The sequence below is a fragment of the Leptopilina heterotoma genome, unplaced genomic scaffold, assembly GCF_015476425.1.
Source record: "Leptopilina heterotoma isolate Lh14 unplaced genomic scaffold, ASM1547642v1 Lhet_13, whole genome shotgun sequence".
NCBI lineage: Eukaryota > Metazoa > Arthropoda > Insecta > Hymenoptera > Figitidae > Leptopilina > Leptopilina heterotoma.
Genome location: NW_025110848.1, coordinates 152,897 through 274,792, shown reverse-complemented (window position 1 = coordinate 274,792; position 121,896 = coordinate 152,897). Strand labels below are relative to the sequence as shown.

General features: G+C 23.0%; 1 protein-coding gene across 4 annotated transcripts; it reads right to left on the bottom strand.

Moving 5' to 3' along the window:
• Positions 1–7,115: 7,115 nt before the first annotated feature.
• LOC122512963 (poly(rC)-binding protein 3) lies at positions 7,116–85,560 on the bottom strand. Of its 4 annotated transcripts, none has more exons than XM_043629161.1 (8): positions 85,359–85,560; positions 76,850–77,121; positions 49,766–49,822; positions 45,476–45,874; positions 38,420–38,542; positions 22,953–23,049; positions 20,891–21,170; positions 7,116–8,806 (listed from the first exon to the last, which is right to left on the bottom strand). In XM_043629161.1, the coding sequence occupies exons 2-8, from the start codon at positions 76,931–76,933 to the stop codon at positions 8,722–8,724; spliced, it is 1,125 nt and encodes a 374-aa protein (XP_043485096.1). In that variant the 5' UTR covers positions 76,934–77,121; positions 85,359–85,560; the 3' UTR covers positions 7,116–8,721. The 4 variants fall into 4 exon arrangements, with proteins under 4 accessions (XP_043485096.1, XP_043485092.1, XP_043485095.1 ...); XM_043629157.1 differs by lacking the exon at positions 7,116–8,806 and adding an exon at positions 15,285–15,993 and having other exon boundaries at positions 38,147–38,542; XM_043629160.1 differs by lacking the exon at positions 7,116–8,806 and adding an exon at positions 15,285–15,993.
• Positions 85,561–121,896: the final 36,336 nt, after the last annotated feature.

Here is a 121,896-nt window from a genome sequence, read left to right as displayed (position 1 = left end):
TTCTTTTAATTATATGTGTAATCTCAAAATGCTTGCAAAAATTACTCGATAAAAAAGCGTCGACATTTTCCCTATTTATACATTTCGATTTAAATATTTTTCTGAATTTTAACAAATTAATTACTTCATTAATAATATTCTATTAATAAATCTAATTATTTAATTAAACTTTGCTTCCTCATGGAGGAAGAATTGTATTAACAAATAATCTTATTAATGAATCGATTAATTATTTTACTCACAATTTTATTAATAAATCAATTATTTTATTTTTAGTAATAAATCGATTAATAAATTAATTACAATCTGACTGTTCAATTTTTGAATTAATTTTTGAATTTTTATTTATTTGGAAGAAACATTTTTTTCGAATTTTGCGAAATTGAATAATTTTACCGTTCTCTGTCTCAGGGAATTTCGACGCCCTTTTAAATTTTTGAGATTGGGAAAATAATATAAACGCCTGATGCAATCCACGAAAAAGTGGACGATTTGGCACGCGTTTCACCATTATTATTTGGCACGTGTGTTTTATTTTTTTTGAGCCGCTCTTGAATTAAGAATCTCGATATCGATTTGGCACAGTCTGCGGTCCCTCTCGCGTACTTTTGTTTTTATTTTTTCTTTAATCTCTTTTTTTATACATAAAATCTTGCCATCGAGTACAAAAAATATGCCTCCAAAAATCTAGTGTTCGCCCAATTATTATTATTATTATTTTATTTTTATTATTATTATTTTTTATTATTATTATTATTATTATTATTATTATTATTATTATTATTATTATTATAATAGAAGAGAGTTTAGAAAAAACTTGGTTTCTCGTAACCATCTTCCCTCATTTTTTTTATTTTTTGTTTTGACGTTTCTTGAAACGTTTAAATTGAAAAATTCTCCGTGCCCAAAAAGAAGGGAGCGGGCGTCTCAATATTCTATAAAAACTAAGTTACTTATTAGCTGATTGCCTTGCGTTACGATAAGGTCGGGTGTCAGTCCGATCACGACGATCCTTGATCGAGATTTTTCACATCTAATCCGATCAATGAAAGGAATATTCGTGTTTAAATTATTGAAGAGATGAAAAGGAAAGAAGAGAAATTTTTTTTTTGATCGAGGTAGATCGGGACAGACCCCTCGCAGTAAGGATAAGGCCCCTGCACTAACAGATTGCTCTACATGTGAGAATTCTTTCGAGAATTTTTACCCTTTTAAAAACGAAAATAATAAATTTTTATTATGATAAAAAATTATTATTTTAAATCGAGAAAAATTCTTCACAAAAAATTCTTACAGATTGCTCTACGCCACAACATAATGCTCGTGTTTTTTTTTTTCACTTTTCACAATATTTCGATTTCAAAGCGAGAAACAAAGATTTTTTTTTGCCTTGAAATTTATCAACTTTTCGAAACAATTCACTCGGGGTATACAATTCTAATTATTTTTTTTATTGCACACATTATATTAGTTTAATATTAGAATAATTAGAAATCTAGAACTACTTCCCTCGCCTTCGAAATTTTTTTTTTTGCAAGATTTTACTGCGGGTATTTTTTTAAATCTCTATAGAAAACGTGACTATAATAATCTGAGCTGAGCAATATCGTTAATTACTATTCTTTTTTTTGTCAATGGTACTGTCTTAATATTTCTATACATTATTATTATTTTATACAAATATGCCCTTCCTAAAACATACAACTACTTTAACATTTTTCTAGATGTCGAAAAATTGATTTATTTTATCGTTCATTGCGCTTTTTTCAAAGAGGAATATTTTCTTTTAGAGAGGAATAATAGACAAGAAAGAGACGATAATTTTTTTTTGTTTTGAAATTCGAAGAAAGAGTCGTGAAAAATTGAATAAATTGGAAAATATTTTTCTATTTGATAAAAATGTGTTGTTTTGCCTTTTTCAGACGAAAAGAGTGATTTAGAGGAATTAGCTGAAAAAATATTGAATGACATCGAGAAAATTTCTTTAAAGAATTTTCAATAAAAGACAGGATTTTAAATTTATTTTTAATATCTTCGATATTTTCAATATTTTCGATATTTTCAATAATTTCAGTATTTTTAATATTATCAATATTTTTAATACTTTTAATATTTATAATAAAAAACCGACGAACAATTTTGAACCATTTTCTTCTTTTATTATCTTGAAAAATTAATTTGCTCACGCTTTGAAATCGATTTTTCTTTTTCTCGTCTTTTATTGAATGGGAGCTAATTGATAATTAATTTTAAGTCAATTTCTCACTAATCTTGTGGATTTATTTTCTCGCAAAATTGAACGCAAAGAATGGAGAAATTGACATTATTTAGCTTTTTACGAGCGATAGCAAAATAAAATAAAGCTCTGTACAATTTTCCCTTAAATTCTTTTTTCTTTTTTAAACTATTTCAAATTTCCGAATAATTCCAAATATATTAATTTGGTTTTCTTTTTTAAAATAAATCTTGTACCGAAGAGAAATTTGGCACCTTCGGGTATTTTTTTTTTTCTTTGAACGAACATTATAAGACGCTACGAAATACATGTATACCAATCTTAACACACGAGTTTCTTTTCTTTTTACGAAGACTCTTAGAAATTACAAATTACAAATGACGCAAAGAGTGTACTTAGCAGCTACGACTCCTACGAGAAACGATCTTTTCGAAAGTTTTTCTTTTTTCCTAGAATATAATGTATTTTAGCTTTAACGTTCCGAATATAATATGATCGATCTTTATTTTTCAGCGACGTTAATTTATTTTTTCATTAATACGATTTTATTAAGTGTTTACGACTTGTAAGTATTGGAGCAAAGAGATTTATCGTAATCATATGTGTTTACCGGATATGCTTCGAGAATATATACTTTGACGATAAATTGCTTTCGTTTCATTTCTTTTCAATATTTATCCATCATTAGTTTTCATTTAGACGATTAGAGTAGAATTTAATCACTTTAATCTTCATTATTACTTAGGTATACATGAATTAATTCCTTTGAGAATTTCCAAAGCTGATCGCCATTACTCGCTTTAATTATTGAATTACAATTTTCTCAATTTTCTCAATCTTTATAATTTTAACAATTTTTTTCATTTTATACAATTTTCAAGTGTGAATTTAATTCAATCACCAATTAAATTTAAATCGCCAATTACTTAAAAGAACTTGAAGTAACAATTACTTAAAAATTTACAATTACAATTTCCGTAGAATTCAGTCTTTTGACAGCGTTTCAAGCGTATCACAATGAATTTGTCGTTAATACTGATTAAAAATTAATTAAAAGAGGAATACTTTTTCCCTTTCGATTTAAATCCAAATTATCAAGCGACGCTGCAATTTTTTAGAATGTAATACAAATTATTAACTACAAGAAAAATTATTTATTTACAATCTTCATTTCTATCAGTCTGACAATATTTTTTTTCCCCTATTTTCAGATTATTGTAATCGATTAAGGACGATCAGAGTCATAAATTCCCAAAATATTTATTTCATTTTACATCTCAATTTTTCTTGTATTTTCACAAAAAATGATAATTTTCTTTTATCATTTTAATTTTTCTTTTATTCGCTTCTCTTCGGCACGTTTTCATTCCCTCTCTGATTTACAACTTTTCTAATAAGATTTCGTGCCCTTCCCTCCCTCCCACCCTTTTCCCAAATCTTTAAAACCCCGTTCTTTCCGTGTACCTAAAAAATTGGCCTTAATTACTACACTATAATCAATTCTAATCACAGCAATATTTATTGTTGATATACACAATCATACAGCGTCTCACTACAGCTCAATGTCTGTGTTTGCTTTTTATTTCTTCATTTTTTTATTCTCTCTCTCTTAAATTGTTCTTTGTCCCTTGAAAGAGGCTACTCCTTTTAAATTATTATTTGTTTTTCAAAACCTCCCATCGAAAATAACTAGCTTTGAACATTTTTTTTTCCTCTCGCTTTTTAATATTACTTTATTTTTAATATTCTTTAAACCGTATAATAAAGTGGAGTTGAATTTACATTGAGCTTTTTTTTGAAAGAAGAGAACTAATTTTTTTTCGTTGGCAAATTTTTAAATTAATGAAATTTAATTATTTGAATAAATTAATTAACTTTTTATTGAGTTTATTTATTGAATTTTATCAAGTACTGATTAATTGACTAATCAGTAAAAATTAATATTAGTAATTATTATTACTAATAATTATTTATAATTATTTATTATTTATAATTTATAATTGCGAATAATGTTCGAAATTCAGAAAATTCTGTTATCAAGCTCAAAATTGATTAAATCCTAGAGAGACCCATGGATTTTTTTCCCCTTTTTTTTCAATGTTCCGCTGGTTTTAATTCAATGGGATTTTATCTATCGAGAGGATTAAAGGGGGTCAAGTGTGGGTAGATCGCTCTAAAAGAGATAGAGATGGGCTTGTGATAGGTGAAAGACGAAGAAGTTTCAGAAAAGCGTCTGGGGTATTGAAAAAAGAAAACTCCAGACGAAGATATAGAATTGATCGGTAATCGCATCGATGAAAGTTGTTCTCAGTGCGGTAAAAATTAGTCAGGGAAAAGAAGTTGAAAAATAATTTTTGTCTTCTCTGCACTTTTTCTTCAAAAATTAACTTTCTTTGTTTGTTTTCCAAACAATTTTCTTGCATTTTCCTAAAATCTTCTTGGTAAAAGATTCTTTTCACCATTTTTCCAAATGTTTTTCCTAATTGAATTTTCAAAAATAATTCCTATTTTGAAAATATTTCCGTTTTTTGGAGAAACTTTTACAAAAGTTTTAAAAGTTTCTTTTACAAAAATTAATTTTGTAAAAATGAAACATTTTTAGAAAACAATTTTCAGCTCATAAAAAAGAGTATTTTCTCCTTGTAAATAAAATGATATATAAAACTATCACACATGATGTTTTTCGAGTATTATTAGAAGATCCTGATGGAAGATTATTGGTGACAAATGTTTAACTGCGCTAGTTAATTAATTTTCGTGTTTCTAAATAATAAATTAAATAATTAAACGATTGAAATTTGATATGAAATCAATGTACGATAAAATTAATTAATTAGTAACAGTATACATTTATGGGAAGTTATTATTAGTTTATTTAAACTTGGATATATTTATAAATATTATATGGAAGCCATTGAAAACGTATGTGAATTTTGGTAAAAATTTATTTACCCTTCGGATACTTAGATTTTCGTCTCTTTATGAGAGATGAAATGCACGACGAGAGGAACGTACGGATAATTTATTTTTTTTATTGAGTTTTGCAACAACTTGAGCGTTTTTACGTAAAATTGAACAAAAAAATACGAATTTTTACAAATTGAAAAATTGTCTTTTCTAGAAAGCGCAAAAATTCACGATATACGATTCGATTAACTTTTTTTTTTCTTGCTTCAAATTGGCACGTGCCGGAAGTACTCGAGTACGATTCGAAGATATGTCAGGTTTTTTTTCATTCTTTAGGAAAAAACGATGAATATTTGTATAAGGATTCGTCGCCACTTACACGTTCTCGAATTTATTGTATTATGGACCCTTTGACTATCGAGTAAATCAGTGTTCGATGTTTATTTTTCGTTTCTTCCTTCAGGGAAAAAAAATCTTTTTTTTATATAAAGTCAAAAACATCTAGAATTTTTCACTATGATATGTTGAAATATTTTTTTGTTAAATTTCTTATCTTTACTCGTTAAATTATTCAAATAGAATTTAAACAGGACATCCTGTGAGGTAAATTGTATTTTGCCGGTAATTTTATTATAAAAGACTTTATTTTATAAAAAATATTAAATTTTTCATATTTATAAAAAAGAGAATCCGTATTAATTTTATTTCTAATTTATTACTAAATCTTGATAGTAAAATAATTTTCGAAATTAATAGTTTACTTTTACATAATTTAAATTTTCGTAAATTTACATCTTAAAATTGAAAATTATTCGAAAAATTGTAAATTATTCATTAATAAAAATTAATTGTTTATAATTAATGCAAGAGAATTTAGTACAGATATTCGAGATCAAGTTTCTTCAGAAGATATGATTGAATTGGTGACAAAGATTTTTTAAAAAAAATAGTATTTGTCAATATACTAATTACAAACTTTAGTAAATTTTCAAATATTAAAATTCTACGTACTTAAATTTCTAATCGAACACTGAATTTGAAGATATTGAATCCTTTTTTTTTTTTTTGCTGAAAAATACGCAACAGGTACAAATTTGCGAATTTCGTGAATAGATATGATGAACAGTGATTTTTAGAAATTACAAAAGAAAAATCACCTAATCGCGATAATGAGATCGTGTAAGCAACTTTTTTTTGGTTGGGGAGGAGAAGATGGACCCTCAATGGTTTCGAGGATAGAAATGAGATCGAAGTTGTAACGGACCAGAAATCGAAATACGATTTTCAACAATAAATAGAAAAGAAATTAAATAATTAATATTCTTACTAGTATTTTTTAGAATTTTTTCTCACAAATAATTATTTTCTAACAAATATTTATAAAACTTATTGCTACATAATTTAAAAATATAATTTTTAATAACAAAAACTTTCAATTTCATCATAGCGTATATTTATGCTTAATAATTATCATCGTTAAGATTATTATTGTACTTTGAGAAACGCTTTTTTTTAAATCTATATACGCTTAGAAGTCTATTAAAATATATTAAGTTTTAAATTACAATTTTGAATTACAATAAATTACAAAATTTTCCTTCTTTTAAATCTCGCATTTCTTAAATAAAAATTTATAAACTTACACAAGAGAATAACAAAAACAATAAAGTCTTTTTTTCAACAGAAAAAAGTGAAAAAATATTTTTAAAAATCAAATTTCTAAAATATAATTAAAGCTGCTTGCCTAATAATAAATTAGGATAATCTCAAATTCGAAGAATTCTAAATTCTTCCTTCACTCAATTTTTCTTTCACCAAAATTTGATGAAAAAAATCGATAAAATCTTTCGTTTTCGAAAAAAATAATTCTTAATTCGAAAAAAAATATTCTTTAATAAAAAATTTATTTTAAATCGACTAATTAAAAAATTAATCGATTATCAGTCCGTTGACAATGGTGGGAATTTTTTTCTTTAATGGAGGGAGAAAAAAGGGGTCGAGGAAAGGAGGACGCCTCCTATTTTCATCAAAGCAAAGAAGCTTTGATCTCGCACCTTCATTGCTCTATCTCCTCTAATTAATTTATTTTAATCGTATAATAAATATATATTGTATATATACTATATATCGTTATTTATTTATAATTCACTTAATAATTTTCTTTTTTTCTTTGTTTTTTTTTCTCTCTCAACAGAAGCCACTTTTTATCGCGCGTCCGAATTCATTAAAATTCATCAACTTCAACGGAATGATCAATTCAAAATTTCCATCGATATAATTTTAAAAATTCACGAAAAGAAAATTTCTATTTACCTTGATCCGGACATAAAAAAAATTTTCATTCAAAAAACACGGCGATCTCAAAACAATTATGTTTATAATAATAGTTAGACGATCGTTAAACCCGAAATGATCTTTTGAATCGCGTTCTCGCATATAGAAGCTGCGCAATAATTAAAAGCGATCGACTCGCTTAATAAATTGTATTATCAATACACACCCTCTTCTTTTATTTCTTCTCCCATTTTTTTTTATAAGCGCTCTTTGTGCGTTGAGCTCACGAGAAAGAATGTCCCCTTTTACACATTATTTGGGAAATTTGTCCTATAACCCCATTCCCCCCCCCCAACGTTTTCATAATAAATTTTTTCTTTTGTTCGTTCCTCTACTCGCTAAAAAGTATAAAATAGAATAGAAAATAAATATATTCAATTATAAGCTCCGATGAGTATCACAAAATGATTTCTCGTGTGCCGCTAACGCGTTGGAAATTTTTTTTTTTCTTTAAATCTTTTCTTTCATTCATTTTTTTTTCTCTTTTTACTTTTCTTTGTTTTTAAAAAAAAGGAACTCTACAAAACGTTACGCGGTGCGAAATAAAAAAAGAAACCGGCGTTGAAAATTTTGAAAACACCTCGCGCGCACTTTTCTCCACGAATTTGATTCGTGAAATGCATTAATATTTTTTTTTGTTTTGTAAAAATGGGATTTCTTTTTTGTTAAAAAATGCTAACAACCGGTCTAAGAAAGTATCTGATTTTTTGTCGTACTAGTTTATATAGAAATAATAGTAGGCAATAATTAATTAGTTAATTAATAATAATAATTCTTTTGTTTCATTTTCATCCTCTCGTTTTAAATATAAAAATGAAAACTAACGTATCTTTGGCTTGTTCCCTTTACCAATCGGCTGCAGTGTGTGATACTGCAGCGTTGCATTATTTTTTTTTTTAGCTTTTTTTTGTACAGTTTTTTGTACACTCGAGTGTTCGTGAGATGCTTTAAAGCAATCTCCGTGTGTGTTTGAGTTTGTGTATTTTTTTTTAGGTCTTATCTGTGTGTTGATGTGTGGGTGGTTTTTTTTTCCTTTTGGTTTGTGAATATTTTCTCGTGTGTTCATATAGTTACCTAGTGACTGTCATTGTGTATGTGGTACTTTTTTTTTGTTTCTCATCATGTCATTTTATAGCAAGCTGGTTGAACACAGTATGCGGCCAAGTCCCAGATGCCATTGACAGGTTCGTCGCGACACTGCGTCCTTCGATGGTGTCCCGCGAAAAATATTCGATAATTCCACTCTAGTGAATGGGGGACTTGACGATATGATTTGGCGTGATGTACTGAAATGTTGGAATCGCCATGCCACCAGTCTCTAATGATATCCTGAAACAAAATCAATTTTACTTTAGAATTTTTCACAATTATTTTTTCCACTATCGTAATATTTAATATTGTTTAAAAATTCCATTACTTTTCCTCCCTTATTTTTTTTATTTTATAGAAAAGAAGTTAATACGTAGAATTAAAGACTAAAATAATTAACTATTTGAATCTTGTCTATAAAGAGTTTGTTTATTTATAAATTATAAACTTTGAAAAATTTACTAAAAAAAACTCAATATATAAAAAATATCAATAAGCTTTTATTATTCATGAAATTTTTTTTATGACTGTAACTGCTTGGAATACTAACAAGGATCTAAAAGCCATTAAAAAAAATAGCACAGTGGCTTAATAGAGAGAAATCATGTATGCAAACATTTTTCTCTTTTTTAAATATAATAATAAATTTAACAAACGAGAAGTTAATTTTGAAAAAGGAGACAATTTTTTTACTACTGGAGTACTTTCACTATAAACAATTAATTACATATAAATATCATCTCTGGGTATTTTCATTTTTATTTTCTACCGATAAAACAAGTTTTGAATATCAAAGTGTGTTCCTTCCTCTGGAATTTAAAGTTTACATTGGAAATACGATCGAATGAATTATTATTGACACTTTTACAAATTTCAGTTTCTGCACGAATTATTCTTATTCATTGAACAGAAAAAATACAATTTTAAACAATAAATTACTAAATAGTAAACTAAATATAAATACAAAATAATAAAATTATTCTTCTCTCTCCAAAATAAAAAAATAAAATTAATATTTATATTAATAAATAATAAAATAATGGAAATATAAAAAAAATATTTTAGGCAAATTAAAGTAAATAAGAATAATTAAATTAAATTTAGTTAAATAAGAATAAATCAATTAAAATAAATAATAAGAATAACAATGTCAAAATAAAAAAAAATGCAAAAAATTTAGTGTTTCGATTGGAGTATGATGCAAAAAATGTAAGAGTACCCGTGTTTTTTTACATAATGATTTAAAGAAATAATAGATATTTTTTTTAACAAAAGAAAAAAATTTGTTTGCAAGAGAAACGGTCAAACGGGATAAGTAGTTAAAGAGGACTACAAAGGAGCGGATGGTGCTTACCGAAGACGGGCAGGAGCCTGGGTCAAGTTGGTTGGATGGATACATCTTCTCTCTCTCCCTTTCTCTCTCTACATCTCTCTCTGAATGTGTCTCCATTCTTCGGAATATTTGTATTGTACGTATTCATGTACACTGTTTTTTTTTATTAAATATACAAATTTTCATATACTCAAAAAAATATCAATTTGTTAAAATAATAAAACTATTACAAATTAAACAAAATTTCCACTATACTTTATTTTTCTTTTCTTAAAAAAACTACCCATCTTCATTTTTTTTAAATAAAACAAATTTAACCTTAATAAAGAATTACTGTTTAAGACAATTCAATTGTAAAGAATTACAAATTGAGAAGTTATGTACAAAAAAATTTTTTAATTATTTTTTGAGAAAAAAAATTCAAGTAATGAATTTTTGGTTTGAAAAAATTTTTTTCTCTCGTTTTATAAATTAAGGAAACTTTTTTTAATATTAAACACGCCTAGCTTTATTCAACAGTGTAATACATGATAGCAAATATTTTTGCTAAAGCACACGATGTATACGCTTTTTTTTGACTTGCGGTATGAAAGATTGCAAAAAAATTGAAGAAAACATCGTCGACTAAAAATGTATAATCGAAAAACAATCTTAAGTGATATCAAAAACTTCTTTCTCAGCTATCTTACCTTTATGATTTTCCAATTTATTTCTTTTTCTTTTTAAATAAAGAAATATTGAGAGATACGCCACTTAAATACTAAACGCGTTCACGAGATGATCATCTCACCAACAATCATTCAATTACCGGAACCATTCTTCGCAATTGTTCAATTCTTTTTCGAAAAGTCTACAAAATCTTAATCAAATTAAAATAAATTTTAATTTTAATTTTAATCAAATTAAATTAAATTAAAATAACATTCAATTTTAATTGAATTTAATTGAATTTAATTAAACATTTAATTAATACGAACAAAATATTGATATTTAATAATTAAGCGTAAAAACTGCTGTATCATTCAGTTTTTTTTTGTAAAAAAGCAAAGAGAACCAAAACTAGTGATTATTGAACAATCGGGTCCGATGTTTCAATAGAAGCATTGTCAAAATATTTTAATGAAGTTTGCTTTGAAAACACGATCGACAATCGGCATTTTCAAGTAATTATAATTGTTTCTCGTTTCTATACGAATTCCTATTGAGCATACGATGCCGCACATAACTAATTTGACTTGCACGTCATTTTTTTTTAATTCTCCTCGTCATGAAAAATTAACTGTCTTTTACATTTAGATGCAAAATTATCAGTAAATTTTTGGAAAATTCTTTCGAATCTCTAAAATCTGGACCAAAATTTCAACTGAAATCTCGACCATTTATAATATAAACCAAAAAAAAGAAATTTCGTTGGAAAAATAATCTGGTCCTTACAATGTATAAAATGTATAATAATCATCATCCATTTTTATCGCGAAATTCTTTATTTTTTTCTTGTTTCTTTAAAAAAAAAGTCAATTCACCTCAACCCAAAATTATTTGTAAATCTACATTCAATTTTAAATCGAAATGATTACAATGTGTGTGTAGAGAAAAATAAAGTATTTTCACGTGTCGAGCTTTTTTTTGGACGATCGAAGTGGAGAGACAAAATTTCTTTTAATTTACTGTGAATATACGGATATCTTGCGCAATAATTACGATTACAATACAATATTATGAATATTATTAATTCTTATGGTTTAATTCCTACAAATACAAATTTTATGTATACTAGAGATTATTTTCTAAAATAATAATCTAAATCGCCAACTCACGACAATAAAAACCTTAAATCTTTTTTTTTTTTTACTTTATCATATATGATAATAAGCTCTCCTATTTTCCCTTTTTCGAAAAAAGGGACAACGCGCGCGCCACATCACTCAAACAAGAATGTATTACAAATCAACGATCATGATTCTCTCTATATTTTCATCTTGATCCCGATTAACCAGACGAAAAACTTATTTTTTTTAAACAAAAATATTTAATCCGCTTCTTAATATTTATAGGAAAAAAAGAGACTTCTTAAAAAAAATATATCTTTTCTAAAAAAAAAAGGAATTCATGATATAATTTTAGGTACTAAAATCGAGATGTTAAATTTATAAAAAAATGTTAAATTTATCATGAATTGTCACCAAAGTAATTTAATAAATCACAATTAAGAAATACAAAATTTCGACGAAAGTAGAAAAAAACAATTTTTTTTATGACAAATTACCGCTTAAGAATCTACATTATTTTTTTGTTACCCTCTTTTTAACATACTCTTCTCGTTCACTCTTCACCCACTTTTACGTTCGACTATCACAAAAAGGATTTTTTTTCCATGTATCAGAATATAACTTATCTAAAAAACTCGATTGAAAATTTATTTTTTTCACAATAATAATAATATAAAAAAGACTAGGAGCCAGCCATCAAAATTTTTTCCAAAAAAGAAAAGTTCTCATCAAAAAAAAAATTTCTAGAAAAAAAATAATAATTTACGCAAGACTTGAAAATTTTCTTCTCACTAAACGAGGCAACTTAATGTTTATCGATGAAAAACAAGTTTCTTATTTAAACAAATTAATAAAAAATAAATTAAAATTACTTTAGACAAATATTTCTTTCCAATGTGTCGTTCGTATTTGTCCAAATCTGCATAAATCATAAAAAAAGCTTTTCACAGTCCAAAATGGTAGTAAAAAATAAAGTAACAAAAATCGAAAATAATACAAAAATCTCATAATATTCGATGAATAGAACATAAAGTACCCTCATTTTTTTTTTACGAAAAACAACCAATTTTGATTGTGGAATTTTGAGCTTGATATATGAGAAAAAAAATATTCTATGGCTCCTATGGCAAAAAAAAAATAACAGTAATTTTATTTTACGTCGCTCGATTACAATGTGTAAACGTTTCGAGAATAACTTATAAGTATCGTACAAATTTACTGTGGCGGAAGCTCGACACGCTGTCTACGCAGACGACGTAGCTTCAAAAATTCCCTGTTATTCAATTTCAGAGACAGGTGTATGCGTATCCGAAAATTACGCACAAATTAAACGCAACAAAAAAAAGCTCTGCTTGGCAAATTACAATATAGCAAATGTAGTCATCATTATCATCGCAGGGAAAATAGTTTCGAGCCTTGTGTCTATTTTCGTCCCAAATATTTATTCCTGGTACAATAGTGAGTTTAGAAAAAGAATTTTTTTAACTTATATTTATAATTGAGGGTCCCAATCAAAAGAATCGTTTACTATTTTTTTTAACCCGATCAAAAGAATCGTTTGTAATTTTTTCAACCGGATCGAAAGAATCGTTTATCATTTTTTTAACGCCATCAAAAGTATCGTTTGTAATTTTTTTTAACCCGATCAAAGAATCGTTTGTACTTTATTTTAACCGGATCAAAAAAATCGTTACTAATTTTTATAATCCGATCTAAGAATTCTTTGTCATTTTTTAAAACTCAAATTGTCCTATGAATTAAAAATTAGAAACTTTTTCGAAATCATAAATTTTCGAAGGAATATTTTTGTAATTTTTATACAAATACAAGATTTTTTTTACGAAAAATTGAAATTCTATTTTTTTTAAATTCCGAGGTCGAGAATTTTGAGTCTTGGAAAATTATAATAGGTTTTTTTTTATCGGAACCCTCAATTATATAAGTAGTCTCTAAATTTGAAAATAAACGGAAATTTCACTTAGAATTAATCAAAAGTCGTTGCACGTAAGAAAATAAGTGTTTAATTTAACAATAAGTGATTTTTCCTTATTTTTACTAAATTTTTTCTCAAAAATAAGTGAAAAATCATTTATCTATAAGTGCACGGAGAGAAAATAAATTTTAAATTTTCTAAAAGTATTTTACAATTTAGAGAGAAAGTGCGACAAAGCTTTCCTTTTAAAAATTAAGTCACATTTCGATCGCTGATTGAAACAATTACCTTGTAGACATTATTTCTCAAATTTTTTATTTATAGACAAGATTTTCTTCTAATTCAAAAAAAATTTTCTTTTCTTTTCATTTTCAACTTTCAAAAGACTTTCGATTTATTATTAATAAATATTATTATTTACATTATTATTATTACTATTATTATTATTGTTATTAATAATTATTTTCTTAATATTATTATTGCAATTTATTTCTCTATTTGTTTTATTTTATTTAATTATCTAATATTTAACAAGAAAAATTTATTTTAGTGATTGGAAAGAGTTTTTATTTCGATTTTCTAAAGAAGATTAAAATCTTTGTAAGATTTTTTTTTACAAATTTAATATTTTTTTTATTTAATAATAATAATAATAATAAAAATATTGATAATAATATCTATGATAATGGATAATGAGATAATAACAATTGTGTAAAAAAAAGGCGACAAGCAAAATTTTTATATAAAAAATACTAAACTTTAAAAAAACTTATGGGAAATTTAGTAGTTATTTCAAATATCAAGAGCATTAATCGAATTTTAATATAGCTACTAAATTTCACATAATTTAACATAAAGTTTTGTATTTTGTATATTTAAACTCTTTGCAAAATTTTTATACAAAAAATACCAAACTAAAAAAACTTATAGAAAATTTAGTACAGTTATATCAAATATCAACGAAATTAATCAAATTTTAATATAAATTTACTAAATTTCATATAATTTCTTATAAAGTTTTGAATTTCCTGCATTGAAAGTTTTGCTTTGTAGCATTTTCTCCTCAAATTGTAAAATATTTTCATAAAATTTGATATTTATTTTTCCCTTCCATGCCCTTAATTTCGTACGTAGACGACTTTTGACGTATTCCAAGTGAATTTTCACTCAATCAGGTTTAGAGAATACAATTTTAAGTTAGGAAATACAAATTTCCACATTTAGATGGAAAAATTAAAATTATATTAACATTTTTCGAATGAAAAAAATGAATTTTTTTGTGGAAAGACACTTTTTTTTATTACAAAATTTAACGAGCAAATATAAAATCTTTGTTGACCAAAAATTTAATATCCGTTAAATTTTGAAATAAAAAGTCCCTCCGTGTAAATGAAAATTGACTGAAATTTTCCAATATCGACAAAAATGACTGTATGAAGAATTTTCTCCCGTCTTCAGAATTCTTTCCCGAAATTCATATTCTCGACAAAAAAATCATTTTCTCTTTTAACTAAATTTTCAAACGAAAAATCTTTTCTTAAATTTTGATTGAAATCGCATCGAAAATTTCGTTGGAAATTTCAATCGAAATCTTCATTCGAAATTGCATTAGGAAAATTCGAATAATTTTTTTGACAGAATGTGAAATTTGTATGTTTTGTAAAATTCTGGGAGACATTAATATTTTTGCCAAAATTTGAATTTCGTGTTCGTAAAATTCTCGGAGACATTAATTTTTTCGCCAAAATGTGAATTTCGTGTTCGTAAAATTCTCGGAGACATTAATTTTTTTTCGACAGAATGTAAAACTCTCGAAGACGTTAATTTTTTTTTTTTTTTTTGACAGAAACTTAATTTTGTACATTCTCGGCGAGAATCGAAAAAAATTGTTTTTCGTTCAACGAGCAGAGCTATTTTTTTGTTTCACGCGAACGCTGTTTAATTGTGATTTGCCTCGGAGATTTTTTTAACAGCAACGATGTCATCATTGTCCAATGTCTCGTGGATGTTTCAGTACGGATTGTACTTGGTTCGCTCGGATTTGAATTTACCACTTTCCGTTGGTCCCGGTGCACTTGGACTTCGTAATCTTGGCGTGAATGGTTTATGGGAGCGATGTACGCCAGTTGTTTGTACTGGTAGCGCGGTTGCTGCGGCGCTGGCGGCACCACCTAGCAATTCCGTGAGCCCGCCAAGAGCTGTGAGACTAGATAGGGCGTTGAGGGCACCAGGTTTGCTTAACAGCTGTGCCAATGGGATAGCGCTGGCCAAAGGAGAGGCAGTGGTAGTAGTGGTGGAGGGAGAAGCACTGGCCCCGGATGCCCCGGGAGTGGTACCGCTGCCAGGGGTTTGGGTATTTTGGGCCTCTAGATTAGCTTTCTGCAGTTCGACACTGGGGAACAGACATAAATTGTAAGAGGTCAGAGGGCAGGATGTCATCAGTTATGTGATATTTCAACACAGAGCAACAAAAAAAAAATTAAATAAACAAATGGATTCAGATGATAATTAATCGAGAAGTACAAAAATACAAATATTTTTTTTTTCAAACAATAAAAATAAATAAATACAAGACGAAAATAAAGACAGTAAATATAGAGGACCAGAGAGAAATAGACAAAAAAAGAGTAAAAAAAATATATAAAAAGAAAGAATAGAAAAAAAGGAAAAATTAATAAAAATATATGTATTATTATATATATGCAGAAAGAAATAATTATTGTAATGTGCAAATGTGATCTGGTCACGTGCGCTGGGGAGCGTGACGACGATTGTTGGGATTTGACGGTAAATAGGAAACGGCGTCACTTTATCACAAGCTGAGAATAATAATTTAAAAATATTCCAAAAATTTAATTCTCTTCAATCCTTTCTTTTTTCTAAATTATTATCTTCAGCTTGCGTGAATCGCTGAGAAAGTGACCAGGAGGCAAGGATGCGGCTCTTGAGACAATCGGAATAGGATTCTCTTTTTTCCAGTGACTGTTAAAAACTACCAAAGCATTTTTTTTTATTAACTTCATATCAGCAATTTCGCGAAATTTCAATTTATCCATTTTCTTTATATTGTTAAAAAGCCAGATCCCTGCCGTGCAAAAAAGTGGGAATTAAAGTAAATAAAGCATGATGTGCACTCTGCCGGAAAATTATAATCTGTCAAAAAACTAAAATAAACTAAAATAAAATTTTTTGAAGAAATGTTTTTTTTGCTTGTAAAAAAATGTTATGTTCAGTGTAAATAAAAGAAAGTAGAAAAAATGTTCTAAATGAATATTTAAAATTAAAATCATTGTGGATTGGACAGATTTTGTGATCGGACAGAGTGCAAGTCATGCAATTGGGAGTGCTGGGACAATAATGTAATTATAAGATGATAATAAAAGTTATGGTAAATAGAAATATCGGGATGATGGCGTTCATTCGCAGTTATGCAGTAGTAAATGTGAGTGACAATCTGGAATAAAATATATAATGGATTATAATTATAACGTGGATAGTGTGCTGTAGTATGGGAGTTGGTCCTTTTGCATTGTGAAATGATTGTAGGCGATTTTTTTTTCAAAGTGAATTTACATCTCTCTACAATATTCCCTCTCCTTCACTAGTATATTATATCTCTCTCTATATATGTACATTTGAATTTTACTCTTTGCAAAAATGAAAAATTAACCAGGAAGAAAGCGTATAAAAGATTATAGTAGAAAAATGTGTTATATATTCGAAATGGCGTGAATTCAATTATTGAAGAAAATATTTTCCAGTACTTTTTAATATTTCAACAAATATTTTTTAGTCATTTTGAATAGTTTAACAAATACTTTTTAATAATTTTGAATATTTTGACAAATATTTCTAAATATTTTTAAATATGTAAACAAATGTTTTCAATATTCTGACTAATATTTTTTAATATTTTATAATATTTCAACAAATGTTTTTTAATATTGTGACAAATATATTTTATAACAAATAGTAAAAATGTTTAATATTTGCTAACATTTGGAAGAGTACAATTTAATTTTTCAATGACAATGAAAACAAATATTTAATATCATCAATCTTCTTTATGGATTTTTGCTGATATTAAAAGTGTATTACCACAAAGCTGCGATTTTAGTTTTTACAAAGCTTTTTGTTTAATGTGCATTTTAAAGCAGTTGCTACAATTTTCTATTTACTTTAAATATTTTACTCTATGCCAATGAAAATTTATTTTTTAATTTTAAAATTATCTTAAAATATTAAAATAAAAAATTAAAAGCAAAATAAAAAAAAAACAAAACATAAAAATTAAAAAAAGAAAATCAAAAATTATAAACAAAATTGCCAATTTAAAAGCAAAATACAAAACTTAGGACAAAATTAAAAAATTAACGACAAAATCGAAAAGTTAAAATCAACATAAAATGTTAAAAACAAAATTGCGAATTAAAAGCAAAATAAAAAATTTAGGACCAAAATTAAAAAATTAACGACAAAATCAAAAAGTTAAAATCAACATAAAATATTAAAAACAAAATTACCGAATTAAAAACAAAATACAAAATTCAGGATAAAATTAATAAATTAAAGTCAAATTTAAAAATTAACGACAAAATCGAAAAATTAAAATTAAATTAAAAAAAGAAAGATAAATTTAACAATTCTTCTATATAAAAATGAGAAAAGAAAAAATTTGTGCAATTCGAGTTATAGCTATTTTTGTTCGTATCAAAATTCTACATACGATGTGTAATAAAGAAGCGATAAAGAAACAATAGAAAAAGCAACAAGAGGCCTCCAACGAAGGGAAACGATCCGGGAGGTTAATCTACAAGCTTTTTCCTTGCGATCAAGTTACGACCATTTTGTGTCAGGCCAAGATAAAACGAGCATTCAAAGAAAAAGTAGCCAGACACCTGTTCATCTCCCCAAGTTGATCGTCTCTTTTATTGCGATTTTCAGCCAACAATTACACTACTTTTCAATTATATAATTCCTGACAGTTTTTTTTATCACTGATTTTACTTGAAATACCTTATTTTCCACAAAAATTTAAAATTTAAAATCTTTAATGTACTTTTAAACTAAAAAAAAACAGTAAATTAAGATTAATTAAGAATTAAATTAACATTAAATTAAGATTTATTTTGACAAAATAAAAATTTTTATCGTACTTTAAATTAAAATTAAAATTTAATTTTTATTAAAAAGAAACAAGAATAAAAAAGAAAAATAGAGTTAAATTTTCTTTCTTCAAAAAATCAAACAATATTTGTTTATTTTTACTACTAAATATTTTTACACTCTTACAGACGAATATTTAAACGATTATTTTCTTTAAATCGTGAATTTGTATTCTTAAGAAGATTGATTCATTGGAAGCCTCTTGAGGGGAGAAACCAAACCAATAACAAAGAAAGAAAATTTGTCAAGTGTCGCTTGGGACAAATGTTTGGGTATTTTGTCTTAAAAGAGAGAAAAAAAGGGGAGAGAGAGAATATGTGTGAAAGAGAGACATGGAGAGAGAAACATCAAAGTCAGAAGTATATTTTAAAGACAATTAAACCCAAATAAAACAAAATTCACAATTTAATTAAATTGCAATTTTGCAAAATTGAAATATTGAAATATTGCAAAAGTTGCAAATTAAATATAAAAAAATCTGAAAATGTAAATTAATTTGAATCAATTTAATTTGATTCAATTTGATATAAATTAATTCGATATAAATTAATTTGACACAAATTAATTCGATAGAAATTAATTCGACATAAATTAATTTGATGTAAATTAATTCGATATAAATTAATTCGATACAAATTAATTTGATATAAATTATTCCGATATAAATTAATTTGACAAAAACTAATTAGATATGAATTTAATATAAATAGAAAATAATTTTAATTATTTGTTCTGCTTTTAAAAAAAAATGCAATAATTACAGTTCGTAATTTTATTGCAACAGAAAAAAATATTGACTAAGTGGATTAAAAACAACACTGAAAAAAATGAATACTTCTGACTTTGATATTGAACGTTTTATCACTTGAAAGGACAGCCAGCGGCATTTTTTTGGGAACAGATGTTGAAAACGGAGTTGAATCTGCAGGATACTCAAGGTTTACTGGACCTGGAAAGCAGGACCTGGAAACAAAGGATTAAGAATTTCATCCTCTTGAGTCACATTTAATGGACAATTTTTCTCGTTGCTTCGAAATTTTTCCATGCTGATGACACTTGCTTTTGGTTAGCTGCATTTTTTCATAACTTCTCTTCGGCTGTATTAGAATTCCATCTTGGCTTTCTAAAGAATCCTCACCTGCTTTATTTAATTTTAATTTAATTGGCATTCAAAATTGCCATTAACATTCGTCCTTTTTTCACACAACTGTTTACGTAAATTCATCTTCAATCAATGACAAAATTGACACTCGAGAGAAATGTCAAAAAAAAAAAAAATATTTTTCTGCAATCTAAAAAAAATTCTTAATCCGAACAAGTAAATAATTTTGTTATCAGTTATTTCACTAAAACAAAAAAAACAAGTAAATTATTTTGGGAATAAAATGATAAATAAAGAACTAAAGTTTCAATGAAAAAATAAATATTTGCCGATAGAAAAAAGCAAATATTTGATAATAGATTTAAAAAAAAAACAGAATTTCTCTCGACGTGTGTAAATCGTCAATAAATCACACGCAAAAATGAGACTAACTTTATATGATCGATTCGACGTGTTCTCTTCTACATTTTAACTATAGAAATATTAATTCATTCATATAGGAGATTAAAAGAGAAAAAATAAATTCAACAATTTGAAGAGATCACGTCGAGAATCACAAACGAGGGCGCACGCAATCTATTTTTCAAACACACTTTTATTATTCTTGGGAGAAGTAAAACAAAAAGAAAAGTCGTCGGTACATTTTGACATTTAAAATGAGATTTTGAATAAAAAAAAGAAATTTCAGAATATTGACATTATTGGGGGGGTAGTGTAGAGACGGAGCAGAAGTAGAAGGAGACATATACCTGTGCTTCGTTCTCTCAAAGGGGAGAACGAAAAACTTTGTTTGCATTTGAAAGCTGACCAACAGGAAAAATAGTGCAATTTCTGATTGTCAATTTTCAAAGTCAAAGTGATTTCGCAGAATGGAGAAAATATATTTATTTAAAAAAAAAAAAAAAAATACAAAACAGAAGAACAAAAAAAAGAAAGTATTTCTCTTATGTGGAAAAATAAGAAATTGAGTTTTGTTTTTTCTTTCTTTTTTTTCTAGATTTATATTTTTTAAAAGACTTACCTCATATTGATGAGATATTGTGCCAGCGCTACAGAATCTGGATTTCCAGTTATTGTGATCGTACGATCTGTAGCACCACCCTCTCTCTCCTCACAATTGCTGATTCTGATCATTGCTCCGGAGATTTGACGAATTTCAGCGATCTTGGTTCCAGCTTTTCCAATGATACAGCCAATCAATTCATTAGGCACAGTCATCTCGTGCGTTTGGTTGTTGGCTGCCGGCTGCTGTCTGTTTGTATTACTGGTCCGCAACTGACTTCCGGCCAAAGCCGCCAGCGCTGTGTTTGAAAAGAAAATTCAAATTTTAGTCAAAACGATTCAATATTGTCTTTAAAAATTAACAAAATAAAGAAATAAAATAAATAACTAAACAAATAACTAAATAACTAAATAACTAAATAAATAACTTAACAAATAACTAAATAAATAACTAAACAAATAACTAAATAAATAAAATAAAAAAATAAAATAAATAAATAAATATAATCCTTCCTCTATGAAGGAGCAAAAAAATTTATAAAACGAAAAAAAAACTCTTTTTTCTAATTAAAATTTCAGCGTATCAAAAATTGGAATTTTTCCAGTTGCTTATTAGTACTATGGAAGTTAAAAAGGATTTTTGTTTTCATTTCTGAAATAAAAAGTTTTTCCATTAATAATTATTACATTTTAAACTCAAACGAAGTGACACCGTGGTATATGAGAAAATGAAGAATTAAAAAAAGAATCGCTGAGTAATTTCATTCCTCATATAGGTCACACATTAATGAACAATAGAATATCAACAGAAAGAGGTCAATTCTATAAATGCTTTGGGGAAAAAAAATAATTGAATAAATCACTATATTCATAATTGAATAAATAATTATTTATTCAAATGAATAAATTATTTGTTCAATCCTAAAAATGATTTTCTAACAATTATGAAAATAACTATAATTTAAAAATAATAATTTATTCATCTAGGTAAAAGCGAATAATTTGAAAATAATAATGAAAAACAATAATTTAGTCAATTATGAAATGAACTATGAAAATTATGACAATAAAAAATTATTTTATCAAAATTAGGAGAATAAATATAATTATTTATTAAATTATTTTCATTAATTTGGTAAAATAATTTTACATAGTTGAATAAATAATTATTTCATTATAAAAATTTTTATTACAAAAATAAAAAATTATTTATTTAATTATGAAAAATTATTTTATCAAAGTTATGAAAATAAATAATATGAAAAAATTAATTTTCATTAAAAAATTTAATTATTGCATTCTATTAAAATTGTAAAAAATCATTTAATTCCTAGGAAGAATTTTATTTTTCATAAAAATAATTTAATTCTAGCGAAGAATTTATTAAAATTTTAGAAAATACAATTTTATTAAAAATTAAAAAAAAATAATTGAATCCTTTCGTAGAATTTTATTTTATTAAAATATTTTTATTAAAATTGTATTAAAAATAATTGAATTTCTGCAAAGAATTTTACTATTTATAAAAATAATTGAATTCTAGCGAAGAATTTTTTAAAATTGTAGAAAATAATTGAATTCTTTCGGAAAATTTTATTATTTATAAAAATAATTTAATTCTTGCAAATAATTTTAATATTTGTAAAAATAATTGAATTGTTTTGAAGAATTTATTAAAATTTTAGAAAATACAATTTTATTCAAAATTAAAAAAATTCTATTAATTTATATTAGAAAATAAAAAATTTTGTCAGATTTAGTAATTTGCACAATAATAAGTTGAATAAATAATTGTTCAATTATAAAAAAAAATTTCTATGAAAATTGTGAAAATAAATAATTTTTCATTCAATTATAAAAAATTGTTTTATGAAAATTCTGAAAATAAATAATAATTTATTCATTTATGAAAAATTATTTTACGAAAATTCTGAAAATAAACAATGATTTACTCAATAATGATTGTAAAATAAAAAAAAAGTAAAATTACGATTTTAGCTATTTAATTTATTGCTTAATTTTGATTCTATTTAGACGAAAAAATGAACTAAACGTGTAAAAAGTGAAGAAAATAATCTTACCAGCTGGATTAAGTCCACCAGTGTTAGCGGGTGTTGCTAAACCTCCAAGACCCAAGGCTGCTAATCCGGCTAAAGGACTACTTCCAAGTTTGCCCATCTGTAACAAATACGAACATGTCCACGGCTCAGCACACACCATTTAAGGTGGCTTTTAACAAAAATTTTTTAATTTTGAGGAAATTGACCTACATTATCCTGTCTGCTTTCTCGCTCGTCACTTATATTTAATTACTATTATCGACAACTAATTATGTGACACAATGAAAAAATTCTTAACTTTCATAAAAAAAAACCGTGACTGCATCGTTTTTCTCTCGCTCGTGTCGTCTCCCGATCGATAAAGGTTTAGCATTCTGTTTTAATAAGGCTATTTTTATTTTCAAACATAAAATAGAACTCTTGTAAAGATAGAATTTAATTTTTCAATACAAAAAAAAGAGAGTGAGAGAGAGAGAGAGAGTGGAAGAAATATCAGAGGTTAATTTCTTTTTGGATTGTAAAAAAATAAATTCTTTTTTTGTATGTAATAATATTAAACTTCAACTTCGAGACTTTTCTCGTTTCATCGAACCTTCAGAAAAAAGTTTCGATTGCCAGAGTCTCAGAAAGACAGGTACAAGGGAGAAACATTTACGATCCAAAGCAATCGGAAAACTTCTTTTAACAAGTGTGTTTCCTTTTCCTTTTAAGAACATTCGTTTAACGCTTAGCAATAATATTTCTTCCGGCCAATAACCATTTAATTCTATCTAGGAAAATTTATTTTTTCACTTTTCTTTCTTTTTTCTTCGTCACAAAAATTAATTTTATTTCGTACACTAAATTCTATTTCTCAATTTTTTTTTCAATTTTTCTTCTTTTTTCACAAAAATTTTTACGTTGGAAAAATTAAATACTTTGAAAAAGAATTCTTATTCTTAATTTTTTTTTATTATTTTAAAGAAAAAAAAACGAAAGTTTTTCTTTTTCACAAAAATTTTTACATTGGAAAAATTAATTTTATCTCCTAAAATAAATTCTTTCTCTCATTTTTTTTATTTTTTTTTTGTTTTTTGCATAAAAATTAGACCAAAAATTTTACGTTGGAAAAATTAATTTTATCTCGTAAAATAAATTCTTTCTCTCAATTTTTTTTATTTTTTTGTTTTCTTTTTTTTCATAAAAATTAGACCAAACATTTTACGTTGGAAAAATTAATTTTATTTCGTAAAATAAATTCTTTCTCTCAATTTTTTTATTTTTTGTTTTCTTTTTTTTTCATAAAAATTAGACCAAAAATTTTACGTTGGAAAAATTAATTTTATTTCGTGAAATAAATTCTTTTTCTCAATATTTTTATTTTGAAGAATTTTCTATTTTTTGTTTTCCTTTTTTTTGCATTAAAATTTTTACCTATGGAAAAATAAATTTTATTTCGTAAAATAAATTCTTTTTCTCAATTTCTTCCTATTATTTTAAACAATTTTCTTCTATTTTCATTTTTTCTTTTTCACAAAAATGTTTACGTTCGAAAAATTAATTTTATTTACCTAAAATAAATTCTTTCTTTTACTTTTTTATTTTAACCATTTATTTTTTAAAAAACAATTTTTTGATAATAATCTTTCACTTTCAAGTTTACTTCCAACGCTTTTAGTTCATTTTTTACTTTCAGCTTTGAATTCGAATTCTCTTTTCCAAGTTCTGTTCTTCCTTTTACGATGATTTCATTCGCAGGAAGATTATTTATAAATTTCATAAAAAAAGGAGGAAAAAAATATGACTCTGTCAATAATTTAAAAAAACATCAAGACTTGAAAATGCTACACAGTTTCGAGACCGCCATTAATAAAACAGATGCCCAGGTCGTCTCCTATACCCACGATTTTCGTTCTCGAGGATGCGAGCGAATTTTTCATTTATTTTCTCGGTTTTTGAATATACACATTATTAAATATAGCTATCACTCCGTTTTTGTCACTGAAGGAAAAAAAAGAATGAAATTCGCGCAGGAAAATTGAGTAAAAAATTTTATTTCTCTACTCGAGTTCTTGCTTACATTAACGACAGAGTTTTCTTTTTTTGGAAAAAAAAACGAAAAAAAATATTTCCCTAGAGAAAAAACGTGTTACTCATTCGGAACTGTCGTTTTAATGAAGTTTATAAAGACGACATTTAGTACCAACAGTAACTTTTATTTATAGGAGAAAAACATAGTATATTTTTTGAGTAAAAAAAAAAAATGATGGATAAAATACTTCGTTAAGTGTGTTTTACAGGAAAATTCCAGCTCATCTTCTGGCGATTATTTGGATCACTGGAGGAAACTGGCGAATGGATTTCAAGGGCCTTTAATATCTAGAGAAAAAATTTAATTTAATTTCAAGAATTTATAATCATAAATTAGCTCACATGATATTTTTTTGGAAAACTTGGCATTTTTTTTGTTACTCAATCGCAAATTTATCGTGTTTTTAAATTCTTTTTACTAATTTCTATTCATTTTACGTTTTTTCAGGTGAAAATGTATTTTTAATCTTTCAAAAAGGTCGAAGGTGACAAAAAAATTTTTTTAATTTAAACATCACAGAAAAAAAATTCGAAAAAAAACTGGAATGAATCTAAATTATTTGCTAAAACTAAAGACAGTTATAGACATTCAGATAATAAATTTTTCAAAACTGTACGAAACTTGATCTCCAACTTTCGGAGGAAAAAAATCCACACTTTTTTCTCATCTGGAAACTGAAACTGGTTTAAAATTACTTCAAATAATGCGAAAAAAAGAGTTATTAGATTTGACTTTCGGAAAAAAAGTTTAAATTAGATTTTTTTTTTTTTGGGAAAAAAGTCTTGAATTTTTCTTTTCTTTTTTTTTTGCAACGAAAGTTGAATCTATTTTGAAACGCGCGCAACTACATCGTGCGCGTTGCACTAAAAGTGGGCTATCGATCATTTGACTAAGCTTGGTCCTATGGACTCGTCAGCAGTTTTCAGTGATGCACGACCTCCGAATATACATACTTTTACTTGCGAACACGACTAAATATCGGTTAACCTGGAAATTCAATTTTCCATAAATTATTAAATAATTTCGATTCCATGTTATTGGAAAATATTAAAAATTTGAAATATTTATAGAAGAAAAAAAAAGAAAACACACTGGCAAGGAAAAAAGAAATTTTAATTTGTAAAGAATCATTCTATTGTATACGTTAATTATGAAACACGATCCTACTTTCTGAGTGAATGGTTAATTTTAATTAAAATTCAATGTTTCAAATTTTTTTTTCCCTTTTTGAAGTCGATCAAGTTCGAGATAATGGCAGAATAAATTTTATTTACAATTTTCTTTCAAATTTTTTTAAATTTTATAGAAAAAATAAAAATTTTCTTTCATTTTTTCATTTTAGATGTGAAAATAGAAATTTCCTTTAATTTTCTGAAAGTAGAAATAAAAATAAAATTTTTCTGCAATTTTCTAAAATTTTGTGAATAAAAATTAAATTTCATCTTTAAGTTTTGGAAATTTTATTAATAAACAAAATTTCCTTTAACTTTATCGAGTTTCTGAAATTAAAAAAATTACTTTCAAGTTTCGGAAATTTTAAAAATACAGAAAACGGAATTTTCCTTTAAGTTTCTGAAATTTAAAAAGTAAAAGTTAAATTATCTGAAATTTTAGAAATGAAAATAAAAATTTCTTTCACTTTTTTTTAATTTTAGAAATAAAAAAAAATTTCTTTCAAGTTTCTGAAATTTTAGAAGTAAAAGTTAAATTTTCTAAAATCTTAGAAAAGAAAAGAAAATTTTCATTAAATTTTTTTTAAATTTTAGAAATAAATAAAATTTCTTTCAACTTTCTGAAATTTTAGAAGTTAAAGTTAAATTTTCTGAAATTTTAGAAATGAAAATAAAATTTTCTTTCACTTTTTTGAAATTTTAGAAATAACAAAATTTTTTTTTCTAGTTTCTTAAATTTTAGAAATAAACAAAATTTCTTTCAACTTTCTGAAATTTTAGAAGTTAAAGTTAAATTTTCTGAAATTTTAGAAATGAAAATAAAATTTTCTTTCACTTTTTTGAAATTTTAGAAATGAAAAAAATTTTTTTTCAAGTTTCTGAAATTTTAAAAATGATGATAAAATTTTCCTTCAAGTTTCTAAAATTTAATAAATAAAAAAATTTTCCCTTCAATATTCTGAAATTGTTGAATAATTTAATTTTCCTCAAAGTTTATGAATGTTCAGAAATGAAAATAAAACACTCCTCCAATTTTTTTAAATTTCAGAAATGAAAATAGAATTTTCTCTTAACTTTGCTCGAAATTTCGTGGAAATGAAAAAAAAATGAAGCAACTGATTTTCAATAATTAACATATTCATAATAAATTCAAATATCTGAATAATATTCCATATACTCTCAATTGATTAAAAGCTTGAAACAATATACGAATGTTAGTTTAACTAATTAATTATTATTATATATTTGTAATAATATCAGATAAAATTGATGTGTAACAATAACTAAACTGATGTTTATACGTCAAGCTATTAAATGTTCATTTGTTAAATACAATACCTAACACAAATAATGATGTATGTATATATAAAAAAATATATATACATATATATATATAAAATTGTTTATTATGTACAGATATATAATTATTTATACATACATATTCAAATTGTATACATGTGTATATATCATGTGAGCCAATTATATAAAACCGACGATGAGAAATTTCCAATTATGAGAATATTTATTCTAAATAAATTATTAATTAATTAGAATTTCTTTCTGTGTTAAATATTTTTAATTATCGCGTTCAACAAAGCGAATTAAATTATTTTGTCAACAGAGACTTGAAATAGAAATTAATAATTTACTTTGCTTCTATATTTTAATTATGTATAGACTATATATATAGGAGCTTATTATGGGACGTGTCCCTAAAAAGAGTATAATTTACAAGATGTAAAATATAATAAAAGACTGATTGCTCGTTTACTTGTTTTTTTTTTTTTTTTTTTTGAATTTCACGGAAATGAGGTGAATGATAAAAGTGAAGGGAAAATATGAATCTAAAAAATCAAGAGATTTACAATTATTATCCTAATATGAAATTATCATTTTCTCTCATCAATTTTAATATTAATAAATTTTCTTTCATCAAATTTCTCTTATTTTCCTCTCATTAATTTTTCTTGTAATTTACATAAAAAATTTTCGTATGTATTTAAAATGAATGAATGAATAAATAAATAAAATTTTAGTATTTATTTATTCAATCAATACATTAGTGAGATTTTATATTATTTACAAAAGAAAATTATTTATTCAATTATTTTCATTATTTTGATAAAATAAATTTTCATAGTTTCTATGAATATTATGAAAATAAAAAATGTATTTATTCAATTATAAAAAATTATTTTATTAAAATATGAAAATAAATAATTAGAAAAATATTATGAAAAATAATGATTTCTACAAAAATAAAATTTCAGTTTTTACTTATTTATTTAATAGTGAGATTTTTATATTTCAAAAAATAAAAAACCAAAGTTCAAAAAAAGGAATATTCGAATAATAACGGAAAATAAAAAAATCTCTTCAGTCTTTAGATTCACTTTAAGGAACGATGAAGGATCCTTTTTTTCACAAACGACGGAAAAATTCAATAATATTTCTGTTCTAATCTAAATTATCTAAAAATGCCTAAAAGATTTCCTTAAATGATTTTCTTTTTTTTTCTGGTAATAAAGCTTAAGGGGAATGATTGTTTCTAAAGGACGTCTCTCTAAATAAAATGACGAGACGTGATTTCGTTATAATTACTAATAAAAAAAAGAGAAATTTTTTTTTATTCTTAAGGGCAGCCCACCCTCGCGCAAACTCCTCGCTAATCGATGCTAAGTGACAAAAGCCATGCCAGTAAAGGTTTCTAAGGTGTCAACTCATAATAAATTGTAAGAAACAGGATTATAGATAATTATCTAGAGAGAAAGAGAGAAAGAAAGAATGAAAGAAAGAAAGAAAGAGAGAATGAAAGATAGTGAGAGTAAGAAAAAAGCGATTAAATATAGAAACTATTTTTTCTTTCAAAATTCTTCCAAAAGTTGAAAAAATTGAGTTTTTCCAAAAAAAGTTAATTTTTGCAAATTATTAAATTACAATATTTTCGTATTTTTCGATCAGGTTTTTTTTTTAAATTCAATTTTTTTTAATTACTCTGTAAATTACAAGCAAAATTATAAATCCGCCCATAATTTAGATGATTATCACAGCACCCTTGAATTTCTAGCTTTAATTACAAATTAATTAAACAGGAGCACAGGTGCTAGCAGAAATGTTGAAATATGAATTTCCATTTGTGTATGTAAATAATACAATATTACGTGTAAATATTGAATATTGGCATGTAACTCATTTGCCACATGAGATTAATGATATTTTCGCAATTTGTTCAACTTGAGAAAAAAAATTGAGGGATAAATATCCAAAAATTTAATGTTAAGCTGAGAGTTGTTTTTTTTCTTGTTTATCAAATTATTATTTCTATACGTGCGTTTGCTAAGTGGTTGATTTCAGGGAATGGATGATTGAACGTTGATGAATTCTGACGGGGACAACGTTGAATAGCGATATGCATGATTTTCGAATTAATTCCAAATAATTTGATGATTATATTGCATTACATTAAAAATGAATGGAAAATTGCTATGAAATCTGTAACAGTAAAAAATAAGCAAATAAGTAAATAAATAAAAAAACAAATAGGTAAATAAACAAATAAGTAAATAAATAAAAAATAAATAAGTTAATGATAAGCAATTGAATAAAATAAATAAATTAATAAAGCATTAATGAACGGAAAAAATAAATTATCAATAAATGAATAAATAAAAAATAAAATTTTTAAAAATTTGATTAAAAAATGTATTTTTAAAAAGGAAACAAACACCTTTTCCAAATGATAAAAATGTTGAAAACATATTCTATTAATTTATTGCTTAAGCAGATTTTTAACGAAACAAACTATTTACTTATTTATTTATTTGAACATAAAATAACAAAAAAATTTTTTTAACTAACAATTTTTTCTGAATATTATTTCAGGAAAAAAATTGTCGTAACTTTTTCAAGACAAGAACAAAATTAAAAAATTATTATTCATCAAATTACTGGAAAAGAAAAATTCTAATTTTCTTGAATTGTAATCAAGAAGTGATGAAATTTTATTTCTTTTCTTAAGCATATAAAAATACCGAAACAGGAGTAAAAAAAAGGGGAGGGCAGGGAGTGTAAAAACGAGAGAAAAAAAATAGAAACACCTTCAGTAGTTTCGATAAAAAGAAACCTTTTACCGAATTTGTTGATTAGGTTCTCAATAGAAAAGAAATCCTCAAACAAGAAAAGATTTCCAAAAGAAAAATTAAAATAAGGAACATTTTTTTTTGTTAGGACCACTGAACTATTGCAACGAAAAGTTTTATCATTTAATATCACTTAGTACAAAGTTAATAAACTGTTGCTGGATGAGGAAAACGAGGATTTAATTTTTAGGAGTGCCAGAAGAATACGAAGAAAGTAAAGCTGAGAAAAAAAATGTTTTGAGTATATAAATCCAGTTTCAAAGAAATTATTTTTTTTCCACTTTTTTAACATCTTTGAAACTTTTGGATTGCAACCAGATTAATGGAAATTTTAATTAACATTAAATATCCCAAGTTAGGTGCAAGTTTGTAGACCAAAAAAAAAAAAAAAATTGGTGCAATCACATTGTTTTTAAACACGTGAAAGATTTTTTTTTGAAATAAAAAAGCGTGTGAAAAACAGTGAAGTAAAATTGAGAATCTCTCGTGATTATCAATTGAAAAAAATTAAGTAAGTAATTAATTAATTAGGTAATTTCTCTATGGAGTAAGTAGAATTCATGTTTAAAGCCTTAATATTCCTCACGATTAGCGTTTTAATTTTTAATTGTGCACGAAATTAATTATTCACTTTTCTTAGAAAATTCATTTTATCCTTTGTTAGAATTTGTGATTTTTTTAATTAATGGACAAATTTTCTTTTTTACTAATGGAAAACTGTTATTTTGTCACTGACAAAAAAATTGTTTCCTTTATTAATAAAAAAGTTATTTTCATTAAAAAAAAATATTTAATAAAAAAGATATTTTTTTAATTAAAAAATCTATTTTTTAATAAAAAAAAACCCAATTTTTATTTAAAAAACTTCTTTTTCATTCAAAAAGCTATTTTTTAAATCAAAAATAGCTTTTTTTTATTCAAAAAACTACTTTTTAATAAACAAAAAGCTCTTTTTTATTTAAAAACTCCTTTTTATTCAAAAAGCTACTTTTTAATAAAGAAAAATGTTTTTTTAAATAAAAAAATCTATTTTTATATTAAAAGATGTTTTTTTATTAAAAAAAGCTATTTTTTTATTTAGAAAAATACTTTTTCATTCAAAAAGTTTTTTTTATCGAAAAACCAATTTTCAACTGATAAAAATCTTTTTCAAAAAAAGTAAAACAATTATTAGGTAATGCACAATTATTCAGTTCGCAAAAAAAAATTCTAAGTAAAAATTCGTAGAGTGTTCTTCGGGCAAGTTATTTGCAGTTTTGGTTAGAAAAAAAATGAATAAAATAAAAATAAAAGAGAAAAAAAGCTCATAACTAAAGCTACCTTTCCTCGTGCCATGCATCATATGTTATTCGATTACATATCGAGTCAACCTTTACCCTCTTTTTTTTCATTTGACCGACTTTGAAAAATGCTCCGCGTTTTATTTATTATTTATTGTTATATATCCGGGTGAAGAAATACGAGTGGATTTCGAAATTCTATTTCAGTGTCTTCCTGTGAAAAGTACATTGCAGTTGAAAGATTATCTATTGAAATTGTATTTTTCTACTTTACTCGCAAAAACTATAACGTTGCATTTGAAACAAAAATGACAATAAAAGTTAAAAATGTAAACACTTTATTTAAAAATTGAATTGCCCTGAGAATATTTATTTAACGAAATAAATTTAAATAAATAAATTTTTTATATTTTTAAATAATTTTTTTCTACTTTATTAAACAACAATTTCTATTTTCAAACTTTTTATTTAATTACTACTGATTAATTTAGATTGAAACCAGTACTGCAATGAATTTAACTAAATAATTGCGAATAATTCATAAAAATGTTTTTAATAAAAATTTTCACACTGTTTCACTAATTTAAAGTGCAAATTATATCGACACGCGAATTTATTTCTCGTAGAAATTCTTCATGAATGTCGATATTTTTTTTCATGTTAACATGTTAACTTTATAAATAATTACTGATTAGTGTGTAATTTACTATTAAATATTCTGAGGGAGAACTTAATTAAAAATCCACTCGTAAATTCCTATTTTTTTTGCTTAATTGAAAATAATCACTAATGCAAAAAAAAATAACAATTAGTGAAATTTTATTCAAAAAAGAAAAAATTGATTCCCAATTAAGAGATTTAACAGAAGAGTTGAAAATTTATTTTAATTAAAAATAATAAATAAAAAAAGAAAGATCATTTTGAAAAATAATTGACGTCGCAGAAAAATGAAATAAAAAAACCGAAATAAAAAAACTGAAATTAAAAAATGAAATAAAATAAAAAAATAAAAATAAAATGAAAAAAAAATAAAGACAATTGTTAAGGAAAAAATAATTATTATCGAGAAAAGTTTATTTTCCGTGGAAAATATTTTACTTTAAAAAACGAAATGGTTGAAAAATTAATTAAAATTCAATTATTAAATTGAAGTTTAATTAATAATAAAAAAAAATGGCGGATTATTTTCCTCGAGGGATTCGATTGAGTCGATTGTAAAATTGAAAAACTTGTAATATAAGAAGAAATATTCTTAGGACTCTATAAAAGCTTGTTAGAAGACTTTCTTTTTTTTTGTAGCAGTAGTTGTTGTTGTTGTTGTTGTTGCGATTTTTCAATTCCCTTTTTCTGATCAGACGACATTTTGCGATGGGAAATCCGTTATTGTGCGACTCGTGAGTAAGCATTCATGCTAAGCAGGTCTGTATCACTTCCTCAATAAAAATAGAACATTTAAAGGATAGTTAACAAGTAGGATATTGTTTTTTTTAATCCGCAAAGTTTGAAGTCTCGACAATAAAAAAAAAAAATTATTCGTGTAATTAACAAAAAGAAAAAAAAAATACTTAACTTTCATTGTCATGAGAGTTAATTACATTTTTCTTTTCAAAAAGACAATTTCCATTTTTTTAGGAGCAGAAAAAAATATAATGAAACGAGTATCACCGAGACGACAACCGCGGATTAAACGCACAGACTGATCAAACGCACGACAGGAAAAATGCAATTCAGAATTAATTTAACTTTATCCAATAAGCAGTAGCAGTTCAGAAATTGAAATTTGACGGAAAGAGTCCATTTATCGCCAAGGTGGTGAAATTGCTCTCTTTTTCTTTGCTTAATGTTAAAAATTAATTTCAATTTTAATTTTTGACTTAATTCAATTTTTATTCTCTTCAGAATTTAATTCGATTTGGATTTTATTTATCATTTAACTCAATTCTAATTTTATTTAGAACTTAATTCAAAATTTATTTTAATTTTAATTCAATTTTTATTTAATTCAAAAATTTAATTCAATTTTTATTTAATTCAAAAATTTAATTCAATTTTTATTTTATTCAGAATTTTCTTTGTAAAACGAATCCCATGAAGTATCAAATTAACCTCTCATTTTTTCATTGATCTTCCTTCTGTAACAAATTTCTTTTTATCAAATTAATCTTTACCAGGAAGTCATAAATTTTTCTCCAGTATTAATAAATTATTTACTAAATTAATTAAAAAGCAGAGCATAAAAGAAGAGGAAAATTGTTGTCTCTTTTTTTTCGAAAAAATCTTTTATGCTCGAGAATCAACGATGAGACATTTTCCTAGCGATAAATGGTGCTCTCTTTCGTCAGAGGCAAACGAACGAAAGGAAGGCAAAAAAAGAGTGTGAGAGAGAGAGACAGAAAGAGAGAGAAAAGAAGTTTCGAATGGGTCGTGCTGCATTCTCCTTTCGTGCAAGGTTCTTTGATATCTGAGAAAGGACAAGTAAAGAGAAAAAAAAATAAAAAAAAAAAAATAAAGAAGACTAAAGGAAAATGGCAAAAGGAAAAAATGGAAAACAGACTGGAGAGAGAGAGAGAGAAAGAGGAAAAAAATAGAAAGAAGTCGATCGGTTGATCGGGATAATAAAAATAGACAGGTACTCGTTCTGGCTGCTCGCATTTCTTCTTGGCGTGCTTATCGCGGTCGCGTTTTCCTTGCATTCTTTTCCTGACATGCATCGGATTCCTGTGTCCATTCGATAGGACGCGCAGGTTTTTACTACAAAAGAACAACTCTAGCCTTTGGAACGTTAGTAATTTTTTTTAACATTCTTTTTTTTTTCTTTTACAAGGGGGTTAAAAGACGTGTTTAAGACAATAGGTATTAGCATTGGAAAAACAATTGTGAAAAACAGAGAAGGGTCAGAAAACATTAACATTACGTGCAAACATGTAACAAAAAAAATAGAAAGGTTAATAGAATGTGACACAACTATCGTCAACAAATTGCGATATGACACTATTTCTCCGTAAAATATTCTCAACATTTTATCATTATTTATATATTAATAATATAATATAATTATTAATTAATATTTAATTATATTTCTTATTATTGTTACTCGGAAAAAAATGAATATTAAATTCTGTAACAGTATTTTACAATTTGAGAAAAAAAGACGACAAAGCGAAATTTTGATGTACAAAATTCAAAAGTTTAAAAAAAATTATATGAAATTTAGTAAAATTATATTAAAAATTGATTCATTTTTTTAAAATTTGATAAAATTACTAAATTTCGAAGTTTTTTTTAAAGTTTAGTATTTATTATATAAAAATTTTGCTTTGTCGCATTTTCTGTCCAAATTTGCAAAATATTTTTATAAAATTTAATATTTATATTCTTCCCGGGTCTCGTTATTATTATTATTACTTTTATTTTCATTTTTATATATCATTTTTATATTATTATTATATTATTTTATTATTTTATTATTATTTATAAAATGAAGAAAATGTTGTCTAAAAATAAAATCTCCAAATCTCGTCTACAAGTGAAAAATCCAAGAAATAGTGTCGAAACGGCAATTGTTCCAATCATCGATCGAAATGTCACGTAATTATTAGAAGGAAAGCAATTAACGGACAGGTGAAAAAGAGTGGCTCAGGCATCTTCCGGGAAGGCGACGATTACCAGCGATTAAAATTTCGTGAAAAGAAAAAGACGTTTGAGTTTGCGATAAATCGTCGCGTTTCGGGACGATTCCCTCAAAATCGGAAAGATTATTATCGAGCACAAAGCAAGGAGCTTTTGAGGGTTGTGTTGCATACGTGATAGTGGTCTTGAGGAAAAGTTTTAAGGAGAAGAGACAGAGATAGACAGAAATAGAGAAAGAGAAACAGAGACAGAGAGAGAAAGAGAGAATAGACAGAGATAAAAGGCTTTTTTTTCTTTTTAAAAGAGAGAGAAAGAGAAAATATGGCCATTTCAATTTCTGATCTATCTCAATTCTCTCGGAAGATTCCACGTGATACCGCCAATCTCAAATCTCAATAAAGACCTCTAATTGTAAGAGGCACTTGAAACTTCATCTCGAGTCTGGCTCATTGCTCAAATACGCCACCGACACCAGTTAGTAAGATAAGTGCAAAATTTTATTAAAATCCATTAGACAAATTTATTTGCATTTCTAGTTTGTAAGTTCAAGTGTTTCAAGTGGTTATTAACATTGCTTTATCGTTTTCGATAAAATTCAATTACTTTGACTTTATGTAATTTCGATAATAATTAAATTGAAAAGGGAAAAACAAAATTCTTTTCGGTTTCTTTGTCATTAGAAATAGAGAAGAAATAATAGTTGACTGGTAAAAATAAAAAATTTCTCCATGAGGAAGCGAAAAATAAAAATTCTCTTAGTTTCTTTTATATTGGTAATAAAAAAATAATTTAGTACATACTAGAAATAAAAAATACTTTCTCTACAAGAGAGGAAATGAAAATTCTGTTGAAAAAAATTTGTTTAGTTTCTTTCTCTTTAGTAATAAGAAACTAGAAGAATTTTTATTTATTTCTTTATTTTTAGTATCGAATTGTTATTTTTTATTGCCAATGAGAAAGAATTTTTATTTTTTGCTTCCTACCATAAGAAATATTTTCATTCTTAGTATTGAAGTATTATTCTTTTTATTACTAATGAGAAAGTAACTGAAAGAATTTTTTTTTTTGCTTTAATTTTATTTCTTTTAAGAAGAAAAAAATAAACAATCTTTAAAAAAATTCTTCTAGATTCTTTTTCATTGTTCCTCACTGTTTATTTTTATCATTTTATCGTAGAAAAAAAATTCAAAAAGCAAAAAATAAAAATTCTTTTAGTTTTTTCCTCATTTTTTATAAAAGAGTTTTTACTTTTGTTTCTATTAGCAAGCAAAAAACAAATATTCTATTAAAAAAAAATCTTTTCCTTTTCTTTTTATTGTTTTGCACTGAAAATATTTTGTTGAATACAATTTTTATTTTTTGGGAATTCTTATCAATTTTCTACTACAACTTAAGTAACGAAAAAAAGGAAAGAAAAATTACAAATTTTGAATTAAATAGTAAAACATTACTAAAAATTAGCTAAAATGCTTACTAATCTATTAGAGGACGAGACTATTTAGTAAATCAGAATTAGAGACAAAAAAACTATTTTTTACCTTCTCAAATCTGAACCAGCGAAAATCCCACTGATTTTAGAATTTAAATTTAATAGAATATTTATTTTTCGCTTCCTAAGATTTTTATTTTTCCTAAAATTTTTATTTCTATTGTTTAACTTTTATTTGCTTTATTACTAATGAGAATGAAACTGAAAGAATTTTTTTCAATCAAATTTTCTTTTTGCTTTAATTTGTTTTTTAAGAAAGCAAAAAGAAAAACAATGAGAATGAAACTAGAAAATTTTTTTTTAAATATATTTAAAAAAAAATTTTCTAGTTTCATTCTCATTGTTTTTCACAGAAAATATTTTTTTTAATACAATTTTTTTTAGGCAACAAAAACTATAAATTCTATTAAAAAGAATTCTTTTAGTTTCTCTCGCATTGTTTTTTCACTAAAAGAATTTTCTCTAATAGAATTTTTATTTTTTGTCATTAAGGAAGCAAAAAAAAAATTCTATTTAAAAAAAAGTTCTTTTAGTTTCTTTCTTATTTTTTTTTTTTTTACTGAAAATATTATTTATAATACAATTTTTGGTATTTTGTTTTCTTTTAGGAAGCAGAAACTATAAATTCTATTTTAACAAAATTCTTTTAGTTTCTTTTTCATTGTTTCCCACTGAAAATTATTTTTAACACAATTTTTATTTTTTTGCTTTAATTTATTTTTCTTTTAGGAAGCAAAAAATCAAAATTTTATTAAAAAACACTTTTAGTTTCTTTCTCTTTTTTTTCCAAAAAGAATTTTTTCTAATTATTTTTTTCTGTTAGAAAGCAAAAAATAAATATTCTATTTAACAAAACTTCTGTTAGTGTTTTTCTTCTTAGAAAATAATTCGATACTAAAAGAAAACGAATTAAAAACTAATTAAAAATTCTTTTAATTTCTTATCTTAGTATTAAAAAAATAATTCATGCTAAAAAATAAAAATTCTATTTAAGTTTCCAAGAATATAAAACTAATTGCTTGTCTAAGTAATTAAAAACTATTGGTATTAATTAAAATCTATTTAATTAATATTAAAAATCTATTATTACTGATGGTTGAGATGAGAGAGTAAAATTGATTAATTACGACTAAAATTCCAAACTGCGACTATACAGTTACAAAGAGAGAAAAATAATTTCGCCAAAAAGCAAACGTTCGGCAAAGCAAATAAATAAAAACAGAGATTGACAAGTGTCACGTGGATCGTAAAAGAAATAAAAAAAAGAAAGAAAGAGAGAGAGAGAGAGAAAAAGAGGATTTACAATATTGGACACGGTGCTCACGTGTTTGCATTGGACAAATGTGTTTCTGATAAGTGATATTTAGGGGTGGGTGGGGGGGTTTGTTGGTTCAATGGGACTTGGGGGTGGATCACGAAAAACAAAAGACTTACGGCGTCTGCCACGAGGTGTGCGGGCGGGAGGGCTGCCTGCAAGTGTCCACTCTTCAGCAGGGGGTCGGCGAGGCCTGCCACGCTGGCGTGTAAGGGTTGAAGGGGATGATGGGGATTGAGATGGGCCGGGAGGAGAGGATGCCCGTGAGAAGCAGCGAAGGGCGAGGAGGGGTGAGCCGCGAAGGGCGAAACTGTCAAATTATGGCTGTTCAGCGAGGGTGGGGGAGCGTGCCCGATAGCGGGGGCAACGGGCATTTGCATTACTGTACTTACGTCCGAGTGGGCGGGCACCGCGTAATTACCCTGGATGGTGAATGCTTGCCCACCAGCCAGGATCACTGGCCCACCAACTTGGGGTTTAGGGCGATAAGGGATCGTGGCACCTTTGGGAGGGGACTGAAACAAAAAATCAAAAATTAGCCATTAGACAATTGTCATCAATCACATTTCATGCAAAATATATTTTACAATAATAATAGTCATATTTATTTATCTGTTATTTTGATGAAAAAAATTTTTGATATCTGTACAATTATTGTTTACACAAAAGAAAATAGTGGCAAATAATTGAATTAATTAATCAATGTCAAGAATATTGTATTCCGGATTTTGTTTCATTCTTCTATTCAATTTTTGAAGAAATTCTTGAAAATAATTTTATTTTTATAAAAAACAATATCAAAATTTTCGAAAATAACTGAAAGTCTTTTTAAAAATTTTAATTAAGTATAAGAAAAAATTGAATTCTTCCGAAAATTTTCATTCAAATTGTATTGAAAATAATTAAATTCCTGCGAGGAATTTTATTATTTAAAAAAATTATAAATTAATTCAAAAATTCAATTATTTCAATAAATAATAATATTCTTCGCAGGAACTCAATTATTTTCAATACAATTTTAATAAAACTGACCAAAAAAATTAAATTATTTTCAATACAATTTAATAAAATTTTTGGAAAGAAATCAATTCTTTCATAAATTTTAATAAAATTCTTTACAGGAATTCAATTACCTTCAATACAATTTCATTACAATTTCTCGAAAGAATTTTTTTTAAAGAAAATTCTACGAAAGAATTCAATTATTTTAACAAAACAACAATAATTGAATTCATTGAAGACATTTAATTCAAAAATTGTATTAAAAATAATAAAATGCCTACAAGAAAATTTAATTATTTATTGAAATAATTGAATTCTTTCAAAGAATTTTATTACAGTTTAAAAATTTAATTGAATTCTATCAAGATATTTATTAAAATCATTAAAAAATATTTGAATTCCTACAAAATATGTCATTCGTTTGGAAAATTTGATTCAAATTGCACAGAAAATAATTGAATTTCTGTGAAGAATTTTATTATTTTACGAGAATAATTGAATTTTTGCGAAGAATTTTATTTCCATTAATTGTAACATTCTTTCCAAAAATTCAATTATTTTGATAAATAAAAAAATCTTTGGAGGCATTCAATTACTTTTAAAACAATTGTTAAAGAAAAATTTTCAAATGAATTCAATTATTTTAATTTTATGAAAAATTTAAATAATTTTTAATTTTAAAAATAATTTCATTCTTTTAGAAAATATTATTAAAATTGCATTGAAAATAATTGAATTACTTTGAATTCTTTCGAGAAATTTTATTAAAATTGTATTGAAAATATGTGAATTCCTGCAAACAATATTATCTTTAAAAATAATTGAATTCTCACAAGAAATTTTATAATTTTTAAAAATAATTGAAATCCTCAATTAATTATATTACGTCTTATGAATATAATTGAATTATTTTGAGAAATTTGATTAAAATTTTTAAAAATAATTAAATGCTTTTGCGACATTTAATTCAAATTGTATTAAAAATAATTAAATTTGTATAAAAAACAATATTCAACATTTTTGAAAATATTTAAAAGCATTTTATAGAATTAAAAATAATTCCATTTTTTCGAGAAATTCCTGCAAAGAATTTTATTATTTATAAAAATAATTCAATTTTCAATTATATTCAGAAATTTTATTAAAATTGTAATTAAAAATAATTGAATTACTGCAAAGAATTTTTTTAAAATTTATGAAAATATTTGTATTCTAGAAATAAATTTAAATAAAACTGAAAATAATAAATAATAATAATAATTACTTAATATAATTGAATCTTTAAAATTTTTGAATAATTTCAGTTTCAAAAAAATTACAAATATCCTTATTTTATCATCTAAACAACAGATTAGGACTAGATTTTGTATCGGAGAATTTCTTCAATCAAATTTTTTTTCCAAATCTAATAATATTGTTAAACTTTGAAAATTCGATAATAATAAATAATAATTTGCTAATTTTCAATTTTCATAACTTTCGAAATTTTCGATTTCGATTCAATTTAATTGTAAGTCGACTAATTATTCCCGTTTTTATTATTAATATCATTAAACTAGAATAAACATTAGAAGAAATTCTCAGAGAAATAAATAAATTTAATTATGTAAATTAGAGGGAAAAATCTAAGATTTGAATAATTTTTCTTTCAAGTTTTTTTTGTGGAAATATGTATGTGTGTGTAATGCATTGAGTTTGAAAAAAATGTTCAATGATTCATGCAAATTGACAAGAATCTTGCACCGATTATTTTTTTCACTTTATTGATCAAAAGGTTTGTTCACTTTGAATCTTGCTTTTGTTTTCATTTGAAACTATATATCAGTGCAAGATCTGTGTAACTTCGAAAACAACCTATCAGCGTCTTTGAGATAATAGATTGAAGCAGCAAGTTTTAAGGTAAACAAGAGAGCGTTGTGAATATTAATAAGCGATTTGCTATAGAAATTGATTCTAAATTTGTTTTTCCAAGAGATTCATCAAAGATTTTCTAAATGAAATGTTAAAATTCTAATATTTTAAGTTTTAACAGTAATGAGTATACATTTATTTTTAATACTTATTAATTAGTCTGTACTTTGGAATTTATTATTATTTTAATTAATTTATAATAATAATAATATTACTATTATCATCGTTATTAAAACTAATTAATAAAGTTTAAGACGCTAATGGTGTTTCAACTTAACGTAAGAAAGTATTGTCTAAAATTATGTAAGGTAATATTACAATCAAACACTGCTCTATAGTTCTGTTAATCATTTCGAGTCTTTTACGTTTTAATATAATTCTTTTCTTCAATATAATTCTTTCTAAAATTTTTTTTATAATTATTTTTATAATTTTTTTCTCTAATTCTTTCTATTTTAATAAAAAATAATTACAATTTTGATTGTAATAAAATACTACATAATTTTAGAGAGAAATTGTTTTGTAAAAGTGAGGTTGGTAGTAAAATGCAGTGACAATATTATTTTCTATAAAACTATAGAAAATAATAAAATTAAGTTTTTGATCTCGCAATTAATGCGACGCAACGAGCGTGATTGGCTGCTAGACTCTACACAATTCTGTTACCATCTCTGCAGAATATTAATGAACCAATAATCAATTTTCTCTTAAATTCTTTTCCTCTTAAAACTTTGTTTTTTATGATAAAAAATATTTTGTTCACCTAGATACTATTTGCGCTATAAAAAATATTTTTTTTTCTCTTTTAAAATAATATTTTAAGTTTTTTTCCTACTATTAAAAATTTAATCCCCTTTTAAATATTTTTCTGTATATAAAAGAAGTTATAAATCTTATAAAGACTTTTTTTAAAAAAATATGAAACCCTCGTAAACAAAAATTTACTCTCACAAACATAATTTATTTTTATAAAAATAATTTTTTAGAGAAAATTTTTTCACTAAATTTTATTTTTTTTTTTGTGAAAGTGATTATTAATTTAAAAGAAAAATTCTTCTTTCCAAATACACATGTAAATTTAACAATGAAATGGTGAAGAAAAAACAATTCATTCGAAAATTATTCCTCGGAGGAAGATTAAAAGATCTCAGTGGATGATGTACCTTCTTAAAACTTTTAGAATTCTCTGCAAGAGGTTCATGTGTAGAGTCGAGCTTCACGCTTGTAAGGATAAAGGGTTTTGCAAGGCTGCAGTAATGGTTGTACGAGGGATATAAAGCCGTTCTGTTCTCTACCGAGTCATTCAAAGGGGGACTTTGGATGTTAAATAAAGACAAAATGAGAAAAAGAAAAAAAATTGTATAGGCAACACACGGTTTACAAAGGAGAACAAGTTCGTTCAAGCGTCTGTTCTAAGACTACGGGGGATCACTCCAGTGTTTTTCGTTTCTTTTTCTTTTTTCCTGTTTTTTTGTTTTGTTTTTGTTTTTACTCAAAAAAAAAAAAAAAAAAAACAGTGTTTCGTAAAATGTTGAATAATCAAAATTTCCCCGCAGGTCTTGTTTGTAAACTTTCATAATTATTGTAATTAATATTTCCATTGTTTAATTATAATTACTTTCATTATTTCACTGCAATTATTATTTTCATTAATTAAATTGTAATTCATGTAATGATTCTTCAATGATGGATTTTTAAATAAAAAATTAAATAATTTGAAAAATTTTTCAATGAATTTTAAAACAGGAAAAAAGTGATATTATTTAATCAGGGTTGCCAACAATTTAATTCTCTTCAAAACAATTTAATAAAATTTTTCGATAGAAGTCAATTTTTGCCATAAAATTTAAAAAAATACTTTGCATGGATTCAATTATTTTTACTCCAATTTTATTAAAATTTTTCAAAAAAAAATTCAATTATTTTTAAACTGTAATAAAATTCTTCGTAAGAATTTCAATTATTTTCAAACCAATTTTATTTTTTAATAAGTATTTACTTATGATAATTACAATTTAAAATTAATACCTCGAAAGAATTCAATTATTTTCAATAATTTTAATAAAATTCTTCGACAGAATTAAATTATTTTCATCGCAGGAATTCGATTATTTTCAATACAAATTTAATAAAATTTCTCCAAAAGAATGAAATTTTATAAATAATAGAATTTTCGAAGGAATTCAATTATTTTAATAGAAATAAAATAATTGAATTCATACGAGAAATTTTATTCAATAATTGTATTAGAAATAATAGAATGCCTGCAAGAAATTTTATTATTTCTTGAAATAATTGAATTCTTAGGAAAAATTTTATATTTCATGGAAATAATTGATTTTTTGAGAGAAACTTTATTAAAAATTTGAAAATAAATAAATTCTTACCAGGTATTTAATGAAAGTTGTATTAAAAATAATTGAATTCTTTTAAAGAATTTTGTTAGTTTTAAAAAAATTTGAATTTTTTACAGATAAAATTATTAAAATTAATTAAAAAGATTTGAATTCCTACCAAAAATTTTATTATATTTGAATAATTGAATTCCTGCGGAGAATTTTATTATTTACGAGATTAATTGAATTCTTACGAAGAATTTTATTGAAATTTTTTCAAATAATTCAATTCATTTGAGGTTTTAATTAAAAATTTGTTTACATAATAAAATTTTTTGCAGGAATTAAATTTTTTTCATAAATAATAAAATTTCTTGTAGGAATTTAATTATTTTTAATACAATTTTAATAAAATTTCTGGAATGAATTCAATTATTTTCAAAAATTCTTATAAAATTTTTTATTATAAGAATATTGAATTCTTATAATATTAAATATTTTGTATTATTTTTTTTTAGGAAATTTCAATTATTTGAAGAATTTGTAATTATCATTGGAAAAAAAGAAAGGAAATATTTTCATAAATTTATAACTCGAACGTCACTTAATTATTTTCAAAAATTCCAATAAAAACCTTTTAAAAATTCGAGTTTTTAAAATAAAAGTTTAACAAATTTTAATTAATACAAAATATTTCAATTACTTGTTAATAAAAATTTAATTATCTTTTAAAAAATAGAACTGAAATATTTAAAAAAAACATAATTTTTCCTAATTTTTGAATAAAGTTTATCGAAATTCAAATTTTTAAGTTTTGAATCAATTAATTAACTTGGACACTTCAGTTCTGCTTTTCACGCAATTATTTCTGAAAATTCAAATTAGTTTTAACTAAAATCTTTTCCAAGTTAATTATTATAACCTAGATAAATTTTTTCCGGAATTTAATTATTTAAAACTAATTTAATTTGCAGAAAGAAGAAAAATGAAGGTATTGTTTATAAAATCATTGATTTTTTTCAAGGTTTTTCAGTTGAAAAAAATCAAAGTATTCTTGGCTTTTGAATATTTCAAAAATGTTTCTAAACACCAAATACCAGAATTTTGTTATTAATTCTAGAAATGTGTCATTTTTCCAGTAATTTCCATATAAAATTCACTAACAATTTCCCTGATTTTTCCCTGACTTGTGGCAACCCTGTTAATTTAAAGATGAAATTTTAAATGGGAAAAAAAGTTAATTTCTACTTTTCAACTTAAAGAAAAATTTCTTAATTTCAACTTAATGATAAATCTATAAATCAAAGGAAATTGCTCGAAAGTTTAGTTTATTTTGATTATTCGACTTCAATCAAAAATGTAAAATTAATTATTCAACACTTTTTTTTTAAAGAAACACTGTAAATATTAGGCTTGTCTTTAAATTTCAGAATTTTCATTTATAATTTAGTAGCTATTTTAAAATTTTTTCGAATTTTGACTATTAAAAATATAAATTAATAAATAATCTCATAAATAATAAATATGTAATTAGATGAATTTTTTGTGGTTTTTTAATATATTAATTTAAAATAAACGAAATTTTTGAGAAATGGAAATAATAGTAAATAAAATGTATAAACTGTCAACTGCAACAAATTAAAAATGTAAATTAACCCTTATTTACCAAAACTTGACAATTTTATAAAAAAATTCATAATTTTTTTACTTTTTGTTATTAAGGTTTGAAATTTTAACTGAGTCTTCTATTGATGAATTAATATAAGAAAAATTTCATTAATTAATTTTTAGAAATATATTCTAAAATACAATCCTTCCTTAATGAGGAAGCAAAAAGAAAAAATATTCCCGAGTGGTAAGCAAAGGGTTAAAAAATTATCAATAATTTCCCGAAATAGAAAAAATGAAACAACATTCTGAAATTTTCAGACGATCGGAATATTAGTAGGTTTAATATTCAGTCCATCACTGAAGATTCCTTCTTTCAGTTTCAAAAGAAAATGAATCTTCAATGTTGGGGGGGAGATCGATATTGTGGCAATGAAACAAGAAAAAAAAATTCTTTTGTATTTCTACGGGGTCGAGAACAATCGTTGTTACGGACTCGTACGTAGAATTCGTCGTTAAACGGATCACCATTACTGTGCCGTCCTGGGCTTCGATGCGTCTGTTGATTCGCGTCGCAACGTTACGACGTACCTCTAGCATGACGCAGCATATGTGATATATGCACTGCGTGATCGCCTCGCTGGTGCCAGATATGGTGACAGCGCGTTCCGTCGAATTGGGCAGCATCTCCGATGCAACTTGAATTGACGCACCGGTCACTTCCCGGATTTCCTTTATTTTTGAACCGCCCTTTCCAATGAGCGAGCCGCATTGTGAAGCGGGCACGATAAGTCTCAGGGTGATCGGTGGTCTCGGTACACCGCCACCGCCACCGGCTCCTCCGCCTTGCATATCGTGAAATTGCGAGCACCATTCCTCAAACTTCTTGCATATCAATGTGAACGCCTTGAAAATTGAGTTTGTGGGCCCCGTTACCGTCACTATTCGCTCGGGACACGTACCATCCGAGATCAGAATCTTTGCACCAGACTGAAAAAAATCAAAATCACATTAGTGTCAAAAATTTTTTTAAGTTCATTCCACGTGACTGTTTATGAAGAGCAAACATCATCATTTTTTTTATTACAAAAAAATTGACTCCAAAAACTTTTTTTATTTAAAAAAAAAATTGAAGTATCATTCTCTCAAATCTCACAGTTTTTTTTTCAAAAATAAGATTAATTTCAATTACTTAAAGTTCTGTATGTACTTTTTTACTACTTTTTTGAAATTAATTTTCGAGTGCGAAGTCTTTATGACTTCGCACTTTTTCCTAATTTTCATCAATTATTTCCTTTTCTCTTAAATTGATAATAACTTCAGTTCTAAATTTTTGCAAACTTCAATCATTTTCTAAATTTTAATTTTAAATTCTTAAAAAATACGATTATAATAAAATATAATTTTTCAAAAGTAAAAAATAAAATTCTTTAAAATATAAAATTGATTTCAATTAAATTTGACAAAATTTCCAAATAATTGGAAAATTTAATTTAATCTTTCTAAAATATTTACGGAAATTGAACTATCTTCAAAAAAATTTTGATTACAATTTTTTAAAACACTAATTTTTTCGTAATTTCTAAATTAAATTACATTCAAAACATGAATAGTTCTTGTTACAAAAATATATTTAAATAATTACAATATTTGATATAATTTCAATGGCAAATTTTGAAATTTAACAATTACAACTGAAATTCTTTCAAAATTAAATCCCTTTTTGTTGAAATTTTTAAATGAGATTATTCCAAACTTTAAATAATTTTTAATGAAAATAATAAAATAGTCATTTTTCAAAATAAAAATTAAAATATTATTTCAGTTTTACAAGAATAAAATTTTTTAAAGATTTCAATTTAAAACATTGAAATTGAACTATTTTTAAAAATAAAAACCGAGAATTCAATTTAAAATCTTAAAATTGAACTATTTTTAAAAATAAAAAAAACGAGAATTAAATTATTTAAGTACAAAAATAAATTATTTATTGAAGAATTTAATATTTCTAAAAATTGAATTTTTGGAACAAGTTTTAACAACATTTTTTGAAAATAATTAAATTTATGAGAAGAATTTTAATATTCATATAAATAATTGATTTTTTGCAAAGCATCTTACTATTTAAGAAAAAATTAAAATTTTGAAAAGAATTTCAGTAAAAATTTTAATAAATAATTAAATTCCCGTAAAGAATTTAATTATTTTTTAAATAAAAATCGGGAATTCAATTAATTTAATACAAAAATAAATAATTTATTGAATTATTGAATATTTCCAAAAATTTAATTCCTTTTAAGAACTTTATGAAATTTTTTGAAAATAATTGATTTCTTTATAACAATTTTAATAACATTTTTAAGAATAATTGAATTTTTCGAGGACTTCAATTAAGATTGCATTTAAAAACAATTAAAATCCTGCGATGATTTTTATTATTTATAAAAGTAATTGACTTCTTGCTACAAATTTTATTAAAATTTTATAAAAATAATTGATTTCCTGAGAAGAATTTCATTATTTATAAAAATAATTGAATTCTTACAAAAAATTTTACTATTTAAAAAAAATTTTTATTTTGAGAAGAATTTTAGTAAAAATTTTGTTAAATAATTAAATTCTTGTTAAAAATTGTAATATTTTTAAAAAATAATTAAATTCTTGAAGAGAATTTTATAAAAAATGTTTTAAATAATTGAATTCCTATAAAAATTGTATTATTTATGAAAATAATTGAATGTTTTAATGAATTTTATTAAATTTTTTTTAAATAAAATTGAATTCTTCTGAGAAATGTTATTAAAATTTCTTTTAAATAATTGAATTCTTCTGAGAAATGTTATTAAAATTTTTTTTATATAATTGAATTCTTCTGAAAAACTTTATTAAAATAGTAGATATTGAAAATAATTGAATTTTGGAAAATTTTTGAAAATAATTTAATCGTTTCAAAGAAATTTATTAAAATTTTTTGAATTGTTAAATTTTCTCATATTGAGGGCAAAATTTTTAAAAATTTGAATTTTAATATTTTTGTGAGCAAAAACTGGGAAATAGTGGTTTTTGAAAGAATGACCCTTAAATAATTCAAAATTTCTTTTAAATCAAAAACAATTTCAGACAGTTTATCAAAAAAAAAAAAAAAAAAAAATCAAAAATGTCTGTCAAATTTTAGTCTTTATGAGAATTTAGTCTGTCTGGAATTTTTAATTTGCATCCAAATACAAGCTTGACAAAATTGTCTATAATTTACACTAATTGTGATGGTGCTGCTTATCTTAAACATGGCCTTAAATTAACATTAAAATTAGCCTTTCAATTAAAATTACACTACCATCGCAGTAGAAGTAATTATCACGGTAAAATTATCTCCAAAATGATGCACAAGTTTTAAACAATCAGATGATCAAAATATTCATTACAAATATTTTCTAAAAAAATATTTTTTATTACAAATATTTTCTTGAAAAAAATTTTTTATTACAAATATTTAGAAGTAATTATCACGATACAATCATCTTCAAAATGATCCACAAGTTTTGAACGTTCAAATAGGGTAAGTGCGGGTATAGTCGGACAGTACTAGTAGTCGGACACTTTCATGTTTTTTGGCAAATAAATAATAATGCATTGTGATATTTACTTAAAAAAATATACTGGACGAATGTGTAAAGTTTATATTTTATGAAATTAGTGTTATTTTACAAAATAATTAAACAATAAATATTTTATTTAATATTTTAAAAATCGTGGTGTCCGACTATAGATACAACCATTTTCGAGTAGCGCGATGAGTGGCACAAAGTTTTGTTGATAATTAATCATAAATATTAAAACGTATAGGGTCTAAATATTATATTAATAACTTCTAATATGCTTTAATTCCATTTTCCAGCAGATAGCAATTAAAAAATTATCTTTTTCACTTTATAAATTCAACATATCTAAAAGATGTCCGACTATAGAAACAAGGGGAAAAAGTGTCCGACTACTAAAGCATTTGTAATTTTTCATTAAAATGTTTATATTTTATTAAATACTCAAGTATTTGTAACAAATTTATATGATTTTTAATCCTAAAGAACTCCTTTAATTGATAATGTGCTTATAAACACAGTAGATATTTGTTATTTCAAGAAAAAAAGCATAATATAAGATCGTATCCTTAAGTGTCCGACTACTAGTGCATTTACCCTATAGAAAAAATTTTTATTACAAATTTTTTTTTGATACGTGACAAAATTTAATTTAAAGAATAAACTTCGTTCATTTGAAAATTCAGAACTTCGGCAAAATTCTCTAAAATAATATTCCCGATAAAAAATTTCGATTTAAGATTTAAATAATTCGATTTTTACTCTTTTATTTATTTTTATTTTGAATTCTAAACTATTACCAAAAAAACAAAAAAAGCCAAAAGATAAAAAAAAATTCCAAAAACAAATTTTAATTACAATTACAAATAAATTAAAATTTCTCCAAATAATTTAATCAATTCGAATAAATTTAATAATGACAAACTTTTGCAAAAAAAAAATTTCTAAATAACGGATTAACGAGTTTGCCGTCTGAAGAATAACTTCTTTCGTTTACATTATTTAAATGAAGTATAGAAGAAAAATAAGAAGTTACAGAAAATAAAGTTAAAAAGTTTCTCTACAATACCCAAGTCTAATGAAAATCCTGATCATTAAGATGTGTATAAGACCATTATTCGAGCCTTGAGAAAATAATCAACTGTATTCAATTCAGAAAGAGTAAACTCCTTCTTTGCAATTAAGTTTTTTTTTTTTTTAAAAAAAGAAGAAGAAAAAATGGAGGAGAAAAAAAGGAAGAAAAATGGACCTATCTATGTACTACAGAATGAAAGAAGATAATTACCTCTTCGCGGAACCTCTTGACAATTTCTCCCTTTTTACCAATGATACTTCCGACTTCCTGAAACAAAGAATATTCTATTTAATAATAAAGCCTTCGTTAATAATAAATAAAAAAAGAAGAAGAAGCAACAGAAAGAAACTATAAAGTATTTCAACAAATGAAATATTGATAAGAATAAAAGTTCCAAGTCTCGTGAGTTAATTAATATCATTGTAGATATTTTTTTCTACTTGGAGAATCGCAATTTTTTTTTGCTGTTTTACACAATTTTTCGCAATTTTTTACTTTTTTGCAAGTTTTTACTTTTTTTGCAATTTTTTACTTTTTTCCATTTTTTTACTGTCTTACAATTTTGTTGTGGGACTAGCAACAAAGTATTCAATTTAACTCTTTGTAGACTAATTTTTTTAGATTAGCAACAAAATTTTTTAATTTAATCCTTTGCAGATTTACTTTTTAACTTAAATACAAATTTTTTTTGCGACTAGAAACATTTTCTTTTGAATCCTCTGCAGACAAATTGAGTACAAAAATTTTTGAGACTATAGACAAAATTTTCTTTTTAACCTTGTGCAGAATAATTTTTTAACTTGAATAAAAATTTTTTTTTTTTAGACAAGAAACAAAATTGTCCCTTAGAATCTTTGCAGACTAATTTTTTAAATTGAAATACAAATTTTTTTTAAACTAGAAACATTTCCTTTTTAACACTTTGCAGACAAATTGAATACAAAAATTTTTCTTTGAGATTAGAAAAAAAAATTTATTTTTTAAATCTTTGCAGTATAAGTATTAAATTTTTCACTAGAATTTAATTATTTAAAAAAATTTAAATAAAATTCTCAGTTATTCAATTATTTTCTCATATAGTAAACTTCTGCGCAAGAATTAAATTATTTTTAAAAATGATATAATTCTTCTTAGAAATTCAATTATTTTTGAAAAAATATAAAAATTTTTAACCAGAATTTAATTATTTAAAAAATTTTTAATAAAAATCTTCTCAAAATTTTAATTATTTTCTTAAATAGTAAAATTCTTAGTAAGAATTCAATTATTTTTATAAATAATAAAATTGTTCTTAGGAATTCAATTTTTTTTTATAAAATTTTAATAAAGAATTCAATTACTTTCAAAGATTGTTGTAAAATTCTTTATAAGAATCGAATTATTCAATTAATTAATAAATAATTAATTTTTGTATTAAAATAATTGAAATTCACTGGAATTTAATAATATAAAAAATTTAAATAAAATTCTGAATAATTGAATTATTTTCTCAAATAGAAATTATTTTCTCAAATTCGCAGGAATTCAATTATTTTTAAAAATAAAATTCTTCTCAGGAATTCAATTATTTAAAAAAAAATCTATTAAAATTTTCTCCAAGAATTTAATTGTTATCATAAATAATAAAACTCATCTTTCCAATCCTTTGCAGACAAATTGAATACAAAATTTTTTTTGGTGATAAGAAACATTTTCTCTTTAACCCTTTGCAAGATGAAAAAATCAGTTTGAAAAAATGTTTATAATATTCTTTGCAATTTATTCAATTATTTAATAAAATTCTTTGCAGGAATTAAATTATTTTTATGAATAATAAAATTCTTCTAAGAAGAGTAATTTTTTTTACTTTTAAAAATTATTTTGAAATACAATCATATTTTTGAAGAAATTTAAATTAAAAATTAGAAAATAATGGAATTTTTAAAAAAATTTAGAACCGAATATAAATTTAGTAAACAAATTCAGTAAATAAATTCTATAAATTTTTAATAGGATAAGAAAAAAAAGTAAATATTTTTTTTATAAAAATTAAGAAAAAAGTCGGAGAAATTAAAAGAGAAATTTATATTTTTAAATAAAAAAAATTACTTTTTATATTGAAAGAGAAATAAATATTTTTTATAAAAATTAAGAAAATAGTCGGAGAAATCAAAAGAGAAATTTTTTTTTCAAATTCTAGAATTAGATTATTTTTTGAATGAAACCCTACGTTTTGGAAAAAGAAAGAAAGAAAAGTGTAAAGAATAAGATCAATTGAGAACAAAAGGAAAAAAAAGAATTTCGTTAAATAGGGAAAAAAAGGGGAAGAAATAGTCTACACGATCAAATATCCGAGGTGCCATTTCGATTTGACCAGAATGTGAACACAATCTATGTTTAGAAGTTGCGCATACCTAATGCACCACTGAGTTTGCAACTCTGACATTATCGGGAGGTCAGACCGTGTCAGAGAAAAGACTCTCGAGAGACCTGGCTCTCTGGACAAAAGTGACTAGATAGAGAAAAAGAGAGGGACCTAATTATAGTTTTACGTGTTGCGATCTATCAGCATTTCTCTCATCTCTCTCCGATGCAATCTTAAACATTCTCATATGCACTTCATTCAAACTCTGAAAATTGCCAATTTTTTTAATTACTTTTTTTTTGACTCTTTACAAATTTGCAAACCGATTTTTTAATATACTGGTGAAAAAAGTTTATATTTAATTTAAAAATTAGACAAAAAAAAAAAAGAAAAAAATTTGTCTGCAAAGGGTTAAAAAAGAAACTGTCGATAGTCTCAAAAAAAATTTGTTTTCGAGTTGAAAATTGGTCTGCTTTTTGTCCCATTTTGCTTTCAGTCCCAAAAAATATTTTATTCAATTTGCAAAGGGTTTGGAATTCCTGAGAAGAATTATATTATTTATGCTAATAATTGAATTCTTTCAAAGAATTTTATTAAAATTGTATTAAAAATAATTGAATTCCTCAGAAGAATTTTATTATTTATGAAAAACATTGAATTATTGCGAAGAATAATAGAAAATTTTTCAAAAATTATTTTTTTTTTTTTTAATTAATAAAAAAATAATTACATAATTAATGTTAATAATTATTAATAACAAATTTCGTCCCTTTGGAGTTGAAAACAGAACGAGGAAGGAAGAAAAAATTTCTTTTTTTTATTCAGCAAAAAATGAATGAAAGAAAAATATTTCCTTTTTAGAGCAAAATTTTTTTCAATTTGACCTTTAAAAAAACAACCGCGAGAATCTAATTAAAATTATCCAATCGATATCGAAATAATTTAAAAGATGAATCAGAGAAGACATGACATATACATATATATAAAATTTAAAGAGTGACGAATGTTCTGCAACAATATTAATTCAAAAGCTCAGTTGAATTGGAGGTCTCGTGAGAATCTAGTTGCCAAATAAAAAGCTTAATTTGATTCCGAGAGTATTTTGCGATTTGAAACCCGCGCAAGGGACAAAGATAGATTTGAATGAGGTCAAAGTGGGGTTTACGTTGTTTGCTATTAGATTTACATTTTTCCAAACTACAAATCTCTTATAGATATTGTACCCCTAAATATCGATTGTCGCAAAAATTTTATCATTTTTCGCAGAAATTTTTTTTTTTAAAAAAGGTGGAAAAAAATCAAATTTATCTTGCTTTATATAATATATTTGAATAGAGGAAAACAAAATTTCGAATGAAATGAAGATTTATTAAAAGTATTTGCGATGAGGAAACTCAATGAAATTTCCAGACAGTTTCGGTGCAAAATGTATATAGTGAGATGTTATATTTTTAGTTACTAAGTTTTCGCAGAATTTCTGGAGACACCAACTTCCAGTTTATATACACAAATTTAACAGAAATGCCACTCGTAAATGAACGTTTTCCAAATAGAAAATCTATTGCTGGATTGAAATTGAAAAAATAAAGAAAAAAAGAGATGCACGGAAAGAAAAACTTACGTGTGACAATCGTGTATACATGGCTTTTAATGAATACGAGATTTTCCTAACGTGACAATTTTTTTTACAAATTTCAGGGATTAGTGATTTTTTCATGTAATAGGTGGAAAAAGGGGATTTTATTTTTCAAAAAAAGGGGATTCAGTATAAAAAAGAAGAAATTTCGAATTAAGTAAAAATTATTGTATAGTAGCGCATAAAATTTATTTTAAAGATTTTTTTACTTTTTCTCTTAACTACAGCTTTTTTAAATCAAATTATTTTTTTTCTTAAACTCTTTCTGGTAATTATTGATATCTTTTTTTATATTTTTCCGTAGTTTGCAACTTTCTTTAAATTTTTAATCAAAATTTTTATTCCAACGCTACTTTTGTTTCAAATTCCATGAATTTTATAATATACGAAGTAAATTTCAGAAAAAATTAGTAAAATTAACTTGGGACTTGAAAAAAATTTCCTTCAAAAATAGTAAAATTTAATATAAAAATTATAACCAAAATAACTTTTACTATTTTCAAAAACAATTTTTTTTATCTAAAAATTAGAAAAATTTACTGCAAAATAGTGAAATTTACTTTAAAAGTAAGAATTTTGAAAAGCGAATTGAAATGTTCGGAAAAAATTTAAATAAATATTATTAAAAATTCAACATTGAAAATCGTAAATTTTGCAATTAAAAATCATTATTTCCAGAGAAAAATTTTACAATATCTGTAGGAAATTAAATTAATTCAATTAATTAATTAACTAATTAAATTAATAAAATATACTTTGAATTTAGTAAAATTTATTCCGCAAATAATACAATTTGTCAAAAATTCCAAACAATTTCAATTTTTCTCAGATGGAAAAGTTATTTTATATTTGTTACTTTTTATGGAAAAATTTCCAAGTGAAAAGACACTGAGAAACAATATTAAAAATTTCTAAGTTTCAAAATCATGAATTTTTCCCAAATTTGCGATAAGTAAAAATTTTTTTCTTCAAGATTAATTAGAAATTTTTCTAACTTAAAAAAAATTATAATTTTTATAAGTTTTTCTTGAAATTAAGGGAAAAAGGGAGAAAATTTATTATTTTAATTGTTTAAGGGGATTTTGCTAATTTAAAGGGATAAAAAAAAGGGAAAAGGGGAAGAACTGTGATCCCTGAAATTTTATTTGAAAATTATTGAACAAAAAAATTGTTTTAACAGAAAAATTTGTTGATAAAATTCTTCATAGGAATACAATTATTTTTAAAAACATTAATAAAATTCTTCTTTGAAATTTAATTATTTTTAAACAATTTCAAATAAATTCCTCGAAATATTCAATTATTCTCAAAAGATTTTATTAAAATTAGTCGAAATAATTCAATTATTTAAAAAAATTTGATAAAATTCTTCGTAGAAAATACAATTATTTTTAAAAATATTAATAAAATTCTTCTTCGAAATTCAATTATTTTTAAACAATTTTAAATAAATTCGTCGAAATAATGCAATTATTTAAAAAATTTTGATAAAATTCTTTATGAAAATTCAATTCTGAGAAATATTCAATTAAATAAATTATCTATTTTTGTATTTAAATAATTGAATTCTCGTAGAATTTTCTAATGAAAAATTGATTTAAAAATAAATTTCAGTTAAAGTTTTAGTTAATTGAATATTAAAAGTATTATAGCGTGAATGTTTAGAAATCAAAAAAAAAATTTCAATAAAATTAATTACAAAAATTCAACTATTTTCAAAAATAATGAAATTCTTCTCATCAATTCAATTATTTATAAATTTTTTAGCAATAATTCCATTATTTTCATAAATAATAAATTTCTATTGAAAAATTCAATTCTTTTTAAAAATTTTAGTAAAATTCGTTTGCAAGAATTCAATTATTACCATAAATAATAAAATTCTTCTCAGCAATTTAATTATTTTTAAAATTTATTCACAAAATTCTTGTCAAAATTTCAATTATTTTCATAAATTTTCCTCAATTCAATGATTTTCAATATCTACTATAGTAATAAAATTTTTTAAAAGAATTAAATTATTTATAAATTTTTTTAATAAATTTCTTCGCAATAATTCCATTATTTTTTTTTAAATAATAGAATTCTTTATAGGAATTCAATTGTTTTCATAAATAAAATAATGATTATTATCTCTCGGTCATCTTTAATTATTAAAAAACATGAAGAAAGCGATCACTTCGAGTCGAAGACTCGGAGTAATCGATTTCTTCATGTTTTATAATAATATTCTTATAAGTTGTTGAATTTCAAAAAAGTTAGAATTTGAAATTTTCGAATAATAAATAAATAAGTAAAAATGTTTACTAATTTGAATTAGTGATTTAGTTTTTGCTTTCGAATTAGTAAATTTTACTAATAAATTAGTAATATTAATAATTAGCAATATTAATAGTTAATAGTATTAGTAGTTAGTACCCAGTAGTAAAATTTACTAATTCAAAAGCAAACAGTCAGTGACTAATTCAAATTAGTAAACAATTTTGACAAATTATCGAATTTAGAAAATAAATTAATTTTCAAATTTAGTAAATTTCTTAATTTTCTTTAATTGAATAAAAAATTGAATTAAAATAAAGAGAATTGTTTGAAATGCAAAATCTATTTGGAACGCGTTTCTCTCTTTCTCTCTTTGAACCCACCAGTAAATCTCCCAAAAGAGGACGAGAAAATTTCCGATTTTCTAAAAGTGATATTCTTTTTGTTTTCTTTGAAAGATAAGATAGGTGCACGCAACGTCTATTGCTGCAGTGAGAACAAATTTAGTCGAAACAAGAAGACGCCTAAGTAACGAAGGAAAGTGGCTCGAGTCCAAACTACTTTACTTAGAGAAATTTACGAGAGATTGCGAGATGTTATTTTTACAGAGATTCCAGTCTCGTTACGGAACGATTACTTTGCTGTTATCAAAAAACCACGCGTATTCAACTAATATATACACAAACATACATATTTATATGGATATAAAAACAAGTTCGAATTAATTGACAACTATTTATATATATATATATATATATATATATATTTATAAGAGAATTGACACAAACACACAAACACAGACAAATATTTATATGTAGGTATACAAGTGGGTTGAATTTTCATGCAACAATTCTGCGGGAAACTTGACCAGCTTTGGATTATAAGACACACAAGGAACGTGGCATTAAAAGAGGGGATGACCGGTTGGCATCTGGCCATTATTTTAACCGCGGACAAAACCATTGTGGAATTTTTCGAGAATTATCGTGAATACATATAGTCTCAGGGGAAGAACTAACAAAATATTTAATGTAAAGAAAATCTAAGTTGGCGATTTTGATAATTTTTTTTTACAAGCTTCGAACTGAATTTAGAAATAAAAAATATCAAAAGTGTCATAAAATATTGGTAAAAATTTAAAAATGGTTGTTTAATTTCTCCACTTCAGAACGCCAAGGTCGACGCCAGATGGCGAGAAATCTGATTTTATCAACTGAACTGCCATCTGACAGTGACCTTGGCGTTCGCAGGTGGAGACTACCATCTACATATTGAAAATCAAATTGTTCGTAAATAATCGTAATTTTATAATTATAAAGTTATTCAGTTGTTTTAAATTGTTGTTCATTTTCAACTTTCAGTGAAAAATAACAGAAATTTGTAAAATTCAGACTTCGCACTTGATAATTAAATTAAATAATGATAATAATAATAATAAAAAATAATTAAATAATAATTAATATATATAATATATATAACAAGTTGTTCATTTCATGACCATTTAGCTTCCTCAATGTATAAAAATTGCGGTTTTGCAAACTTTTGAAAAACTATGTACAAAAGGGTTCGTCCAGAAGATTTGTTAAAAATAAAATTATATAAATCATTTATAATATAATTGAGCAGTGGGAAAAGGAGAACAATGTTAAACTATAAATATGTTCAATATATTATAATTTTTATAAAATTAAAAAATTTTAAAGTCGATGAGTGCGATGCCTGAATATTTAATATCAAATAGTATCAATACTAAGAAAAATATTATTAATGTTTTTCTATCAATAAAAATATATTTTTAAATTAATAGACTAATTATAGAAATACAAAAAAATTTTTTCTCTTACAAAAAAAAATGAAAAGAAACCTTGTAAATTTTTCTACACACTTGCTAGTGTCGTTTACAACGGGTTTGCAATCACAAAAAGCAGTTTTTGACGTATATATAAATTTTACAAAAAGCACACGAAAGAATGGAATTTCAAATGACTTCTAAATTATTTTATCCCACCAAGGAGAATCAAGAACAACGAAAACTAGTTTTCAATTCCAATTATATGTACAAGTACATTAAACTGCTTTAAAAGAGTTGCACTTTGAATTCTCGTGGGAGTGAACCTCACTTTAGACATTTTCACTATAAACTTCTCTCTTTTCATCTTTGTCACTGCGAGTACAATCTACTTTCCCAAAGGATATTATTTTTTTTTCTTTTGTTATAACAATAAGTTTAAAAAAAAAAAGAAAAGAAAGAAACTCACAACCCAAAGAGTATAATTTCATTGAATTATAAATCATAATTATAATTGTATCATTATTATTCGCAGCGTATAATTTTAATTTCTATTTTGTTTTTAGTTTATTTAATTTGTTCAATTTAAATTTATTTCCATTATAATTTCCGTCATTTTTTCGACATGCCTCATTTATTACTTAAACTATCACAATTTTTCTAAGGATATCAAATTGAGACCAAAAAACGTTTCTTCGCAACTATTTTTATACGTTTTTTTTTCTCATTTTGATATCCTTAGAAAAAAAGTAAAAAATTTAAACAACTAAATAAAGTGAAAAACAAAATTAAAAATTAAATTAAAATTCTACTCTCTAAATTTGAATTAGTAAAAATGTTTACTTATTTGAATTAGTGTCTGACTTTTTGCTTTCGAATTAGTAAATTTTACTAATAAATTAGTAGAAACTGATATTTATTAATTAATTTAAGTATTATTTTTATTTACTAATTCAAAAGCAAAAAATCAGTCACTAATTCAAATAAGTAAACATTTTAACTTATTATTTACAAATTTTTTATTTATAGAAATTTATTCGCTAAATGATTTATTATTATTATTATTATTATTATTATTATTATTATTATTATTATTATTATTATTATTACCTATTTAAATTAAATTTACCAAATCTCGTATTATGCTTTTGTGATCATACTTCAAAATGCATACAATTTTGATTACATTCCCATTAGTGGAAATAATAATAATAATAACAACAACAATAATAGTAATTATAATTAAGGAAAATTTTTGAAAATAATTAAAATTTTGCCAAGAAATTTATTAAATTTTTTAAAAATAATTCAATTTTAGAGAAGAATTTTATTATTTATAAAGATAATTGATAATTTACGCAAAGAATTGCATTAAAAATTTTGAATGCAATAATTTTATTCTTTTTAAATAAATTTAATTAAAAATTAAAAATTTATTAAAAATAATATTTAAATTCTAATAAATAAATTGTAGCAAAGGTTATTAAAATAATTAAATTTCTTTGATAAATTTTAATAAAATTTTTAAGAATAATTACATTTTTCGAGGAATTCAATTAAAATTGTAATAAAAATTATTGAAATTCGGCAATTAGCTTTATTATTTATCAAAATAATTGAATTCCTAATAAGAATTTTATTATTTGCCAAAATAATTTGTAAATAATGAAATTTCTGTCAAATTTTTATTATTTTTTGAAAATAATTAAAGGTTTGTGTAAAATTTTAGTAGATTTCTTTTTAAATAATTGAATTCTTTTGGAAAATTTTATTAGAATAGTATAGATACCTATTAAAAATCATTGAATTGAGGAAAAATTTTGAAAATAATTGAAATTTTTCCAAGAATTTTATTAAAATTTTTGAAAATCATTGATATTTCGGAGAAGAATTAAATTATCTCTAAAGATAATTGAAATTTTGATGAGAATTTTTAAAAATTTTTGAACATAATTGAATTTTTGCGAAGAATTTTATTACTTTTGAAAATAATTGAATTCCTTCAATCATTTGTAATTTCTCTAAAATTATCCAAATTATATCGTATAATTTACGTACTTTACGGACCTTTTTTCAAAAAAACGGACTTTTACGGACTTTAAGCAAAGTTACGGACTTTTACGGGATTTACGGACCTAGTTCGAGCCCTGAATATTATTAATATTATTGTTCCACATTTTGATAATATTTTGAGATAAACTATTCAATGGAATCAAGTACAAAAATAAATTTCTTGCATCGTATATAGGAAACAGATGAAAAAAAAAATTCTAATAGACAATAAAAATGCGAATCCGCACATATTGGAAAAATGCAAATTTTATTTTATAATTGAAACGATATAAGAAAATTGTGATTTGCATGGAACCGATTGGCCAGTGCTCCTGGCCGAGGTCCAGTCTCCTCTCATATTGTAATGGTAGTTCCCCCTGAGACATAATAGTTCCACCAGCCAAAAACTCGGCCAGACGTATTAATCCCCTTTCCTCTTTTCTCGCAACATCCAAGGGTATATTGCTCCTCTGCTCTGCAACTCAACGCTCTCATTGTCGCGACATTTGTCTAACGAAACCGACCTCTAATAATGCCAACCAAACTTTTACAAAAACAAAAAGAAAAAAAAAAAAATTAATAACAACAAAAAATATACCATTCTTTTATTTTTCCAATTCTTATTCAATTTCAATTTTCAATTTAACGAAATTTTTTTTAATGAGAAGGTAAATTTTTTAATTATAGATAAAGAATTTTTAATTTTATATTTATCATTTAATAAAAAATTAATTAATATTTTTATTTATTACAAGAGGAGAAAAATTTTATTCGAACTAAATAGTTCACCGGAAGTTTTGAACTTTTAAATAAACGGCGATGTTTTTATTACTTCTTTTAATTTGAATTTTATTTACAAAATATTGTTTTTCATATTTAAAAAGATTCATTTTTGACTAAATAAATATTCAATAACGATATTTTTCATTTCAATCTAGTAATTTTTAAAAATATTGTATAAGAAAAAATATTTTTTTCATTTGAACGTTCGAAACTTTAGGTAATTACGAAATATAATATATAATAAATAAAATAATAATAATAATAAAAATAAATTAAATAATAATAAATAAAATATGAAATATAATTCGAGTTAAAGAAAAGTAGATTTATCTTAGAGACCACTCGAAATTATTTAAAGCAAATCAAATTTATTTGAACCAAATTAAATTTTATTTGAACCAAATAAAATTTATTTAAACCAAATTTTATTAGAACCAAATAAAATTTTTTCGAATCAAATAAAAAGTTTGGTTGGCCTTGAAAAAAATATACATTTTTTGGGTGTATTTAACAATTTAATTTTACATTTATAATTTAATATTTATGTATTAATTTTCTAATTTTAAATTTAATATTTATTTATTAATTTTCTAATTTAAAATTTTACATTTTAAAATTTTTTTTTCATATTAATACAGCAATTTTTTAAAAATAACATTTTTCCCTTCAACGAATCCATCACTTTACTCCAACTTTTATTTTTCACGAATTATCATTTTAATACTTGAAAAAAAAGCTCTGAAAAAAGGAAAAAATAAAATTTCCACCAAACAGGAAACATTCATTTGTCCGATAACAAACAGTCAGAAAAACATTTTATCGTGATTTTAAAAACTGAGCAATCACAATTTCAGGATAATTTCTAATTGATTAATTTCAAAATTCGCACGCGATGAAAATATGTTTTTGCCAGCTGTCTGTATGTTGAAATAAAATTTTAATATAAAACGAAAATTCAGCGCTTTTATTCTGTCAAGTTAGAATTTTTAAAATTATCTTCTCAATATGTAAATATTTTTAATAAATTATTTTCAATAATTTTAGTGAATAATAATTTATTCACTAAATTCAAAATTTATTTGGAGTAAAAAAAATATTTATTTGAATAAAAAATTTAGTTGTAGCAAAGAAATATTTATTTAAATAAAATAAAATTTATTTGGAGCAAAAAAATATATTTATTTATCTAAAATAAAATTTGTTTATAATAGAATTTACTTGGGGCAAAAAATATTTATTTAAATAATAAAACAAAATTTATGTAAATTAAAAAATTTACTTGGTGCGAAAAAATATTTATTTTAATTAAATAAATTTTCTTTGAGTCAAATTTTATTTGGCGCAAATAAAATGTTTATATTTAAATTAAATGAAATTGATTCGAAACAAACAAATTAGCAGGCCCTGAGAAAAATATTTTCTCATCGACGATATGTACCATTTTACATTATCCAGTCAATGTGTAAATTGAATGGCAAATTAATTTTCGCTTTGAGTTCGAATGCGCTTACAATTGCAAGCGCATGATTAGAAAATGCCTTTTAGCCGCAAATGGGAATGTAATCAAAATTGTATTTGTCTTTTGAAGTATGATCACACAAGCAGAATATATGAGATTTGGTAAATTTAATTTTTAACCAATACATTATATCGACAGCCATTGAAATAGAAATTACATTTCCGCAATAGACACAAAATATTCAATATAAATTTAAAAAAAAATAGAGAATACGTATTCAAAATATAGGAAAAAGAAAAATAGGACAAAAAAGGGAAAAAACTACAAGAAAAGTACAAGAAAAATTATTTCAATAAAAATATTACTTAGAAGATGTTTTTGTCATAAAGACGAACATAATTTTTTCTCTTTGAAAGTGTAACAGTTTATAGATGGAAACTGCAATTTATTCAAACAAGAAAAGTAGTGGAGTGGTTTCTTGACTTGTGAATATCTTATGATAAAAGCTCTTTTTAAAATCACAATATTTTCAAGTGAAGCAAGAAAAGCGGATACATTTCCCTTTGTCATTTTGCTGTCTAACAATAAGAATGGCCAATTAAAATGAATACGAGTTTAAACTACTCTTTCTATTTTAATATTATGAAAATATCCTATCAAACATCTTATTTCTATATATAATTTTCTTTCATTAGTTTTGTTGCATCTCTAGACTTTCATCTTCACTTTTATACAGATATTAATATCCACCATCGGATCATTGTACAAGAATTAAAATTTTTTATATTAAACACTTAAACATTTTTTAAATAATTTTGAGAAAACTCTTACAGAATTCAATTATTCGAAAAAATTTAATTATAATACGTCTAAAATTATTGTCTAATTGTCTATTGTCTAAAATTATCAATTATTATGGTCAGAAGTAACTGTAATTATTATCATTGCAATCAATTATTTTCTAGAATTTCCATAAGTCAAATTCTATTCAAAAATTCAATTATTTAAAAGAAAATAAATTTAATTATTACCAGAAATAAAAAAATTAGTTCTTTTTTCAAATTTCAAATTTTTGTTACATGTTAATTTTTTATTTAATTAAAAAATATTATTTTGTACATTAAAAAAAATTAACTAACTGAAAAAACTAATTTTCAATATACATAGTATTGTAATTTTTGAAAATGTTTTCAAAACAAATTTTGTCTATTTGAATGTTCAAAATAAAATTTTATTTTCATGATTTTAAAGTTTCTGAGATGAAAAAAAATTTCAAGAAGAGTTTAAAGTTTTCGAGATTTTCAAAGGACATAAAAAAAGAAAATTGTCTTTCTTAGCATTTCAAGAAATTTGATATTTTTCCAGTACTTTTATAATAAAATTCCCTGACTCGTTCCTTTGATTTCTGTCGTAAACTTGAATTAAAATTTGGAACTTTGAAATTAAAACGGTAGAATTTTTAAATAAAAATTTGGATTTTTTTATTGAAACAGAACATTTTAATTGAAATTTTTGATAATTAATTTTAATAATAATAATAATTTTAATAAAATAGATGTAAATGTTTTTTTGGATTATTTAAATGTAGTATATGATGTTTTTGTTTTTTGTTTTAAATATAATCCACTTATTTCTCTTTTTTAAAAATACATTAGCTTTCGCCCGACAACGTTGGGCCTCTTCAGATGAGAATTCTAGAGAATACATACAAATTCATATAGAAAGATATAAAGAATTAATTTCTTTTTAATAATAATTTTAATTTAAAAATTCTATGTTTTAATTTAAAATTTGGAATTTCGTAAAATTAAAATTTAAAGTTTAAAAAACACTGAGAGCACCTAGTTTATTCTCCCAATGGATAAACTTTATAAAGTAACTCATCTTAGACACGCCCCTTAAAAAATTAAAACCCCCAACTCAAAAGCCAGAGTGCCAAGGTAAGAAATAAATTTTCAACAAGAAGTCTCGTTACATCATAATAAACTTGAAGTTCACAAGTGTGTTTGTAACCTTTACTTAATTCAAGAAAGGACGCTTTTAAACTTGAAACCTCATCATCACCTACTGTCGTATAACTTCCATTTAACCATAAATAATTCCAAGCCGCACTGAATAAAAGAAATGCAAATAGAAAACAGAAAAAATAGGAAAAAAGAAAAACCCTGTGGAAATTTTTCCAAAGTCACCTAATCTTGGCTTTAATTTTTATTATAAAAAGAATATTATATTATTTAAGAAAATATTTGAATCCCTGTAAATAATTTTATTATTTATTTATTTATGAAAATAATGGAATTATTGCGAAGAAATTTATGAAAAATTTATAAATAATTGAATTCTTTTGGAAAATTTCAATAAAATAGTAGATTTGAAAATCATTAAATTGAAAAAAATCTTTGAAAATAATTAAAATTTTGCCAAGAATTTTGCGAAGAAATTTTAAAAATAATGAAATTGCTAAGAAGACTTATTATTTATGCAAAGAATTGAATTCTTGTAATTAATTTTATTAAAATTTTAAAAAATAATTGAATTTCTGAGAAGATTTTTATTATTTATGTTAATAATTGAATTCTTGCAACAAATTTTACTAAAATTTTTAAAAAGAATTGAATTCATTAGAAGAATATTATTATTTTTGTTAATAATTGAATTCTTCTAACGAATTAAACTAAATTTTTTAAAAATAATTGAATTTCTGAGAAGAATTTTATTATTTATGTTAATAATTGAATTCTTGCAACGAATTTTACTAAAATTCTTAAAAAGAATTGAATTCATTAAAAAGAATTGAATTCATTAAAAAATTTTTATTATTTATGAAAATAATTGAATTTTAGAGAAGAATTTTTAAAAATAATTGAATTTTTGAGAAGAATTTGATTATTTATATGAAAATAAGAGAATTATTGAGACTTTTATAAAATTTGTTTGAAATAATTGAATTCTTTCGGAAAATTTTATTAAAATAGTAGATATTGAAAATCATCGAATTGAGAAAAATTTTTGAAAATTGAAATTTTGCAAAGAAATTTTAAAAATAATTGAATTGCTGAAAAATTTTTTATTATTTATGCAAATAGTTAAGTTTTTGTAATTAATTTTATTGAAATTTTTAAAAATAATTGAATTTCTTAGAAGAATATTATTATTATTTTTGTTAATAATTGAATTCTTGCAACGAATTTTACTAAAAATTTTTAAAATAATTGAATTCCTTGGAAGAATTTTATTATTTATGAAAATAATTGAATTCTTGCGAAGAATTTTTAAAAATAATTGAATTTTAGAGAAGAATTTGATTATTTGTAGAAATAAGAGAATTATTGCGACGAGTTTTATAAAAATCTTTTGAAATTGAATTCTTTTAGAAAATTTTATTGAAATAGTAGATTATATTGAAAATCATCGAATTGAGGAAAATTTTTGAAACTAATTTAAATTTTGTGTAGAAATTTATATAAAAAAATTGTAAATAAATGAATTGCTATGAATTTTTTATTATTTATGAAAATAATTAAATGTTTGCGTAGAATGATTAAAAGTTTTTTTTTTAAATAATTAAATTCTTTTGGAAAATTTTATTAAAATATTAGATAATGGAAAATTTTTGATAATAATTTAAATTTTACCAATAATTTTATTAAAATTGTTAAAAATAATTGAATTTCGGAGAAGAATTTTATTATTTATGAAGGTAATTAAAATTTTTACGAGAATTTTTTAAAATTATTGAACATAATTGAGGCCTTGGATCCAATAACTCGCCCGACGCTCGGAGGAACGCGCAACTTCCAGTCAGTGAGCAGTGAGCGCCTCTGGGCCACTCACTGCTACCCGACTGGTATTAGCGCGTGCCTTCGAGCGTCGGGCGAGTTATTGGATCCAAGGCCTCAATTGAAGATCTGCGAAGAATTTTATTCATGGTAATTTCATAGTTTATGAGACAAACAAAAAAGACACAAAAATTCAGAATTTTCTTATAAATTCTAAAAATTTAATTTTTTTCAGTACTTTTAATAAAAATCCTTAATTTTTTCCTGATTTCCCTGACTTACGACAACCCTGTGTCTATTACCAATTAACAATGAAAGAAGAAAATAATTCGAATCGAAAGAAAAAACTTGTTTTGGTAACCCAGTTGGGGCCAGTATTTAGTCCAATATACTTTTCCACACGGGAAAAGGAAAAAAGGAAAAAGAAGAAACGGAAAAAGAAAGAAAATGAAAAATAGGAATAGGAAAATGGAAGAAAATGAAAAATAAGAATAGGAAAAAGGAAGAAAAAGAAAAATAAGAATAAGAAAAAGAAAGAAAAAGAAAAATAAGAATAGGAAAAAGGAAGAAAAGGAAAAAAGAAGGAAAAGGGAAAAAGAAGAAAAGTAAAAAGAAAAAAGGAGAATAAAATAAATAAAACGAGAAAAAAAGAAAAGTAAAATGAGTAAAAGAAGAAAAAAAATAAAATAAAGAGAAAAATACAACTATGGAACGAAAGAAGTAAGTAGAGATCAACGAAGCCCCATCGTTGTTGTTAGAGCGTAAAAACATGACTATAATGAGATTTGACATGGAAGCACTTCGCACGATAGATAACTTTTCGCGGGAGGGAGAAATGAATAAGAAAGAAGAAGAAGAAGAAGAATAGGGGCCAAAAGAGAGACACAGTAGTCGAGATGTTCGAAAAAAAGGGGTGAAAAAGAAAATGAAGGAAGTGGGAAACCCTCTAACCGTCAGTGACAGTCGCACGTTGTGGGGGGTAGGTGTATATAAGGGTGCGAGAGACGGTGAATAAAAGGGTGATAAAACGAGGTGGAGAGGGGCCTATGCAGACGCAAGAGTATCATTGAGATGTGCACAAACGTGCAATAATCTCTGTGTCATACTTTAGCACGGATACTCATGTAGTGCATTTATATAGACACACACAAACGCAGGGACGTGTCGGATGTCACGTGTTTCCTTCAACATTTTGTTCGTGACATTGATTTCGCTTCAAATTTCCGTCCACGACAAGGAAATGAATCTTTGATTACAATCCAAGATTTCCATTATCCTGTACGACCTGAATTTAGCGCCATTAGGTTTTCAAAGTCGAATCTTTTCTTTTTCATAGCTACATTTTTTTCCATTAATTCTACTGTGTGAAAAAATAAGGAATTAATTGGAAAAATTCTAAATTGCAAAAAATTGTTTTGATGGTTTTTTTTTTTTTAATAAGTCTCGTTTCGCCTTTAAGGGGATGTCAAAAAGTAGATGCGATTTTTACATACAGTTTCAGGTTTCAACTTTGACAACCACTTAAAGAGCGCAGCAAAAAAATTAAGATTTAAAATACACCGTTTTTCTGAGGATATCAAATTGAGACAAAAAAGGAATCAAAAATGTTGCGACGCAACATTTTTGATTCCTTTTTTGTCTCAATTCGATATCCTTAGAAAAATTACAATACGGAAAAATTCCCTTCTTCAGTTGATTAAATTTTATTAGTTAAATGTTTTAATAAAATAATAAAAATAAAAGTGTTAAAAAGAAATTCAAGAAAAATAATTCACAAGAATTTAAAATATATTTTTCAAAATTAAATCATTATTATTGTTACGTAAAACTTTATATAACAGTAAATTTGCTGCACTGAAAAAAAAAGTTCATTGAATCAAGTAAATGCATTTTCTTGACCTGATTTACTTGAAACAAACCCATATTTTCTTATTGGAAGAAATTTATTTTCTTGTGTCAAGTAATTTTGAGCATTGATCAAAGTTATTGGAATAAGAAAATATGGGTTTGACATAAGTAAATATCTTACTGTTTCAAACGAACTGTTTTACATGCGCCAAGTCTCGAAAAAGTATTGAATCAAGAATATCATGTTCTCACGTCAAGTAATTTACCTTGAGTCATTTGGTATCTTGAGTCAAATAATTTTTTTATTTCCTTTAAAGCAACTATTTATTTCATCCAACACCCATAGTCTTGAGCCAAGAAAATGGGAAGATTAATACAAGTTAATAATTGTTTCAACTCAATTAAAAATTATTTTGTTTCAAAGAAATATTAATTAATCTAAGCATTTCTTTTACTTGAAGCATTTCTATATTCTCATGTTTCAAAATCATTAATTTCTTGCGAGAATGTTATATTTTCTGGAATGAAATATTTTATTTATTCAATTCAATTAAGTGTAAGATCTTAATATAAGTAAATATTTGTTTCAAGTCGATTAAAAATTATATTCTATTAATCCCATATTTATTTGAAGAAAGAAATTCATTTTCTTGTGTCAAGTAATTATTAGCATTGAACAGAATTCTTGAATTAAGAATGTAGTATTTGGCGGAACTAAATATGTAATTATTTCAACCAAATATTTTACTTTTCCGAAGTACCAAAAAGTATTGAATCTAGAATATATGTTCTTAAGCGAAATAATAAAGTATTGTCTGGAGAATTCATGTTTCTTGAATCGAATCATTTTATTTATTTGCTTTGAAACTTTTTTTTACTTAACACAATGCCGGTGTTCTTGATCCAAGAAAATATTTTTCTTCAAATGTATATGCAACTTAAATATCAGTTTTTGAAAACTGTCCATTGAGGCTAGGATGGCATAGTGGTAGCGTGACGGCTTCTGGTGCGTGCAACCCGAGTTCAATTCCTCCGACCGTGGAAAATTTTCTTTCAAGGTATATTTGTTGTATTTGTGTTAAGTATTAATTAAATGTAAATATATATGTAAAATAATAATTATTTAATTATTTAAATAAAAAATATAAATGTTAATTAATTAAATAATAAAAATGTTTGACCTAAGTATTAGAAAAGATGGGATGGAGGTAAGGGGGGGGGGGTAATTTAAGTAAATAATTTACTTGTATTGAGAAAGTATTTTTTTGATTGAAAACTATAAATTTTCTCAAATCAAGAAAATATTTTCTCGGACAGAGAACATACTTTCTTGATTTGATACATAAATTATTTTGAATTAATATATTCTGCATTTCTTACATGCTACTTAATTTCTTGGTAGAATTCCATATTTTCTTGGATCAAGAATATCTGTTCTTCTCACAAAATAAATGTTTTCTTCATTTAATCTTGAATTACTTGAACGAACGTTACAAAACATTGAATGAATCGAATAAAATAATTCAATCATCTATATATATTCTTAGAACAAGAAAATATTTTATTCATTTAATACATTTTATATTTCGTATAAGAAGACTAACTTCTTGGTCGAATTCCATATTTTCTTGGATCAAGAATATATGTTCTTCTCCCAAATATCCTATGTCAAGAAAATCGTTTTCTTGAATCAATACTTTAATAGTCTTGGCCGTATTCAATCCCACGATTTACTTCAACCAAGAAAAATTTTCTTGGTTCAATACTTTTTTTTTTTCAGTGTGCAAAGAGAAGAAAATAAATATTAACAAAATTGGTTAAAATATATTGTTCAAAAAAAAAAAAAAACAAAAGAATAGTATTAACTTTTCAATCAAAAACTGAGATTTTTTTTTTATAATCTACTGAACAAAAATTGTTACGCAATTTAAAGTAAATGTATAAAATAAATCAATAAATCACTGCGTATAACCGGATAATTCTTTTTTTTTTGTTTTAAATTGAAACCAATCAAGACAAACATTTTAATTTTCGTACTAAAATAAAGCTATAAAATGAAAAAATTTAACGACTCTGGAATGTAAACTTTTTCAATTTCGAAAACAATAAAGCTGATGGAACTTTGATTTACATAAAATCGCAAAAATGAAACTTCTTATCTTTGGACATTTACTCTTCCTTTCCTTTTTTTTATGATTCAATCGTATTTACGTAAAAAACTATACTGATTGTGAATCGTATTTGACGAACTAAGATTGTAAAATTCGTCAGTATACGTTCAATTTACTTTTATGACTATATAGATTCGTATTTCGTACCATTTTTCTAGAATACGGTTAATAATCGAACCAAAAAAATGTGTTTGAAATATATAAAAATTATAAACATATTAAAAAAATATAAATATATAAAAAATACAAATAAAATTTTCCTTTTAAGTTTTGAACGTGCAAATAAACGCAATTTTTTTCATGTTGAAATATTTTCGAATTTGAAAAATTTATTTTTTCTAATTTACAAAATAATTTTTTCATAGTAAAATACAAATTTGAAAATAAATTTCAGCAAAATTATTAAAAAATTGAATTATTTATTAACAGAATTCTTGAAAATTTGAATTATTTAAAAAATTTCAATTGCTTCGAAAATTGCAATTTATAATTTATAATTACTAGAAAAAAATAATTACCAAGGTTGCCGCAAAATTTTCTCCATTTATTTACCAAAATTTCAGTAAAATTATTAAAAAACTAAATTATTTTTAACGAATTCTTGAAAATTTCAAATACTTTAAAAAATATTTAATTACTTGTTTATGAAAAGTAAATAATCTTTAGAAAATGAAATTGAAATACTTTAAAAACCTAATTTTAAAGAATTTTAAATAAAATTTTTCGAAACTTCAACATTTTATCAAAATTTTTAATTTAAATCTTTTAAAAATTAAGTAATTAATACAAATTTCAATTGTAACTCGTTCAATTATTAAACTAAAATTCTATGAAAATTTGATTTTTTTAAAATCTTGAATAGAATTCTTTAAAACGTTTAATTAATTTCACAAAATTTCAATTAATTTGATAATTCATTAATAAAATTCTGTTAAAAATGCAAATGTTCTCAAAGAATTGATTAAGAATTAATTAAAGAAATTAAAATTATTTGAAAAATTGATTTTTTTTAAATTTCTAATGAAATTCTTTAACATATTTAATTATTTTCAAATCAATTTCTTAAAATTTCAATTAATTTGGTAATTTTTTAATAAAATATAATTATAAATTCAAGTATCTTTAAAGAATTTAATTTAAATTTTATAAAAAATCAATTTTTTTTAATCTAATGAAATTCTTTAACAAATTCAATTATTTTGAATTCAATTTTGCAAAATTTCAATTAATTTGATAATCAAAATTAAAATTTTTTAAAAATTCGATTTTTTTAAAATCTTTAACGAAATTCTTCAATAAATTCATTTATTTTCAATTCAATTTCACAAAATTCCAATTAATTTGATAATTTTTTTAATCAAATTTTTTAAAAATTCAAGTATCTTTAAAGAGTTGAATCAAATCCTTTAAAATTTCACAAATTTTCAATTAATTTGAATATTTTTTAATAACATTTATTTAAAAATTCAAGTATTTTTAAAGAATGGAATTCAAATTCTTTAAAAATTCGATTTTTTTTAAATGGCTAATGAAATTCTTCAACAAATTCAATTATTTTTAATTCAATTTTACAAAATTTCAATCAATTTGATAATTAAAATTAAATTTTTATGAAAATTCGATTCCTTTAAAATCTCTAATGAAATTTTTTAATAAATTCAATTATTTTCAAGTCAATTTCACAAAATTTCAATTAATTTGATAAATAAAATTAAAAACTTTTTGAAAATTTGATTCCTATAAAATCTGTAATGAAATTCTTTAACAAATTCAATTATTTTCAAATCAATTTTAATTAATTTGATAAATAAAATTGAAAACTTTTTGAAAATTCGATTCTTTTAAAGTCTCTAATGAAATTCTTTAATAAATTTAATTATTTTCAAGTCAATTTCACAAATTTTCAATTAATTTAATTATTTTTTAATAACATTTTTTTAAAAATTCAAGTATTTTTATAGAATGGAATTCAAATGTTTTAAAAATTCGATTTTTTTTAAATGTCTAATGAAATTCTTCAACAAAGTCAATTATTCTTAATTTAATTTTACAAAATTCCAATCAGTTTAATAATTAAAATTAAATCTTTATGAAAATTCGATTCTTTTAAAATCTCTAATGAAATTCTTCAACAAATCCAATTATTTTCAATTCAATTTCACAAATTTTCAATTAATTTGAATATTTTTTAATAACATTTATTTAAAAATTCAAGTATTTTTAAAGAATGGAATTCCAATTCTTTAAAAATTAGATTTTTTTTAAATGGCTAATGAAATTCTTCAACAAATTCAATTATTTTTAATTCAATTTTACAAAATTTCAATCAAATTGATAATTAAAATTAAATTTTTATGAAAATTTGATTCCTTTAAAATCTCTAATGAAATTTTTTAATAAATTCAATTATTCTCAAGTCAATTTCACAAAATTTCAATTAATTTGATAAATAAAATTAAAAACTTTTTGAAAATTTGATTCCTATAAAATCTGTAATGAAATTCTTTAACAAATTCAATTATTTTCAAATCAATTTCAATTAATTTGATAAATAAAATTGAAAACTTTTTGAAAATTCGATTCTTTTAATGTCTCTAATGAAATTCTTTAATAAATTCAATTATTTTCAAGTCAATTTCACAAATTTTCAATTAATTTAATTATTTTTTAATAACATTTATTTAAAAATTCAAGTATTTTTAAAGAATGGAATTCAAATGCTTTAAAAATTCGATTTTTTTTAAATATCTAATGAAATTCTTCAACAAAGTCAATTATTCTTAATTTAATTTTACAAAATTCCAATCAGTTTAGGTAATAATTAAAATTAAATCTTTATGAAAATTCGATTCCTTTAAAATCTCTAATGAAATTCTTTAACAAATTCAATTATTTTCAAATCAATTTCAATTAATTTGATTTTTAAAATTCAAGTATTTTTAAAGAATTGAATTAAAATTCTTTGAAAATTCGTTTCTTTTAAAATCTCTAACGTTGCTTCTATAAAATTCTAATAAATTATGAGATGTTTAAAATTTGATGCTGCTATACTAAATTTTTTTAAAAACTTTCCCCCTAATATAAAAAACTGATTTTTTAAAAATGTTTATTAATTGCGAAATAAATAAATAAAAAAATACAAATTAACAGATGTATTAAAAATATTGTCGCTCGTAATTTTAACTTCGTAACTTTGGAAACATTATTCAAAATTAAAAAATAATTAATAAATTTAAAAAATAAAAAAAGTTTTCCCCAAAAAAATGTACTCAAATAAATGAAAAGACCGTGGGAAAAAAATTGAAATAAACATTTCGAATGATATATATGGTGAACGTGCGAAAAAAGCTCCTTTCTGGTTAGTCGAAATAATCCGTTCTAATCTTAATTAAATTCACGATACTCTCCCGCAAAAGTAGTAAAAGATATAAAATTGCATTTAATTCTTCGCAAGGAACGTTGATACCCGGAAGCTATTTGCGGTCAGCTTTTTCTCAACACACTTATATACGCATGACACAAACACTCATTTATTTATACACACACATACGTGGAACGTCGCGTATTCATGACCCGAGTCAATAATAAATCCTTTGGTACGGATGCGTGCCAAGAGGAGCGTACTTCTGAATCATCGAGTTTATTTCGTACTTTTCGATGCCGCCGTCAATCCAAGACGGCCCTTTTACAATACACCCGTTTCAAATGTAGTGTATCGACAAGAAAGCGAACGAAACTCTGACTTTTCAAAAAATCCCTTATACAAAGGGAAAAGCGCATTTCATCCCGAGAAAGAGGATTCAATTTTGTATTTGAATAGGAAACGATAAAGTGTTTTGACGTGTTATTTTATCGACAGTTTTTTTTTTTTTTTTTTTTTTGCTTTTTCTCCTGGTCAGCATTTGAGTATTTTTGCTATAAAAATTCTATAGTACGGACTTTCCCTATAAATAACGGATTTAATGGAAAATGTTTACTTATTTGTAATTTTTCAGTGTAAATGACAAACTGTCACGTGTACAAATAGTGACAATTTCTATTCGTTATTTTTTTCCCAGAGGCTTTTCGAAACACCTCTCTCTCTCTAAATCTTACGCTGGGAGGAAATTATAGAGTGACTTTTACTATTTACAAAGAAAGAGATAAATTGCCAAATATTTGCGTGTTCTTGCTTTACAACTTTTACTGTTTGCTGCGAGTAAATTTTACTAAGGCCAAAGTGCATTTTTTATTATTAATTTTTATGAAAATTTAACTCAATCTATCGCAGAAATAATTTTCGTAAACTTTTCAACTTTCAAACATTAATAAACAAATTTTTTTCAATTTATGTTCAAACAGTTTTAAAAACTAAAAATAAATAAATTAGAATTTTATTTTTTCTCATTCATTTTTTCAGAAAAAAATTAGTAGCATTAACTTGGGACTTGGAAAAATTTCCCTTAAAAATAGTAAAATTTAATATTAAAATTTTATTTGATTAAAATAGTAGATTTGAAAATCATTTAATTGAGGACAATTTTTAAAAATCATTGAATTGCTGAGAAGAATTTTATTATTAATTTATGCAAAGAATTGAATTCTTGTAGTTAATTTTATTAAAAATTTAAAAAATAATTGAATTTCTAAGAAGAATTTTACTATTTATGCAAAGAATTCAATTCTTGTAATTAATTTTATTAAAATTTAAAAAATAATTGAATTTCTTAAAAGAATTTTATTATTTACAAAAAAAATGGAATTGAGGAAAATGTTTGAAGATAATTGAAATTTTACCAAGAATCTTATTACAATTCTTGAAAATAATTGAATTTCAGAGAAGGTTTTTATTAATAATAATGATAATTAAATTCCTGAAAAGAAATTCATTATTTATTAAAATAATTGAATTCTTTTAGAAAATTTTATTAAAATAGTATAGATATTGAAAATAATTGAATTAAGAAAAGTTTTTGAAAATAATTGAAATTTTGCCAAGAATTTTGGGAAGTAATTTTAAAAATAATTGAATTGCTGAGAAGAATTAAAATTATTCTCAGCAATTTATTTATTTATTTAAGCAAGAATTCAATTCCTGTAATTTATTTTATTAAAATTTAAAAAAATAATTGAATTTCTTACAAGAATTTTATTATATTTATGAAAATCATAAAATTGAGGAAAATGTTTGAAGATAATTGAAATTTTTCCAAGAATCTTATTACTATTCGTGAGAATAATTGAATTTCGAAAAAGATTTTTGATTATTAATAAAAATAATAGAATTCTTGAGAAGAAATTTATTATTTATTAAAATAATTGAATTCTTTTAAAGAATTTAGAAAAACTTTTTAAGAATAATTGCATTCTTTAAGAATTTCATTTAAAATTACATTAATAATAATTGAATTTATAAGAAGAATTTTAATATGTATGCAAATAATTGAATTTTTGTGAAGAATTTTATTATTTATGTTAATAATTGAATTCTTGCAACAAATTTTATTAAAAATTTTCAAAAATAATTGAATTTCTTAGAAAAATTTAATTATTTATGAAAATAAGTAAATTCTTGCAACGAATTTTACAAAGATTTTTGAAAAGAATTTTATTATTTATGAAAATAAGTGAAATTTTGCGAAGAATGTTATTAAAATTTGTTTAAGTAATTGAATTATTGCGAAGAAATTTATAAATCTAATCGAATTCTTTTGGAAAATTATATGAAATTATATGATTTTAAAATCATTAAATTGAGGAAAATTTTTTGAAAATAATTGAAATTTTGCCAAGAATTTTGCGAAGTAATTTTAAAAATAATTTAATTTCTGAGAAGAATTTTACTATTTATGCAAAGAATTCAATTCTTGTAATTAATTTTATTAAAATTTAAAAAAAGAATTGAATTCCTTAGAAGAATTTTATTATTTATGAAAATAATTGAATTCTTGCATTTTATTACAAAATTTTAACGTAAATTTTAACTCAATTTGTCGCAAAAATAATTTCCCTAAGTTTTAAACATTTAAACGTTAATGAAAAAAATGTTTTTTTATTTATTTTCAATTATGTTTAAAAACTAAATGGAAAATTTCAGTCACAAATTCAATTTAATAAACATTTTTATACTAATTCAAACGGGAGAACGAATAATGAAAACAAACGTTTGTTCAATGCAATAATTTTTGCAAATTAAGAATAAAAAATAATAATAATAATTAAACTTGTTTTGATGGAAAGGTGAAGAACATTTTAAATAATTAAAAGTGTTATTCGAATAAAGAATTAGTATTTTCTCTCATTCAGAATAAACGTTTCTTAAGGTCATGTTACCTTAATTGTATCTTATTGTCAGAAAATTGTAATTTTTGTTTAAATGTAACAGGAAATTCAACAACAACAAATAACTTGTTTAAAACAATTAAAATTAGAATCAAAACAACCGTATTTAGGCCACATTAAAAGAAAATTTTAATTTTAATTGTTTAAAACAATTGAATTGTGAATTTGAAAAGACTTAAATCTAAAAATCGAGACTTATTTTCACACATAAAATTAGATACACTGGAAATGACCTTCACGATTTTTGGAGTTAAGACTTTTCCAAAATTCACGATTCGATGAAATGTTTTAAATATATATCTTTCGACCCAATTAACTTTCCAAAACAAAATATAGAAAAGTTCTTCGCCAAATAATCAAAAATGCAGCCAAATTACTTTTTTGAAAATACATTTAAAAACATAAGTGCAATATTCCAAGAACGTGACTAAAATATCACGTGCTGTTTGGAATGTGTTGAAGCAGAAAAAAAGAAGCGAAAAAAAAGAGACTTTTCAAATAATTTTACTATGTAGCATATAATATATAAAGATTGCAGTCACATTTGAAACAGGTCTCTTTCTCTCTCCTTCTCTCTGTTCCCATTTAGTGATCTGCAACAGGCTGTGTGCGTCAATTAGCAACCTCGTGGAAAATGAATGTGACACTATTACACTTATTCACATGGAAAGGCGTGTGTATAACGCTTCACTTCCATCAAAAAGAGTCAAAGACGAGGGTGACCCGTAATGGATTTGCCTTTGTGTGTATGTGTATATTACTATTTTATATACACACACGCGCACACTTTTATTATTTGCATGAGAAAGAAAAATGTTTAGAGATGAAAAAAAAGAGAATGAAATTAGCTTACCTTGCCCTGCATAATCAGGCGAATGGTTAACGTGACCGATGGGTCATCGTTCAACACCGGCTTGTTGTTATCCATGCCGTCCATGATTGCTTTTATGTCGAGGTCGCGGACACGTTCACAGTGGGATGATGAGAATTTCGTGGATTCTGTGGGAGGTGAGGATTCGGAGGAGGATAAGGAGGATAAGGGAGAGGTTAGGCGTGTGATTTTGACCGGAAGGATTTTTCGGGGAGGTGCTCCTTAAGCGCTTCCAGGTAGTTTCAGTCTTTGCACTGCAAAAAAAGAGGAAAAAATGGACGTTAATAATTTTATAAATTAAATTAAACATTAATAATCAGGATTGCCACAGATCACATTTAAAAAAATGTATTTGATTCAAATAACCGATTAATTGACTATTATTAATTAAATATTTACTTGAATCAAATAATATTTATTTAAGTCAATTAAATGGTTTAGTTCATATTTGATTCAAATACTGAAATTATTGGTTCAAATACCATTTAATTGACTCAAATAAATATTATTTTATTCAAAAAAATATTTAATTGATAATAGTCAATTAATCGGTTATTTGAATCAAATAAATTTCTTTTCAGTGCAGAAAAAAGTCAGGGATTTTTATTAAAAATACTGGAAAAAATTAAATTTTTAAAATTCATAAAAAAGTTTTTAATTTTGGTGTCTTTTTTGCTGGCCTCATAAATATTTTCATTTCTGACAATAATTTCTTTTTAAATAACTTCATTCTTGAAAAACTATCATAAAATTATTATTTATCGATTATTTAATGAATAATTTTACTTAAATATTTCAAAATTCATTAAATTTTAAGAGTTAGGTTTAAAATTCTCATAAATAAATTAACTCCAAAAGGTTTCGATTTACAGTTTTATAAAATTTCAATTTTGAATGCAGTTTATTAGAAGTTTTAAAATCAAAATTTTTTTTTAAATTCTCGCCAATACTTCAATTATCTCTATAAATAATAAAATTCTTCTCTGAAATTCAATTCTTTTCCAAAATTTTAATAAAATTCTTGTCAAAATTTCATTTTTTTCCAAAATTTTATTCAACTCAAAGATTTTCAATTATCTACTATTTTAATAAAATTTTCTAAAAGATTTTAATTATTTAAAAATATATATATTTATAAAATTCTTCTCAGGATTTTAATTATTTTTAAAAATTCTTTGCAAGAATTCAATTACTTTAATAAATAGTAAAATTCTTCTGAGGAATTAAATTATTTTTTAAAATTTTAGTAAAATTCGTTACAAGAATGCAATTATTAACATAAATATTAAAATTCTTATTTAAAATCAATTCTTTTCGAAAATTTTAATAAAATATCAACTATTTTAATATAAATTCCAAAAAGAATTAAATTATTAAATTTTTTTTTTAATTATACGAAGTAATTCAATTGTTTAAAAAAAAAATTAATGAAATTCTTTGCAAGAATTCTTTTATTTTCATAAATTATAAAATTTTTCTCAAAAATTCAATTATTTTCAATTTCAAAACAATTTTAATAAAATTTTTCGCAAGAATTCACTTATTTTCATAAATAATAAAATTCTTCTCAAAAATTCAATTATTTTTAAAAATTATAATAAAATATGTTGCAAAAATTTAATTATATGCATAAATAATAGAATTCTCCTGAGGAGTTCAATTATTTTTGAAAATTATAATAAAATACGTTGCAAAAATTTAATTATTTGCATAAATAATGGACTTCTCCTCAGGAATTCAATTATTTTTAAAAATTATAATAAAATACGTTGCACGAATTTAATAATTAGCAAAAATAATAAAATTTTCTGAGAAATTTAGTTATTTTTAAAAATTTTAATAAAATACATTACAAGAATTCAATTCTTTGCATAAATAATAAAATTTTTCCCCAAAAATTCAAATATTTTAAAAATAATTTAATAAAATTCTGTACACAAATTATCACTTATTTTTTCATAAATAATAAAATTCTCCTGAGGAATTGAATTATGTTTAAAAATTTTGCTAAAATTTGCTGCAGGAATTCAATTATTATAATAAAAAATAACATTCTTTTTAGGCTTTCAATTATTTTCATATAAATATTGAAACTCATCGCAGAATTTCAATTATTATTTTTAACACAATTTTAATCGAATTCCACGAAAAATGTAATTATTCTTAAAAATGTTATTAAAATTCATCGAAAGAATTGAATTATTTAAAAATTTATCGATAAAATTCTTTATGAGTATTGAATTTTAAGAAACATTCAATTATTCAATAAATTATTTGTTCGCATTTTATTTGTATTTAAATAATTGAATTCTCGTTGAATTTTCTAAGAAAAATTGATTTAAAAATTTATTTCAGTTAAAATTTTAGGTAATATTTGAATATTAACAGCATAATAGTGTGAATCTTTAGATTTAATTAAATTTTGAAAAGGGATCAAATTAAAATCTTTAAAAATATAAATTTTTCATACTTTTAACTAACAATTCTGTAGAATTAATTTGTTTTAAAGTTCAATTTAATTTTCTTTGAAATTATTTCAAGTTTTTATTTTCTAATAAACAATAAATTGAAGAATTGACAAATAATCAATTAAATTTTTTAAAATTCAATTGTAAACAAATGGATTTGAAAATTCTCAAAGAACATTGTCAAAAATTGTTTAAAATATTTTAAAGAAGAATTTTAGATAAAAATTGTAGAAAACAATTGAATTGAAATAATGAAACTAATAATGAAGAAGTTGCAGTAACAATATTCTTATATTATAAAATAATAATTTTACAATTAATGAAATTTAATTTCTTAATAATATAGTATTTATAAAATAGTAGCTAAATAGTTCTAAGAGGTGGAAAAAAGTGTTAAAAAGTATCAATATTCACGTGAGACCGCTCTCTAAATTTGAATTAGTAAATTTTACTAATAAATTAGTAGAAATTACTATTTATTTAGTAAACTTTACTAATTCAAAAGCAAAAAGTCCATCGCTAATTCAAATTACTAAACATTTTTACTAATTCAGATTTAGAGAGCGAGGCCCGAAATGTTTTCCGACGCTGAGCATCGACGCTAACATTAAGGGATCAAAAATATAACGAATTACTAAAATTTAATCTCATTCGAAAATCAAATCAAATTTCAATCTCAAAATTTGACTAGAACTCCCAAAATATTTAATATAAAAATTTCAACTTTTGAAATAAGTAAAGAAAAAAAAATCGTTAAAGAATATTATCCGAGAGAAGTTGGACTTGAATGGAAGTGCCGCAACGGTAATAACTCTTCGAGTTCGCTATTACCCTACTTCATAAAGAATTGAAATCGTTGGATTCGTTCTCTTTAGGACAGAGTTTCAAGTTTTCGATGTGTCGTCGTATTTCAAAAAGACGATAAGCCAGTTGACGTTTTATATGAGCGACACGAAAGGGGTTAGAAGAGGAAAAAGAAGAAGGAAAAAAAACAAAAAGAATATCGAGAGAAAATTAACGGTATCGAATACAACCAAGTGCAAACTAGAAAGGATTGTAAAAGAATCTTTAACTCGACATCCCGTACACACTGCGAATCATTAGTTGAACCTGTTACGAACGTCGAGACATTTTCTTCGAGATAAATTCTCAGGCGTCACAATTTTATACACACAAAAGTTAAGAAACTCCTCGGGATAGTTTCGCATTCGAACCTTGAGATATTTTTCTTTCCAATGTGCAAATAAAGTGTACTTCTCTCTCTCCCTCTGTTTGGAATGAAAGGAAAAGTATAATTTATCTCACTTCTTTGAATGCATAAAACTGTTTGATGTCAATGTTTCGACAGTAAATTTTCCAAATTATATATAACACTAATTAGAGACGAGATCTCAAATTTTAGTGCAAAAGCGAATAAGCGAAAATCTATGCGACGATGAAATTTTAAATTACAGCTTTGCGAATAAGTTTTCCACAAGTGGGGAACTGGAGTCGAAATTTGAAAAAGTATATACCTTTGAGTACAAATATTTATTTGGAAAAATATTTACTACTTGGATGTTTACTATTTGTAAAAATATTTACTAATTGAGAATATATATTTACTGTTTAAAATTGATAAATTCAAAAGCAAACATTTGGACAAGTTAATTTCAATTGTTATCTGTACACGCAATCCAACGATTTAAAAAGGGAACAAGTCTCGGAACGACTTCAAGGTGCAAAAGAGTCATTTTAGTCAATTAATGGCCCAAAGAGTCGAAAAGTCATTTATTTTACTCAGATTTCTCACAAAATTTTTAAAAATTTCTAATTTGAAACCTGATTTGGTACAAAAGTCGAAAAAAATTATATAATATCTACTAAAGTCTGCAGGGAAGAATTTTGGAGAACACTTTTCTCAATAGTAGAGGAAAATTTGATAATCGAAAATAAACGTGATTTTTTTTCTCGAAAAACTGGTCGTTTCTTGAACAAGAAAGTTATTTCACGGTAGAAGGCAGATCATGGCCCAATTTCATTGCTTGATATTTAGCGATTACTGGGGCAAATCGCACCTTGTTCATAGTAAACGAACCAAGACAATATTTTGCTTCAAGAAAATTTTCAAAATTCTCACAATTAATGGTCTAGGAAGAAAAATTCTCACTAATAATAAGTCTATGAAGAAAAATTCCCATTAATAATGGTCTAGGAAGAAAAATTCCGACAAATAATAATCTCTCTAAATTTCAGTTTATAGTAATTAATTCAAGAAGAAATTTCACTATTTCCGTAGTTATTTATTTACTAATAATTAGTAATTTAGAGTTGCGACAAAAATTAAATTTTGATTTAAAAAGATTTTTGAAATTCAATAATTTATAAAAATATTAATATAAAATACATGAAGATATCGATTACTCCGAGTCTTCGACTCGAAGTGATCGCTTTCTTCATAATTTTTAATAATTAAAGATGAGCGAAAGTGATAAAATCATTATTTTATTTATAAAAACAATTGAAATCGTATAAAGAATTCTATTATTTAAGAAAATAATGAAATTCTTGCGAAGAAAGTTATTAAAAATTTATAAGTAATTTTACTACAATTTTTAAAAATGATTGAATTCTTGAGAAGAATTCTATTATTTATGCAAATAATTGAATTCTTGCAACGTATTTTATTATAATTTTTAAAAATAATTAAATTTCTCAGAAGAATGTTATTATTTAGGTATGCAAATAATTGAATTTTTGCAACGTATTTAAATATAATTTTTAAAAATATTTAATTCCCAACAAGAATTTTATTATTTATGCAAATAATTGAATTCTTGGAAAGTATTTTACTATAATTTTTAAAAATGATTAAATTGCTGAGAAGAATTTTATTATTTATGGTAATAATTGAATTTTTGCAACGAATTTTAATAAATTTTTAAAAATAATTGATTTTTTCAGAAGAATTTTATTATTTCTGCAAATAATTGAATTCTTGCAACGTATTTTACTATAATTTTTAAAAATGATTGAATTCCTGAGAAGAATTCTATTATTTATGCAAATAATTAAATTCTTGCAACGTATCTTATTATAATTTTTAAAAATAATTGAATTTCTTAGAAGAATTTTATTGCTTATGAAAATAATTGAATTCTTGAAAAGAATTTGATTAAAATTGTATTAAAAATAATTGAATTCTTGAGAAACTTTTTTTATTTTTAAAAATAAATGAAGAATGTTATTAAATTTTTTAAAAAAAATTCAATTACTGCCATGCATTTTATAAAAACATTTTTAAATAATTGAATTATTTTGGAAAATTTTATTAAAATAGTAAATATTGAAATTCATTGAATTGAGAAAAAATTTTTGAAAATACATAATTGAATTTCGGAGAATAATTTTATTATTTATAAAGATAATTGAAAATTTGACGAGAACTTCTTTAAATTTTTGAACATAATTCAATTTGTGAGAAGAATTTTATTACTTTTAAAAATAATTGAATTTCTCCAATAATTTCTAACTTCTTCAAAATACAATTTTTTTTAGTATTTTTAACTAAAATTCTACTATAAATCCATTACTTTTAATAACTAATTAAATATTATGTTAAAGAATGTAACTAATTTCGGGAGAATCTCAATTATTAACATTTTTATATAATAAAATTTTATAAAATTTCAAATGAAAACCGTTTGTAGTTCATCTATTTATGAAAATTGTAAACGCAACTCTTTTAAAATTCAATTAATTTTGAAATATTTAAGTAAAATTATTCATTAAATAATTTCTAAGTAATAATTTTGATAGTTCTCCAAGAATTAAGTTATTTAAAAAGAAATTATTGTCAGAAATGGAAAAAATAGATTTCGATTTAGAATTCGTGGGAATTTCACAGTTTATGAGGCGAGCAGAAAAAGACACCAAAATTCCGAATTTTCTTATGAATTCTAAAAATTTAATGTTTTCCAATACTTTTAATAAAATTCCCTAATTTTTCCCTGACCTGGGAGAACCATTTGTCTATTACCAATTAACTAGAAAATAATTTTAATCGAATGAAACTTGAGAGAAAAAATTTCGTCTCCAAATAAAAAGATGTGAACGAAAGATCAAAAAGCGTATACATATTGTCAGAGTGGAGGAAATAGCGTTTGCTAAAAAAATGGGTTATTTTTTATAAAAAAAAAGAAGACGAAGAGAAGGAGGAGCAAAAAGAAGCTAGAAGGGAACACGTGGTGAACAAATAAGAGTTCCCCCTTTCGTATCCGTCACTGTGAGAGGGAACTACAGATTGCCGGTTGGTCCGTTACAGAGAGCTAGAGAGAATGTACTCTAAAAGAGTATATATGTACTTATATGAAGATACAATACACATGGTACGTGTGGAAGTATTCTGTCTGGAAATTGCGAGCGAAGAACGTTTCCCATCCTATGCATTTGCTCTTGCTCCAAAAGCTGGGGGAGAGACAACCTGCTCTGTAAAAGTGCAAAAGCCCAACAAACATCTGGTTCTATTGTACATTCACTTGTGTACATGTCTGTGTGTGTTAAGAAAAAAAAACAATCATCCGGAATAAAAGAATGACGAACTTATTCACGACATTATTAAAATTATTTAACTTCACACTAATGACAACTACAACGATAATTGTGTTCAAAATATAATTAAATAAACGACTTGTCCCGACACTAAATAATAATTTCCTTTCCTATAACTATAATAATTATTATTATTTGTTCCATTTATACTTGTAAATAAATAAATAAATAATTATTAATTATAATAATAAGTAAATAAAACTAAGCGAATTTTACCGAATATTTTCCATACGAATAATCCCGAAATAAATTGCAGCTCCGAACAATTAGCAAGGGGAACACAAATATGTAGAATTTCGCTCTTACCAAAATAGAACTTCCTTTCTTTCGGCAAACAATGCACATTTTTATGCCAAAATGAAAGAAAAATCAGGCTCATTTGTTGCCGGAAGCTTTCAATAAAACCATTGCTTGCTCTCGCCTCTTTCTAATCAAAGGGAAAATTAACAAATGAGAACGAAAACTAGTTTTGAAAAGAAAATTCAATAAGTGGATTAGATTTTTTTTTTCATTAAAAAAGATGTCAAAATTAAAAATACACTGTCTAGGTTAAAATTTATTTCTCGTAATTAAGAAGAAAGTTTCATTGTGAATAATTTTTAAACTCTTAAATGCTGTTTATATCTCTCTTTTGCGGGGTCAGATAACAAAACGGATGCCAAATACTAGCGTAGTACCTACGTAGAGAACAAATTATGCTACGCACGACTTGATAACGAGTTATGTCCGAATCTCCATGGTGAAAGTTTCAATTACCACTTTTCAACAATTTTAGCGAAAAAGAAACACATCACACATTTTTCCTCTACGAGGAATTTATTTATTTCGAATTGAATTGAATTCGAAAACACTTTTTATATTAGAGAAAAAATACGAATATTCAGAACCATGTAAACGAATTTGGTTAAATTGTCACTATTAGCAAGACCAGCGAGACGCATTAAGAGATTGCAGGAAAAAATAGCAAATTCACCTGGGGCAATAGAAAGAAATACTCCTACGAAACAGATATCACTGTTACTTGTCATAACGTTTTCTAACCTAAAAAAAATACCTGTCACTAAATTTGCATGGCGTCGAATTCTTTCTTTTATTTTTTTTTCTTACAAAATTTCCGGTTTAGTCACTTGTCTTTGGCCACGAGCGTCACTGAGTGATAGAGAGAGAAATCCATATACGAAAAATGGATGAATTGGGAAAATTTAAAAAATGGGCGTTCCGTTTGCTAAAATACACCGACGGGAAAAATTGCGAATAAGAAAATTGCATTTCAATTCGGAGAATGAAAATCACCACAATGCACACAACACATGCGATGCCGGCGGCGTGGAAACGGGAGTTATGGTGGCAACACCGGGCTTTCCAGTGTTGGTCGATTGCAGCACGAGAAAAGAATGAAATTTTTTTTCCATTTTTATTAAAAAAAACATTACCTAAAGGCACTCCTTAATCATTGGCTACTGTTGTCTGATATCGTAGCATCAACACTTCACTTTTAAAATGATGAAAAGGTAGAGAAAAGCATTACACTCTACACGACACAAGCGAAAAACTCAAATCACTTCACGAACAAGTACAAATTTCTATCCTTTCCCAGTCGCGACTCTCTGCAGCGACGTCTTGCCTGCTCAATGATTTCCTACGCCATCAAACGGTGGCGCCACCTATCAAGGCGCGCAATGAATTCTGGGCGCGTACGCGCATTTCACTGCCGGGAAAATTTGAAAATACGTCAATACTTTGATATTCAATCTTTTCGATTCTTTTCTTTGGTGTTCATTCATGATTTAACGTTTCGTAATTATTCTTTAACAAAAATATAATATTATAATATATAATAATAAAATAACTAGAATTTATTGACAATTATTTTTTATTTCAACACCATTTTAATATGAAACTGAAAATAATAATTAATAATAATTTTTACTGTAAGAAATCTTAGTAAAAATTATTTTTAATTCAATTTTTCATAGTTTTTACACTTTTACCAGCATTTCTTTTTTCTTAAATAATGTTTATTAACAAATGTTTTTATTTTCAAATTTTAACTTTATGTTCTGAATAATTTTAGATTCAAAATTTAAAAAAAAATTATTTATTAATTACATAATTAATTATTATTAACCTTAACTCGAAGTGATCGTTAAATTCGATTTTTTAATTAATTATTATAGTTTATGATTGTGAAAAATTTTAATAAAATTCTTTGCAAGAATTCAATTATTTTCTTCAACAATAACATTCTTCGGAAGAATTCAATTATTTTCAATGCAATTTTAATAAAATTTCACGAAAGGATTCAATTTTTTTTTCAATTTTTAAGAAAATTTTTTGAAAGAATTTAATTATTTTCTAAAATTTTAATAAATTTTTGAAAATAATTCAATTATTTTAAAAAATTTTGATTAAACTCTATTGAGAATTGAAATATTTTCAATAAAATTGTAATTAATTTCCTTAAAAAAATTCAATTACTTTCGAAAAGTTAATTAAAAATTCCATTATTATCATAATTTATATATTTTTTCGCAGGAATTTAATTATTTTAAAGAATTTTAATAAAATTCTTAGCAGAAATTTAATTATTTTGAAAAATTTTGATGACAATTATTTATGAGAATTGAATTATTTTTATAAATAATAAAATTCTTCTCACAAATTCAATTATTTTCAATACAATTTTTATAAAATTCTATAATACAATTTTTAATTTTATTTATTAACAAACAAGATTAATTTTAAAAAATTGAAGAAAATTCTTTGTTTTATTCAATCATTTTCAAAATTTTCATTAAAAATTAGTTAAAAAATACATTATTTTCAAAAAACTCAAAGCAATTCTTCAAAAAAATTTAATTATTCACAAAAAAAAACTCTAATAAAATTGTTCAGAAGAATTTAATTTTCTTTCAATAATTTTTAAATAAAATTTAATAGTAAAATTATTAATGACAATATTATTGACAAAATCGATTATATTAAAAAAAAATTAAAGAAATTTTTTGAGAGAATTCAATTATTGTCAGAGTCTTTAATAATACGTCTTTTTTGAAAGAATTCAATGAATTTCAATTTTTTTAATAAAATTCCTTGAATGAATTAAATTATTTATAAAAATTATAATAAAATTCTGAGAAGAATTCAATTATTTTCTAAAAATTTGAATAAAATTCTATAATCAAAATTTTTAATTTCTACTATTAACAAACACGATTATTGTAAAAACATGAGAGAAATTCTTTAAAAAATTCAATTACTTTCAAAATTTTCAATTAAAATTATTAAAAAATATCCATTATTTAAAAAAAATTCCAAGAAATAATTCTTGAAAAGAATTTATTTAGAATTTTCGAAATTTTTGTTTAAATTCTTATCAAGAATTCAATTATTTTTATAAATAAATTATAATTATATAGAATTTTATAATTATATAAATTTTTTTATTACATTTCTTTCAAGAATTGGATGATTTTTCATACATTAGTTTTAAAATTAAAAACATTCATAAAGAAAAATTATTTATAAAAAGTTTGGAATCAAAGAATTAAATTAATTCATATTAAATATTGATTTAAATTTATTTATTATTTATTTAATAAAAATTCTTAGTGAAAATTATTTTTAATACAATTTTCATTTGTTTTTACATTTTTTTAAAATTTACTTTTTCTGAAATAATGTTTTTTAAAAGCTGAACATTTTTCTTAATTTGTAAAAATTTGTCAAGTAATTAATTTTATCCAAAATTATAAACATAATAATAATAATAATAATAATTATTTATTTATTTGACCATAAACGGATTTCAAATTAAATTTTTCAATCAAAAGTACTTTCATACTAATGACACGAAAATATTAAATAATAAAAATTAATAATAATTATAATTATAATTAATATTTTTTTAATATTAAATTAATTATTTTATAAATAATAATTTCAATTTTAGTTGCGGTTAATAAAATATCAAAATTTAATATCATGTATATAACATTAAAGGGGTAACTTTTCGCTTTCATTTAATTATTTGATGAGGACGCTATAATAATAAACAAAAAAGTAAATGGTACATCAATTTGTGACGTAAATCTGTTCTAAACTTCGAGGATTGCAGAAATGGCATCTATTATTGTATTTTCAAACTCGTTCGGAAGGTAATACAACTTTTCCCTCGTTTCGAAGATCAGAGAGAATAAATTAAATTCAATACCATATATACATATATATATATATATATATATATATATATATATATATATATATATATATATATATATATATATATGTATATAAACAATTATAATCAATTTTAAGCAATTAAGAAGTTTTGGTAATTTAAATTTTTCAGCACTAATTGAATTTAACAATAATAATAGAATGGAAAATTAGAATTTATATTACTACACACTAATCGAAAATATTAATTATAATTTAGATTTAAGAGTTGAAAATTTTATTTTAGATTTTTGTATTAAATTTTTTATTATTTTTATGTATCATTAATGTATATTTATTTATTAAATTGCATTTATTTATTTAATTTTATATTATTTACTATTATTATATTAATTATTATTTTTGTGTTTACTTATGGAAATTTAATATAAGAAGTGATACAAATTTTACAATTAAAATTGTTACTAGAGACTTTAAATTATTTTTTTAATTGCTAAATTATATTCGTGTTTACTTATGGAAATTTAATAAAACAAGTGATACAAATTTTACAATTAAAATTGTTACTAGAGACTTTAAATTAATTTTTTAATTACTAAATAAAAATAAACAAAATTGTAAAAGAAATTATTTATTTTCTTTTTTTTCTTTTTAGTGCTATAATTATTGTTATGTATTTATATATTTTTATTATATTATTAAAAATATAAGAAATTATTATTAATAATAGGTATCTAAATACCTAGTAATAGAAATTATTTATTTTCTTTTTGTTTCTTTTTGGTGTTATAATTATTGTTATGTATTTTTATATATTTAAAATTATTAAAAAATATAAGAAATTATTATTAATAATAATTTAAATATTATTAATAATAGAAAAATAAAATTTTTTACTAATAATTTTATTTAAATCGAATAAATTTTCTTTTTTACTGTATTATTAAAAATCTTCATGATGATATATTGTTTTTGAAGCATTGCTTTAAAATAATTAGTTATTGCTCTATTTATCGCAAATTATAATTATTTAATGCCTATAATAATTAATTAAATTCTAATTAAGCTAATTTTCAAAAGAGAGATTATATATTAGTACATTATTTCCCATTAACCATAATTATTTAGTATGTAATAAAATACACTATACTATCTCACCTTTGTGAAATATTTATTACACACCATGAAATTTCAAAATCACTATAAATAGACTGAAATAATTAATTATAATGGACTCTCATTCTCAAATTAAGTATGCTAATCAATTTTCAAATTCGAATATGGTAACAGTTACTGTGGTCAATATTTATATTATTACTATTATTATTATTATTATTATTATTATCATTATTATTATTAATATTATTACCATTATTATATAAATAATCCTCAAGTTATAAATGATGTAAAACGTTATTTTAATTAACTAGTAAATTTTCCTAAAATATCAAGAATAATTCATGTCAAAATTTGCGAATGGTAAATTTTAAGGATTATTATTGAAGAAGAGTGAACAATGTGAAAGATGATGACGAGAACAATAAGACAAAAATTATACGAGAGTTCAATTATTTAAATATAAAAATAAATAATTGATTGAATATTTAAATGTTTCTTAAAATTGAATTCTCATAAAGAATTGTATCTACAAACTTTTAAATAATTGAATTCTTTCGACGAGTTTTAATATTTATGAAAACAATTGAATTCCTAAAAAAATGTTATTCTTTATGACAATACTTGAAATATTGCGAAGAAATTTATAAAAAAAATTGGCAAATAATTGAATTCGGGGAAATTTTTTATTTATTCATAAAAATAATCAAATATTTGAATACAATTTCATCAAAATAAATTTCTTTTTTTAAAAATTGAATTCAATTGGAAAATTTTATTATAATAGTAGATATTAAAAATCATTAAATTGTAGAAAATCTTTGAAATTAATTGAAATCTTCCCATGATTTTCATTCCTATTTTTAAGAATAATTGCATTTTAATTTTAAAGAATTCATTTAAAATTATATTAAAAATAATTTAAATCCTATGATAATTTTAATAAGTTATGAAAATAATTGCGATTTTTGCAACGAATTATATAAAATTTTTTTTTTAAATAATTGAAATCCTGAGAAGAATTTTTTTATTTTTTAGAATAATTAAATTCTTTTAAGAAATTTTAATAGAATTTTTAAGAATAATTATTTCGAAAAATAATTGAATTTCTGAGAAAAATTTTATTATTTATTAAAATAATTGAATTCCTAAGAAGAATTTTATTATTTATTAAAATAATTGAATTCCTGAGAAGAATTTTATTATTTATTAAAATAATTGAATTTCTTAGAAGAATTTTATTATTTATGAAAATAATTGAATTGAGGAAATTTTTTGAAAATAATTGAAATTTTGCCGCGAATCTTATTAAAATTCTTCAAAATAATTCCTGAGAAAATTTTTATTATTTATTAAAATATTTAAATTCTTTTAAGAAATTTTAATAAAATTTTGAAAAATAATTGAATTCATGAGAAAAATTTTATTATTTATTAAAATAATTGAATTCCTAAGAAGAATTTTATTACTTATGAAAATAATTAAATTCTTGCAACGTATTTTATTATAATTTTTAAAAATAATTAAATTTTTCAGAAGAATTTTATTACTTATGAAAATAATTGAATTCTTGCAACGTATTTTATTATAATTTTTAAAAATAATTAAATTTTTCAGAAGAATTTTATTATTTATGAAAATAATTGAATTCTTGCAAAGGATTTTATAAAAATTGTATTGAAAATAATTGAATTTTTTAGAAGAATTTTATTATATTTACTAAAATAAATGAATTCTTTGCGAAGAATTTTATTAATTTTTTTTAAAATAATTGAATTACTGCGTAAAATTTAAAAAAAAAATGATAAATAATTGAATTCTTTTGGGTATTTTTATTAAAATAGTAGATATTGAAAATCATTGAATCGAGGATAAGTTTTTAAAACAATTGAAATATTACAAAGAAATTAAAAATAAATTTGTAAATAATTAAATTCCTGTTAAATTTTCATTACTTATAAAAATAATTATGTAAATGCTTGTGTAGAATTTTATTAAATATTTTTTAAATAATTGATTTTTTTTGTAAAATTGTATTAAAATATACAGTTGATATATTGAAAGTCATTGAATTGTGGAAAATTTTTGAAAATATTTAAAATTATATTTAATTTTGACAAGAATTTTATTAAAAATCTTAAAAATAATTGAATTTCGGAGAAGAATTTTATTATTCATAGAGATAATTTAAGTTTGAAGACAATTTTAAATAATTTTTTAACATAATTGAATTTTTGCGAAGAATTTTATTACTTAATTTACTTAATTAATTAATTTAATTTAATTTACTTAATTTTATGACAAAATTTAATTTTCTTTAGTGTTTTTAACTAAACTTCTGCAAATCCATTATTCTTAATAATTAATTGAATATTTATTTAAAATTTAACTAATATCAGAAGAGTTCTAAAAATTTAATTTTTTTGTAGTACTTTTAATAAATCTAACTTTTTCCTGATTTCCCTGACCTGTGGCAACCCTAATATAATAATTTTAAATACAATATTATAATATGAAAAAGAGAATGACTTAAAGAAATTGTAACAATTAAAAATTTCCCATCTTAATATATAGGCGACATTGGATATACAGTGTTGATATATATGCGCAATGAAACATGATACATTTGCAATTTAATCGCCTCTTCAAAGTAATTCGTGCATTTATATATACAGATATATATATACATGTATATAAAGTCTAAGGTATACGTGCATACATAATGCAGTTACGCAGACATTAGTAAGGAAGAGCATTAGGGATTAATCGATAAACCGATGAGCAATATCAAAGTGAATACGCTTAGAAGCCTGCTTGATATGTATAAAATATTATATCTTATTTCCTTTTTATATTTTTTTCATCTCAATACAATATGTATATTGCTCTTATATTTTCTCCACTATCACATGTTTCCAAGGGAAAGAGCATTTCAAAATTCCATTTTCTTCTACTCTTTCTTACAAAAGTGTATATATGTATATATAAAAGTATATGGGTATATTATATATATTATATATACATATATATATAAATATATAAATTTTGTTTTACTTATAGTACATATATATGTATATAGATCGGATCTTTGGTATTCCGTATATAGATATATGTCATGAAATTGAAACCATACCCATATGCATCTCGACGCACGATTTCATAAGCGGTTGCGGAATCGGTCACATACCAAGTAGGTACATATGAACATTTATCCGCCATAATCGATACTGCACTATTTGATTGAATACAGGAGATTCGACTAAATTAACGCGAAATATCTCAAGTGTAATTCCAGTGACTGAGGAAATTGTTTCATTGGCAGGAGAGAAAAGTTTTCTTATGCTACCAAAAAAAAATTCTGTTTCTTTTTTCTTATCATTTTAATAAATTCCTTCACCAAATTGAACAGTAAAGATTATACCAATTTTTATCAGAAGAATACTAATTTTACAGAGTTGCCACAAGTCAGGGAATTAAGGGAAAAGTCAAGGATTTTTTATTAAAAGTACTGGAAAAAATTAAATTTTTACAATTTATAAGAAAATTCTGAATTTTTGTGTCTTTTTTGCTCGCCTCATAAACTATGCGAAATTACCACGAATTCTAATTCAAAAACCTTCTATTTTATCCATTTCTGACAATAATAATAATAATGAATAATTTTACTTAAATATTTCTTAATTAAATGAATTTTAAAAGAGTTGCGTTTACAATTTTCATAAATAAATGAACTACAAACGGTTTAAATTTGAAACTTTATAAAAATTTAAAATACAAAAATTATATAATAATTTAGTTAAAACTACTAAAAAAAAAATTGAATTTTGGAGAAGTTAGAAATAGTTGCAGAAATTCAATTATTTTTAAAAATTAAAAGTAATAAAATTCTTCTTAGAAATTGAATTATGTTCAAAAATTGAAAAAAGTTCTCGACAAATTTTCAATTATTTTTAAGAATAATAAAATTGTTCTTCGAAATTCAATTATTTTCAAGAATTTTAATAAAATTCTTGTCAAAATTTCGATTTCAAAAAAATTTTCCTCAATTCAATGATTTCCAATATAAAGAATTCAATTATTTCAAAAAAATTTAAAACATTCAACTCGAAGATTTAATTATTTTCAAAAAATTTTCCCAATTCAATGAATTTCAATATTTACTATTTTAATAAAATTTTCCAAACTAATTCAATTATTTAAAAATTTTTTTATAAAGTTCATCGCAGTAATTAAATTTTTTTAAAAAATTTAATAACATTCTTCTCAAGAATTCACTTTTTTTTATAAATAATAAAATTCTTCTGAAAAATTCAATTATTTCCATAAATAATAGAATTCTTCTCCGGAATTCAATTATTTTTAAAAATTATAGTAAAATACGTTGCAAGAATTCAATTATTTGCAAAAATAATAAAATTCTTCTGAAAAATTCAATTATTTTTAAAAATGTTAATAAAATTATTTACAAAAATTCAACTATTTGCATAAGTAATGAAATTCTTCTCAGCAATTCAATTATTTATAAATTTCTTCGTAATAATTCCATTATTTTCATAAATAATGATAAAATTCTTTTGAGGAATTCAATTCTTTTTAAAAATTCTAGTAAAATTCGTTGCAAGAATTCAATTAATACTATAAATTTTCAAAAATTTTCCTCAATTCAATGATTTTCAATATCTACCTACTATTTTAATAAAATTTTTCAAAATAATTCAATTATTTTAAAAAAATTTTGATAACATTTTAAGCTATAACATTAAATTATTTTCATAAATAATAAAAATTTCACAGGCATTCAATTATTTACAAACTTTTTCATAAATTTCTTTTCATTAATTCAATTATTTTCATGAGTAAGAGTCACTTTTTTACAGAGATTCAATTATTTTCATGAAAAATAAAACTGGTTGCAGAATTTGAATAATTTTTATTACAATTTTAATTGAATTCCTCAAAAAATGTAATTATTCTTTTAAAATTTTATTAAAATTCGTCGAAAAAATGCAATTATTTATTTATAATATTAGAATATTAAAAACATGAAAACATGAATTTTTAGAAATAATTGAATTTTGAAAAGGTTATACAAATATTGAAATCTTTGAAAATTTGAATTTTTCATACTTTTAACTGTGAGGAATTTTATTACTTAGGAAAACAATTGAATTCTTGCGACGAATTTTTATTAATTTTTTGTTAAATAATTGAAATCCTCTTTAGAATATTATTATTTATGAAAATAATTGATTTCTTTTAAATAATTGAAACCCTGTGGAGAATTGAATTATTTATGAAAATAATTGAATTCTTACAACGAATTTTATTATATTTCATTTGAATTCTTCTAAATAATTTAAATCCTGTGGAGAATTGAATTATTTATGAAAATAATAATTGAATTCCTACAACGATCTTTATGATATTATTTTTAAATAATTGAAATCCCGTGATGAATTTTGTTATTTATATATATAAAAAAGGAGACTAACTGTGATCCCTGAATTGTCCTATTCAAAAAACAAATGATATTAAGAAAAACAGTATATGTTTACAAAGTCAATTAATAAAATAGCTAGTCGAAGGCGTTTCGCTGACCAAAGGACAAACTAAATTTCCGATAATTGCTTTCCACGACATCTAAAATGATAATTAAATTGCACCGGCTACCTAGCAACTAAAGCAGTAGTGTTTCTGCATCGCGTCTCGTACCCACTGTCATAATGGAGTGCACCACCGTAACTGAGACCTTCATGATCACATTGTAGAGACTATATCTGTGATTTATTGTCACAAAGTCTGAGTTGAAAATTTTAATTATAATCCAGAGTAATGCTTGTCATAATGAAACTTTAATTTGAAACGAGCTCTCGTTGAGAGAGTATATAAATGGGTTGTTAAATGTATATAAAATAAATATGCGTATATGTTCTATAAAATTTTGTTTATAAAATTTATGACATTCCGCGTGTATTAAAAATTTTTAATTACACGCCGTCATATCCAAAGAATTAATAATCATATACATAAACGAATATATGATAACGATATTGAAACATGAAAATATAATATATTAAAAGAAAAATTAATATTTAAATAAATGATGTTAATAATTTAATTACTTTTAATTTTAAATTTGTATTTTTTGGTATTTATTATTTTTAATTACTGTTCATTATAATGTAAATGTTCTGTAAATCTTCTAGTTTTCAAGTCTGATAAAAATTTAAAAATTTTAGTGTGTAATTAATTAACTACTATAGTAATTAACTATTAGTTTCATCAATCTATAATTTAATTAACAACTAGTTTCATCCATTTTTTAATTTCCTTAATGACTGATTTAATTAACTACTATTTTAATCAACTAGTAGGTAATTTAATCAACTAGTAATTTAATCAACTAGTAATTTAATCAACTAGTAAGTTAATCAACTAGTAATTTAATCAACTACTAATTTAATCAACTAGTAATTTAATCAACTAGTAATTTAATTAACTAGTAATTTAATCAACTAGTAATTTAATCAACTAGTAATTTAATCAACTAGTAAGTTAATCAACTAGTAATTTAATCAACTACGAATTTAATCAACTAGTAATTTAATCAACTAGTAATTTAATTAACTAGTAATTTAATCAATTAGTAATTTAATCAACTAGTAATTTAATCAACTAGTAATTTAATTAACTACTAATTTAATCAACTAGTAATTTAATCAACTAGTAATTTAATCAACTAGTAGGTAATTTAATCAACTAGTAATTTAATTAACTACTAATTTAATCAAATAGTAATTTAATTAATGACTAATTTAATTGACGACTGATTTAATCAAGATCAACTATTAATTTCAACAGAAAAAAAAGTTTGGAAAATTACTATAAAAATTATTCAAAAATAAAGTAAGTTAGTTGTAATTAGTCAATTTTGTTAACATTTAAATTATTAAAATTGGTGGACAACTTTTAACTAAATTACATTTTAGAAAAAGAGAGAGAGAGATAGAAAAAAGAGTTTGCAAAATATTTGAAAAAATATATTCGCTCAAAATATTGTAGTATTTTTTTTCTAAAGCAGTTATTGAAGTAAATTGAATATTTCGAGATAGGGGTAATAGCTGAGTACATGGCCTCAAGGCTATTATCAACCATAACATAGACATGAAGTATGATACACAGCTCTCATGTGAGAGATATCATACTCTGATATTGGATGTGACATTAAAATACACATCTAGGTATGTTATTGGCTGTTTAATATCACACAAAATAGATATAATACAGTGTGTATAAATACAATTTTTAAACTTCTTTTTTCTAATAAAAAATATAATCTACAAGTTAGTAATTTTGTCATTTTTTAGTAATGCCACTACAACTGTAATTAATGAATTTGTACAGAAATTTTAACCACAATTTTTTTGTCTTTAAGGAAATTTAGTCAAAACAAATATAATTGTTAGTAAAAATATGAGAAAAATACTTAATTAACTTTGTTGGGTTTTCTAATTTTTTTTTAGTAATATTATTCTCTAAATCAATTAGTTAAAAATAGCTAATTTTATAGTAAAGAACTATACTAATTTGATATAATGTTATTTTAAATTTGATGACTTTTTAATGATACACGAAACCTTTAAATGTAAATAATTATATACTTTTGTAATTGTAATAAGTCTTCTATAAGACTTGATAATAAATTTAAAAAAAATTTTAGATAAAAACAACAAACAATTGAATTTTCGATTCAATTATTTTCAAAAGTTATATAATTATTATTCTTCGTAGAAATTCAATTATGTTTAAAAATTTGTTTGAATTAAATTCAAAATTTTTGAATTTTGTTTTTGAAAATGCACATTTTATAAAGAAAATGTTGTTATAAATTTAAAAAACGCACGCGAATTAATATTATATACAGCAAAATGATAATGTCATGTTTGACACATAAATACCATCCTGGCATTTACCTTGGGAGAAGATGTATATTTTATTCATACTTTAGATCTGAAATTGTTCCAATGGGATTGTTCCTGCATCTTATAAACCCAGATAAACTCGTCTCTCTTGTCCCCTTATTCAGTTTAGGAGTACAATTTTTAGCAAGTTTCGTTTCAAAAATTTATTTTAATAGAACTACAAACGCTTCACTAAACTGTAAATTTGAATTAGTAAAAATTTCACTAATTTCCTTTACTGTAATCCACTAAATCAAAAATTATCACTAATTTTAGTCATTTTTTACTAAATACAAATATGAAGCTTAAACTGGCACTCAATTACTTGCGAAAATTAAATTTTTAAGATAAGTATTTTTTTTAAACCAACAAAAAATTTTGTGACACCCAATTAACAGCAGATACTTAATTTTGAAAATTGAATAAAATAAATGCCGATTCAAATTAGAAAATTAATATTAATAATTAAAACAATTTTCTGAAAAGTTTGTAAATAACAATAATAAAATTTGTTTAAAAATTGTTTTAATGCTAATTTTATTTTTAATCTGAATTGGTATTTAATGTAAAGTTTGATGAAATGGAAAAATAGGAAATAAAAATTGCAAATTTCTAGGAAAATTTTATTTTCATTCATTTTGCAATATACAAATAAAAATAAAATTTTGTAAAATATTTTAAATTTTCAGAAGTGTCTACTCAATAGCTTAAAGTTACTTTGAATAATTCTGTACTTTGTGCTACATATACTGAAAGTTTAGAATATTTTGCGAAACTGTTATGCGAAACGAATTTAAATTTTACTCTCCACATGTAAATTATTTAATTTTAGTAATTTCACTAAAAATTTATATTAAAAAAAAATCAGGAACTTTTATTCGAAATATTAAAAAGATATTGAAACTTCTTTAACAGGATTGCCACGCAACCTGGAAAAAATTTTAATAAAATTATTTGTAACAATTCAATTTCTTTCAAAATAATTTTCATTAAATTCTTCGTAGAAATTTAATTAATTTCAAAAATTTGTTAAAATTCAATTATTTTCAATGTCTACTGTATCAATAAAATTTCACAAAAGAATTCAATTATTTAAAAATAAATTTTAATAAAATTCGTCTCAAGAATTCAATTATTTTCAAAAGTAATATAATTGCTTCCAGAAATTCAATTATGTTCAAAAATTTAAAATATCTAGTCAAAAATTCAATTATCTTTATAAATAATAAATTTTTCTCAGAAATTCAATTATTTTCAAAAATTTTAATAAAATTCTTGGCAGAATTTCAAATATTTTTTTAGACAATTTTAAATAAATTCCTCGAAAAATGCAATTATTCTTAAAAATTTTATTTAAACTTGACGAAAGAATTCCATAATAAGAAACATTCAATTATTCAATAAAATAATAAAATTTGTTGCAATAATTCAATAAATTGTTTTCATAAATAACTTTTAATTCATCGCAGGAAATTAATTATTTTAAAAAATGTTTAAATAATTTTGCAAAAGAATTCAATTATCTTGATAAACAACAAAATTCTCTCCATGGAATCAATTATTTTAAGGAATTTTAATTAAATTCTTTTACAAAATTCAATTATTTTGATAAATATAAAAATTCTTCTCAAAAATTCAATTATTGTCAAAAATTTGAATAAAATTCTTGCCAAAATTTCAATTATTTAAGTAAAATTGAATAAAATACTTCGCATGAATTCCATTATTTTTATAAATTATTATTTAAATTCTTCTCAGGAATCCAATTATTTTTCAAAATTTTAATAAAACTCTTCAAAAAGTTTTCAAATATTTTCAAAAATTGTTATAAAATTTTTTAATTCAATAAATTTTAGTAAATTTTAATTAAATTCCTTTAAAGAAATTAATTATTTTCAAAAGTTGTTAATAAAATATTTCGTAAAAATTAAATTTTAAGAAACATTCAATTATTCAATAAATTATTTATTTTTGTATTTAAATAATTGAATTCTCGTAGAATTTTCTAATTAATATTGATTGAATTTTTCCAAACTAAATTTAATAAAATTCTTCTTAGAAATCCAATTATGTTTAAAATTCAATAAATTATTTATTTTTGTATTTAAATAATTGAATTCTCGTAGAATTTTCTAATTAATATTTATTGAATTTTTTCAAACTAAATTTAATAAAATTCTTCTCAGAAATTCAATTATGTTTAAAAATTTACAAAATTTCTCGTCAAAATTTCAATTATTTTTATAAATAATAACATTTTTCTCTGAAACTCAATTATTTTCAAAACTTTTAATAAAATTCTTGGCAGAATTTCAATTATTTTTAATACAATTTTCATCAAATTTCTCGAAAAATGCAATTATTCTTAAAAATTTTATTAAAATTTGTCGAGATAATTCACTTATTTAAAAATTTGTTGATAAAATTCTTTATGAAAATTCAATTTTTAGAAACATTCAATTGTTTAATAAAATATTTATTTTTATAGTTAAATAATTGAACTCTCGTAGAATTTTCTAATAAGTATTGATTTAAAAAATGAATTTCAAATTACAATCTTTGGAAATTTGAACTTTTCATACTTTTAATTAAGAATTCTATAGAATTAATTTTTCTCAATAAGTTTAATGGAATTTTTTTAAATTTATTTGAAGTTTTTAATTTCTAATATATTTAATTGAAGAATAGCAGAATAATCGAAATTTCGTAAAATTAAATTGTAAACAAATGAATTTAAACATTCACAAAGAACTTTTTCAAAAATTATTTTTCAAAAATTATTTTTAAAAAATTGACTTGAAGAGGAATTTTAGTTGAAAATTCTAGAAATGAATAATCGAAATAATGAAAATAAATTTTGAATAAGTTACAGTAACAAAGTAGCAAATTTCAATTATTATAAAACATGAAGATATCGATCACTTTGACTCGAAGACTCGGAGTTATCGATATCTTCATGTTTTATAATAATATTCTTAAGATTGAATTTTAAATTTTTGAATATCTTAATTTCTATGAAAAAATAATAATAAAATATTTATTTCAAAGAAAGTTCTGTTGAGTCAGGGAAAAAGTGAAAGTTTTTAAAAAAATAATCAATTTTCATTAAATTGCAAAAAGAAAGTTTTTCTAATTAACAATAGGCCCCAAAATTTAGTACTTATGCTAATTTTTATTAACAATAAACAATTATAAAACAAAGGTAAAAATATTGTCTTTAACAAAAAAAATTATTCCTTCTCGTTTAAAATAATAATTTACACAAATAAACTGCAATTTGCAAAAATATTTGCATTTTTAGCGTTGAAGATTTTTTTCTTCCTTGATATACACACAAAAAAAAAGAGGAGAAGAAAAATCCCTCTCGCCTGTCTATAGTTTGCTCATTCGTATACATATAGACGAAAGAAGTTGGACTGGCGAAATGAAATATGAGTTTGCGAATATACACACGTTGAAGCTTTTCAGATGCGTCCCTGACTCGACAAAGTATAGACACACCCCTCTCTCTCTCTCTCTTTCTCTCTCTTACTCGAAAAAGAGAGAAAAAAAAATAACAGAAAAAAAAACGAGAGAGCTTTGCTAGAGGATCCTTCCACTCGACAAATCCTGCCACTGAGGGTCGACGGAAATGAGACGGTCTGGACCGAGAAGCGATAAGATCTCAAGAACTATTTCCAGGTTGCTGGGAAACGTGGAAACAAACACGCCCAGATCTATAAACTGGAAATTACTCATTTTTCATTAACTCTTCTTCCACTGTATTTCAAATCAGGCACGCAAAAAAGAATTTATCACCTTTTCTCTCTTTCTCTATTTTTTTATAATACAATTATATTCTACTTTGTGGAAACATTTTCTTTCTTTAAAGTCTGCAAATTTTTTTTTTACAGTGAAAGTAATTTCTCCTTAGTCTCTTTTTCCAAAACAAAAATAAAATAAACAAATTTTGCAAATTAGAAAAAGTTTTTTCTCTATAGTCCATTTTCCAAACTAAAAAAAAAAATATAAAAACAACTATATTTGAATATTAACAACAAATTTTTTCAAAAATGTGGAAAACAATTTTCATAAAAATATCTTTAACATTTTTTTTATTTGCTAAATTAAAAAAAAAACCTTAAAAACAATTTTTATAAAAGAATCTTTCACATTTTTCTTATTTGCAAAATTCAAAAAAAAAACCTTAGAGACAATATTTGTTATTAAGCTGCGAAATAAAGTGCGAAATTTTAGTACAGAAGAAATTTATATATTTTCAAAAAATGTGGAATTTAATAAAGTATCATTATAATATTCATATAAAATTTCAAACTTTTGTAAATCACTCATGCAGAATTTAATAAGTTTTATTTATATTATATAGAATATTTTATAGTAAAATTTTGATTTTTCCATTATGTTCCTAAATTGTAAAATAGTTTTATAAAATTTGTTAACTATTTCCCATTATTACATTTATCGAGTAATTACCGTTAAATATAATTATCGCTTATTGTAAACTTTATCTACTTCGAAAATAATAATAATAATAATAGGTATTTGAATAATATTACTGATCGAAAGTACTAATTAGTGTACCAATTATTAATCATTACCGCTTTTGTACATATCTGAACTGTAAAAAAAAGCTAAGCGAATAAAAAAAAAGAAACGAAAAAAATTAAATATTTTTCATTTAGAATACAGCAAGAAAAAAATAAGAATTATTAAATTAATGTTATTAAATAATTAAATTCATGCAACGAATTATACGGAAATTTTTAAAAATAATTGCATTTCTGAGAAGAATTTTACAATTTATGAAAATAATTGAATTGCTGAGAATAATATTATTATTTATGCAATTAATTGAATTCTTGAGAATAATTTTTAAAAATAATTGAATTTCTGAGAAGAATTTTCCAATTTATGAAAATAATTCATCTACTGTGGCGAAGAATTTTTAAAAATAATTGAATTGCTTAGAAGAATATTATTATTTATGCAATTAATTGAATTCTTGTAATTATTTTTATTAACATTTTTCTTTTGCAATATTTGAATCCCTTAGAAAAATTTTATTATTTATATAAATAATAAAATAGTAGCATATATGCTACTAATTGAATTCTTGCAACGAATTTTACTAAAATTTTTTACAAATAATTGAATTTCTGAGAAGAATTTTATTATTTATGCTAAGAATTGAATTCTTGCAAGGAATTTTACTAAAATTATTAAAAATAATTGAAATTCTTAGAAGAATTTTACTGTTCATGAAAGATCCTGCGAAGAGTTTTAAAAAAAATTGGAATTGCTGACAAGAAAATTATGAAAATTTTTTATAAAGAATTGAATTCTTTGATTTCGAAAATCAATTACAATTGCTGAGGAGAATTTTATAAATTATGATAGTAATTGAATTCTTGGGAAAAGTTTTTAAAAATAATTGAATTGCAGACAAGAATTTTATAAAAATTTTGTTAAATAATTGAATTCTTTGATTTCGAAAATCAATTACAATATTGCTGAGAAGAATTTTGTAAATTATGATAGTAATTGAATTCTTGGGAAAAATTTTTTGAAATAATTAAATTGCTGACAAAATTTTATAAAAATTTTGTTAAATAATTGAATTCTTTGATTTCGAAAATCAATTACAATATTGCTGAGAAGAATTTTGTAAATTATAATAGTAATTGAATTCTTGGGAAAAATTTTTTAAAATAATTGAATTGCTGACAAGAATTTTATAAAAATTTTGATAAATAATTGAATTCTTTTGGAAAATATTGTATTAAAATGGTATTTGAAAATCATTGAATTTCTAAGAAGAAGAAGAAGTTTATTATTAATGCAAATAATTGAATTCTTCTAATTAATTTTATTAAAATTTTTTAAAAAATTGAATTTTTGAGAACAATTTTTTTTGATTTATGAAAGTAATTAAATTTGTTATTAGGAATTTTATTCAAAATTTTTTAAATAATTGAATTCCTTAGAAGAATTTTATTATTTATGCTATACTAATTGAATGCTTGCAACGAATTTTACTAAAATTTTTAAAAATAATTGAATTTCTGAGAAGAATTTTATTATTCATGCTATGAATTAAATTCTTTCAAGGAATTTAAATGAAATTTTTAAAAAAAATTTAATTCATTGGAAGAATTTTAATATTTATGAAAGTAACTGAATTCATGCGAAGAATTTTTAGAAATAATTGAATGGCTGAGAAGAAGATTATTATTTATGCAAATAATTGAATTCTTGCAATAGGAATTTTAATAAAGTTTTTTAAAATAATTGAATTCCTCAGAAGAATTTTATTATTTGTGAAAGTACTTGAATTCTTGTGCAGAATTGTTAAAAATAATTGAATTGATGACAAGAATTTTATAAAAATTTTGTCAAGTAATTGAATTCTTTTGGAAAATATTGTATTGAAATGGTAGATATTGAAAATCATTGAATTGCTAAGAAGAAGTTTATTATTTATACAAATAATTGAATTCTTGTAATTAATTTTATTACAATTTTTAAAAAAATTGAATTTTTCAGAAGAATTTTATTATTTCTGCAAATAATTGAATTCTTGCAACGTATTTTACTATAATTTTTAAAAATGATTGAATTCCTGAGAAGAATTCTATTATTTATGCAAATAATTAAATTCTTGTAACGAATTTTACTAAAATTTTTAAAAGTAATTGAATTTCTGAGAAGAATTTTATTATTTATGAAAATAAGTGAATTCTTGGGAAGAATTTTATAAAAATTTATTTAAATAATTGAATTCTTTTGGAAAATTTTGTTAAAATAGATATTGAACATCATTGAATTGAGGAAAATTTTTGAAAATAATTGAAATGTTGACAAAAATTTTATTAAAATTCTTGAAAATAATTGAAATGTTGTCAAGAATTTTATTAAAATTCTTGAAAATAATTAAATTTCGGAGAAGAGTTTTAATATTTATAAAGACAATTAAAATTTTGACGAGAGATTTTGTAAATTTTTGAACGTATAATTGAATTTTGTGATAAGAATTTTATTACTTTTGAAAATAATTGAATTTCTCAAATAATTTGTATCTTCTCGAAATCATATCGTACGATTTACAAAGTTTTACGAACTTCAAGCAAATTTCCGGACCTTTACGGTATTTACGGACCTAGTTCGAGCCCTGAGTGAATAAAAAATTACAATACTCCAATTTTCGAAAAATTCAAAAAGAGCGCATGAATTAAAAGATTCAAATTTAAAAATCTATTTGTCCGTCTAGTGCACACAGACATAAAACTGGGTTGTTTTAAAAACGTTTGATTTCTTTTTCTATTTTTGCAAGAAATTCTAAAGAGTTTAATAGTAAAGGCATTTACAATGCATAAGAAGGTTACAACCTGGGGCAACTGCCTCACATTTAACAAGGTCTGATTAAACAATGTGCTCTTCTCTATACACTATATACATCCTAGAAGATTCCTAGACTCGCGTATATTGGAGTGTATATGCGGAGAGAATATTATATACATCAGTAAAAGGAAGTTGAACTGCACATGTACGTACATATATTTATGAAGACTTGTGGAAGGGGTGAGTCTTGAGGGAGAGCTCGAAAGGGGGCAAAGGGTTTAAGGGTACTGATGAAGGGCACGAAGAAAAGGTATAGAATATGTTGAATGATAGAAAGAGAAGGAGTGAGAGGTCAGAGAACAATGCCTCATAGATGAAAGCCCCGAGGTACTTTGTTCTTCTCTACACTGTTCTTCATGGATACTTGCACATATATATGCACAATTAGTCACATGAATTTCGAACAAAACAGAAGGACATTGCTTTCTAGCACTTTTTAATTGACACTTTAATCAATTGCTTTTAACTCACATGTGCGTTTAGTGCTGCCACCATTTTTTTTTAAATCACTTGCTTCTTAAATCAACCTACCAACAAACTAACCAAAATCAATCTATACCAATAAATTATGAAAATAAATTTTTTTATATCATGCCTCGGACTCAAGTGGTTATTGAAACTTTTTAACCGAATACAATTATTTAGCTACTAGCCAAATAATCCGCGCGCAAGCGCGCGGGAATATTGTGCTACAATGCTTATTGTAAACAATTTCAAGTCATTTTAATTTAAGTAATTTTTAAAGAAATACTTATTATGACACATAACTGAAAAACTAATTAGAATTAAATTTTCAAAATATATTATATTTTTAAACTTTAAAGTATATAAAAAAACTTTAACAAATTTCGATACTAATTTCAAATTTGGCATCAGATTTTCAAAATTGAAAATAATTAAACTTTCTTGTACGAGGAAAATTGAATTTCACAAAAATTGTTGTCTGATACCTAAATTAAAAAAAAACTTCATTACGAAAATTTGAATTATTCTAAAGAATAGAGAAGGTAAAAAAAATTATTAGATATATAGGTATTTAACTTTCCGAACAAAGAATATAAAAACAATATTTTTTTAGAGAATTTCCACTACTTTTAATTCGCTAATATTGAAAAAAAAATCAATTTTATTTCACAAAATTTTATGCAATTTATTTATTCCAATAATTCAATTACTTTTAATAATTTTAAAATTTTTCATGTAAATTCAATTTTTTTCAAAAAAATTTTTGATTAAATTCTAAGCATGAATTTAATTATTTTCATAATCGTAAAATTCAGTTACTTTCACAAATAAAGTTTTTGCCAAGAATTCAATTATTTAAACTAATAAAATTTTCATAACATTTAAAAATTCATTATTTAAAACAATGTTCATAAAATTCTTATGAAGATTTCAATTCCTTTCAAAAGTAATAAAATTTTCAACAGAAATTCAATTCTTTTTAAACATTTTAATAAACTTTTCCGCAATAATTCAATTATTTTCAGACATTTACCTAATAAAATTATTCGAAAGAAATTAATTGTTTTAAATAAAATTTTAATAAAATTTTTTTTTAAATAATAAATAAATTTTTTAAATAATTTTTTTATTTATCGACATAATTATGTCGATAAATAACAAAATTACTCCCGAAAATTCAATTATTTTGAGGTATTTCAATAAAATTCTTTTCAAAATTCAATTATTTTCATAAATAACAATATTCATCACAATAATTCAATTATTAAAAGTAATAAATTTCTTCTTGGAAATTCCATTATTTTAAAAAATTCTAATAAATCGTTCGCAAGAATGCAATTATTTTCGTAAATAATAAAATGTTTTTTTTGGAAAATCCAATTATTTTCAAAAAAATTTAATAAAATTTCCCACAGACATTCAATTATTGCCAAATTTTTTAATAGAATTCTTTATAAAATTTAATTATCTTTAAAAACTTTTCACAATTCAATGATTTTCAATATCTACTATTTTTATAAAATTACCAAACAGAATTCAATTATTCAAAAAAATTTATGATAAAATTCTAGGAAAAAATTCCATTATTTTCAACAATTTTAATAAAATTCGCGGCAAGAATTTAATCATTTACCTAATTAATAAAATTCTTTGAAAGAATTAAATTATTTTTATAAATAATAAAATTCTTCGAAAGTAATTAAATTATTTTTTTAACAATTATTAATAAAATTTCTCAAAAGAATTCAATTATTTTCATAAATTTCAAAATCCTTAGAAAAAATGTAATTCTTCAAAAAATTCAATTTTTCTCAAAATTTATAAAATTTTTCAGAAAAATTCAATTATTTTCCAAATTTTTTTTTAAAATTCTTCACAAGAATTCAATTATTTTCCAAATTTAAAAAAAAATTCTTCGCAAGAATTCAATTATTTTTATAAAAATAGAAAAATATTCCAAAAAAATTTAACTATTTTCATAAATTATGAAATTCTTCAAAAAAAAGTCAATTTTTCTTAAAATTTATAAAATTCTTCAGAATACATACTGTATGTACATACTGTACATACTGTATGTATGTACTTTCAAATATCACCTACATAGAACCATAAAAAAAAGAGAAGAAAATTTTCTAAATAATTTTCATATTTCGAAAAGAAAAGTGAATAAAAAAAAAAACGAAAAATTAATTACTTTAAGAGTTCGGGAATATTTGAAAAATGAATTCTGATTTCTATAGGAAGGAAAAATCAAGCAATGCGTTGAATATAATATGCGCGCATATGTGATATCGTTGATCTGCATTGGCATGCAAATACGTATATCTGTCCTTGGCGGATGATTCGAGCATCCCCGAGCACTTTCGAGAGATGAATCTCCAGGATAGTAATTAAAGTGAAGTTAATTCGCGTTATATTACCGAGCGGCAATTAACATTGGCGTATCAGCATTTATACATACATTTACGTATATATAGGACAAATTTGTGCTAAATGTATATTTATGGACGTATGTACAAACAATGCAAATTTTAGAAAGGAATTTAGTTTTTGCTGCCTATCAAATATATTTGACTAAAATTTTTCTTCATCTTATTTTCTCTTAATTTGGGAACCCAAATCTGGCTCAGATTTATCATTTATTTAAAAAAATGAAAAGTCAAAACTAGATTGAAATAATTTAAAATTAGAAAAGAGCATAACAATAAGCTCTTTTGGAAATTGGAGAATTAATATTGCAAATAAAATTTATAGCTAAATCAGAAACATAAGTGCAATTAAATGTTATAAATTTATATCCTTGAAAGATGCACGAGATCTTCTGCTTCTGTATTTCTCAAGTAAGACTTGAAACTGTCCTAACAAGTTGCATTTTTTTAAGTGAGAACTTTTATTATACATTATATCTATATATATATTTTATTTTCATATTTATTTTTATATTTATTTTTATATTTATTTTTACTTTTTTTTTATAAATTCACGAGAACTGTTTTAACAAACGAGAAAAATTTATCTGCGAAATGTGTATTTATACGTTTTGTAAGTCTGTAAGTTTTATAACAAAAATTAAAAGTTTTTGTATTAAAAAACTCTCTCAAAAAAAAATGAAGACAAATATATACACGAATAAAGTAAGAAATAATATCCTATTTAGAATGATTTCATTTCAGAATCATAATTCGTGTGGAAAAACAAAAAAGTTTTGCCCTACAGAGCAAAAAAAAAAAAAATGAAAGTTTCGTAATAATACGTATTCTTATGGGAATAAAGGAAAGTTGAATTGAAAAACTGAAAATACAACGTTTTTTATGGGTAAAAAAAAGAAAATAGTAAAACAAAAAAAAAAAAAAATATGCACACCTCTGCGCGCATATTACAATTCCATTACCTCTTCACGGTGGACTTTATTGGTCTGGGATGGGAGGAAAAAAAGGAAAAATCTGAAAAACAGACGCGCTTTTCCGATACTTTTACACTTATGCTGTATTCTCTTCTCCGAACATTATTCATGTTTAGAAAAAAAATTTTTTGTTTTTCTTTTTGCAGCATATATTTAACTATTATTAAAAAAAATGAGACATTTCTTTATGAAAATAATTAAAAAATGGATAATTAATGCCGAAAGTATTACAACTATATTTTTATTTATTGTTTTACTGTTTTAAATTAAAATTTTTTTCTCTTTCTTATTTTTTATTCTATTCTTATTTTTTTTTTAATTTTTAATTTTTTAAATTTAATTTAAATTTAATTTTTTTATTTTTAATTTATTATTTTATTTTCGTTATTTTTTTCAATATAAACGAACATCAAGAACAATTATCTTTTACATTTTTTAATTATTAATTTAAAAAAAATTTTAATTTTATATTTTTATTAATTAGCTATTTTTTTTAACTTTATTATTTATTATTTTATTAAATTTTCAATTCTTAAAAATTATAACTTTGTTTGTTAGTTTTCAAAATTCTTAGTTTCTAAATCACTTTAATTTTAAAACAAAAATGCTTTTGTTATTTTTGGAAATTATTTGTTGTTCTTTAAAATTGTATGTACAACATAAAATTACAAAGCAAAAAATTTAGATAAAAACTTTTTTAAGATTTTTTCTTCTACGTAAAAAGTATGATAACTTACGTAAATCGTATTCAACTGATCAGAATAATTTTGTGCTCACCTGAAACATAAAAATAAAATTTGTGTTAAAATTGAAACAACTGTACAAATATAAAAACAAAAAAGTATAAAAAATTATAAAAATATTATACAAATACCTACAAGAGAAAATAATGTAAAAAATAGATTTGTTAACTATCTATTCTAATAATAACTAAAATATTTAGGATATTGATTTTCATCTATTTAACTTTTTTAAACACAAAAATTCAAATTAATAAAATTATTAATCAATAGTATTTAATTAATAATTAATAATTAATAATTAATAATTAATAATAATTATTATTTATTTTTAAATTGTTTATTTTTATTAGGTGAAGAAAATTGCCGAGCAACATAGAAATATGCTAAATGATCAACGACTCTCAAATTGACCACATAAAATAGATAAATGGGACATTTTAACGATAATAAATCACGACAAAGATTCCAATAAATTAAGTTAACCGAGTTTAAAATGAGTTAGAAATGTTCTTCGACCCTTTTAAATACATTCTCTCTTGGCAAGTTGTCCACCCTATATAGTTGAGTTAAAAATATATAATTTATACATTCAAAACATTCAACGTTATATTTAATACCAAAATTTTCTAGAAAAACAATTTTCTATTATTAATAATTATTTATTAAATTTTAATTTATTGACGAATTGCGAGTTTTTTAACAGTAAACAATAATAATACCTACATAAAATAAAAAATTTAATTAATTTTTTATTCAAATAAAATAATGAATTTAATTATTTTTTAATAAAATAAAATAATAAATTTAATTATTATTATTTAATTAATCAAATAAAAATAAATACAAACAATAAAAAAAACACTAATTGTTATTTTAAATTGTTCAATTATTTAACGACAGAATTTAACATTAAAAAAATTTTTTTAATTAAATTTATAAATTAAAAATTAATTATAAAATAGATGAGAGAATAATTTAATTAATTATTATAATTAACTATAATAACCGTCGGATTCTTTAATAAATTTAAAGGTATGTTCAGCTAATTAATTATTAAATATATTACATTAATTAATATTAATTAACTGTAACCATATACACAGGGAGGATAATAATTTATAATTTAATTAATATAATGTGCACGAGCTGTAGGGCATGGGATAATGATAAGAAAAAAAGGGAATATTTTTCTTATCAAGAAATGTTCAAAGGACAAAAATGGAATGAGGTGAAAAGAAATTCCTTCTTCTTTTTCTTTTTTTGGGAATTTTTTTTTTTTTTTTCTTTTTCATACCACTTTTGTAGCCGGGAGAGATTTGAGTTCCTTTCGCAATACTTTGGCTTGGATAACGTCGTAGGTGACAGTTTATCCTTCGTTGGAGCCAAGACTGCAATGGAAATCGAAATTTAGGAAAATGAAATGCCTCGGGTATTATGGCAATAAGCCGCGAAGACGTCAAGATGACATTGATCGTTGACAAAGAGGGAATCTCGTCGTTTTCGATGGTTTGTGCGCGAAACTAATTCACGATGGATGAGATGAACTCGATATATATATTTATTTGAATAGTGAAAGCAAATTAAATTCAATTAATGGAAATAATATTTTAAAATAAAGTAAATTTTTGTATTGTAATTTCTTTCCATTTTGTCTTTTTAATCGGAAAAGAAAATTTAAATTGAATATATTAATAATGATCTTCGATTATTTTCAAAAAAATCAATTATTTTTTCTTGAATTTTAAGAAATTCCAATTATTTAAAAAATTTCCTCCTGTTTATAAGTTAAAAAAATTGAAATATTTAAAAAAATATAATTTTTTCAATAAAAATCGTCAAATTATTTTCAAAAATTTTAATTAAATTTTTAAAATTCGATTATTATATAAATAAAATTTTAGCAAATTTCAATTATTTAAAAAATTTTCGCTTGTTTACAATTTCAAAAAATTGAAATATTTAAAAAATTTATTTTTTTCAATAATAATCTTCAATTATTTTTCAAAAATTTTAACAAAATTTTTAAAATTCGAATATTTTTTAAATTGAAATAAGAAATTTCAATTATTTCAAAAATTTTCACTTATATTTTAAAAATAAATTGCCTTTAAAAAATAGAAAAGAAATATTTTAAGAACCTAGTTTTAATAATATTAATCTTACATTATTTTTAGAAATTTCAAAAAAATTAAATTATTTTTAAAAGAATTTTCAAAAATTTTAATTATTTTTAATAGAATTTTCAAAAATTTCAATTATTTTAAAAATTGTCACTTTCTTGTTTATAAATTAAATTGCCCTTAAAAGTAAAAATGAAATATTTTAATAATATTTATCTTCAATTATTTTCCAAAATTTCAATACGATTTCAAAAAAATTACTTTTAAAAGAATTTTAGGAAAATCAAACTTATTTTAAAATTTTTGAATTACTTATTTAGAAGTTAAGTTAATGAAATTAAAATATTTTAAAAATCTAATTTTTTTTAATAATAATCTTCGATTATTTTTTAAATAGAATTTATTAGCAAATTTGAATTATTTCAAAAATTTTCACCTCCTTTTTTTGAAATTAAATTGCCTTTAAAAAATATAAATTAAGTTATTGTTTTAAAATTTCATTGCGACTCGAAAGTTTTTAAAGTTTCTAAAAATGTTTTCAAACACGAAAAAGCACTTTTTTGCAAATTTAAATTTTTTAAAATTTTGCAGGAGTTTTTTTTTGTAATTATGATATATACTTTTAGCATGAATGAAAAATGGATCTTTCAAAACTTTACTGATAATATTTCAAATATTTATAACCATAAGTAAAAAGTGTGGTTACAATTTAATTTTCCATTGAAACACTGGATTATTTTGACCCAGATTAAAAATTAATTCAATTGAATTTAATGAATTAAAAACTTAAATTTAATTCTTATTATTAGTTAAAAAAATTTCCTTCATAATTAAAGAGATTTCTTTTCTTTTATTTTATTAAAAATTAAGTTTAAATTTTCTTTTTAGAAATTAATGAGACACTCTTTTATATATCGTTGAATCGTTCGGTGGAAATTTCTTTTATAAAATTTAATAAAATTTAATAAAATAAATTTTAATCCAATTTTTTCTTTTCTAAAATAAAAATAAGTGTATTTTTAAAAATAAAAATTTCTTTCTGCAGTAAAAAAGAAGAATGAACGGAACTTTCTTTTGCTATGTAATGAAGCAAAAAAAAATTTTTTTTGACTTCATTAAAAAAATAATAATAATGGGTAATAAAAGATAAGTTGGCGTAATATATTTCCTAAAGGGATCCATGGAAACGACAAAGATCTAATTACGAAGACTAGTACAGAACAGTATTCTAGTACTTGAATTATGCGACAGAATCGATCTTTCTCCGAGATAGGAAGGACTAAAACGAAATGAAGAGGCTGATATCCGCTCGTTGAATAGCTCTGAAAGTAGGTAGTTTAAGATTGACTAAAGAATGGATAAAAGCAAGGAGCTTTCTACCTACATTTAAGGAGCAGTTCATGAGAAACAAAAGATTTACTCCGTAATAATTTAAACGTTTTAATCTTTTTTACATTTTACCATTTTCAACAAATATTCTTCATTCTGTCCCGATTTTATGTTTGCGACTTCAATTAAAAAATGTCTGATATGTACAATAAAAATAAAATTATTTGTCGATCACTTGTCTATTACAGGGTTGCTACAGGTCAGGGAAAAGTCAGGGATTTTTATTAAGAGTACTGGAAAAAATTTAAATTTTAGAATTCATAGGAAAATTCTGAATTTTTAATGTCTTTTTTTACAGAACCTTAAAAATTCTTTTATATTTCTGACCAGAATGAATTTTTTAATATTATTTAATTATTTCAAAAGTTTTAAAGCAATTATATTAATAAATAACAAAATTCTTCACAAAAATTCAATTATTTTTAGGAATTTAAAAAAAATTCGTTGCTAAATTAAATTATTTTCATAAATAACAATATCCATTACAAGAATTCAATTACTTTCAAAAGTAATAAAATTCTTCGAAGAAATTCAATTCCGTTTATAAATTTTCACGAATCATCAAGAATTCAATTATTTTCAAAAGTAATAAAATTCTTTAAAGGAATTCAATTATTTTTATAAATATCAAAATTTTTCGCCAAAAATTCAATTATTTTCAAAAGTTTTTCGCAATTCAATGTTTTTCAATATTTAGTATTTTCATAAAAATTTATCAAATAATTTAATTATTGAAAAAAATTTTTGACACAATTCTATGAAAACATTCAACCATTTTCATAAATAATAAAATTCCATTTCGGAATTCAATTATTTTCATCGCAGAATTTCAAGAATTTTAAATACAATTTTAAATAAATTCATAGAAAAATGCAATTATTCTTAAAAATTTTATTAAAACTTGACGAAAACATTTAATTTTAAGAAACATTCAACTATTTAATAAAATAATAAAATTTCTTGCAATAATTTAATTATTTTCATAAATAACTTTTAATTCATCGCAGGAAATTAATTATTTTCAAAACTTTTAAAGTAATTCTGCAAAAGAATTCAATTATTGTCAAAAATTTTAATAAAATTCTTGGCAAAATTTTCAATTACTTAAAAAAAATTTAATAAAATACTTCGCCTAAATTCTATTATTTTCATAAATTATTATTTAAATTTTTCTCAGAAATCCAATTATTTTTAAAAATTTTAATAAAACTCTTCAAAAAGTTTTCAAATATTTAAAAAAATTGTGATAAAATTTTTTAATTCAATAAATATTAGTAAATTTTAATTAAATTACTAAAAAGAAATGAATTATTTTTAATAGTTGTTAATAAAATTCTTCGTAAAAATTAAATTTTAAGAAACATTCAACATTCAAGAAACATTTTCATAATGAATAAAACTCAATGTTGAATTTCAATTATTTTTAATACAATTTTAATAGAATTTCTCAAAAAAATTTATTCTTCTTAAAAGTTTTATTAAAACTTATCAAAGAAATTTAATTATTTAATTATTTAATAACCTTTGCTACAATTTATTTATTAAAATTTAAGTATTATTTTCAATACATTTTTAATTAAATTTCTTTAAAGAATAAAATTATTTTCAAAAATTTTAATGAAATTCTTTGCGTAACAATTCAATCTTTTTCAAAATAATTTTAATAAAATTCTTCGCAAAAATCCAATTGTGTTTAAAAATTAACAAAAATTCTGGTCAAAATTTCAATTTTCTTTATAAATAATAACATTTTTCTCCGAAATTCAATTATTTTCAAAGCTTTTAATAAAATTCTTGTCAGAATTTCAATTATTTTTAATACAATTTTCATAAAATTTTTCGAAATATGTAATTATTCTTAAAAATTTTATTAAAATTTGTCGAGAGAATGCAATTGTTTAAAAATTTGTTCATTAAATTCTTAATTAAAATTCAATTTTAAGAAACATTTAATTGTTTACTAAAATATTTATTTTTATAGTTAAATAATTGAATTATCGTAGAATTTTCTAATAAATATTGATTTAAAAATGAATTTCAAATTACAATCTTTGGAAATTTGAACTTTTCATAATTTTAATTAAGAATTCTATAGAATTAATTTTTCTCAATAAGTTTAATGGAATTTTTTTTAATTATTTAAAGTTTTTAATTTCTAATATATTTAATTGAAGAATTTCAGAATAATCGAAATTTCATAAAATTAAATTGTAAACATGATCCTAAAGTTCTGAACGTTCAAATGAACGAAATTTATTTATTTATTCTCCAAATTAAATTTTTATTGCAATTATTTTGCATTACTATCAAAAAAATTAATTACTGAGTTTCTAAACGTAAATATTTCAGTTTTTAAATTTGTTTGTGATTAGTAATTTATTAAAATATCTTCAATAAAAAATATTTCGTTCATTTGAACGTTCAAAACTTGGGAATCATTTGTAAACAAAAGAATTTGAAAATTCACAAAGAACTTTTTCAAAATCATTAAATAAAAATTGACAACGAAGACTTTTAGTTGAAAATTCTATAAATGAATGATCGAAATCATAAAAATAATTTTTGAAGAAGTTACAGTAACAAATAGTACCTAAGTAATAGAACATTTTTTGAGTATATCTAATAATTTTTAGAGTGAATCAGAATATTCTCCTAAGTGCACATCTCTTAAAAACAAACTCATTTTTTCTAAAAAATCGACTTATATAAATTTCACAAGTAACAGTAAATCAATAAAATAAAATCCAACTTTATGAATACCGAGAATTCCGCAGCAAAAAAAAATTAAACTTCAACTGCTCCCTATTTATAAAAACTCACATTCATAACAGATTTTTCAATTCAAAACAAATTCACCCTCAAAACAAACCACTCTGATTTTACACCAACTCCACCAACCTACACAAACTCTATAAAAAATTTCGTTTCCCATTGGCCTTCGAAATTAACCACTAAAAATATAAGAGAGTGAAATATCGAGAGAACACTGCAGTTAATTTCCACGACAAATGTTCAAACTGATTGTGACTCTTTTTTACATTTTTTTTTTTTTTTTTTTTTGTGAAAAAAATATGGAATTTTTTTTTTTTTTGAAAAGAAACACAGTACAATTTTACGTGCGGCGCGAAAACACGACACCACATTTGGAAAGAGACTATATTAGAAACCGTGAATAAAGTTACGTGGATTTTTAATTAAAGGCTACATAAGGACTTTGGTTAAGAGTCAATTAGTTATTCCAGAAAGAGGGCAATAAGTTTTGTAGTGCGCAAAGGGGAAATTTAGCGAAATGGATTTGAGAATTCCATTTGCGTGTCTGTCAAGTGTTAATTAAGCGTATAATTCCAATTTGCATTGATTAAGCGTTCCAGTCTGTTTCGGTCATTTGACTCAACTGACAAATGAAGTTTCCTAACCAAGATTCGAATGTTCGATTCATTTTCAAAAAGTAACACGTGTGTATGTTTTTATTTATATTCATTAAATGAGACAACGTCAAGAAAAATTTGAAATTTTAATCGTGCACCAATTTTTCTAATATTTATTTTAACACTGAGAAAACGATGCATTTTTAATAAAATCTATTCCGTTTCAATCTCTCTCTCTCTCTTTCTTTATATATTGTACAATTGAAAATTATACGAAAAGTTTGATTGAATCACTGAATCCGAGAAGTGAACCATATTTCATGATGTTTCTGGCTAAAGTTATGTGAGGAGCAAAGTTTGATATTACTCTAGAAATGAAACTTGATATCTGAACACCTAAAACATTCTTTCAAGTATATTTTCACTTCATTTAATGGAATTCGAAAAATTCTTTCTCATCTCAAGGAAAAAAAGTATTTTTTTAATATTTTGTTCTTGTGTACAGGACTAATACAAATTTTGAATTTGTTACTTTTGCTTTCTCATAGAGGAAGGAATGTGATTTGTAATAAAATTATACTTAACACTAGGGAGTAAATATGCCTTTTTTTCAACACCAGAAATAAAGCGTAAAGAAATAATTAAAATAAAAAGTGAACAAACAAACTGACCGCTAACTTGAAAGTATTTGCAACCAATTTGATACCAAAAAACGAGGATTAAATAATATGATTCAAATTTTTAACATCAATTTTTGATCCATTTCAGTATCAATTTGATGCTTTCGAGAAAACTGTGAGCTAAGAAACAAAATAAAAAGAAGAAAAAGAAATAAAGAAGTTTTGAAAATGGAAATGATTTGAAAGAAAGTTTGAAGTTTTATCGCTCAATATGCATATAAAAGAGTTGTCAATTCAGCGTCATATAATTTTTAAGATAAAGACAGAGGAACGCGCAGCGCAGTCTTGCTCCTTAAGTTCCTTCAATCCGAAATATCGCGCAAGATGAATAGAAGCCAGAGACTTGAATAGCGCCCCTTTTTGGTCTCTATTCACAATGCAATGGCTTGCCCATTCAGCGATGCATCAGATTTATGATCTCCATATAGCCGAGGACCAACCGAGGACATATTTGTCATTTTATTATTAACACACTATATGACCCTGCTCTGTGCTCGGCTTGTAGACTTTGGGACAAATTCAATGTTTAGTGCACATATAAACTGCGTGTATATTACCCACTGTACGCAACAATTATTGTATTTCCCAATATTTCAAAAGTATTTATCCACATTTTTATTTTCTTTTACTTTCTTTACTTTTCTCTCTCCAGGGATGCCAACGCTTTTCCTCTTTTCAAATACCCTGGACTTTTTCAAATTAAAAAACAAAATTTTTCCAAGTTTTTTAAAACGAAAATTATTCGAAAACATCAATAACTTCATTTTTAAATGAATAATTAATTATTATTTTTCCGTAGGAATTAAAATTTTACAAAAAATTCAAATTCAAACCTCTTTTTGAAATTCAACAACTTGTTAGAATATTATTATATAAAACATATAAAGAAATTTATCACTTCGAGTGATCTTTTTCTTCGAAAAAGATCAGAGTTTTTATAAAATTGTAATAAAATTCTTGGCAAAATTTCAATTATTTTCAAAAGCTTTTCTCAATTTAATGATTTTCAATATCTACTATTTTAATAAAATTTTCCAAAAGCATTCAATTATTTAAAAAAAAATTAATAAAATTCTACGCAAAAATTTAGATATTTTCATAATTAATAGAAATTTCACAGTAATTTAAAATGGGGCCGTTCAAAAAATACGTAACGCTATTTTTCGGAAATTTGGACCCCCCCCCATCCCCCATGTAACGCAATGTTGTAGCAAATAGCTTAACCTCGCCCCTCCCCCCTAAAGCGTTACGTATTTTTTTTGAACGGCCCCTATTATTTACAAATTTTTTAAAAATTTCTTTGCAAGAATTCGATTATTTTCATAAATAATAAAACTCCTCGTAGAATTTGAATTTGAATTCCTCGAAAAGTTTACACTTTTCCTAAAAAAGAAACAAACAATTTTAGAATAATGCTCTTAATATTAAATTATCATGTATCTAAAATTTTAACCGACATTCATTTTTAAATTAATTTTTATTAGAAAATTTCACGAGAATTCAATTAATTAAATACAAAAATAAATAATTCATTGAATAAATTGAATTTTTCTTAAAATTTAATATTTACGAAGAATTTTATTAACAAATTTTGAAAATAATTAATTTCTTTAAAGGAATTTAATTAAAATTTACTAAAATTTATTGAATTAAAAAATTTTATAACAATTTTTGAAAATATTTAAAAACTTTTTAAAGAGTTTTATTAAAATTTTTAAAAATAATTTGATTCCTGAGAAGAATATAAATAATAATTTATGAAAATAATAGAATTCAGGCGAAGCATTTTATTAAATTTTATTGAAATAATTGAAATTTTGTCAAGAATTTTATTTAAATTTTTGACAATAATTGAATTCTTAAGAAGAATTTTGATATTTAACAAAATAATTGAATTTTGGAAAAGAATTTAATTAAAATTTCTTAAAATAATTGAGTTCATAGGGAGAATTTTTTGTTTCTCAAGATAATTGAATTTTTTTTGTAATTTTATTATTTTATTGAATAATATTGAATGTTTCTTAAAATTGAATTTTTTTGTCAAGTTTTAATAACATTTTTAAGAATAATTGCATTTTTCGATGAATTTATTTAAAATTGTCTAAAAAATATTTGAAATTCTGTGATGAAAATAATTGAATTCATAAATGAAATTTTATTATTTATGAAAATGGTTGAATGTTTTTCGCAGAATTGTATCAAAAATTTTTTTGAATTAATTAAATTATTTAATAAATTTTTATGAAAATAGTAAATATTGAAAAACTTTGATCTAAAAAAAAATTTTTTTGAAAATAATTGAATTTTTGTCGAAAAACTTTGCTATTTATAAAAATAATTGAATTCTTGATGAGATATTCGTTAAAATTGATAAAAATAATTGAATTTTGTAAAAGAACTTTATTAAAATTCCTTAAAATAATAATTGATTTTATGGGGAGAATTTAGTTGTTTATCAAGATAATTGAATTCTGTTGCAGAATTACTTTAAATTTTTTAAAAATAATTAATTTCTTGCGATGAATAAAAAGTTATTCATGAAAATAATTCAATTATATTGCAAAGAATTTTATTATTTTATTGAATAATTGAAAGTTTCTTAAAATTGAATTTTTTCGTCAAGTTTTAATAACATTTTTAAGAATAATTGCATTTTTCGAGGAATTTATTTAAAATTTTATTAAAAATATTTGAAATTCTGCAATGAAAATAATTGAATTCACAAAATAATTTTTGAAAAAGTTATTTGTGAATTTTTAAATTCACCTCTTGATTGCGTAGGTTTATTTTAGACTTTTGAGTTAAAACTACCTAGCGTTGATTACACAGTTAATATTGTATAATATAAGTTGTGGTTGCAACTTTTAGATTGTAAGAGTACTATGTACGAAAGGGCTTGTCCCGTATACTTGTTAAATAAATAAATAAACTTATTGAGGAAAATTAATTCTATAGAATTCTTAATTAAAAGTTTGAAAAGTTAAAAATTTTCAAAGATTTTAATTTGAAATTTATTTTTAAATCAATAATTGTTAGAAAATTCTACGAGAATTCAATTATTTAACTATAAAAATAAATATTTTAGTAAACAATTGAATGTTTCTTAAAATTGAATTTTCATCAAGAATTTAATGAACTTTTTAAATAATTGAATTCTCTTAACAAATTTTAATAAAATTTTTAAGAATATTTGCATTTTTCGAGAAATTTGATGAAAATTGTATTAAAAATAGTACTTAAATTCTAATAAATAAATTGTAGCAAAGGTTATAGCAAAATAATTAAATTTCTTTGATAAATTTTAATAATATTTTTAAGAATAATAATTTTTTTCGAGGTATTCTATTAAAATTGTATTTAAAAATAATTGAAATTCAGCATTGAGTTTTATTATTTATGAAAATATTTGAATTCTCTGTAAAAAATGTTATTATTTATGAAAATAAATTAATGTTTGCGTAGAATTTTATTGAAATTTTTTTTAACTAATTGAATTCTTTTAGGAATTTTTATTTAGGTAGTGATATTAAAAATCATTGAATTGAGGAAAGTTTTTAAAAATAATTAAAATTTTTGAAAATAATTGAATTTCTGAGAATTTTATTATTTTTAAAAATAATTGACTTTCTGCAATCATTTGTAATTGCCTCAAAATTCAATTTGTTTTATTATTTTTAACTAAAATTCTTCTATAAATGCATTATTTTTTAATAAAACTAGATAAATATATATTAAAAAATTTAACTAATTTCAGAAGAATTTTAGTTTAACATTTTTTTTCAAATCTTAGTTTTTTATATTACTAATTAAATTCAATTTAAAATTGAAATTTTACAAAATTTTAAATTAAAATCTTTTGAAGTTTAAACTCTTTATAATTACTAATTTACAACTAGAAAGCAATCTGGCACAGATTGTGATTTATTTAAGTTCGTCGTTACAATTTTTTTAAGGGTGTCAAAGAGAAATCAAACCAGAAATTTTTTTGTAAAATGGACAGAATAAGCAAACATGGTTCAATATTTATCAATATCCAATTGGGTTACAGTGATTCTTAATACTATATTCACACATATATTGAGGTTAAACTTTCTTCTTCCTTGAATTGGGAATATGGGAATATGGGAATATACCATTACCAAAGTTTCAATAGATTATTTCCGTATGAATGTGAAATGGAATATACAGCCATATTGACTATATGCCATATTGAGAATTGAAATTTTTGATAAGTGTATAGTCATGTGTGATGTTTTCTATGTTCCTCTACGTATTTATTATTTTTTTTCCGACAAAGAATTCGAAACACCTATGAATGAGAAAAAAAGTCGTTTCTAGAAAAGCGTGCGTACAGCAAATTTTTTTTTTTTTTTTTTTTTGCAGAAAGTGAAAATAAAAAAGAAATTCGAGATTCGTGCAGGTTTTTGCCTTTATATGGGAATTGGAAATGGCCGAAGAGTAATCATTTGCTATTGATCCGTAAATCCTGCGAATACTAGCTTATTTTAAGTTCAGTATATCGGGAAACGGCAGACACCCTGACTGTATGTACAACATATGTATAAAATTCACCCATTGTCTATATATGAACGGATTATTTTCTCTTTATGCATTCAATATTACAAGATTCAATATTTAAAAAAAAAAAAAAAAGTTTTTTATTTTAGAAATTTTACTTTTGTTTTAAATAAATGTTTTATTCTATAATTCACGAAGAAGAGAAAATGCAAAAGAAGATTAAAATTGAAGTACTTTGTCATCTTTCACTTATATATTAAATATTTTCTTAGCTTTTGTGAATATTTTAGCTACTTTCGAAGACTTTTTTTCATTTTTTATCTGCTTTTTAGATGTTCTTTTTTTTTTTGCTAATAACAGTGCTGCCTTTGGTGATATTTGATAAGATTGGGCTTTTATAACGAATTTCGACGAAATACGATAGTGAAGAGATTTGTGATATGTTTGATGACATTATTAGAATATTGATAAGAGTGTCGTTAATAATGATGAAAGCAATTTTATACTAAAATTCTAAACTTTGTAAAAATTCATAGAAAACGAAAATCAAATTTTTCTAGCAAACCGTCAGTTCTACTAATTTAAAATAGTAGAAATTTTTACTGATTGCTAGTAAATTTTTCTTGGGTAT

Bases quoted from the DNA above. Each gene is read 5' to 3' on its own strand.
- LOC122512963 (XM_043629157.1), bottom strand. From the start codon at position 76,933: ATGGACGGCATGGATAACAACAAGCCGGTGTTGAACGATGACCCATCG. The intron at 23,050-38,146 runs GTAAGTCTTTTG...TATTTGTTACAG, and splicing joins CACACCTCGTGGCAGACGCC to ATGGGCAAACTTGGAAGTAG. The intron at 15,994-20,890 runs GTAAGTCTTTTA...TCTGTTCCCCAG, and splicing joins CAATATCTCATCAATATGAG to TGTCGAACTGCAGAAAGCTA.